The sequence below is a fragment of the Mixophyes fleayi genome, chromosome 1 (assembly GCF_038048845.1).
Source record: "Mixophyes fleayi isolate aMixFle1 chromosome 1, aMixFle1.hap1, whole genome shotgun sequence".
Taxonomy (NCBI): Eukaryota; Metazoa; Chordata; class Amphibia; order Anura; family Limnodynastidae; genus Mixophyes; species Mixophyes fleayi.
In genome coordinates this window covers 139,336,875-139,481,053 of record NC_134402.1, presented here as the reverse complement: position 1 = coordinate 139,481,053, position 144,179 = coordinate 139,336,875, and the positions used below count along the sequence as shown (strand labels likewise).

The 144,179-nt window shown below is 40.2% G+C and overlaps 1 protein-coding gene across 1 annotated transcript; it reads left to right on the top strand.

Moving 5' to 3' along the window:
* The first annotated feature begins 40,315 nt into the window (after positions 1-40,315).
* On the top strand, positions 40,316-121,534 carry TET2 (tet methylcytosine dioxygenase 2). Its single transcript, XM_075200918.1, has 10 exons — positions 40,316-41,413; positions 83,913-86,778; positions 90,206-90,296; positions 90,883-90,976; positions 93,838-94,046; positions 94,406-94,556; positions 110,453-110,542; positions 110,957-111,094; positions 111,945-112,302; positions 113,305-121,534. Exons 2-10 carry the CDS (start codon positions 83,958-83,960, stop codon positions 114,663-114,665), a joined length of 5,313 nt encoding a protein of 1,770 aa, XP_075057019.1. The 5' UTR covers positions 40,316-41,413; positions 83,913-83,957; the 3' UTR covers positions 114,666-121,534.
* Positions 121,535-144,179: the final 22,645 nt, after the last annotated feature.

Here is a 144,179-nt window from a genome sequence, read left to right as displayed (position 1 = left end):
TTAAATACATTTATCATGATGTTACTAATGTCTGCTGTACATAAAATGCATTGTTACTTATCTTCTGAATATGATAGAACTATGATAGTGTTTTTGTGTCCTGCTGTATGTAAACACGTGTTATTTGTTATTGATTAACCTCTCGAGATTTTGTAATGCTTTTTATTGAAAAAAATATGTTTCTAATAAAAAGTTTATAAAAAAAAATAAAAAATGCATTGTTACAGTTGCTCTTGATTGTAAACGCATGTTCTATCATGCATATTCGACTGTCATCACTATCACCTGGCACTTATAAGTTTGATTATAAGCAGACAGGCCATACATACAGCTGTGTTTGCAGTGGAGTCACTGTTTGTGGTCTGCTTCATTAATACGGATGCCTCTGAGGATCCAAAGCAACAAATAAAATAAAGTCTGTGTGTGCCAAGCATGTGCATTTTAAGTGAAACTTCTTTACATTTTCTTACATGTCAGGAGAGGGCACAGGTGTGTTGGTGTGCAAGTCTGAGATTTGCACAGGCGTGTGAGTGCGCAAGTCAGGGGATGGCACAGGTATGTGGGTGTGTAGGTCAAGGGAGGGCACAGGCGTTTAGGTGTATAAGTCAGAGGTAGGCACAGACGTGTAGGTGCACAATTCAGTGGAGGGCACAGGTGAAAAGCTCAACTTTATGAGCACTGTAGTACAGTTCACCAGTGACAGCCTGGGCACCCAATTGCAGATACCAATGAGTTGTGCATTTGGGCTCCAAAGTAAGTTATAATATGCTGTCTCAAGGGCTCACTTTGGTAATTGCTGGGCAACTCCTAAGACCTCAGGAGCAAGAATATATATATAGAGTTTAGTAGATGTTACTCATGGAAGGAGGAGTGGGCTACAGCCCTGCAGTGCCAGCATTCAGGGGCTGAGGGCCAGTGGGGTGTTTCAGATGAAGCGGGCCCTATGTCCCTCTGTATTGTTATGAGAACGTTCACGCATAGGGACTTACCATAAATGTTGATCTGGAAGCTGTACAGTCACTAATAGCTGATTGCTCATAGCGCAGAGGGAGTGTGCAGGTCTGGGGAAGTGGTTCCTCTGGTAGTTCTAGCAGCAATATGAAGCATCAGCTCCCCTTTTCAAGTTGCTCCCCTGCTGTGAGCAAAAAGTTGAATGGAGGCAGCAAGAACCCTGGAGCCATTCCAGTAAGAGCATGCAGGGCCCCTGTCAGGTGCCGTCCCGCACACTTACCTGGTGGCGGGACGGGCGCCTTCTCGATCACATCGCGTCTCATTGCTAGGCAACAGAGACGCTAAGCAGCAGTTCCTGACAGCGGTCAGATCAGCTGACCGCCGACCTCCACTCCACCAATGGCAAGGCTGGCGCTACTACTTAAACCAGACTCTGGCATCACTAGGGTGCCAGAGTATTTAGTCCAATACCTTGTCTCTAGGCTCCCCTGTTATTACCTATATCTCCTGCCTGCATCTCCCGGATTTGACCTTTTGCCTGCTTGACTACTCTTCGGATTCTCCTTGGTTCCTGTTTTATCTCCTGGTTCTGACCCTCGGCTTTCTGACGATTCTTCTGCCTCATCCTTCTGTACTTCATTGCCTGCACGGATTTGACCTCGGACTGTTCACTACTTTTGTTCACGTTACCTCGCTGGTACCTGGGAGAACCGCGACCAACACGTCTCAGCGGCTAAGCCCAAAACTCCTTGCGGAGTTCCCCGGTGAAGACCTGGGGCGTGGTTAGACTCCGCACCTCCTTGCATAGCAGCGCTAATACCAGCAGGTAAGGCCTTCCAACTACCTGGTTTGTGACAGCCTTATTGTCACGGGCACTAGGAGTTTTACCCAGAATTCACCAGGTGTAGCTTCACTTACCAGAAGTGCAGACCTCTGGGTAGTGTGGTGAATCAGTGGAACCATACAGTAGAATAGAGGAAAGGAATGTCAATAGTATAAATGCTGAGTCTTGGCACCGTGGAATTGTGACAGTACAGCAGTTTAGTAAACAGGATAAAATGAGGAAAGAGTCCAAGTGCCTTAGCACACAGGTAGCATATAGCAGGCCAGTACTTGATAACTGGATAACGTTAGGCAAAGACCAATCAACAATATAGTAGAAGAGTCAGCGACTTGCAGCTACAATACAGAGGCACTTGTAGACTTTAGTCCAGCTAATATGTACCATACAGTGTAGTAGCTATATCACAAGGAAACATGAATGGTCTACAGCTAGTAAGTTTCATCACGGATATGTAGAGAAGACTTGTCCAGCGCAGGTGTGTAACAGAATAGCGTGAGTGGTCTGCAATTGGCAAGTTGTACCACTGATGTGAAGGGAAGACTTGTCCAGGCGCAGGCATGGAACGGAGCAACGCGAGTGGTCTGCAATAGGCAAGTTGTACCACTGATGTATAGAGGAGACTTGTCCAGGAGCAGGCAGGTAATAGAGGTAGCAAGAGTAGTCTGCAGCGGGTAAGTTCTACTACCGATGTGGAGAGGAGACTTGTCCAGAAGCAGGCAGGTAACGGAGGTAGCGAGAGTAGTCTGCAGCGGGTAAGTTCTACTACCGATGTGGAGAGAAAAGACTTGTCCAGAAGCAGGCAGGTAACGGAGGTAGCGAAAGTAGTCTGCAGCGGGTAAGTTTTACCGATGTGGAGAGGAGACTTGTCCAGAAGCAGGCAGGTAATGGAGGTAGCGAGAGTAGTCTGCAGCGGGTAAGTTCTACTACCGATGTGGAGAGAAGACTTGTCCAGAAACAGGCAGGTAACGGAGGTAGCGAGAGTAGTCTGCAGCGGGTAAGTTCTACTACCGATGTGGAGAGACTTGTCCAGAAGCAGGCAGGTAACAGAGGTAGCGAGAGTAGTCTGCAGTGGGTAAGTTCTACTACCGATGTGGAGAGGAGACTTGTCCAGGAGCAAACGGATAACACGAGCAGAAACAGGAAACACCTCAGAGTCTCAAGGAATGAGAACCAAGAATAGGCAAAGGTAATAGGGCAACAGGTGCCTTAAGTACTGAGAGGTGATTAATTAACCAATGAGACTAGAGGCGAGGTATTAACAGTTCAGGGTTTCTGCACATGTGCAATCTTAGTCAAGATGGCGGACGTCCGCGGCTCAGGAGAGGCGCCGGCAGGAGCGAGAGAGACCCATGTCCCAACCTAGAGGCACTAACAGTCCGGTGAGTGACACTCATTGCCAGGACAGGTATGGTGGGTGAGCGCAGGCTGGGCCCTGAATCTCTGGCTGTAAGCACCTGGGACACAAATTAGGCATCTCCACTAAACACTCTGGAAGTGAGGGAGCCAATTCAGCCTGGTCATGAGTGGGGTTAGAACACCAATGCGAGAAGATAAAATGTACTCCACAGGTAGAACATAGACTCGACACGTCTGGTACATATGGATAAAGTGTGCGGGGGAAATGCTTGACGTTCCACATTTTCATCTCCACAAATTAATTTTACTAAGTGCCACTAAAGAATTTTTGCTTCAAAAATGGAAAGGACACTAATGCCGTGGTCAACTAACCTGCCAAGATCTTCTAGTAGATCATGATCTTCTGTTTGGCCACCTCTGACATATACCATTATAAATTGGAATAACATGTTATATATACATGCTGCATGTAAATGTGACTGCTATATGGTTATAAAAGATTGTTTTAAAAATTTTTTACTAAAAATGAAAGTTGATGGATTCAACCCACATTTCACTATGCAGAGAACAGGCTGCACAGGCAGCCCAGACCCCATAGGAAAAAGAGATGCCTGCGAAGATGACAGATGGTGGAGGAGGGGCCACAGGAGAAGGTAAAAAAAGAGGTAGCATATTCTCCTCTTTGTAAATCATGTTTATTAATGTAGGCATAACACTGTAGGACTGAAATTAATCAACGTTGGCAAAGGCAACTGATGGTGTAGGTGTAACATATTACAGTGTGTATGTGTTTGTATTAATTGAAAAATATTATCTTATGTATTCACCCTCCCCCCATCCCCGTAATAAATAAATATGTAAATGCCTACAGCAACAAGTCTGGGAGAAATGTTCACTACTATAGTATTTTGTAAAAGGCATATGCATCTGTGGATGTAGTGTAATTCCAAGAGGTTTCCACATATTCTGGGCATGGGGACATACCTGATGGTTAGTTCTCTATAAAATAGAGCTCTGGTTAATAGTTGCTTTGTTGTATGAGCCTATAACTGATGATTGCATAATCCAAAAGGCTATAGTCAATAAAAATAAAGTTAATAAAAAAAAAGAAATACAAAATTGCAAACTACAAATCCACATTCACCAAAAATAAGTATGTAGTGTGTCATCATGGAATGTTTAATGATTGAAAATAAATGATGATTTCTCACTTTGTATCATCCAAAGATGCTGGTGAGGAGGTGCCTATATTATACCTGTAGAGGTTTGTATGTTATACTGTACCTGATGTGCCCATGATAATATTTATAGAAGTGTCCACATTATGCCTGTCATTTCTACATTGTACAAAGAGAGGTAGTCATATTATATTGCGGCAGAGGTGCCCATATATAACCAATTGTACCCTACAATACCCACATTGACCATATGATAATGTAGTAGCTGAAGTGCCCATATTACTGAAACAGTACCCATATGATACCAGCAGTGCTTATATGATAACATAGAAGCAATGTTGCTTATACTGTACTAGCACAAGTGCCAATTTCCCATCAGAAGTTGTGCTCACTGTGCCACTATGGGCAGCCTGGTGGCACAGCGTTTAGGTTTCCTGCCTCACAGCATCGTTATGGGTTCAGTTCCAACCAGGACTGTGTATGGAGTTTGTAAGTTAAAAGACATAGTGGAAGGTTAGATGGGTTCAGATGAAATTAACCCAGTGTGTGTGTCCATGTAGTAGGGAATATATAGATTGGGCAGGGGCTTATGAGAATGATTACAAAAATATTTATGTAAAATGCTACATAATTTGTGCCTTATAATAATAAATTGCTCACTGTGTATGCCCATCTTCCCCTTCACAAGACCTTTATGTATTTAAACTATCTTATCTAAAATAAAGACATGGAGACATATATAAGGTGGCTAAAGAAGGTCACAGTTTTATTAATTAAATTTGGTGGTGAAGAAAGAGCACTGAGGGACAGCTACTAGACTGATACCCAAAACCAAGCATGGAAATGGCGAGACTGCCATGCATCCACTTAAAACAGAAACTAGTCCTTAAATGCCTGGCCGGCAATAACCTGGCGTCAGAGGATTGCACCTCTCTCTACTCACAATGCCCTCCCTCACTGAGCCGGACAAGAGACCCTCCACACTGAAGGACCAAAGAGTTACCATTGCTTCGAAGGGGACAGAGACCTACGGCCAATCACGATTGAGCCGCATGTATCAGCCGCTGACCGCAGTGCCTTCCTACCAATTGTGCCTGCTCTGTGGCGAGGGGAAAAACTCAAGTTAAAATAGGCACTAACCATCAAACTGACACCAGGCATGAGTTTGCAAAGCAAAATGAGGCAACCAGGAAGTCAGTAATTGGTCGGACCTGTAACTTTAGCCCCATATCTGTTAACTCTTTAAGGTAAATGTAATCTCAGATGCAAACACTGTCACTATTTAATGGCGTTCATCTATAGGAATTCTCTTGTAATAACGTAGTAATTATGGTTATTAATACAAGCATTGGTGTTCACATATCAGAAGTGGCCTCATTCATACATTATACCAACATTATTCTGTACCTTCTTAAAAAGTCACCATAACTCACTAATAATATGGACTTTTCTCTCTGCCAACAGTTGTCTGTCCAGGCTGATAAAAATGGTAGTCCAGGATGAGAGGCTGTGCTTTTGGGACACTAGGAAGGAGGAGCCAAGAGTCTATAAACTAATATTTGTACTTGTATATTAGCCAGTGGCACAGGTACCACTACTACGCCAGCTGGCCTGGTAATGGAGGGAAGCGGAAGCGGGCAAGGTCATGGTGATATAAAGAGTAGCACTGCAGATCTTTTCTTCCTCCCTGCATTGCTAGCCTGGTCAGTATACTAGTGGGAATTGTGCTGCTGGCTCATATATAAAAACACATTGCTTAATTCAATTAATAAATTGGGCACCATGCCCTGGCCTCATACTCGCTGGGCTTGGATCAGTCAGCTGTTGATCAGGACTAGAGGGAAATGCAGACTGCAATCTAACAGGGTGTGCATCATCCTATTAACCTATTAGGGAGCCACAGGATCAAGATATTCAGACCCAGAATAGAATGGATGGATCTTATAAATACATGTGTCTGACCAAATTATAAATAGATCCAGAAGCTTAATACTTGGGTCAAGAGGCAAAATTTGGGCAGCTCGCGCTAAATGATTCCTTAACATGTCCATACTGAATTGTGACAGAAGCAATTTAACTTGTTTTTTTTTTTTAATTATCATTTTGCTCTGAAATAAAGCAATATAATATGAAACATCATTACATATAATATACAGATGGTTGTGTACACAATAAAGTTACATGAACAAAATGTGAAACAAGGCAATAAGAATACGATCTAGTAAATCCCTATGTTGAGATAGAGGTTTGTGGGTAACATATACAAACAGAGTGATGGATGGATAAGTCCATAGCTATAATGTTGAAAAATATATAAGCACATACAACGAATACTTGGAATAATGCAAATGTAAAGAAGTAACAATATCCAATGTTGTCGTATGGTAGGACACCCACCCTTAAAAAAGTATTGGAGGATCATCATCAATATTTCTCAATTCATACCCTGATGTTGAGGAGAAACATCGATAAATCTGTGATACAATTTCCAACTGAAGCGAATCAATATAGCTCTTCCACATTTAAAAAAAAACAACCCTTAACTCTAGATTCCTTGGCGAGAGGCCTCAAGACAATCCATCTTGAATATATAGAATAATTTCTCTCCAAAAAGAATGAAGGGAGGAGTCCCTGATTGTGACCACACCTGTAAGATAGTTTTTCTGGCAGCTGCACTAAGGACCGAAAGGAGTCGTCTGCTGCCCTTTGACGTCCGTTATCCCGTGGTATCACACATCGGCCTGGCACAAGGGGTACGATATACTTACCTACTCCAGGCGGTGGCGGTGAACATTTTTGTTTCACGCAGACCCGTCCTGGCATTTAACACCTCCTCTCTGCTCCCATTTATCCAACCCTCCAATTAGCTCACTATTTAAGGCACCTGAGCTGACACTCAAGTTGCCTGTTCTTTGTTTGTCTATCCTGACTGTGTCAAGACATGGCTCACTTTGCTCCAGCCATTTGTTCCAGTGTTTGTTCACCACTGATTCAGCGTAACCCATCTCTGGATACCTGCTCATAGAGTTTAACCATTTGTTGCAGTGTTTCTTCACAGCTGTTCTGTACAACCCATCTCTGGATACCTGCTCATAGAGTTTAACCATTTTTTGCAGTGTTTCTACACGGCTGTTCTGTACAACCCATCTCTGGATACCTGCTCATAGAGTTTAACCATTTGTTGCAGTGTTTCTACAAGGCTGTTCTGTACAACCCATCTCTGGATACCTGCTCATAGAGTTTAACCATTTGTTGCAGTGTTTCTACACTGCTGTTCAGTGCAACTCTTCTCTGGCAATCAGCTCATAGAGTTTGACTATTGGTTTCAGTATTTCTATACCGCTGTTCAGTGCAATTAATCTCTGCGGATCATCTTATAGGGATCAGTTATTGTTCCAGTATTTCTCTACCGTTGTGCCCTACCACTGCTCCGCAACTTCTGTCTGTTGCTTTAAAGCCATCACTGCTGTAAACCCTCCTGAGCTCATCTCCTACACATAGGTCTCACCTGACACTCTCTTGGAGGGCTGCGACCTGCGGGGCAGGGGCTGCTAAGCCCATACCTCCTTGCAGAGGCTCTTGGTGAAGACAACCTGTCTCATTAGATTCTGCGCCTTCGGGTCAGAGTAGCGTCAACTCAGACAGACCCAGGGATCCTATGCTTTGCCGTGAACCGTGACAGTAAGAACAGGCCCAAAATATGACGGATCCCACTGGAGAACCTTTGATGAAAGATATGCTCCAACATTTAGTTGAGAGAGTAGAGCAACATGAAAATACGCAACTCCAGGTACTGCAGTACCTTCAAACCCTTTCCGCTCGCTTGGATTCCCTTCAGGCTGCACGTCCTCCAGCTCCTATTCCACCTCTGGTGAAGTTAAGCCCTCAGCAGGCCTCATCTACGTCTCCCTCTCTGCTTACGCTTTCTACACTGTACAAGTTTGATGGCAATCCCAAAACCTGTCGTGGCTTCCTGAATCAGTGCCTGATCCAGTTTGAACTTCTACCTCATAATTTCCCCACTAGCAGAACTAAAGTCGCCTATATCATTTAATTTTTAACGGGACAAGCTTTGACCTGAGCCTCAACTCTGTGGGAAAGAAACGATCTACTACTCAGTGACTGCTCTGCATTCCTATTCGCATTTTGGAAGATTTTCGATGAGCCCGGACGTGTCGCCTCTGCGGCTACTAGCATTCTGAGACTCCAACAAGGGACCCATTCCGTGGCTCAGTATGTAATTGAATTCCATGCCCTCTCCTCTGAGTTCCAGTGGAACAATGTGGCTCTGGTGGCCACTTTTTGGCAGCGTCTTTCCGAACGGGTGAAAGGCGTTTTGGCCACTCAAGAATTACCTTCCACTCTGGATGCCCTCATGTACTTATGGAACCGGGTAGATCTACACTTCCCGGAGAGGTCAGCCGAGAAGGATCATCCTCGTCGCTCTACCTTTAGGTTGGCTCCTCGTTTTCAACCTCCTACTATTCCGGATGAACCTATGCAACTAGGGCGAACTCGTTTGGCTCCAGATGAGCGGGAGAGAAGACGGAGGAATAATCTCTCAAAATACACACAACAACCCTTGATATGGCGCCTGAAAATAATGCAAAAACTGAAAATGGTAGAAAGATCAAGCTGCTGCAAAAGACAAGGTGACTGCAAACCACCTACTAAAATCTAATAACCAAAAACAAAAAGTTATGCAGCGCTAAAATTCTAACTAATATATATATGAATAAAATGTAGAAAAGCAAATAAAAATGGTCACGGATCATAAATATAAAAATAATTTAATATCAATATAAAAATAATGTTGTTACACATCTAACATCAAATGGAATAGATAGACATCTAACAATAAGTGGAGCTGACCCCACATGACAAATCCCAGTGCACTGTGATTAGATGAACATGCGGAGAAAGGCAAGTGTGCACACCTAATTTAGCGCTACTAATTGGTAAAAATATATATGTGTATACCAGCTGTATAAACTTAGTTCAAAAAGGCATGCAAAAAATATTCATCACAGCTCCACAATATTAAATCTTTCTAATTGGTGCCATAAAGATAAATAAAATAAATCTTCTATACGGTGATCCTTAATTCAAAGAGCGCTTATCACAGCTCATAGTGTATTCTTCATATAAAGCATATAATCATGCTATGATAATATGTTTCCAAAGAGCAATAATCCAATATGTATCTTGATTTAATCTCTCATAAATAGATGTTAATAGAGGGTATTTTTTTGTTTACTTAGTTATATGTCTTTTTTTAGCCACTTACACTTATTATTTGTATTTATTTCATTTTTATTTATTATATATTTCCTATATTGTTTTATCTTTCATTTTTCACATCATAGGTTGTTTCATTCGTAATAAGTGTCAATGTTACTTGTTGCTTATTATTGCACATTTTCATCTAAGTTATTATGAGTTTTTATATATAGACTCTCAGTATCATAGAGACATCAAGATATACTTCATACCACTGTTGGGAACCCCTCTAGCCGGTACAGCACAACCCGGAATCTGCTCTGCCAGTCAGGTTTTCACTGGAGCCCCTAGTGGTGGGGACAGACTGGGCCGCATGCTGGCAGAGGGTCGTGAAGTGCGTACCGGCTAGGGAGAACCCAGGAAAGCGGAGTGAAGTCCAGGCAAGGGTCGAGGGCCGGCAGCAGACAGGGAATCCAATAAACAAGCCGAGGTCAAGGGTCACGAGCAAACAGGAAGGTCGGTAAACACGCCAGAGGTCGGGGTCACAAGAAACACAGGCAAGGTCCAAATCCAGGCAAGGGGTCATACACGGGCAATCCAACAGAATATCCAAAGGACAGGAACAAGGAGCAGAGCAGGTCAGCAGTCTGGTAACAGACGCTATAACCGGCAGGGAGGCTAAGCCTTAATACCAAACATGACCAATCAGAGCCTAGCTCTGAAACTGCCCTCAGCCTGTGCCTAATAGCCAGATTAATCAGAAATTAGCCCGCAGGCTTGTTTATAATCCTGCGCACGCACCCGGCTGCCTCATAGTGCCGGGACGCGCCGCTGAGCAGAACAGCGTCCGACCGTTACCCTAGCAACGGTCGGGCTGGCCCCGGAAGTGACGTCCCGGTCGTCATAGCGACGGCCGCGACGGAGGTAGGAGAGTCGCGGCGGCTGGCAACCACAAGAACTTCCTATACCTGCAAACGTCTCAGTGCCTTAATCCTCTCCAAGCTCGCTGGTCTTTATTCTTTTCCCGTTTTGACCTCCGTGTGACTTACAAACCTGGCAGTATGAATAAGAAGGCAGATGCTCTTTCCAGAACTTTCCCCACCCAAGATTCCGACCATGCTCTTGAACATCCCATCTTGGATCCTAGGTCTCTGCTTTCCTCAGCTCTGTCCTCTCACCTTGTTCCATCTCCAGGCAAGACCTTTGCTCCTCTCCACCTCTGGAAAAGACTTCTTCACTGATTCCATGCGTCCCGTTTCTCTGGTCACATAGGCTTTCTCAAAACCCTAGAAATTATCTCACAAGACTATTGGTGGCCTACTCTTCGATCTGATGTGAAAGAATTTGAGGCTGCCTGTACTATCTGCGTCCAACATAAATCCTCCCATCAACTCCCTCGTGGGCCTCTTGTGCCTCTGCCAGTACCAACTAGATCTTGGACAGACATTAGCATGGATTTCTTGCCAGACTTTCCACCCAGTCAAGACTTTAATAATATTTGGGTCATTGTGGACCTGCTGTCTAAAATGGTCCACTTTGTTCCTTTGTCCAGCGGCCACCCTTAAAAGGGGGGGTACTATCACACATCAGTCTGGCACCAGGGGTCCGATATACTTACCTACTCCAGGTGGGTGTCTCCCTCGGTGACAAGTGCCGCGTCCATCCGGTGGCGGCGGCCATTTTGGTTTTGGGTCTGTGCATGTGCAGACCCGTACTGGTATTTAACACCTCCTCTCTGCTCCCATTCATTAAGCCCTCCAATTAGCTCACTATTTAAGGCACCTGAGCTGACACTCAAGTTGCCTGTTATTTGTTCCAGTGTCCTGCACCGCTGTACAGTGCAACTTTTCTCTGGATATCAGCTCATAGAGTTTGACTACTGGTTCCAGTAGTCTCTGCGCATCCTTTTATAGGGATCAGCTATTGTTCCAGTATTCCTTTACCGTTGTGCCCTACCACCGCTCCACAACTTCTGTCTGTTGCTTTACAGCCCTCACTGCTGTAATCCCTCCTGAGCTCATCTCCTACACATAGGTCTCACCTGACACTCTCTTGGAGGGCTGCGACCTGCGGGGCAGGGGCTGCTAAGCCTATACCTCCTTGCGGAGGCTCCTGTGGAGACAACCAGTCTCGTTAAACTCCACGCCTTCGGGTCAGAGTAGTGCCAACTCAGACAGACCCAGGGATCCTATTCTTTGCCGTGAACCGTGACACGTGGGAAGGATGCCCAAGATGGCGCAGAGAGGTGTAAAAGTGAAGTTACCAGTTTGTCTAAAGCAAAGGTTCTGACCTTGAGAAAAAAGCTTGTTCTAGGGGACAGCTTCACAGGCAGTGGAACATATATGCTTCCCTTTCCTGGTAGAGTGGTCAGCGATGGAAAGATGAAGAGTCCATCAGAAAGCTACGATGGATCTATGATATGTATTTAGGAACAATTCAATGTACATGCTCCCCAGTATTAGGTGGCTAGAAGTATACAGATTTTTCAGAAGGCTTTACACTGTCAGATCTGTGAATGAATGCAACCATTAGAAAGACCTGTCATAGCAGTATAATCTATACAGTCTCTTATAAACTTGTAATGAAGAGTGATGGCCTTATGCCGAGGTGGACTGTGGGACAGGAGGACATCTAACGGATTCTGCCAGTCAGCTGCAGAGAAATCCCTAATTACGTTGGTAATATAATGTTGTGCCTGAAAATATGCAAAAGGGAGGGAACTAAAATTTGAAATTTTGCTATCACTTGGGTATGTGTGAGGAGTCTCCTATTTGGGGTAGATAAAAGGCAACCTATTTTGGTAATGCCTCTTTTACTCCAGGCCACGAAAGGGTAGGAAGAGGAATCATTCTAGAAGTCAGGATTAAATGTAAGTGTCTGAAATAGAGATTTGTGCGAGTTTAAATGTGATTTGCGTGTATTTCACAGCAGAGGATTGTCTTTTATGTCTTGGTAAATTTTCTGCTCATGCATATGTAGGAAGGAGACCAAATTAATATTTGGAAGAAAACTGTTTTCCAGTAAAATATCCATATGTATGAATGTGCCATGTAGCCAGTCCCTAATGATCAATTGCAGTGGGTAATATTGGGGAAATGAATCCCTCGATTAGTTGCTGGTTGTTGCAACTTAGTCAAGCTAATACTTGGGCTATTATTATCCCAAATAAAGGATCAAAAGAGTGAGATAATGAGTTTGGTGTCTCTCTGAATGAGGAGTGGAAGGCATTGTATAAAATACATGAGTTTAGGGAAAACTATCATTTTAATCAAATTCACCCTACCCTAGTAGGAGAGCCTGAGACAACACCATCCCTCAATCTCCCTGGCTACAGAGGAAATAGCAGTTAATATAAATATGAGGGATTCTTACTAATTCTTGAATAAGTGAAACTCTTCTGTGCCCACGTAATTGGGATATGCCTGTCCCAAGACGAACAGGCAACTCCTGGCCTAAGATACAAATCAGTGGACTTTTCCATTTTGATGGATAACCTTGATATACAGTAGATCCAAACTCATCCTATCCAATACCAAACATAGAGAAGAACCTGGGTTAAATAGATACAATAAGACATCATCAGCGAATGCTGTGATCTTGATTTCCTGATGTCCAACCCAGATTCCTTGAAATCAAGACAGATTGAACAATACAGGTCAAAGTGCGCAACCCTGACATGTGCCCCTGTGCATTTCCATCCTGCTACCACACATACCATTCAGGAGAAATGTGGTATACGGTGTGTTGTAAAAATAATGGATGAGACCAATGAAGCTGTCTCCGAATGTCCTGTGTGACAAGACAACATACAAGTGGAGCCATAAGACCATGTCAAATGCCTTATCAGCATCCAGACAAAGCAGCATTGCTTGTGAATTTGGGTCATGAGCAGATACAACCGTGGTCGCTATTGTAGCTCTGATAGTGGTCATAATTTTTGCCATGATTTTAAAATCGACATTTAGTAGCGTAATAACTTTCTACAAGGACACCATCTGGGGCTACCTTTCAGGATTCCGAAGAAAAATTGTGTGTGCCTCATTAAATGTAGATTAATGTGGTGTATGTTTATCAATTGTTTGATATAATTCAAGAAGTGTTGATGATGTTATGTTGTGTCATTTTATAGTATTCGCCAGTGAGACCATCTGGGCCAGGTGTATCACACACCAGGACCACAGTCGGGTCACGACAGACTTACCTGCTCCGAGCAGGGATGTTCCTCAATGCTGAGCGCTGTGTACATTCAATGGCGTCGCACATCTTGGGATCCGTTCTGCGTATGTGCATATCCGATCTCCTCTTAATCTTTCTCCTGCTTTGTCATTGGAGCTGCAATTACCTGCAGCGTATTTAAGGCACCTGACCCTGCAGTTAGGTGCCTGTTATTTATATCAAAACATAGACATGGCTCCTTTTGCTCCTGCTGTATTTTCCTCGCTGTTCCAGTGATTCCTCAGTTGCTGTTCAGTGCTACTCATCCTGAGACATCACTTCCTCGTGTTCAGCTCATTATTCCAGTGATTCCACAGTTGCTGTTCAGTGCTACTTATCCATAACTATCCTCTTTTCAACTCCAGTTTGCTGCTCTATGGCATCTCCCTGCAGAGTTCCCTCCAATCCTATATTATCCATACGGGTCTTCCTGGTGAAGACAACCTGTCCTATTAGACTCCGTGCCTCTGGGTAGAGTAGTGTCGAGCTAGACAGGCCCGTGGATCCTATACTTTTGTTTAGAACCATGACAGTTTTAGAACAGGCCATAAGAATGATGGATCCCGCTGGAGAATCTTCGGCGAAGGATATGCTCCAACATTAGTTTGGATGGGTGGGTGGAACAACACCAAACCATGCAGCGCCAGGTGTTGCAGTGCCTACAAGCCCTGTCCGTTCGTCTAGATACCCTCCAGGCTGCGCAACCTTCAGTTTCTGCTCCACCTCCCACTGAGTAAAGTACGCAGCAGGCTTCTTCTATGGCCTCCTCTACTCTTAGACTAACAACACCGTCTAAATTTGATGGAGTTCCCAAGATCTGTCGTGGGTTCTTGAACCAATGTTTAATTCAATTTGAACTCCAGCCCCACAACTTCCCCACTGGCAGAACAAAGGTTGCTTATATTATTTCTTTGTTGACCGGGCAAGCCTTGGCCTGGGCCTCCCCTGAATGAGAGAGAGACAATCCCTTACTTTGTGATTGTGCCGCTTTCCTATCTGCTTTCGGCAAATATTTGAGGAGCCCGGACGAGTCACCTCAGCTGCTGCTAGTATTCTGAGACTCTGACAATAGACACGCTCTGTGGCTCACTATGTAATCGAATTCCACACTCTCTCCTCAGAGCTTTTTCCTCAGTCAGTGACTAAAGAGAGCTTGACAGTTAAGTGATACTTGTAGTGGATGAGATGAGTCTTCCAAGTCAATGGTAAGTTGTTCTAGACCAGATATTCTAGAGGTATTAGAGTTGATCGTAGCTCGTGCCAAGTCAATGGACGTCTGAAGAGCATCAAATTTTTTATCGATCTGTGGCATGATCAGTTTAGAGATTACCTTTGCCACCTTAGTAATCGAGTTGGGGGCTAGGACCACTAATTGTTCCTCCTGTAATGACATGCAAGTGTCTTGATCTTCAACCAATTAAGATTGTGCAGGAGGTCGGGACTTATCGATTGTCTGCCTTACTCGCCCCATTTTTGATGGGGTAGAGAGTGATGAGTTTTTGGAAGCAGCAGGCTTGATGAGAAATTTGTCCATTACACTCAGGAATTGCCCGGACTTAGATATAGTTACCCAAAGTCAGCATGAAAATGTCAGCTGTAGGTAAAATTCAATTTTACATTTTTTAAAGATATTTTGTATTATGAAACTGTCATGAATCTGGGTCTCAGCCGTGTTTACACCACTCAGCGGTATCATATCATGGTGCATCTCCCTGCTGTCAGAATGCAGCATTTTAAATGCTGGACAAAGCATGACATCTGTCTGCGGCACTGAGGCTGCCATCTTGGGTGAGACATTATGTTACATCCTGCCTATTCTGAGCACCTGACTTCATCCACCAATTAGCTCCCTCTGCAGACTATAAAAGTCACCTCCTATACTCAGCTAATTGTCAGTGCAACACTTTCCTAGTTCCAGCTTACCACTGTTGCTGTTTGTTTGCTGCTTCATTCTGCCTGCTGCTGTACAGACTTTAGCCATTAACCCTTTGTATTGATTCAGCTTCATTCTGCCAGCTGCAGTACAGATTCCAGTTTTCACCCCTAGTGTGCATCCAGCTCTCTTCAACCTATTCCTCTGACTTACCTACTGGCTATTTAGGGTAGTAGATTACTGCTCTGAGTCTTCCAACTTCTTGAGCCATCTATGTGTCTCTGGGTACGGGCTTCCAGTTCCAGGCTTGACGCAGGTTCTGAGTTGCCCAGGGCCAGTCCCAGGCTTATTCAGTTCAGGAGGCAGTCACCTCTGATAATCTGCTGCCTCAGTTCTGAGCCTTCCCAGTCCCAGTTTTGGTACAATAATCTTCTATGATTCTGGATCCTTGGAGGTACTGAGTCTCTGGCCGTGGGTTCAGTCCCTCTGATCCTGCGTCCAGGTTCCAGTCCACCAGGTCCAGATTCCAGTCGCTTATTCCAGTACGGAGTTCAGTCCAGCATTCCTCCTCCAGTCATCTGGTATACACAAATAGAGCACATCCTCCTTCTATGAGCAAGACATTCATCCGGCCTCCTAGTTTTCACTTTATCCCTGCCACAGCTAGTCCCAAGACGTACCTCATAAACCCCATTGCCGTGACAGTAACCCTACCAGAATCGATGGTTCTTAACAAATAAACAGGGCTATGTAGGTCAACTACTAAAAAGTGGAATACTATGAAACTATTACCCTGTGGAAAATATATATTTGATTTTCAGAATACTTTGGGCAGTAGACAATCTCATGTCAAATACAGCACTTTGATGGATTCTCCCCTTTGCACTCCCCACCATTACTTGAAGACTAACATCACAGAAGAAGAGAATGTTTAGTGCTGGACTTTAGCTAGGGAATTTAACCTACAATGAACAGAAATATCATCATTATTATCATTTATTTATATACTGCCAGCAAATTCTGTAGTGCTTTACAATTGGGAACAAACACAATAATTAAACAATATTGGGTAAACAGACAGAAAGAGGTAAGACGGTCCTGCCCACAAGCGTACTATCAATGGGCAAAATAGATGTTAATGCATCATCTGATTAGACAGTTACAGATATCATCCAACCAGGTATTGCATTTACACACCTCCAGTTGCATAGTCTAGAGCTCAACAAAATCCAATTCCCATGGCAACTAGAAAATACCCCAGTGCATCCCTGCACTTCATTGCACATGTGTCACGGGCACTAGGAGTCTTTGCCCAGGAAATCACCAGATGATGGCTTACCAGAGTAATATAGGTGGTAATAGGTACTCTGGTAGCAGGGTGACAACAGAACAGGAGGAACAGCAGATGGTGAGAGAATGCTCAAGGAAAGTCTATGACTAGCAGCACTGGTAATGAGTATATAACTGTACACGAGGAACTGGATGGACAAGGAAACGTGAGGGTAGTCAGTGGTCTGCGTATAGCAAGTTGTACCACTGCTATAGTGAGGATGAATGTCCAGAGGTAGCGAGGAGGTAGTGGGAGTCAGTGGTCTGCGTATAGCAAGTTGTACCACTGCTATGGTGAGAGGATACTTGAAACTGGTGTCACAGGGAACTGGAATCAGTGGTCTGCATATAGCAAGTTGTACCACTGCAACATATATGTGAGGAGGGCACGAGGAGATGAATGCTATGCAGAGTATACACGGGTCACACAGAACTTGATCCCACGATGATATCACAAAATAATGATAACAGAGCAGCACTGCTAAAGTATAAAAAGTCACAATAACAATCCAGGCAAATAGGAGACAAAGTCAATGGTAGCGATAGTCTCAGTGGATAGAGGACTCCGGAGGAGAACACAACTCAGTCCAGCTAGATATGCAATACACAGGCAAAGTCAATGAGAAGTATGCATACCGCGGTTCAGGAGAGCAGGCTGTCAGAGAGGCGTGCAGGGATACCTGAACGGCTGAAGGCCGGCAGGAGGAGAGATCACTGGAAGGTGGAAGCGATAATCAAGTTGGTGCAGCGCACGGCAAGTAAGGCAGCATGAACGAGGCAATACTCTGATAGCAGTAGTAAATGGAACTGGAACATGAAGAACACGGGAGAGTTGAGGCGGTCTGAACTCCAGTAACAGAGATGGAAGCAGCGGAGCGCTGACCCGATGAACACAGGAGAGTTGAGATGAACTGGAACTCTGTAGAAGCAACGGAGGCAGCGGATAGGAATCAGCTGGCTGCAGACACGATGAACACCGGGGAGTGGAGGTGAGCAGGAACTCTGTAGAAGCAACGGAGGCAGCGGATAGGAATCAGCTGGTGCAGACACGATGAACACAGGAGAGTTGAAGTGAGTAGGAACTCTGTAGAAACAACGGAGGCAGCGGATAGGAATCAGCTGGCTGCAGACACGATGAACACAGGAGAGTTGAAGCGAGTAGGAACTCTGTAGAAACAACGGAGGCAGCGGATAGGAATCAGCTGGCTGCAGACACGATGAACACAGGAGAGTTGAAGCGAGTAGGAACTCTGTAGAAACAACGGAGGCAGCGGATAGGAATCAGCTGGTGCAGACACGATGAACACAGGAGAGTTGAAGTGGTCTGGAAACCACAATAGAAATAACAGGAATCAGCAGGAGCTGAATACACGAGGAAACACAGGAACACCTTCAGAGGCTCATGGGAATGAGACTCCAAGATCAGGCAACGAGGTATTGACCACAGGTGCTTTAAATAGGGAGTGTTGCCTGATCAGCCAATTAATGAAAAGTAACAGATACTGAAGGCTTGAAAGGGCTGCACATGCGCAGACCCTCAGGATGGCGGACGGCCACGGTTCCTAAATACACGAGAAGAAGCACTCACAGTCCGGTGAGTGACAACATGACCAGGGAAAGCCTTTCCCTGTTCATGCACAGGTAAAGCCCTGCACAATGTATGCGCTGATACAATACTATTTCTAATTCTAGTACTATAATATTTCTAATTTTCATTCAATTAAAATTGTGCAGGGGGTAGGGACTTGTTGGTTGTCTGTTCGACTTGCCCCATATTTGATAGGTTAGAGAGTGATGAGTTTTTAGTAGTGGCAGGCTTGTCGAGAAATCTGTTTAGAGTGGGGACTTGGTAAAAAGGAGGACCTCATATGCAGGTGGGCTGGCAGGCTGGCCCTTTAAGTACGGCTCCCTCCTGCCGTGCTTACCAGTTTCCGTCAGCCCTATCCAGGCCTACAGGGTGCACCCAGCCAACTTTCGGAACCCCGTTCCCTACTGTTCAGACTGCAGGCATTTCATGCCCGGTTTCTCACTAAGGGGGTGGAGGCACTGGTGAGACACAGTGTAGCAGCAAATCATAATGAATCAGCTGCACGCTGATTAACTGACAGACTGTCACTCACATGCAGCACTACAGAGGGCTTAGTCTTTCGTGAGAGACAAGCATTCTAGTTAGCTAAACTGTTCTGTTTAATGATGGTGTTGGAGTTAGGAGCAAATTTGCTCCTGGACAAACCAAGTTGCAATGCAAGCTGTGCAAATGCTTTTATTTTTTTCCGCAGGGAACATACTGGCTGCTTTTGCTACAATTTAAAATTGAGCTAGGACAGGCACCCTCGCAACTCTAAAGCTTTTCACACATTTTAAATTTGAAGTCCAAAATGTATAAATCAGTCTCATACAACAAAGTTTCTTAAACTCTGCACAAACATGTTTATGTCCACACCTTAAATGTTCTGTTCAACTAGTATTACCATCAAATTGTATTACATTCTCATTGCACTTTAAGCAAGAAATTAAACTCATGCCAACAGGTTCTACATTAACCCCTTTGCGCTGAGCCTATTTTGACACTTTTTGGCGAGTCACATTCCATATATTAAGTCTAGGGTGTTAAAAATATTGTCAATGCCATTTCTTTTCATTTTGTGATTTAAAAGTATGTACAGTATTAAATTTAGAAGAAAAAAAAACAAGGACCTTTAATATTAACAGATAAATATTGTTCTTAATTTCAACTTATGTTTAGAGGAAATTGTTACTTATTTAAAAAAAGTGTAAGGGTGCCAATATTTTTGCCCATGACTGTCGCTGACCACACTAATAAGCCCCAGTGATGCTGGAAGAAGAACAGTTGTTTAGCAGGAAAGCCAAACAATTGGATCCTGCTGTTAGAGCTTGAGCCGAGTGGTAGGATTGTACCATGTGTAGCTTTACTGGGCTACACCATAAGGGATAAACAACTTTGACTTTGAAGCTACTGTTGAACTACAATCCCACGATTCTGTCAGCTAATAAATGCCGGAAAGTATAAGAGAGGCATTTTATTAAATACTTACATATATTAGAAACAGTAAACAATGTTTTTTTTATATCAAATACCAAGCAGTTACTAATCTGAGCAACTTATAATAGGGTTTATTTAGGGAAATATATTAAAATAGCTTTATTAAGCTGTGTAAAGTTTTAAAAAAAAAATATTATTTTGGCAAAATGGTGCAAATGAAAAAATATTTTATTGCATACAAGGCAAATACAGCATGCTGCACAGACATACAGACTAGATCCATTTTTACATTGCATTACATGGTTTGACTAGGCTTTGCTCCACCACAAACACAACATTTTCCACTGCTGCACAAAATGTTTTTATTCTGGTGCACATTTTGCTCCTAACAGCAAAACGCAGTCAGGATCCGTGAGTTCACCTACTCTTTTGGGAGCCTCCCGGAAATTCCTGGAGAGTAGGCAAGTAAACAGAGCTCAGGAAAAAGTTTGGGTTCCCTTTCATTTTGTTAGGGAATTGTTTTCATATAATAGGTTCAAACAATGTGTGCCTCCTTTTTATGAGAGGTGTTTCAGATCTCTTGGTTAGTATACCAGTAGCACTTTTCCCAAAGGTCATAAGGCTGAGAAAAAAAGCAAAAAAAAAGGGAGTAAGCAGTACTTTCTCTTTAGCAAACTGTCCTTTGTTATGTTGTATTATGTGTTGTGATGAGTAATAACGGCAATTGAAGAAATATTTCTAAGGGTTAAACAAGGATGGGAAACTAATTTCACTGTACATACAGGTATACTACAAATGACACACAACTAACTTTCTGAGCAAGAAAATAGTCACTACATTGGGTACAGCCATCAGTGTTGCCGCAAAGAATGTGATTGATATTTTTGAAGACTTAAATGACTTTGGTTTACAATTCTGCAAGTAAATATAAAGGTCACATCATCCTATCTGGACAGCACAGTGGCACAGTAGTTAGCATTGCTGCCCCACAGTGCTGGGGTCATGAGTTTGATTCCTCATCAAGGCCCTATCTTTGTGGAGTTTGTAAGGTCTCCCTATGATTACATGGGTTTTCTCCCACACTTCAAAAACGTACTGGTGGGCTAATTGGCTGCTGACTGGAACATAGCCTTGTGTATGCATGTGTCGTAGGGAATTTAGACAAAAAGATTCAATGGGGATGGGACTAATGTGAATGACAAATATTCTCTGTACAAGGCTGTGTAATAAGGTGGTGCTATATAAACAATAATTACAATATTTAAATAATTATCATGTGCTTCTAAAGATTTCCATGGCTTTGAACCACATATTTCAAAATTTATCTACACAGTAATCCAGTTTTACCCCAATGTAATCTTTGTATATGCACCATGAAATCAAGGAGCAGAGGTAATTTAGCAAGTACCCATTTAAATACATAAAATGAATGTGTCAGTTTTCATATGCATAAGCACTTTTTTGTGTCTGATTAGATTCTGTATCTTATGCAATTGACCTGTGTATATCCACTGTGAAATTGGTTGTTCAAAATAATCATTTCTTTCAAATGCCAAAATTGCCAGCTTGCATGTCCATAATGACTTGTACAAGTATCCCTTATTGTGTATACCAACTGTAAAATCAGTGACCATAAATGAATCACTTCAAAAATACCAGTAACTTGCTTACACATAAACAATGCCTCTTTGGAGACAATTTTCATGCCTGCAACCACAGAATGAATTACACAGTATCCTAATACTTTTAATAATTTATCATTCCAAAACACCACTTATTCTCAAATAAGAAACTGGCTAAAAAAATCAACTTCAGACTTGTCCAAATACATATTCTCTCCCTCAAGATAATTATCCCCAAACCAGTCATTGCTATTTAACAGGTGCTTCAAATAACCACCAAATTTCTTAGATGTTAGGTGACTAGTAGTTTTCCCTGTCATAAAATAATTCCAGAAGCTGTTATAATAAGGCATGGTCCCTCAATGAATATTAGTCTCCGCAGACATTTCCCTCTCATTATAATCCACAAAGGGTACAAAAGAACCATCGATGTTATTAAGCCAGTCCTTTCCCACAGAAACGCTCTAGCGCCACCACCTGGTTGGAGGTCAATATATATGTGTTTAAACGACACCCAATACCATCTGCACGTGAGATTAGTAATACAAGATTGGTTTGAAGATGGATGGACGACAGGAGACTTTACAGCCACATTTACTAGACGATCTATATTATGTATTTGATCCTAAACTGCACGTTGATCATGTCAGTGGTGATGTGACTTTTGCAGCTGCAATGAGAATTTTTTGGCGGGAGCAGCACCTGGAAGATGTATAGTCACGTGGCTCACTTGGTTTTGTAGAACTAAAAGTTAAAATGTGCCCTGCCAGACAGAGGAGAGCCACAGGTTGTATACATATAATATATACATTAGTGGTACTTAAATGTCATAGAAAAAGTGTGCATTGAGGAACAGTGTTCTCAGGTGTATTTACCCCTGTAGTTGGTATATTTTTGTTGTCTTCTCAAACAATTTAATAGCAAACAAAGGAATGTCCCACACTTGTAGCCATTACTGTGTGTATTTTTATATGTGTGTACACAATATGTCTGAGACCCCTATATATTTAACCTATTTACAATGTTAATTAATGCAACATACAGTGGATTGATTAGTTTAATTGCAAACTGTACACTGAGGATAGAGGAGTGTAATGGGTTGGTTCCTGACTCCATGTCTATAGTTGACGTCGAGATGGAGGCACACATTGCAGTCCTTACCCTTATCATTATTGAAGGTTTTTAAACACTCACCCACTCCACATACTGGATGTTTAGAATTCTCCTTTTGGCAGAAAAGGCTGAGCCATTTCCATTTCCCTGTATTGGAATATGAACAAACGTCAAACATGGCAAAATTGATTAAGGAGCATTCGAAAAATAAATGCACAGAAAATCAGTAGAAGACACATGTTTATCACAACACGTCTGTAAATAACATGATTTGTGTTTTCTTTCAATCAGGTACATCCATGGAACGTCAAAAACAATGCCTATTGTCTCCTCAACTAAGGTAATGTGAAATATTCATAAGCAATTATAAGAAAGTGATAACAATAGATAAATGTCATATGATTTAGAAATTGTCTGGTCAGAGTCATTGATTCCATTAAACTCAAATTTGTATACAGTTAAAGTTCTCCTGGGTGTCAAGCGATGTGGAAATGATTTTTACTGTCAGTGCTCAGTATATAGGAAACTTTCGGATTCTGAATATGGATGGCTTGCATTTTTTGTCAGGAAGGGGTTGATTAGAGAATGTTCTTTTTTATGTAGTAATGACTATGAAAATAGCTGTGGAGTGGCATCCTACAGTATACTCTTTTTCTTAGCCATCAATACACATGCACATACTGCTACCTTAGTACTAAGCTATTTGCTATTACTACTTACACTTGACTTTTTTGACTATGCAAGTGACCGTTAAAATGACTGTTCTTATTTGGCAAAGCCTCAGCACTCCTTTTCATTGATATTAGTAATTCATATATATAATATTATATATATATATATATATATATAAATATATACACTCATTTTCCCTGAGGTCTGTCAATGGTATGGTCTCATCTGACACCATGTCCCAGCAATTGATGAAGGAGAATGTCCCAGATGCAGTGGAGGGTGTTGATCTGTCAGATCTTTTAAGAATAAAAGGTAGGACACACAAAATCTGTTTGCACGGTTTAAATGATAAGTCCACCGTTTTGGTCATTTCTCTGTTTATTTACATTGTTAAATGTATTAGACCTGTATAGTCTTTACATCTACTTGTCTACAATATTGTTTTAGGGTCATGTTCTAGAAGTGTATGTCTATAATCCCCTGAACAAATAAAAAATGTTCCTGTTGGCTTTCGACTCAAAGGGTATCTCCACCTCTGTCCTGATTTGAATTGTTCGGAAGCTGTCAGTTGGAAGACAAGTATACTAACCTTTAATTAGTTATTGTATGATTGCAAATGTTATATTTTTATCTGTAATCATGCATGTGAGTATGCATTTTATAATCAAAACATTCTTTCTACAGCATTGAATAATGTATTGACACTAATAGAGTAATAGTAATTCTGCAGAATTAGATTTGGATTAAAACAATGTGACATTTAATTTAGGGTTGTTACGTCTCTCAAAAGGACATGGTTAAATTGCGTCTGAAAGCTTCTCGTTAATGTCCCTAATCCACCACTCTCCACGTGCAAGAGACTACGAGTGCAATATGCATATACAGACACAGATTGTGAACATACCCAGTGCAATCATTTTTCCTATTGTCTTATGGTTGAAATAGAACATTTAAATTCTGCTTCTTTTCAGCATCAGTTATTAACAGTTTCCCTCAGTGTTAAACAACTGGGGGAAAGGCCCTGGAAATATAAGTGTCTGAACTTAATTAGTTCCTTTTTTGAAGCACAAAAAACACAGTTATAGTGTCTGCTAAGATCGGTTGTAATGGATGTGTCTGAGCTAATAAAAAAGAAGGAGGCTGTAGAAGTGTTATATACATCCTATTTCTCCTAATTCTGTTAATGTATGTGTATCAAGAATCTGAATTCCTGGAAAAAAATCTTTAATGAGTTAGACACTATCACTGGGCTGTTTGGGGGAAAATGTGACAAATGTGTAGCTTGTGAATATTGTTTACATGTTTTTATTCCTCCTACACTTGCCGCTGTCAGGAATGAAATATTTACCTTTTGCTGCTGGACAGTAGTAAGTCAGTGTGACGGAACACAATTTTAGAGGAGCAAACTAAATATATAACGAAAGATCCCTAAAGCTTGCCATCGTTTTATTCAATGTACATGGATGATCATTGTCCTATTTATATTTATATATTACAATTATAGCTTGTGAATGTAGGAAAGGAATGTCTTGGGAAACATTATAATCGTTGTCAAAGTTAGAGGTAATGAAAGATCCTCAAGGATGATCTCAGGTTTTTATGCTCTATATTTAAGGCAAGGACCTGAAAGATAGTTACGGAGGTTAGTAAGTTGATGAGAAGTTGGTGTAGGAAGGAGGGCTTTGGGCTATTTGGAGGGAATTAAATTCCTTGAGATGTGCTGGTGAATATCACTGCGATGTTCAGCTACATGCATTTCCAGGCACTATTGTACCCCAATATCTTGAATTTTCCTGTGTCCCTCTATGGGGTGTGAGGAAAAATCTGTGATGTTGCACCGCCATGTAGTGCTCTTGCAATGATTCCCGTTCCAGAGGCACTCTTCAGCACATCGTGTTGAATTTAATAATCCTTGTTTGAGAAGTGAGCAGTTTGTTCTAGTGACTACAGGCTTTCCAATTTTAAAGCTCTACAGAATATGTTGGCACTATGTAAATAAATGTTAATATTATTACAGGGACTGGATTCCTATGCTAGACCACTTTTAAAGTACCGATTATAGTGATCACCGTTATATTTAACTGTAACCAGTGTGTTTAAATGAATGGGGAAATCACTGACACTGTATATGAGTGAAAACCGTTTAATGTAAATCTATAATATCCACCAATGTCAAATATGATTTTCCCATTTAATACCGCTTTACTCTGGAATTTTAAAGCTCATAGGGTCATATCTCTTCAAAGTATCATTAAGTGCTTAAAATACCCATGCAAATCTCAGTAAATTAAGACTCTGTGCTAATCTCCGGAAAGATGGATGCTCTGTTTCCCTGCACTGCAGACGGTTAACTCTGATCTATCGGAAGTATTTTTTCTAAGTATGTTGGCTTAATTTAAAGTTTTTAAAGTAATATCCACTATTCCACTATATTGAATCCAGTGCACATGTATATCCTTCCTTCCTCCACAAAAATCTTTAATAGCCTTGGTGCCAGTTCCAGATTTAAACGATTCAGAGGGAAGACCATCCAGCCTCCAGTATCGCCTCTATGCCGACAACACACCCAACTCTACCTTTTATCTCCTGATCTCTCCCATATTCTCCGGTGTCCTGTTGGCTCTCAGCCATTTCATCTTGAATGTCCCTACATTTTTGTCAAACTTAACATGGCCAAAACTGAACTCATTGTCTTCCCATTTGTGGACCATTTTCCAAGTGTAAAATGGCTCTCAGTCCTCACTACTAGTTCTGTCTGCTCTGCGTCTGATATTGGCCAAATATGGACAACTATAGTAACTTAACTCGATTTTCTTTCTGGGTCATGCATAGTTATTAAATAGATGTAATATAAAATAGAAACTATAAAGTCATTAGATTCTTGCCAGATTGAAAAAGTGAATGTTTCCTTTCATATTACATTAAACTGTACTAAACGAAATGACAATTGTAGTGTGCCCTATGCATTAGCTTTCATAATTGTCCATAAATGTCCCCCATATCAGAATGTTTTTCTAATAGCAGTTAAACAATTCTGATGATTCATATTAGTAATATTCTATTCCAGAGCAACCAAGCCTAGCAACCAGACGCGTCACTTCCGCTCGGCCCGCCGGCTACAGACCTGGAAGCATTCTCGTTGCCAGGCAGCGGGACGCTGCATGAAGGTAGCGCTACGGCGCTAAAGTATGACAAGCGCTACGGCGCTGGAACTATGATAGCACTACAGGTGCTGAGGCTATTGACTAGCAGTACTATTTAAGCCTCTCTGGATCCCACCTCCTGTGCCAGAGTTTCAGGTCCTTTCCTGTCCTCCAGCGTTTCAGTGATTGTCTGTCTCCTGACCTTTTGCCTGTCTCCAGACTATTGCCGTATTGCCTGTGACCATTGTGACCCGGATTGCCTTGACTACCCTTTTGGATCTCCCTTTTGTACCTCGCTGTCAAAACGTTTCCGACCCGGCTTGACTCGCCACCCCTTCGGATTCTCCTTGTGTACCTGCATTGCCCGCACCATTGCCGAACCGGCCTGTCTGACATTTCTCTCGTGCTTCGCTATCTGATTCGTGGAAGGACCGTGACCTGAGTGTTCCCTGCAGCTGAGACCATACCTCCTTGCGGGGGTCCCTGGTGAACACCAAGGGCACGTTAGACTCCGCACCTTCCTCCGAGTAGTGCCAACGATAGCAGGTACGCTATACTCAGTCGTGACAGCTCTGAATAAGTTTTTGCCCCTTGATTCTTTGCATTATCATGTATTTTTGACAGTGAATGGCATCAGATCTCTAACTAAAATGTTAAGTATTGTAAAAGAGAAGTTGAATAAATAGGCAACACAAAATTGTGATAATTGATTTATTATATAAAGATACACAGCAGCTAATCTCATGTGAAAAAAATAATTGCTCCCTTGGATTAATTAATCGATTATGTCACCTTTAAGCAACAATAACTAAAACCAGATGTTTCTTGCCATTATTGATAAGTTTTTCACAGAGCTGTAAAGGAATTTTGGCTTGATTCTCCTTGCATGAAATGCTCAATTAAGTTCCTGCCAAATTGTCCAGAAAATTCTACCTTGGAGTTCTCTGTCCATAGAAGATTCTTCCAAGGCTTGTGAAAATTACTCATGTTCTTGCTGATGAGCAGTGGTTTTCACCTTGCTACTCTATAATGGATTCCATTTTTGCCTAGTGTCTGTCTGAACACTGACCTTTGTTGAGACTGGAGAGATATGCAGCTTCCTAGACAATGTTTTTCGATTCTTCATGACTTTATTTATTTTTTATGTCTTGTTCTTGAGACAGTTTATCAGAATGGCCACTCCTGAGAACGTTGGCTACTGTCATAAGCATTCTCCAGTTATATAATACACTCTGGTGTAGTTTGGTTGAGCAAAGCCATTACAAGCTTCAGAGGCTTAAAATGGCTTTGCAACCTATCTCAACTGATGGACATCATCAATTTTTTTCAGAGGTTTTTATCAATTTCTTTTAACCATGCCATTTCTCTTGCATCCTCTTGGGGAACACTTGACCAAGGGGATATAGTACCTCCATTAGGGCTTGGGCACATTAAATAAATTCTGTTTGTGATCCTCTGTCTCCTATATCCCCATCCTACAGGAAACTCTTTTATTTTCTGAAGTGCCCATAGACCAGGGTAACTGGAGCAGGTACCTGCTTCCACTGCTGATCTGGGACTGTCCTTTGGGTGGTCTCCTTCACTACTGGCGTAGGTAGTGACTAAGGGCACTGTGTTGGTACTGCAGGACAGTTACAGCAGTGCCAGACCACGTCCCAGAAGACTCCCTTCCAGGATCTGGTGTAAAGAGAGATCTTTGGGGGGTATTCAATTGTTAGCCAGAACCGCTAAAATCCCGCGCTCGAAAAACATTACCGTTACTACGGTAATATTGCGCGTAAATACCGTTAATACGGTAATTTACTCGCTGGATTTCAGCTCGCAGCTCCCTGCGAGCTGAAATCCAGCGAGTAAATTACCGTATTAACAGTAATATTTTTTGAGCGCAGGATTTTAGCGGTTCTGGCTAACAATTGAATACCCCCCTTTAAGTTGCATTCAGCCTGCGGTTTCCTGGGCCTGCATGAAGTGCACTGACTTGCTGCTTGCTTGTAGGGGCAGCCTGGTTTTATACAGCCCCACACTAGGACAGATAGGCCAAGGTAATTGCTGATGGTTTGCTGGGGTAAGGTGCTGAGGCAGCTTAGCACCTTCTCCTTTGTGGGCAGTATGAAGAGAGTTACAGGGGGCACGGTCCAGGGACTGGGCACCAATTTTAAAAAGTGAAGGAGCCGGCGTTCCAGTGCCAAGTACATGGCAGGGTGGAGCTACATGGTGCTGAGGACAGCCTGCAGTGTCTGAAGAAGGAAGCCTGGAGCATACAACAGCTAAGGTAACTTAAAAAAAAAAAAAAAGACTAATATACTGCACAAAAACCATCTGGAAATGGCATTCTTTTTATATATGAGCAAACACTAAGGCATAGAAATAACTGATTAGCTCATTTTTATAATGGTTATTTAGCACTGAACTATTGAGATATTGAAATATACAGTTATATCTATTTTGCTTTACTTTATAAGTCAGAATAAACTTGTTATTGATATTGATTATTATGAAGTTATTGGTCTCCAGTATTTAAAGCTGTATATGATCTGTATAATCCGTCAGGGTTGTTTGTAAGCTGGGGTTAGTGATATTCTTAAAGTGTTGGTTTTAGAGCTGCACTACCACCCAGGGTTGCTATATGTATATTTTTGTTTCTGGGGCTCTGCCAGTTCTGTAAAACACACTAGATGCTGAAGGCACAGTCAGTCAGGGTGACCGCATAGGTGGCACCAGCAGGACCACCTCCATTCCTCTGCCCAAAGGATTGCACAATGCCATATATAGACAGTGCACGGCCTTATTGTATACATACGATGTGCACCCTCTAACCCAGTGGTGGATCCAGGGGGGGGGGCGATCTGGGCGGGGACTTGCTGCCGACAGCTGCACACTGTGCAGGTCCGTTCGGCAGTGACAGTATGCTGCTCGGCTGCTCTGATTGTGTTTAAAACGCAATCAGAGCAGCGGGACAGCACACTGCCACTGCCGAGCGGACCTGCACATAGTGTGCAGCCGCCGGCAGCCTTAGAAATCAGAAAGAGGGCGGGGCCTAAATCCCCCCCCCCCCCCCCTAAAATCGCCCGGGGTATATCAATAGTCTGGATCCGCCCCTGCTCTAACCCCACCTCTATACCCTTTGTGTTTGTGTCTCTTTGTCTTCGCATTGTGGGTGTCTGTCCTTTCCTTCGCCCCCTTTATGTGTCTGTCTCTCTTTGCCCCTATTATCACATGCATCTCCTCACCTTTTTCTACCATTTCCCAATATCTATTTTTCCCCTGTGCAACCATGTCCAATGCCACCTCTCACTCCCGCCTACAAGGCTTCTCTTGTGCTGCTCCCCACTTATGGAATTCCTTACTACGCTCAATCCAGGTTTCCCACAGTCTTCAAATCTTTAGACCCTCTCTGAAAACCTATCTTTTTTTTAGAGTTGACCTTATCCTCGAAAACACTATTCACACTAATGCACCCTCACAACTGTCATAATCTCCAATCTGAACAGCACTCGCTCCTCTCTAATGAGCAGGGTCCTCCATACCCTTTGTTTTCAAGTCTTCATTTATTTAGTCTACCTAGTATGTCCCTGTTTTATGAATGTACTATTTTCCCTACTCTATGGCTCTGTGGAGCACTGTGGTGCCTTAGACATCTACGATAATAAATAATAATATTGATGCCACCTAACTGAACCTGAACCTCAAAATTCTGATTTTAATAATTTTTGATAAGCGACTGAATGGTAAATTTTTCCTACATTGTGTATTAGTTAGTAACTCTCTCTTTTGTGAATTATGATACTATGCTCTTAATTTTAGACCATAGTGCCCCCTGTCTTAAGTGCCCCAGGCCCCCCAAAGCCTTAATCCAACTCTGGGGGGAGCTGTCCATGGACAGTGTGTGGTGACAGCGTATGTCATCATATACTGTCCAGCAGCCTGCAGAGCAGGCCTGGAGCTCCAAATCTCACGAGACTAAGAGCTTACCTGCTCACTCTGCAAGGCGTTCTTTTATACTCTGATGTCAGCTGCATAGGTAAGTACAGTAGGCTGGGGGGGTGTCATAATGTGGCTGGGGGGGTTATAATATGTCTTGTGTGGCATGATAATGTGCCTTGGGGGTGGCATGATAATGTGACTGGGTGGTAGCCTGATTTGTCTGCGGGGTGGCATGGTGTGATTTGTCTGGGGGGGTATTGTGGTGTGATGGGTGATGTGGCAGGGGGTAGCGTGATGCAGGATGTGGCGTGATGTGTCTGAGGGGTGGCGTTATGTAGCTGGTGATAAATGTAATATTTTATTATAATGTATGTATTTTATACTGTGTGATCTGTGTCATGTATGATGTTCACTTATTGCTCGGTTTTCCATATATACATTTTCCAACAATCCAGGATCTATGCAAGAATCCAGTACCAGGTTGTGAAAGCTGCAATAACCGGTAGGTGAGAGCAACACCATTTTAATACATAATGGGGGAATTCAATTAGCTGCAAAGTGAACATCCGCGAGACACTTTGCGGCTGAAATTTGACAGAAATCACTGTTCATTTTTCCTCTCAAGAAAAAATAAGCAGAGATTTCTACCGGAATTGCCAGCAATGTGGGCTGTGCGATACCCATGTATCACATCACTAGCAATTGAGTCTCCCCCAATTTGTTATGCCACGCCACATATTGACCACGCCCCCAACATTATGCGACCACACCCCTTCACCGACGCCGCTGCGCGGCGGTATACATCTCTCTTCCTGAGCACCAGTGGGGGTGGGCAAAATTTCACTGTACCCCAGCCCCAAATTTCTCTTGCCAGTCCTGTGCATACCATTATCTGATACTGGTGCGCCCTATGCTGCAAATAGAGAGTCAAGCTGCACGTAATACATTAATATCTCACGGGACACCATATAACAATGAGCTTTGCAAAATGTACTGTAATTATTATTAATCTGAACAGAGCTGGGCCTATGTGCTTTAAATGCCAGGGCTGATTTTTAGTCCCAGTCCGGCCCTGATTGTGAGCAAATATCCAGTTCTTTACTATGTGAAGGCTCACTCTACCAGATCAATGAGCACTTCGTGGGTTTCACAGCATGAAGCCTCAGCTTACTCCTGTGTGAGACAGCAGGCCTGCTGCTCTCCAGCAGAGGTGCCCAGCACAGGTGAACACAGGGAACTGCTGTCACATGCAAATGGTCAGAATCACAGCAAGTACCCCACCTGCTGTCTGGATATTAGGAGAGTAAACGTCAAACTCATTTGTATTTTAGAAGGTTGTCTACATGTTTTGTTTTTTTGCTTTCTGATTAGTTTGGTAACCTGTGGTTATTTAAAAAATACCTGCTTTGTTTTAGTGGGAGACCCTAATTACCAATAGGATTGAAATATACTCAGACTCCTTTTTATTTATTTTTTGTCTATTTAAACATGACACACTAATGAAAAAAAGGTATGCATGTGTCAAAAACATCACTTGTGTAAACAGCTCCATAGGTTATTTTTAAGCATGATACCCCTGACAATAAAGGCAGACAGAATGAGTCAGTCACATTAAAATGAATCCATTACTGTTGCATCGCCACAACAAGAGGCTGCCATCTCTTTCATAAGGTGTATTTGCTAAGGTCTTACATTTATTCAATCTTTAACTCCTACCCCTCCCTTATCCTCAGTTTTGAAGTGGAAGGTGATAGATCAGCCTGTAGGCAATTAGATAATCTGAAAGTTCACAGCAGTAGGAGATATGTGGGCTGCTGAACTTGTGGGAGTCAGTGACCTGTCCACTTTTGTGATTTTGTTAGTGAGGACAGGGCTGCATGTAAGTAACAAAGTCAGTGTTACAATGTAAGAAGTGGAATAAAGGTAGCAGGAAGCCACAGATAATGGAAGAAACAGAATTTCCAACTACACAGAGCAGTGATGTGTGGCTCCTGTCAAACGGATGCAGTAAGATGAAATATACCTCCATATGCAAACAAAAGTCCCCATACATGCAGGGGTGAACAGACTTAACTGATTAAATAAACTGGCACCAGGTGTTTTTCTCTAGATACATTTATTAACCTTTATTTATATGGTGCTTCCATATTACTCAGTGTTTTACAGAGAAAATATTGAATTATTCACCACAGTCCCTGTCCCACACACACAAGGGTTAATTTTGTCAGAAAACAATTTATCTACCAGGTAGTTGGGGGAGGGGGAGAGGAAACCCACACATACATGGGGAGAACATACAAACCCTACATCCCCTGATAAATAAATTGCATATGTTATTTACAGTCTCAAAACACTTTACAATAGAAATAACTTGTTCACATCTCTACTTAAGTTATTATGTGCAGAAAAATCACATTTTATCAGCCCACTCTCATTAGGCTTAACAGGTGATAACAAATCAGTTTGGTTCAAGAGAACACTCACTCATTCATTGTGTGACTGTAGCTCTGTATTTTCCTTCTCTTTTCCTGCGCTGTAATTTGAAAGTAACTGGTCTCGGTTTCTTCATCACTTCTCTTACAAAACTCCTCTCTGTAAGGTTTTTCCCTTTACTGGATGGTCCTGTATGCTGGGCCATAGTGTTCTCCATACTCAACTTGCATTAGTGTGCACTCGGTTTCTGATTCCCACAGCAATTGGGATCAGCTGAACGTTAAGCCCTCTTCTTCCTGGTTGAGATCTGCCTCATCATGACACCCAACTGGTCTCTTCAATTCAAGATGGTAAACTTTACATGTTCTTATACCTTAATCCTGGCACTCTGGACTGGACTCCACTAAACATAGAATTTGATGGCAGATAAGAACCAATTAGCCCATTTAGTCTGCCCATTTTTTAACCTATGGTAACCTCCAACACTATTTGATCCTTAGTGCTTTGTAATGAGATCCTTATGTCTATCCCAAGCATGTTTATATTGCGATATTGTATTTGCCTGTACCACTTCTGATGGGAGGCTATTCCACTTATCCACTACCCTTTCTGTGAAGTAATTTTTTCCTCAAATTTCCTCTGAACCTACCTACTTCCCTCCAGTTTCAGTGCATGTCCTCGTCTTCTAATATTTCTCTTCCTTTGAAGAATGTTTCCTTCCTGTACCCATGCTCAATTCAGCACTGAACTTGACTCTCAGCAGCGGAACTTTCAATTTCTCCCACTCAGTGCATCACACTTATGCCACTCAGGGGGCTTTGTACTTTTGAGAAGAGTATATCATACCTAGTTTTAAAGAGTCCATAGCACATCAAGATTGCACAGAAAGCGCAGTATAATATATTGTCAAAATTATCCTGACATTAAGAGATTACCATAACAGTGACTTGTAATGGCAAGCCATCCCTCTATAAACTGAAAAAGTGCACACTCTTTAGTGGATCATTAAATTACATACCAGAACAGCAGAATTCTGTTTCTCACTTTGCCCTTTTTGTAGTATTGCTAATGCCAGTTGCATATGTATTTGAGTTTGCATTGTGTAATTATTTTCTCAAAGCAATTTACATGTTTAAATACATCATATTGCCTGTAACCTCAAACCTGAAAAACCTGCAGTAATTATCTTGTGCACTGAAAAATGCTAGGTGGATTTCTGTTCCATGTTGACAATGAAGAGTATGCATTGTGCAAAGGTAAAGAAAGCATGGTTTGCTTCCGTGTGTTTGTAAAATAAAGGCTGTAAAATTGCAAATGGTCAGCAATGCACTGATATTAAGGAAGGACTAATGTAAAAGTCGCTTTCTCTGCATCAACTAAAGATTTCCATTCCCCCGAAAACCCTAATTACGGCAGCGCACATGCACTGTGCAGTACCTCGTGAATCTGACTGCAGTGTGTGCTTGCCGGAATTAAAGCTCTGTAAGGATTTGCTTGCTAGTAATAACCTGCTTACTCTGATTAACCCTACATCTACAAGTAAAGGGCATCATGGAAAAAGGGTTACTGGTCTACGCATATCTCCGAAGACGGAAACCTCCAATAAATGGTATTGTGTATTTATTTTGTCTCTGCTTGATAAAGCTATCCCAGTAGTTTTTAGTTTTATAAAATGGTGATGAATCTTGTGGAGTCACTCTGTTTTTCATGGATATTTTTCAGCTTATTGATTTCACAATTACCGTTTTGTGTGCATTAATGAGCTAGAATCGATGTAATGATAAAGATTTGTGTAAAAAGGGCAGATTACAGAGGGTTCACGAATAGAAAGCGTTGGTTTTTTTTTCAAGCTGTACTAAGAGCAGACAGGTTGTACTTATCTTGCAAGGTGACTTGTAACAGTGGCTGTTACAGACTGCCTGTATAGTGCAACCTCTGTCAGGACAAAGTGAAATGTAAATTCTGTTTATTGCATTCTCTTATATAGATACAATTCATTAGAAATTAAAGGAAGGAGGACCGTTTTATATTTCTTACACAGGCTTTACTGTTTCTTCCAGAATTATAATTTCTTCTGTGCTGTGTGTATCATTTGGTATATCTTTCTGTGTAATTATTTATTAGGTATTTAACACTTCTGTGATTTATACATTTTTATATAACTTGTGGTATTTGTGGGTTTTTTTGTTTTTTTACTAATATGGCATAGGCTGTGCACATTTATTTTCACCATTTCACTGGTTTACGAATCCCTTGCCCACAGTCTATGCATCTCAGATTCACTTTATAAATGGCATAATAGAGATGGGTGATCGCACTTCTACACAACCCTCTCATCTCCAAATTCCATTTGTCAATGACAGGGTTATAAGGGGCATGAGTTCGGGCCAGGAAACATACTGCTAGTGCTTTGTTCTACAAGCAAACCTCACCGCTGTTTGTTTAATTCCATAGCGCTACCACTTTGTTAAGGGAAGCCCCAGTGATGCTATTCTGACGGTCAGGCCTACATACTTGCATGAGGTAACAGAATCAAGTGTCTCATGCATGGCATTACCAGTAACATTTATACGGCCACATATCTAATAGGGCCTGTTATATTGGATTAATTTTTCATAGCTTTATTAACAATGAAAAGGGAGACCTCTCAGTCCAATAGGGGAATTCTATTGCCCCCGACACAACGCAGCGTTAAGCATATTACCGTTCTCTCCAGCTGCTTTTTTTTTTTTTTTTTTTTACAAACAAACACTAAAGTAAATGTTGCCTATACCTTGGAGTGCATTGAAAGACATATCTCTCCGTGAACATTCCCTATGTCTAAGATCGTGGAACTTACCGCAAAATATTAGTTGGCATTTAATGAGGTTTTGTGTTGTGCTCTGGTATAAGCACAATATAAAGTTCTCTACAATGACAGTGCCACTTATCTGCTGAATCAAGCTATCAGACATTAGTATGATTGTTTCTGGGGGAAACCCATTTTTTCTTCTAACTACTTAAGGGGAGCACCTATTGATAAGTGATTTTTGTTTAGAAGTTAAGTTTTAAATTCTGTCTTTATTACTGAGCAAGATAAGTTCTTTTCCCATTCATATACAATGCATTCTCATTTGGCGCAGAAAGCTATTTGAAATGTATTGCCCATAGAAATGAAAGGGGAAATTCCCAGCCAATCACATGTAATGTTTACATGCTGGCTGCTTGTGATTGGTTGAGCATGCACTGACCCTCCAGCTTCATTGAAAACAATTGTTTTAGATGCCAAGCAGTGTAATATTATTGGAGAACTATTCGTGCTGGCTCTTGTGGTTTCAAAAGTTCCAGCAAGCTCTGAAAACAAGAATATGTAGTTCCACAATAGTATGTAATCTATTTTTTTTTTTATTTTTTTTTTTATGTATTGCAAATAAAAAAAACATTGTTTATTAAAAGCTGCATAAGCACCTAGGAAACAGTTTTTCTGGGTTAGGCCTGCTCCTTCCTGTAGCCCTGGGGCTTTCCTGTGCAGTCATTTGTAATAATATTGTAGCAAACCAAAACAATTTACATCACAGGACCTGTCACCAGCTCCTCTTTACAGAATGCCCATGTGAACAATCCGTTAGCCAATGAATGTTGGTACAGGAGAATAAAGCCAAAATACTTGACATTGTTGCTAAACTGTAGTGGAAAAAAATAAAATTAAAGGATAGTATCAAAATGGCTCATCTCTACACTTTTGCTTTTAATTAGGGGAATGCATAGTTTTGTTATATTTTGGTGACATTAGTCTATAATTATTTTAAATTGCAGTGTAATAAAGTCACACAGAAGATAACAGATTAATGGATAATTCCATTTATATTGCAGCCTGATTTGACTCTTTCCCACCCATGGGGTTTTGACACAGAGACTTGTGCTAAAATAAAATGTCCACCAATAGGGGTGCATTGTGCAGCATAGTTTGTTTTGGTGAGCTTTGTAGAAACAATCACCAGAATCGAGCTGATTTACTAACTAAACTGTATTAAACATAACTGTACTGTATTAAACTTTGCACAAATCCAGAACAAATTAGACACCTGCTTTCATCGTGTAACTTACAACTGACATATAAAAGCTAATTGCTTGCTGTGTGTCAGTGGAAATTTAGCACCCAATACACTGTTTGTAAATAAGCCTTATTGTGTTTAATTTATGTTGCTCGGCTTCAAGCTTTCAGGCAGGAATACAAAATACAAGATCTTTGGTACTGGAAGTTTAGGAGGGAATTCAGATAGCCGCAGAGAGACTCCGTGAAAGTCGTGAAGGCACTCCACGGCAATGTAACATTGCAGATTTCTCCTCGCACCTCTATGGTTAAGGTACCGTAGTGCCTTAAAATGTGTGCAGCCGAGATGTTCCACCGAATTGAATTCCCCCCCCTTAGAGTTTAACAGCTGTGCTGAAGACAAGTGCTCCATAGGCTTGGTCACTTTACTTCAAAAGAGATATCCTTGCTGCACAGTGGAACACTGTAAGCTTCTTGTTTGCACATAATAACACTGCTATTATTAAAGTGCAGTGGACTATTAAAACTAAAAAAACTAATTGATTTTACTATGGAAAGGCCCCATTAAATGTTATAAAGTATTTATATAAAGGTTTCAACACCATAACATAAGATATTCTAACATTATTATCTACTTACTACTCATTTCCTCACTGTGATCCAATATCATCTGTTGCCGAGCATTTTTAGTTTTGAAAGGTTCCATGCTGTGTGGTTACTGACAATAAGTCTGTTGTGCGTTAGAAACCCTGTGATCAAACCTTGTTTAGCCCCATGGCTTCAAATATCTCTGTTTTGATAATCTGTTGTAACTTTTAAATAGGGCAGCACAGTGACTTAGTGGTTAGCACTTCTGCCTCACAGCACTGGGGTCATGAGCTCAATTTCCAACCATGGCACTATCTGTGTGGAGTTTGTATGTTCTTCCTGTGTTTGCGGGGGTTTCCTCTGGGTGCTCCAGTTTCCTCCCACTCAAAAACAAAAAAACATGCTAGCATGTCAATCGGCTGCTATTAAATTGACCTTAGTCTCATGCAGTCTGTGTATATTAGGGAATTTAGACTGCAAGCTCCCATGGAGCAAGGACTAATGTGAGTGAGTTCTCTGTACAGCGCTGCGGAATTAGTGGCGCTTTATAAATAGCTGATGATATTATATATTATGGTAGTGAGTAAAGCCATTTTTAATTTAGAACAGCTTGTGTATTGACATTTTGCTGTGTATACTGCATAATAATGGCAGCTTCACCAGATTTAATGGAAGAGATTGTGTATCTCAGTGAGAAACACCTTGAGTGCACACTAACATATGTTTTAAGCACTGACTGGACCAGAACACAGTTCCTAGTAGTTTTGTAGATTAGATCTGCTAAAGCTGCAGTAAGCACAGCAGATAGACGGTCAGATATAGCGGATACATGTGTGATTAATAACATTGCACTTGTGTAGGAGTTATTCTTCATTTGTATCTCACTTAAATGATCTTGAAGGTCAAGTTGTAAGCTTCACATAAATTTGCAGAGCATGTAACACAACTGGGATGATCTGCTCCAGAGGTGATTATCCTGGATTTCTGTCCTGAACAGTTGAGCCGATAAGAAAAGCAGTTATGTTGTAAATGTACACATATCGAACAACTTTCATACTAACTTAATGGTTATTGAAGTGGGATGGGCTACTGTGGTACATATTGGAATACTTAGACTTGACTTTGAACAACTGCAGCTCCATTAAATTTGGGCAAAAAGCTTTGTCACACTTTTGCATGTTATAGGACACATAGGAGTGTGTATAAGCCAATGGAGATGCACTTAAACATAGAGTTTGGTACAGTATTCTGCAACTTTTGTCCCACATTTCCCATCAGGGCAGATCTCAATGTTGCCATCCTTTATACTATGTAAAGCAGATAGCATCCACTGCAGTTTTGCCACTATAACCTGGGAATATATGGTATTTCCACAAATCCAGACTTGCCTGTGCCTATTACGATCCTACATATGTAATAAACAAGAAGTCTTAATAATATGAGGTATAAGGTAGCCAGTTTAGCAAATGATATTTGGAGGCAATAAAGTATTGGATTTGGTTGGGCCTAACTTGAAATGTGTCTTAGTAGTCTATGTGACCTAACTGAGGCATGCCTTTTGGATTTTACAGTGGTTCCTGGTAGGGAGGGAAAGCAGGCAAGAATTTTGAGTGCGACTAGAAACAGGGGCGCACGCAGGGGGTGTTTCTGGGTCTCCAGAAACCCCTCCCCTCCGCTAAAGAAGTGCCCTACATAGCGGCACTGTACTATATAGCAGCCACGGCGCTGCTGTATTTTATACAGCACCGCCGCAGACGCTGCTTTGACAGCGCTGCGGCTGCTGTATAGTACAGTGCTGCCTAAACGGAGCTGCTGCGGCAGCTCTCCCGCTTTTTTTTTTTGCTTTTTTTTTCTGGTGGAGGGGACACCCCCCCTTAAAAATCCTCTGTGCGCCCCTGAGATATGACCAATGTTTCCTGTGTCCATGTAGTAATAAGTATCTGTTATTGTACCATTATGTATCCTGGAACTTGTTACTCTATTGGTATATTATTACTGCTACATGCAGTGCATTAATATACTTATATACTGACACTTCATGTATCCTTGATTAATTTGCATCCAACTTCCATCCAACTTATTTTTTGAGAGTATTTCTTTCTAAGCAAGATACACAAAAGTAACCATGTAGGTACCAAATTGTATTATTATCTATCCTGTCACTGCTTTCATTGGAGATTGCATTGCCCAAAAACTATCACTTTAATTTTCATTTTTAGAGAAACTTACTAGAGAAAACAGTCACTGACACCCCTTGCTTCCTAAAGCAGCTGTGTTTCTTTCACATCTAATAATACAACATTAAACCATGAAAGAATGTGGAATTCCCAGGAAAGGGCACTGTTTTTTTTATAATCGCTGAATTGCATGCTCCTGAAACAGACAATAGTAGATGACGGGAGAAGGAAAACGTGTGAGTTTGTTACAGCTATGCAGATGCGATCGTTATAAAATGGTTGAGATAGAGGTATTAAATGTACTTTTAAAAACATGCTCATTGGGTTGCAAAATTATTCCAGCATAATCAAACCAAAATACACAGTGCAACCTGACTTTGTACTTATTATCTATTAACACTTTTAAGTGCAGCCAATTGTTAACTTCCTCTTTCAGATTGGTCAAAGTGATTGGGAGGGGGCAGGGCAGCCCAGGGTGTCAGAGCATTTTGAAGATAAGTGGGCTAGATCGACTTTCAGTCTGCTCTCCTGAAAAGAATAGTAAAGTAAGTACTACATGCCAGCTCACCTCATGCTCTGAGGGAACTCTGAATTCTTTTTATAAAGGCACACAACTTTGGACAGTATAGTGGTGGAACAGTACAAGGGTGCCCAATCAGGAGGCGAGTTTACATATTGGATTGAATTGAATGAACAGTTAACAGACCTAAGCATAGAATGGATTGATATTTTTATTCCTCTTATTGTAAAACACATTAATAATATAACATTGTATTAGATAAATAATAAAATGTTACCTTGGATAAATTTGTCTTATCCTCTGCATGAGAATAAAAAGTGTGTCATTATGCAGTAACGGAAAAAAAAAAATTGTCACCAGTATGCATCAGCTCTTGCCACTGAAGTAGCTGCATTGAAACGCTTTGGAAGTTATGCGTCAACTACTTTTCAGTTCACATGGGCAATGTAAACGACGTTGCCTTTGACCTATCAGAAAATTACGGAATTTGGTGGCCTACTGAAGAAGTTTACATCTAGCCACTAAGCAGCCAAATGCGGCTTGTTTACAGACACTGAAACATGGACTTCAGTAACTTTCTGGAGTGAGGCTGCTGGAAGGAAATGTTGAAATGTGTGTGTAAGAGGAGCTGAAAGGGGGAGATGAAAAGTAGGAACTACAGCAAGAGCACGGTACTGTAATGTGATATTCAGAAAATCAGCTATCTAATCTTGCCTGTAAATTCCTTCCACCCCCTCTGCATGACAGAAGGCAGTTTACTGTGATGTAGCTGGAGGCAGTGTCTGTAAAGCAGCAAAGCAGTCAAGGAGGCAGCTAGAATACCAGTGTGATCCACTCCACAACTTCAGTGCAGCCCAGGCTTCTGCTTACTATTGTACAGCCAAAAAAAATGTGAGGCTTTATGTGGGAAGCCCTGAGTAGGGAACTGATTTACATTACCCAAGCTAGCAGTCAGGCAGAGCTCCTTGTCAGCAGACACTACTTTGGGGTTGGTTCACATGCCAGTCACGTCCACCCTTTGGAACAGCGAACAGCAACACCGGGGCTTCATCAAGTGATGAGAGCAGACGTCAAACTGCCCTATGAATATTGATGTGGAGGCTAGTCTGCTTTCGTAGAGGAGCAGAAGGAAGCAAGATGGCTGCCCTTTAGGATTTGTTAGAAAGGAGAACAGACTGTGTTTGCTGGATTTCTGCAAGGCAGAGGGACATTTAAGAGGTCAGAGCGATATATTTATGCCCATGTGTCCTTCCTTATCTCTCTCTCTTCTGTTTCTTTTTTACACATTTCCCACTTTTGGAAACAGATCTGTTTGTTTAATGTGCAAGAATAAAGAGGAGAAAATATACTGGTCCTTGTCCAACATGGCTGACAAGTGTATTTTTTTAATAATAAAATACTTTTTTCATTTAATACTCTTTCTGTCTGTCAAGAATGTTTTCTGCAAACTGTTTGTGCCTGTGTTAGGTTTATATGTAGAACTTGGTAGCTTCTGGCTTTTTCTTACTGTTTCATAAATATTTCCTGTTCTCTGTCTGGAAAAAAAAGTAATGTGTCTAAATGCAGTAGCAATGTACTATTCCTCAATTTAGTGCTAATTTAGAAATGCAGGTTTGTATGTGGACTGTAACAGCTTGTCTTTTGTTTTATGTGCTTAGATTGATTGTTTTTTCTGTTTTGTTTGTTTTTATTTCCAATTTTGGTTTTTGCTGTGCAATTAAAGTACATTTGGTGCGGCCAGTGTAACAGCCCTTTGACAAATTATGAGCATACTTTAGGGAGAGACATGTTGGTCTGTTTTCCTTTCTGTTGCCCGGCATGTGTCTTTGAGCGTACCTTGGACATTTTTTTTTTTTTTTTTGAAGGCTGCATTCTGCCTTTGTGCTGCTGGTGAATCAGCTTTCTTTTGGATAGCTGGTGAGTGACAAGCAGACACAAAGGCAGGCGCAGTCCAAAGGACATAGGCAAATTGTCATAAACATACTTTTTTGAGTCTTGGTAATTACAAGATCAAAAGCCTTGTAAGTAAATGATACCCATATTGGACTAGAATTGTCATATTTTTTTTTCTCTTATTTTAACATTTTAAAAATAAGTATATATGAATAGACATTTTAAGTACATTCTATATAAGTGCAAATGTGTGGGTTTTTGTAGGTTGGTGTATCACAGCAGTAGTTGAGTATTCAGCACTTCTAAGCACAACATAGGTTAAATAACTATGTGATAACAATGTATGATCCTTTTGAAATGTGTGAATATTTACACTTCATGAAAACAGTGTTAAAACCCATCAGAGATAATGATACAAGTGTCTCAGGACATCTAAATTGGGTTACTTAATGTCCCATAACCTCTTTCCAGCTACTTAAACTAGATACATATATCTGCAGGATAAACTTTATCATTACCATCACAAATGGGTGAATGAAAAAACAGGGAAACCTCCATTTCTCAGAACTAGTCAGCTGCTTATTGTGTTACCTAAGGAGATTCTTCAAAGAAGTTGGTTTCATTACACTTTGACTGAACCATGTACCAAAATATATTAAGGCACAGTACAGATGTATTAAAAAATAAACTGCTTCCCTTACTCATCTTCAAACAGTGGCCTTTTTTCTTTTCTTTTTTTTTTACTTTCCTGGGATTAAAATATCTGTTTCCTGTTGCAGGGTAATACAGGCTTTCATTTGCATCTTAATGGCTGTCTGCAGTACTGCATAGTGGGAAGGAACTATGCAGATTCAGATGTATATTTACGTGTGTATTGCAACACAGGACTTTCATTTGGTGCTGGCAATGATTGGGATGAAAGGGGAGAATTATAAACCCTTGCTTGTAATTTGAAAGGAATAAAGCTGCACTGTGGAAACTGATAACATGTTGGAAATGTTAATTCTTAATGGCAAGACAATAGCAATGGGAAGGTGTAGGAAGACATCAGTGTTTACAATCAGGCAATACTAATGTGCTTGAAGATGGGTAGTTAACGACTTGTTTGTACCTTCTTTATAGGTGTTAATGTCTTTTAGTATTTGCATACATTATATCTTGTTGGGTTATGTCTTTGTTTAAGTACAAGACAAGCCACATCGACATCTTATCGTTTAAACTTGGATCGGAAAAACTTAATGTTGATGAGTCAAAAGACTTCTAGTTCTACTTTTAGCCTTTGTACTTCAAAAAGGAAAACCCTGATATGTGATGAAAAGTTGGTGTTGTGACAACATGAATGTTACACAGTTATTCTGGTTTTAATGCCCATAGCTTTGGGTTACTTGTGTAGGGCAGCAACATTTAAAAGACTTCCAGTCCCATGCGTGTCCTATGTTGACACATGTACGCTCTTCTATTCTCTGCGTTTGAATCCGCTGTTGATTTCTGGTTGTGGAGTTTAGTGAGGTTTTTCTAGTTGAGTATTGGCACTGTTTGCATGGCTCTTGGCATTTTGCCAGGGCACTGAAATAGTCGTGATGCAGTGTGCATGGTCTTGGACTCTGGCATGTCAACATTGTTTAAAGAGCAAGCAACATGCGCCAGCTCAGGGTTTGTTATGACGGAGACAGCTTTATGGTTGTTTGTCAGCTCTAGGGTTGCATTAGGTAACAGATGAGTTATACCGATATGTCAGAATTTATTCACATGCAGCCTAGTGTTCAGTCTGTAACTTGTAGACCTCCAGCCTCGAATTTGTCAATGTTCGATCAGGTTTTCCAAATATCTGTGTGTAATCCTGCATCACTTCTGTTTGGTGACAATCAATATTGCCTTTCTGTTTAGCATGTTGCCATTAACAAAATGAAAGGCAACCAATACAGAACTCCATCAAATATTATTTGACTCTTTTTGAGCTTATTTTAAAGTAAAGCATAAGTACAGTTAACTGTTTCTATCCTCTGCTGATTGCAGAACTCACTTACAAGTGTGTTATGCAGGTTGAAGAGTGCTGCCAAGTTAGCAAGAATGCCAGTGGTTATCTTTGGAAATGATTCTGTAAAACATGACCACAAATTATTTAGTTAGATTTGTAGTATCCTAACTTCTTATTCTGGTGTATAATCACATGGAGGGCATACATCCAGCACAGTCTTGTGCCATTAGCAAGCCAGTTCTTACCAGAAATGCACTTCATGGGCCAAATAAATGCACATTGTTACATACTTTGGTGACTGACTGAAACAGAACCAAATGTGTATGGCCGGTTGCCCAAAATGACCAGTACTCTGCCAGTAATATCAGCTGACCATAAACAAAACAAGTGAATGGATAGTTTTGTGATGTTGCAGCACAATGGCAGTATGTCATATATCAGCAATCTGAACTATTATGTGGTCAGGATAGCAGGTCCATAACAACAATATTTTTAATGCCTGCAATGTGTTTTTGCATTTGCTATAATTACCATTTGTCTTCATGGTAGATCTAGTCCCATTTATATACATTTATATAAAAGTAACAAGGGGAATAAGGTAAATGTATCCACAAACACAGAATAAGAACATTGGTGGATTAGGCATAAAAGAATATTGTACTGGTGTGCCTACTTTTAGGTCTGTTCAGTACAATAGTAGTCTTTAAACTGGCAGTTAAACATTTGTGTTATTTTGCAGGACATTGCACAAACACCAATACCATAATTATGTATGGACTCCAAATACATAAAGTTGAGTAGAGACAGCGTTTCCCCAGTTATGTTTCATTAACACAGAGAGTGTATATATGATATTTTCAAGTGATCAACGACCTCCATTGTGCTTTTTATTTTGTGAACAAAGGTCTATTCAACCATATATGGCATGGTATAGACTAATCCATGCAGTACACAAACTATACTTTATGATTTTAGTGAGAAGAACATTATTCTGTGAATGTGGTGGGGGGTGGTTGAAATGTAAGAGCAAAGAGAATTTCTTCAATGGAATGGGCAATACTGTTTTGTTATAGAAACCTGTTGAATATGATATGTGGAATTATACTGAGAAGCTACAAATGTGATTCTACAATGTTATACTGGCCATGTTGGTGAGTCTCTTAGGCTTCAAATTTGTTTTAGGATTATTTGATGGTTTATACTATTATTAAAATGGCTGCATGGTACTGTATATATCTGTACTTTGGACCTAATTTTTCAGATATGTGCATCGGTTCTTATGTAAATTGTTGTTCATGACTGAACTGCTTATTTCATGAAAACAAAGTTAAATGTTTTTTTTTCAGTTGTACGGGTGAATATTTTAATGTGAAAAATAAGAATAGCATTTTTCAAAATAATGCCTGGAACAGCTCTTAATTTTATTTGCATGATAACAGAATTGAAAGGCAGAAAGTGATGTCATGACAATTTCAAAAAGTATCTTACAACCCCATGTACAGTGGTTTCAGTAAAAATAAATGTGATGTGTTTATAATGATACTGTGTTGGGAAATTCAGAGTATAGCTAGTAGTGGATGGTGGTAAAGTTATAGCAATGTGTGCTGGACAGGAAATAATCCGGGGTTGAATTAACGGGGTCGGACAATGACTGCATACACGGCCAGATGCTGTCATTGTCCAGACGGATTTACCCACCATTCCATTTCACTTCTTAACAATCTTGTTCAGATGTTGATCAGGCTCTGCAATCTTTTTGGATCCATACATGTTGGAATTTGTGGCCAATTAGGTCTATAACAATATAAATTGCTGGCAAAATTGCAGCATGTATGAGCACCTTTAAGCTCCCAGCATATTTTGCCAGTAGCAACAATTAGAATGCCTCCCTTTGCTCACATGCACTGTCAAATGTGTAAGCATGATGTTGATAACTGGCGTTATGTAATTATTCTTAAATATCCTTATGTAATATTGTAATCCTTAAACCACATGTAGTGTTCAGTTGCATCACAACATTTAGCAAAGTAATTAGGCAAACATTTTATTATGCTGAGCAAATTTTCTTGTCAGTTAAAAGTACATAATTAAATTTTGCCATTGTTACATTAATGCCACAATTGTACAGATAGGGTCTCTGTGGCTGTTCAGCCTGTCTAATCCATATGTGGCTCTTAAGAGGAGTTTGCCGATAACAGGTTAAGTAAAAAAATTGTTTTAAAAAATTTAAAGCACTTTACATATTATGCCATCTGAGATGACATATTTCATCCACTGCACAGTAGTTTCCACTTGTTTTCATACTCATTTTGTAGTAATCTGGGCTGAATTTATACAGTCATGGCCAAAAGTTTTGAGAATGACACAAGTATTGGTTTTTACAAAGTTTGCTACTTTAGTGTTTTTAGACCATTTTGTCAGATGTTACTATGATATACTGAAGTAAAATTACAAACATTTCTTAAGTGTCAAAGGCTTTTATTGACAATTACATTAAGTTTATGCAAAGACTCAATATTTGCAGTGTTGACCCTTTTTGAAATTCACACTGGCATGCTGTCAATCAATTTTTTGAGCCACATACTGACTGATGGCCGCCCATTCTTGCCTCATCAATGCTTGGAGTTTGTCAGAATTTTTGGCTTTTTGAATTGATCACAAGCTCTCAGTGGGATTAAGGACTGGGGAGTTCCCTGGCCATGGATCCAAAATTTCAATGTTTTGACCCCTCAAGCCACTTTTTTATCACTTTTGCCTTGCGGAAAAGTGCTCCATCATGCTGGAAAAGGCATTGTCCATCATCAAACTGTTCTTAGATGATTGGGAGAAGTTGCTCTTAGATGATGTTTTGGTAGCATTCTTTAATCATGGCTGTGTTCTTAGACAAAATTGTGAGTGAGCCCACTCCCTTGGCTGAGAAGCAACCCCACACATGAATGGTTTCAGGATGCTTTACTGTTGGCATGACACAGGACTGAGGGTAGTGCTCACCTTTCCTTCTCCAGAGAAGCATTTTTCCAGATGCCCCAAACAATCTGAAAGGGGATTCATCAGAGAAAATGACTTTACTCCAGTCCTCACCAGTTCAATCCCTGTACCTTTTGCAGAGTATCGGTCTGTCCCTGATGTTTTTCCTGGAGAAGTGGCTTCTTTGCTGGCCTTCTTGACACCAGGCCATCCTCCAAAAGTCTTCGCTTCACTGTGCATGCAGATGCACTTACATCTGCCTGCTGCCATTCCTGAGCAAGCTCTGCACTGGTGGGAGTGGGCTCACTAACAAGTTTGCCTAAGAACACAGCCATGAATAAAGAATGCTAAAAACATCTTCCAAGAGCAACTTCTCCCAATCATCTAAGAACAGTTTGATGATGGACAATGCCTTTTCCAGCATGATGGAGCACTTTGCCATAAACGTCGAAATTTTGGTTCCATGGCCAGGAGACTCCCCAGACCTTTAATCCCATTGAGAATTTGTGGTCAGTCCTTAAGAGGCAGGTGAATAAACAAAAACCCACAAATTCTGACAAACTCCAAGCAATGATTAGGCAGCCATCAGTCAGTGTGTGGCCCAGAAGTTGATTGAAAGCATGCCAGGGCGAATTGCAGAAGTCTTCAAAAAGAAGGGTCAACACTGCAATTATTGACTCTTTGCATAAACTTAATGTATTTGTCAATAAAAGCCTTTGACACTTATGAAATGCTTGTAATTTTACTTCAATATACCATAGCAACATCTGAAAAAAGGTCTAAAAACACTGAAGCAGCAAACTGTGAAAACCAATACTTGTGTCATTCTCAAAACTTTTGGTCATGACTGTAGATTGATATAAACAGCAGCCATCAAACATAATTATATAAATATTATCCACCTAGCCTTCAGCGCTGTTTGGAACTGCAATGTTATGAAGATGCCAAACCCTCTATCCTAAGTGACTCTACAGCTCTCAAAACTGGAGAGTCTTCTCAAAGCAGTCTTCTTTCCTATTCTGCTCTGTTATCTGAGGTAAGATTGTGATGATACGAGCTCCAGGTACCTGATGAATAATCATGCACCTGGAGCTCGCATCATCAAGTTTGTGCTTACCACCCCTTGTCCCTTAAGAGGCCCAAGGAGCAAGCACCTTTGGAACCAGTGATCCCCCTCCTTTAAAAGGTAAGTTATTTTAATTCATTTTTGGGGCATGTTGAATAAAATTGGGTACCTAACAACAGGTCCTATGAGGCTGTTTTTTATTTATTTTTTGAAACAATTGGAAAATAAGTTGAAAGAGCAGAAAACCATAATTTTGTACCACATGAAATGGGTCATGTTTAGTGGTGTGCAGCCATAACCATTAGTACCAGGCTACAGATCTGTATAACATTACATTGGTTGGATGTTTTTTTTATTTGTACACACCATTCTTCGGGGTTAACAAATCAAAAACTGGAGTTAGATCAGAATTGCAAAATCACCAGGAGATAATATGGTCTTACCTGATGAATTTGAGTGTGTGTTTGGCAATTTGTGTACAGGGTAGACAGTATGTCCACAACTATATGAACTCTAAACAATGTTCCGTACATATTCTGCATCTTTTGGTAGTTTTTGGGCTTGCAGGTTTGGATGTTGCAATGTTTTGGTATTTTAATGTGTGTGCTGTTACATTGACATAATATTCAATATTTATAGTAAAACAAAGTAAAAAAAAAAAAAAGTTATAGCACCCACTTAAAAAATACAGATTTTGTTGTATTGCAGTGTAACAACTCAAATGGATATGCAAAAATTGCTTTCATGTTTTAGGCTTTATGATTTATAATATAGTACTGAGGCAATGTGGTATTTGATACAACTGAAAAGACCAAAAGTGTGAGGTTGCATGAGAACGTTATTTGTAGTGAGCCTGTCAAACCACTTTATGAAGAAAGGAAGAGTTAATGTGATGTATTAACGGTGCACACGTGGGTTCTACGCGCACATGGCTGCACTGTTTACAAAAAGGAGACCCATAATTCTCAGGAACTGTTACGTAGCTATCTCTAGGTACTAAGATTCAAAAAAAAGTTCTATTTGTACATACCCATGCAATACCTGATTTCCATGGTATGCTGTTTGCCGGCGTTAGTCTCTTAATAACGAAGCTCTCCAGTCAGGGTATTCCTGGGCAAGTTTAGCTTTATTCAGTCTTTGTACAGTCATGTGAGCAATAGCAAGCACTATGACATAGGGAGAGGCGATCTGCGGTGAGCCAAAAATAGATTCTAAGCATCCTCACAAACAGAGGTCAGATGGTAGTTGCGCTATGCACTGGCGATAGAAAACCTGTCTGCTTGGAGTCTATAAATACTTTTGGCCATAGTATAAGAGAATTAGAAGGCATAGAAACCTTTTTAAAGTCTGTAAACAGAATGCAATCACCACAGCAGTTATTGTGAGTGAATAGTTTGTTTTGTTTTTGTGACTTTTTATAGCAATTTGTTTGTGGTGTTTTTCCACACAGCTGTAAAAAAAAAAAAGCAATCCGACAGCTGGGAGTCAAAATATGAGCAAATAAAATAGGTCAAGTAATGTGAGTTTTTTCATTTTTTTGTCTTCAGGAAACATATTTTTATTGTCTCTGTGTCAATTAATATCATCTTTCCCAACATTGTAAGAGTTAAGTATCTCTGGGCTTAGACTGATTGCTATCATTTTTATATTTTTGTCAGCCTGCTATAGTTTGCATTTCTTTGGACGTGCAGAGCTCAGTGGCTTTTGGTAACTTGTATTCGGTCGTCTTTAGCAATAATGGAGTTTCAGAGCTGTGTGCTTTTTCCTGATTTGCCTTGTGTTCCATTGCTGACATAGGTGTTGCTCACCTTACACGGCCTTCACGATGATCTTTGCTCCCATTAATTAAAAAGTAAACTTATCTTGACTCTAAATACATGTAGCAGTTTTTCTTTTACGGAACTATCATCAATGGAAAAATGCATTTACATGCCAATACTTTTGCTTTTTTATTTCTTGCAAAGATGGAGAATATAGGATAGCTTTGACATGAAAAATATCTAGCTATTGAAGGAGTGAGTCATGGTAGAAATAATTAAATGCGTGGTACTTACGGAATAATATGGAGGGTACTTCAGTTTGTGCAGTTTTATATGAGCGTATCCACTACTCAGATTAACTCACCAAATTGCTGAGTCATAACAAAAAGAGGCCAATTCTTTGCTGACAATGCGGATGAGGTTCCTCCTTAATGTTAACAGACCTGCTGCAACGCTTCAAGCTCGAGTGTAGGAATAGAAAACGAGAGAGTGAGTGAGTTAAAGATTTCTGGCGTTGTTGCATTAATATCGGTGCCAGAGGTGACTCCATGAATAGGATATTCCAGGTCAGTGTGACGCCTTCTCACGTGGTGACGCGCACATGGCTACAGTGTTTACAAACATGATTTCAGAAATGCTAAGGGGAAACCGGAGGGTGTGTTAGTCCTATTAAGTGTCACAAGTGCCAAGGATGTCTACAGGAGACCAGAACAGAGAATCAGAATTGGACATCTCTCGTAAGCTCCTGTCACTGAACAAAGGCCATTAATAAGGCCTTTATTTGGCAAAATTGTTAGATGACGGTATTTGAAGCACACTTACTACAGAATCCATTTTAGGGAAAATATACTAAACCATTCCAATTTGAAGCAACAATGAATATTAGCAGATAGTTACAGCCAAAGCAGGTATATTAGGAAAAATAAAGTCATTAGAGGGATTAATTCTATAGACATTGGCCTTTTATCAGTTGCTAAATATGTAAATATTACAATGCCCTACGAAGCTCTATATGATATGGCAAATGAGTTTTTTTCAGACTTGAAAACACCAGAGCCATTCATTCTTCAGCTTATTTATTAAACAATAGTATTTTCTTTATGCTTTTTTTTATAACACAAGCTGCAGGAGAAACAATAACTGTGCTGCCTGGAAACACTGGTCATAGGATTTGCAGGATGTAATAAAGATTGCGCATGTCTTGGGAAGGTCAGTTTAGGACACAAGGAAAATAGAGCATAAGAAGTAACCTCATACAATGAGTCCTTTCTGTGTGCCTAGAAACAGATTGCTTGTATTACCTGCTACAGAACCACTAACACTGTGTGGGAAACACTAAGTGATGTATGATTTCATAAAGTGTCCTTAGACCTTAATGCTTCTCTACTGCAACATGGCACATAACAGATTGATAGTATACATTATACTTATTTTTATCTTTTGAAAGTTGCCATTGATCACTTTACAGTTTTTTTTTAATGCTACATATATTATGTCTCATTTACATGCTCATAGAACACAAGGTTCTCAAGTTTTTGAGAAATTACTATATGTGATTTATTAAACTACTTAGTCTTTCTGACTCATTGAAGAACGTGGTGTTATGGCAGATGAGTGAGTCATGCATCGGACGGCATAGGTATGTGTATGTGAGGGACTTTTGCTGCTATTACATTCCTTTATTACAAACCCTTACAATATCTTTCAACCGTAAATCATTAGAATGTATCGTCTCTGTAATGGGTTACAACACTGGTTTGTAGCCTGTATTGCTCATATTTATAAAGATTATAGAGAAATGTGGGGTCTTGAGAAGAGCTTTGTATCTGACATCTTCTAGTTACCAAAGCTTTAAAGACTAAAGCTGGCCATAATTGTAAGAAAATATAAACGTGTGTGTGACAACAGATTAAACATGATCAGATGTAGATGTTTGAAGCGAACACTAGTATATGATTTGTAATGGTGGACATTTTTATTCTGAAGTGGTCAAACTGTTGTTCTTTGCATGTGGAATCGTGCAATAAATGTTTAAAAATGTGATTGCAAGGTGTATGTCATAATTGAAAACTATTACTTATACCTTCACAAGTTACTTTATATGCCCACTATGATGTATTGATTTAAACAGGCTCAACGTCAGCAAATTGGGCTGATATTGCAACAAGCTGACTGCTATCCACGACCTCTTTCTATCCAACTCCTTTAACCTTCTTGCCGTTACTGAAACCTGGCTCTCCGATTCTGATACTACTTCCCCCGCTGCCCTCTCCTATGGTGGCCTCTCCTTCACCCACTCCGCCAGGCCTGGTGCCCGCCCTGGCGGTGGAGTTGGCCTCCTCCTCTCCTCCACCTGTACTTTTCGTGTCATTCCCCCTGAACCCTCCCTCTCCTTCTCCTCTTTTGAAGCTCACTCCATCCGCCTCTTCTACCCCATCCATCTCCGCGTCACTGTCATCTACCGCCCCCCTGGCCCCACCTCCCTCTTCCTTGACAACTTTGCTAGCTGGCTTCCTCACTACTCCTCCGATCTCCCCTCGATCATTCTCGGTGACTTTAATATCCCCATCGACAACCCCACCTACCCTGCTTCCAGCAAACTGCTCACCCTCTCTTCCTCCCTTGGTCTCACCCAATGGACCTCCTCCTCTACCCACTGCCTTGGTCACTCCCTTGATCTTGTCTTCTCCTACCTAAGTAATCTCTCCGACTTCTCCATCTCTCCCTTTCCTCTATCCGACCACCATCTTCTCTCCTTCTCTCTCTCCTTCTCCTGCTCCCCTCCCCCTGCCCAAACCTACTCTGTCCATACGCAACCTCGATGCTCTTGACCCTGCCTCTCTGTCCTCCTCTCTCGATACCCTCCTTTCTCCCCTTTCCTCCCAGGCCTGCCCCAACCAGGCGGTCTCCCTCTACAATCACACCCTCACCTCCGCTCTGGACGCGGTCGCCCCTGCCCACTCCGTCCACCCCCGCTGCTCCAAACCCCAACCCTGGCACTCCAAATTTACCCGCTTCCTCCAAAAATGCTCCCGTTGCGCCGAACGTCACTGGAGAAAATCCCGCTCCCTGGCTGACTTCCTCCACTTTAAATTCATCCTTTCATCCTACAGCTCTGCCCTCTCACTCGCTAAACAATATTTCTTTAAATCCCTCATCTCTTCCCAGTCCTCTAACCCCCGTCGCCTCTTTGCCACCTTCAGCACTCTCTTGGCCCCCTCCCCTCCCCCCACCCCCTCCTCCCTGACTGCCTCTGATTTCGCCTCCTTCTTCTCCTCTAAAATCGAGGCCATCCGACTTGAAATCTCCTCCTCCACTCTCTCTTCCACCCCTCCCACTCTTCTGTCCTCCCCCCCAACCACCTTCCCTTCCACTCCTTCCGTCCCACCACCGGCGAGGAAGTCCACTCTCTCATTTTATCCTCCCCCCCCCCCCCCCCACTACCTGCCCCCTGGATCCCATCCCCTCCCACCTTCTTCGCTCCCTTTTCCCCACCACCTGCTCCCACCTCGCTCACCTCTTTAATCTCTCCCTCTCCACTGGCATCTTCCCCTCCTCCTTCAAACATGCTCTCGTATCCCCCATTCTTAAGAAACCTAATCTCGACCCCACTTCTCTCTCGAACTATTGCCCCATATCTCTTCTCCCTTTTGCCTCCAAAATTCTCGAGAGGCTCGTCTGCAGCCGTCTCACCTCCTACCTTTCTGAATACTCCCTCCTTGATCCTCTCCAGTCTGGTTTCCGCCCCCTCCACTCCACTGAAACTGCCCTGGCTAAAGTCACCAATGACCTCCTCTCTGCAAAAGCCAGGGGCCACTTCTCCCTTCTCATCCTCCTTGACCTCTCTGCAGCCTTTGACACCGTTGACCAACCCCTCCTCCTTCACACCCTCCAGTCTTTAAGCCTCTCCGGCCCAGTCCTGTCCTGGTTCACCTCTTACCTTACTCACCGTTCCTTCTCTGTCACCACCCTCAGGGCTCTGTTCTGGGACCCTTACTCTTCTCTCTATACACCTCCTCCCTGGGTGAACTCATCAGCTCCTTCGGCTTCAGCTACCACCTTTACGCTGACGACACTCAACTATACCTCTCCTCTCCTGATCTCTCTCCCTCCCTCCTGTCTAGGGTGTCCGCCTGCCTCTCTGCCATCTCCTCCTGGATGTCCTCTCGATTCCTCAAACTTAACCTTGCCAAAACTGAGCTCATAGTTTTTCCTCCCTCTCATACCCCATCCCCTTCTGACCTATCCATCACTGTCAACAACACCTCTATCTCCCCTGTCCCCCAACTTCGCTGCCTTGGTGTCATCCTCGACTCCTCTCTCTCCTTTGGCCCCCACATCCTCTCTCTTGCTAAATCCTGCCGCTTCCAGCTGCGCAACATCGCTCGCATCCGGCCCTTCCTCTCCCAAGATGCCACCAAATGCCTTATCCACTCTCTGATCATCTCCCGCCTGGACTACTGCAACCTCCTCCTCACTGGCCTCCCCCACTCTCATCTCGATCCCCTTCGATCCGTCCTTAACGCTGCAGCTAGGCTTATTTTCCTCTCTCGCCGCTCCTCTTTTGTCTCCCCCCTCTACCTAGCCCTTCACTGGCTCCCATTCCCCTTCAGAATCCTCTTTAAGCTCCTCACACTCACCTACAAGGCCCTCGCCAACTCCACTGCTCCCTACATCTCCACCCTCCTCTCTATTCATGCTCCATCCCGCCCTCTCCGTTCTGCCTCTGACCGTTGCCTCTCTTCCCCCCCTTATAACCTCCTCCCACGCGCGTATCCAAAACTTCGCCCGCGCTGCCCCCCTCCACTGGAACAAGCTCCCTCCCTCCATCAGAACTTCCCCTAATCTGTCCAGCTTCAAACGGGCCCTAAAAACCCACCTTTTTCTTAAAGCCTTTCTGTCTCCCACTTAACTTCCTACCTTATCTTCTGCCTCTGTCCCCCTACTCTCCCTCTCTCCCCTGCGTCTCTCTGTCTGTCCACCCCTCCCCTTAGATTGTACACTCCTCTGAGCAGGGCCATCTCTCCTCCTGTTTCCACCACTTCTAACTCTGCTCTCCAGCTACTTAGCCCTCCTCCTCGAGGGTCCTCCACCCCACGTCCACTCTCGCTCCCTCCTCCCCCCTGGGGGTCTCCCTGTCTTCCGCGCCCTCCTTCTTGGGCCCCGTCATTTGCGGATCCTCCCTCCCCCTTCCCCGCCCTCTCTAGCTGTGCATTGAGCGTACTGAGTTGCTGTGTTTACTGTACTGTGCTGTCTCCCATTGTATTGTGATTTTGTTTGTCTCTGTACGGCGCTGCGGATGCCTTGTGGCGCCTTATAAATAAATATTAATAATAATAATAATAATATTGCCTAAAATTAGCCTCAATCAGATTAGTACTGGGCATGTTGGAAAATGCGTCTGGAAGTTGGCTGCTGTTTGACTGTGTAGGTCATTGTTCAGCTTCGCTAACCGGTTCAAGTGTGGCCAGGAGACATGTTACTGCTCAGTTCCAGTCTTATTGTTCCGATCTTGTCCAGTTTGGACACCCATGTTTGTGGCCAAATTGGACACTAATGCAGTCGTTTAGCCCTGAATTTATTTTCTATGTGGAGAACCTTTAATATGTTTCATAAAGCAGACCCTGTATGTGGCAACTATTTTGATTCTCAACATAACGACATATGCTATTTTTATTTTCCATGAGCTTTACATTCAATAAACACTGTAGCTGGTACTTTTCCTCCATATCCAGGGGATATAGTAAGTGTACATATTATAATCAATTTACCAGAGCTATACATTCAGTGCGCACTGTATACATCCTTATAGCAAATGTATATACTATACTTAAAATATACCATAGCTGAGTACTACTACTATACTGTAACAATTAACTCCTTCCCATGTTGTTTTGCTTGTGAAATCTTGTCTCCTGAGATGCTTGTTGGATAATGTTCACAGTGTCAAGAAATCCTCTTGAACTAGTCTCTTGCAAATCATTTATCTTCATCCCTTTCATATCCTTCCATGCCCCTGTCTCTGTGATTGAAATAACTTGTGATTAAGGAAAGGTATCGGTCTGGCTTGCTTATGAACATAATAGGGACTTCTATCATGAGATATGTCTGCCAAAAGGCCTTCATGCGCCTGATCCTCAAAGTTGAAAACATGTGGGAGTTGTAATTCCTTGGACAGATGTGTAGGACTAGCAAACTGTATTACAACTTAGAAACATTGTAATTGTTTTTCCATAACTTTTGTTTAAGGTGATGCTATGAAAATATTTTTGAATATGCTCTATGGTCGAAATATAATACAGAATATAATGTTAAGCTGAATTAGCTCTTTTATCATGCAGTCCTATTGATCTGTAATAGTACATTTGACATTGTATAGAATCTTTGCAGAAGGTGTTAACTAACACTGACAGAAATAGTCAGGGCACTTCAATTCAGGGTGTCAATAGGTGTTACTGGTAGACACGAAGTGAATTATACGAGAGCCTAGTAATAAAACTAATTTGAAAATGAGTTAACAAGGGAAACCTAAAGGTATTCTTTTTGAATTTAAGAATTTGAACAGTTTTTTTCCCTCCTTACACCTTATGGAGATGTCTTTTAGCTTAATTTGTAATAGGAAGCTATTTGTGTACTCATTCCATGTAAGATGCACATAGGAGAGCAGAAGAAACACATAAATGCTTTAAAATACTTGTCACAAGATAAAAATACACCCACTTAGTCTTCTAACTTCTTTAATTTTTAACAATAAATCACATCCAATAAGTCAAAGGCTATTTAAACAAAAAAAAGTATTCAGTATTAGAGTGTCCCACTAGGAACATAGGTTACTTGTCATTACTGTAAACACATAAGCTAATTGTTACAGAGAATATCTGCAATAGGGAAAATTATCTACAGCAACCAGATAATGTTTATCCATGTCCGGTCCTTATGGTGATTTCTGAAAATCATGTATTCTGGGGGTAACATAAGCTCCTTGTTAAGATTTTGGTTGCTGTTAGTGTGGGGCTACTGTAATGATGTGATAGCAACAAGTTGCTCAAAAGTGGACCTCACCTATAATAAGTACAGAAGTTTGAACCCTTTTTCCCCTCCATATACCTTTTTTACTTTTTTCTGGTGTCCATCTAAGCAATATTAATTGTGTCCCTAGCATATGACTGTGAGATCTTGGAGGCAATAGGAGCATTACAATCAGAACTTCATTGGTAGAGCTTTTTCACAATGACCCCAGGTATACTAGAGACCTTCACATAAAGGGTCGTAGGCCTAGTTGCTTCCCTGATAGTAACGTTGATCATTAGCATTTCACAATATTTATATTGTCAAACATAACATTTAATTTTAGAAGACATGTGAGCAATGTTTTCAGTTTCCTGAGGACAGTTTGACCTACCTTTTGCTTGCAGTGCTGTCAGCACACACATATTGTCTCAGGGAGTAATTGTGTAAGTACTGTCAAGGGTTGGTCACAGAGAAAATCCTGCTTAGCAAGTTAGCAGCAGACACACCTAGCTTGCCTTGCCCTTTTTTCGTTAAGCATAACATGAGTGTTTTTACTACAGGGAATATGGACACTTGTTTTACCTTGCGTCAGTTTACCCTCAGATATAAAGGAAATGTTTCAATTACAGATCACCTGGTAAAATGAGTGCTCATTTATCAATTTCAACTGACAAGTTATTTTTTGGTTTGATAACTGCACAGGTGGAAAGTTAAACAGTCTGGTGCAAATAAAACCTCAAGAGTCGTTAAGCGCTCGCATAGACTGATATCATGAGAGCGATTTTATGAAGCTGTAACGGTAGCAAGCTGAGCAGATGTGAGTTTGCATCTTTTTGGACAGTCGGGTTAATAACACCTATATCGACAGTTTTTTGTTTTTTTAAGTTGCTTGGACCATTACGGCTACTTGACAGTCTCCACCCTTGTCTCTAATAATCACCATTGACTTCACATGCTTGGCTAGAGAAAAATATGTGTCCATGATCTAAAATGATATTGCAAACATGGGTGAATTAATGAATACTGTCATAAAGTCCTTTCCCCTTCTCATCCAATGATGGCTTGGCTTCAGTGAGAATCCATTCTGGGTCACAATGTGGAGAGAGGTGCAGGTGTAATTACTTTTTTTGATGGGGGTGAGGAAGTAAGTATATATTTGTATGTTTAGTGACCCTTTAAATCCCAGTAAGACCTTAAACAAAGAACTATTTTGGGGCGTACTGTTAAAACAATTTTTAGAAACCGGTGGTAGTCATGGTCCCGAACATGACTACCGCAACAACACTTACCCTGACATCTTGACCGTGAATCTCGGAACCCCGACATACTTAATATCAATTGATTAAAAAAAATGACTTGCAATCATTGAGACTATTTAAGAAACCGCCTGCAAAAACTATGCGCAAGTGTACTTAGAAGAATTGATGCTGTTTGCTATTTTGAAGGCAAAGGGTGGTCACACCAATTATTGACTTGATTTCTCTTCTGTTCATTCACTTTGCATTTTGTTAATTGATAAAAGTAAACTATTAACACTTTTCTATTTTTGAAAGCATTCTTACTTTGCAGCATTTTTTCCACATCTGCCTAAATCTTTTGCATAGTACTGTATGTACAACCTACATTCTGATGACTAGTTAGTTCATGCATTCATTACAGTACCTTTAAAGACAAGTCTGTCCCTATGTGAACTCGGCATGGCTTCAGCCAGCACCAACTGACTGCATGGAAATACCTGTCACACCTTGGATAGTGTTTCTAAGGCAATTCATATTTACTTTGTGTGATTGCATAGTTCTTGTAAGCCAAACTGTATTTTAGATCAGTTACTTTTCTATATGCATTTATGGCTATAGAGCAGTTGAAAAGAAATATACATGCAGAATCCTTCGTGCGCGGTTCTGATTATTATGTAGTTTGAAACTGGAATGTCTGCTTCCTCCAGCAATAACTCAATAGTCTGGTCAAAAGAGGTCCTTGAATGCACTGGGAAGCATTCCACAGTATTGCACAGGAGAGGGCAGTGATATGGATTTATAGAGTACACCCCTTTGACATGACTTTTGCCTTTTTTGGGTTAGGCAAGTTAAATTGGCCAATACCAAGTCCTCAATAATTCCAGTTATGTATGACGATGAGTATTTGGCACTTTTCCCTTTAATGAGTGACTCAGACACGCTTTGCCACTCCTGGCTTGGTGCCCAAGTGCTGTAATAATGATTCCGTTTTGAGCAAGAATGTTTTGCCAGACATGTGATACTGTGCCCATTTGGCATGAGCCGCATGTAAAGCAGTTCACAATTGTACCTTCCTACTATACATCATAAACCCTGATCTTGGCTAAAAAATAGGCTGTCTTTGGTAATATCTATTCTAATATAAAGTTGGTGTTTTGCTCAGTACTTTCAGTGCAGAAGTTTTTTGCATCATTTCTAATTAGTTTGTGAGCTCACACTAGTCACTTTGAGGGCTCATTATCATCTGTCTGCTATTATTGCTCCTTTCAGCCACTAGCTGATTCCTGAAAACCACATTAAAAATAGAATGCATGGTTTCTTATTTACAATTGTGTTGTGAAATTTTAAATGTTAGAATACAGCACACCCCGTGGCTCATGTGTCTGTGTGCGCAACAAGTACAATAGATTGTATTGGTAAAGGCGCATCACATGTAAAAGTGATAGAAATGCAGCACTTAACACACCTATAGTGTGTAGTGCCCAAACACCTCCTATGTGTGATCCAGCGGTGAACTTTGCATACAAATTTGTTGAAATTCCCTTAAGGCATTACATCATTTGATTATCTGTATGGATCTACTTTCAATAACGTTTATCTGCTGCGCAGTGTCCCAGTTATTTGTTGCAGTATTAAAAATGCATGCAGTTCATAAATCAATTTGGACAGTCCATGTCAAATTTGTGATTGCCGCCGGTGATTAATTTCAGTTGCCACTGTACACTTAATACTAATATATAATTATATTTTTTCACATATAAGCTTTATGAGATATTAACGTGGACTGTTTTAAGAACAGGAGATATAAAAAAAACCGCTGCGCTGAGAGTCGTACACTGTTTTAAGAACAGGTCTGCTTGCAGTGAGTAAAGGTGATCCATACCTTATTACAATCTTACAAGGGATTTTGAATACCCATAGTACTAACCACCCAGCACTCAAAACACTCTCTCCTCACATCTTATTTTGCACTGTTCTTGAGTGCTGAATGATAGGATTTGTATGTTCAATCGATATGTTAACTCACAGGCATATTATCTTTGTCATCTACTTATTGAGTTTCTAAAGATCTACTGCAGCCAGTATTTCACATATCTATCATTAATGAACTCAATATATTTGGATAACTGGTGTTTCTACTTAAATAAATATGGGCATTCATTCCTCTGCAGCAGTTCGTCATGTTATGTGTAACATAGCAGACACAGTGTGACTAGCCTCTCCACATACTTGCTTTGTTGAAATGTGCTGTGTTTATGCACGGGGTGCTTTGTTTTGTAGTTCACCAAGATGTAACTATAAAAATATTTCTGAGCGTGTAACACTAACCAGTGTGCACTCCTATCACTTGATTGGGGCGGTCAACAACTCCCTTTTGGCTGTTCGATATCGAATCATCCAAGAAGGGATATGTTTCTAAGCATAGCCACACACATTATGCATTGTTTTTTTATTGAATTGTTAAAGAATTAACAAGTGTGTGAATGTTGATGGTATAATATATCAATAATCTGATCAGATTAAGTGGTACATTTTTATCCAATGTATTGAAGCCAAGTAAAGTGGTTTGTATTGTACTTCTAACATCTAACAATTGTACAATGTTCTTGCACAGACAATATCTGTCTGCTGTAAACAGAATTGTGAGTTAATCACTCTTTTATTTATGACCTGATTGCAGGGCCGGACTGGGACTAAAAATCAGCCCTGGCATTTGAAGCATACAGGCCCACCTGTGTTGGTGACGGCGGCGGCACCATGGGCGTGGCCACATTATGTTGGGGGCGTGGTCGACATGGGGCATTGATACATACATTATAATAAAACATTGTATTTATCAGGCCCTCCGCATTCACATCACGACACCCCCCACCAGGGCCGGACTAGGACTAAAAATCAGCCCTGGCATTTGAAGCATACAGGCCCACCTCTGTTGGTGATGCTGCGCAGCGGCGGCGGTGCCAAGGGCATGGCCACATTATGTTGGAGGCGTGGTCGACATGGGGCATTGATATATACATTATAATAAAACATTACATTTATCAGACCCTCCCCATCATGCCACCCCCCCACCCCAGAAACACATTATAACACCCTAGTCCACTGTACTTATCTATGCTTCTGACATCCATCAGGATGGGAACTTCCTGTAGAGTTAGCATGAGATTTAGAGCTCCTCGGCTTGTTCTGCAGGCTGTGTCCTGTCCGGGGACTGGGAGCAACTATCAGATTCCTCCTGCTAACCAGAGCTGGATTAAGGCTTGGGGGGGGGGGGGCTATGGCACTTAAGACAGTGGGGCTCCTATATGTAATATGGTTACTAGACACATTTTCAACAAATACACACGCAATACTGTGAGCACTACTGTTAGGTGCACACAGTTCTGCCTTCACAAGCAGTACAATGTGAAGCAGGACATACCCCCCAACTGTCCTTGTAGTCAGACCAAATCCTGACTAAGCGGGACAGTCACCCACCAAATTCAGGACAGTTGGCAGACTGTCCTGCTCTCTCCTACCTGACTTGTGGCTTCTGGTGTCTTTAGATCAGTTGCTGCTTGTCTGGATCCTGGAATATTGGTGGCTCTATTTGGAAAAAAAATGGGTACATGAAATTTAGAAAACTCCAAGCACCACTGCTGTTAAATCAATATAGCACCCATGTTTTAACATTAGGCCTCACTACAGCCCCAACATCAAAATAATAGTATTCACGTTTAATAAAGAAACCTATTTCTCTCCCTGCAAACAGCCCCAGCAATAAATTAATAGTATTTACATTTCATAAATATACCCATTTCCTGCAACCATCACTGCCATTAAATTCATAGTCACATTTAATAAATAGACCTCATTCTCCCCAAACTCACCCCCACATTCAGTAGCCCCCAAACCACCCCATCTTAAATGAATAGTCCCCACTATTACATTGCCCCACCATTACTCCAAAAACAAAATAGCACCCATTAATTAGCCACCATCTACCTCACACACACTACATTGCCACATTACTGTGCTCCTTCATCACCACCACACTGTGCCCCCTTATGATCGCACTGCGCCCTCCATGCTACTTTTACCCCCTTCATCACATTCTGCCATGCTGCTTTTGCCCCTCTTCATCCTCCTGTACCTTTTATCTCCCCCCTTTCTTCATCACCCAGTCCCTTTTACCACCCCTTTCTTCATTCCCCTGTGCATTTTCACCCCACTTTTTCTTTCCCCTGTGCCTTTTATCCCCCCTTTTTCATTCCCCTGTGCCTTTTATCCCCACTTTTTTTATTCCCCTATGCTTTTTCTCTCCCCTTTTTCATTCCCCTGTGCCTTTTATCCCCACTTTTTTATTCCCCTGTGCCTTTTCTCCCCCCTTTTTTATTCCCCTGTGCCTTTTTTCCCCTTTTTTATTCCCCTGTGCCTTTTATCCCCACTTTTTTTCATTCCCCTGTGACTTTTTGCCCCTTTTTCATCCCCCTGTGCCTCTCTTCGCTTCTACTCTCTTTTACTTACCTCTGTATTTCTTCTTTCTTCCGGGCGCCGCTCCTCTCTGAATGACATCATCACGTCACGCCCGACATTCAGTGCAAACAAAGGGGGGGGGTGGACGCCGGCGCCGCGATCATGGCGATGGCCCACACAGCCATCGGCCCTTCTGGCAGAAGTGCCAGATGGTCAGTCCGGCCCTGCCTGATTGTAAACTGCAGCAAAATTGGATATTTGTGACTTTACAGAATTGCAATTGTTCAATAAAGCAAATTGTTCTAGGAAAAATGTTTGTGGGTTTGTCAAGTAATTATCAGTAGCATGTCCCCATTAAAAATATAGGAAAATCATGTTATAAATAATGAATGTGGGATATACAGCTGCTACCGCTTCTGGCATTTTTTTCATTATGACCAATATTTTAATTTTGTCTAAAGTTAGATGTCATGAGGTTACATTTTTATTCCATGAAGGTGGCTTCAAAAGCAACTCGGCCAGCTTCACAGATAAAATACACAGCTTTGAAAACAATCACATAATTCTAAAGATTTTTTTCATATAACACACACCTGATCCAAAAATGAAAAGCATTTTAAACATGTCATATTCTGAATATTAGTTGCATAATAATTGTCAGTTTCTAAGAATTACCTTGTGCGTTATGAACATTCACATTGTAGCAAACTAGTATATTAGCATACTTTTAAAAACAGGTTGCAGTGTGCTCCATATAGGTATGCCTTTATTGATTATTATTTTTATTATTATTTATACCATTTATCTTATTCTTTCCATGAATTTTGTCTAATGGCATATGTCATGACTGCTGGGATTTGTCCAGATTGGGCTTCTTAATTTGCTTCTGGGGGTAAACTGCTTGGGGTAATTCTCAAATGTCCAATCATACAGGGGCAAACACAGGATTTTTACCCCACGGTTTTCAAATAATTAGATTTCAAAACAAAGTTAAAAAGAAAACTTGCTGAAATAAGGCCAGGGTAAGACTGGTGTTTTTACACATGAGTGTTGCTAGTATAGGCTTCTCCAATGTATTTACCCATGGTAAAGATAATGGAAGGAATGCAATCACAATGGGCCTGATGCAGAGTTGGCTGCAAAATGCGTGGAATTTATGAAATGCCAGAAGTAAAAATCTCCCCCCATATGCCTAGCCGTATGTAACTTAAAATCTGTGCAGGTCAGCATCAGTTGCATATGCCTCTGGTTTACTCATCACAGACACTACCGTCCCACTTGTGCCCATGTTTTTATTCATTTGTATTATGTGTAACAAAAGCATTTTCTTTTAAGCATCAATAAAAACTCTAAAACAGCAGAAACAACTCCCCACCTCATGTATAAAAAAAAATATATAATACACACACACACACACACACACACACACACACACACACACACACACACACACACACACACACACGCATAATATATGCCCAGTGACATTGAAAGCACCTGTTGACATTAGCGGTGCAATTGCGAGTAACCAATCACTTGTGTCAGAGGCCCTCATGATCATCTACTATTTGTAACTGCCCCTGACCACCTGCCAATAATACATCTTTCTCAGGCATATATGCGTCCCGTCCCCCCCCCGGTCTGTGTATGTGCGCAGTTGTGCTAATGTACCCTTACTGTACTCAGCCTACTTTAAAACACCCCAGTCCTGCCTCTCCAGACACGTGCAGACCATTTGTGCGCAAGGTACGCTACACAGACTGGCATAGTACTCGCTCTGCATTAGTCCCAGTGTGATCAAATACTTGTAACAGCAGTAGTGGGCATAGTGACACTAATTTTCTAGTATCATTCCAGTTTACATTCGTTTTGCTACTATTAAAAACACAAGTAAAACAGCTGTAATTAATGGCTGTGCTACAAGGCCTGAGCCTGCAACAGACACTTTTTTTATTTTTGTAGTCAAATTGTTTTTTTTGTGAATAGCTTCCCTACCACAGGCACACAAATATTCAGGTCTCAGAGTCAATTTAGAGAGACACAAAATCATTTAAATATATGTACAACAGCCATACATACAACCTTGCATTGAGAGGAAGGGTGACTTGGTTATTTAATGGGTTTAGAGCATGAAAAAGTAATCCTGCTGCTGAATTTATCATGCTTGGCTTCATGATTACAAATAAAATGATATTGAAAAATGTAAAATATAATAAAGTGATATTACTTACCTGGGTTCTGTCAGTCTTCTTGGTGAGTGATCCTCCAAATGGTCTATTGAGGTAGATGGAGTTGGTGGATGAGGGAGAGAGAACGTGCTCTACTATACCCTGGGCGGTGTTACAGCGTGATTATTGATTAGCTTATCCTCTTACTCTTCATCTTCCCTTTTCCTCCTGGTCATGGGGATTCACAATATGGTGCTGTAATTTCTGAGAATGGTTGGAGCAGGTCACAAAGTGTAGGGTCTTTATTAGGGGTAACTCACTCGTGTGCAGCGATACTCTCCTGAGGTAGCAGTAAAGTTATAGGTTATGACTCCGATATGTTTTTTTCTGTTTTAGAATACTGTAAATATGTACTAGATTATTTTATGTAAATTACCTTCCCTGTGTTTGTGTAAGTTTCCTCCGAGTACTCAGGTTTCATCCCTTAGTTGAGCCTAGTGTTTGTGCGATAAGCATTTGCAAGCTCCAATGGGGCAGGCGCTGATGTGGATTCTTAAATATCCTCTAGAAAGCACTGCCTTACGTGGTGGCACTATACAAAGAAACACTAATCACCATAAAAGATTAAGGGATCTATTTAAAAAGAGACTGCATTATGGAAGATTTCCGTTTACCTCCTGTTTCAGCGATAGAAAATCTATTGGACAATTTAAAAATAAAAGGTCACCGGGCCAATTGAGTGATGCCCTGCTCCCCAGTGGTAAGAAGAGCCTTAACACTAGCCAGGCAAGTGCAGGGTTCTCCTGTGCATGCGTAATCCAGTCTTTGGTTTGTTTTTTTTAAAAGGAATCTGGAAGCCAAAGACTTAACACCATCTTGAGATGGCGGTAGCAATCTAAGGACAGTGGTGGTTATATCGCTTGTCATTTAGGCTTCCTCATGCTTTGCATGCGAAACCTTCGGCAGAGGCCCCTAGCAAAAGCTATTGCCAGAGATAGATTTCACTTTCGGGGCTTTGATAATTGGGAAGAATCCCTAAATCCTTTTCTTTTATTTTTAAATGTTTATTTTTGAAGAGTCAAAACGATGCTCAAAAAAGGGGTAATATTATTCATGAACAAATCATAAATGCAAATAAACAGCATGTCCGTTTTTTAAAAAGAGAGGAGAAAAGTTAAGCAGAGGGGAAGGGAGATAGACTGCGTGGCTGGCGCCGCAGAAAGAGGAAGAAGGGGTTGGAGAGGAAGGAAAGAGATTAAGAGGTACAGTCCCCTGCTGGAGGAGGGAATGGGGAGAGCACTTTAAACTTAACTAAAGAGTGAGCGAAATTAGACGGAGGATAACCATGAATCCTGTTTTTTGGTTGTTTTTTTTGAAGGATTTGGAGGAGGAGTTAAGAATACTTGTCATAAATTCATTACGCTGGACGCGCCAAACACGACTAGTTTATAGATTTAAGTGAGGGGGGAGAGCGTATCTTTCAGATAGCGGCGAGCTGACAGGTGACAGTCGTGAGGATGTGCCGGATAAGTTTACTCTAATGACGCATGGCTGAGGGGATCCCTAGGGAAAGGAGGAAAAGTTGGGGCTCCATGGGATGCTAATTTGGAGGATAGCACTAATCAAATTTCTAATGTCAAACCAGAAAACTGGTAAGTTTTGGGCTGTTCTACCAAATGTGGAGAAACGTCCCTTTGAGGGAGCACTCCTGAAAAAACCAATCCGAGGAATTGGGTAACATTTTCTTGAGTCGAGTTGGCATGTAATATCAGCGATATAAAATTATGTATACCTTTTTCTTTAATTTTGGCGCATATGGAACTAGAGACAGCAGTTCCCACAAATCTTGGACCAATCATCGTTGTCCAGAACCTCTCCAAGGTCCCTCTCCCAGGCCACTTAATGGGGGTTAATGTAGAGGAGGAGAATTCTGAGTTTATTGTGGATGTGTGACCAGCAGTGAAGGATTGACGTAGGCAGAGGGCCTCAAAGGTGGTGAATGGGCAGCCAGAAATGTGGTGTTTGAGTGAATAATGAAAGTTTTGGACTTGCAAATATTGGTAAAAGCATTTTACAGGGATATGGTGGCTGGTATGGGTATAAGAAAATTGGGGGAAGAGGTCAGTATTAGTCGCTGAAGAGTCTGATCCCTCGAGAATACCATGGGGAGAACAAAGTTGACGTAAGGTCTGGGGTAAAGTCCAGGGAGTTAACAAGTGAGATAATAGGGGAGGTTTGGAGAGACAGGCTGTGTTTTTGGGAGACAGAGTCCCATATTGCCAGAGAGTGGGAGACAGTCGGGTGGAGTGAGACTAGCCTCTGACGGCGGGAACATGGTAGCCAGAGTAGAGACACGGGAGAATGTAGACCACGACCTTCAGCTTCAATACGGACCAACATCCTAGAACTCCTAGTAGTACACCACAAAATGCACTGAGTAAGCTGACCAGAGAGGTAGTAACATCTAAAGTCTGGAATACCCAACATACCACCCCATCGAGACCTTGGAAGAACCTTGAGTTGTATTCGGGGGCTCCAACACTACCAAATATATTGTGAAAATTTAAAAAACATAGGAAGGGATGTGAATGGGGATGGTCTGCAATAAACGTAGGAGCCTGGGGAGGACGTTCGGATGGGGTCCATCAAAATATACACTCCCACATGATCACATTCTATATGGTCTCACATTCCCTCACACCTCACATGTGTGGGGGAATGTGAGGCCATATAGATGTGCGAGTATATCTGATGAGCTGAAAAGTGAGTGTAATTTCTGAGGCGCCAGGAGTCGTTCAAGTTATGCTGCTTAAGTAAAGCTCCTAATGTTAGTGAATCTTTAGTGGAGGTAGCACACCGCTTTGGGGAAGGAGGGGCAGACTTATCTATGGCAGGGTCAAGAACAATATTATAGTCTCCTCTTACTATCACATGCCCCTCTTGTCATTCTCTCAACAATTCGGAATAGTGTAGTATAGAAAGAGCCTAACCCCTGATATCAAAGTGACTTGAGGGTGCCGTCAAAAATGTAAAAGCGGCCCTCCGGGTCAGCACAGGTGGCAGAGTGGGAAAAGAGGACTTTATTATGAACAAGTATTGCTACTACCATTTTTTTACAGTCTGCTAAGGCAAAGGCGGTCTGGGAAAGCTGCTTACCCTGGAGTTGAGTGTAGCTAAAAGGAGAGTTATAATAAGTCCAACCAGTAGTTTGGGAGGGGAGAGGCCAATCTGCTAGAGCCAAGATGAGACACATTATAAAAAGGAGAATAGTGAGTCTGGTCAACAAGGGATTTTCTCCTATTTATCATTAGATCCCCATACTGTTCAGTGGCACTCTTCAAAACTATTTTGTTTAAGACCTTCTCAGAGATAAGCTGTTTTATATCTGGATTTGTGAATTATAGTAGTAATGTGATTGCTCAACACTTTCTACAGATCAGCTCAGTTATGATGTAACAGAAAATGTAACCTATTGCTGTCTCATTTCAGCATGCAATTGCATATGTTTGCTAAGCCAAACTTTGTTCACTAACAAAAAGCTACATCTATGACAGACTCTTAAATAAAATCTACTAGTCAGCTTGTTTATATCTTTGGATTCATGCTTTGTATACAACATAGTATCAAACTCTAGAGCGACCTTGAAGCTTCTGGATTTCAGTACTTTGCTGAACAATGTGGTGTTTTGAGCTTATGTCTACTTAAGTCCGACAGTTCATTTGTGTGTTTGAATTTAGCTGTGTAAAATGTGACCTACATTTGTGTGATCATAGTGAGATTTTTTTTTTTTTTTTTGCCCACAGATCAGTTTTGTATTTTTAAATAACTTCACATTTTATTCAGAGTATTAATAATGAATGCATCATTTTGTTGCTTTATTTATCAGCACATTATACAAGCACAAGGCATTTGCCTAGCTAAGGTTTGCAAAGGTTGTAAGAACTGATCACATCACTTGTCTTGTTTCTGCAGTACTGGGGAGGGAAGAGGAGGATGAGAGAGTAAAATATGGGTGTTACACAAGTGACATCAGCAGTCAGAAGAGTAATGTAAGCTCTGGACTGGCTCAGCTGCTGAACACTGGAACAGGAACTGGAATTTTCAGTGAGGGACGGCTGCAGTACATTAGCAAACAGTTGCTTTCTCTGTACTTTGCTGTGACTGGACCTTGCAGTCATTCTTTCTTTTGTGTGTGATATATATATATATATATATATATATATATATATATATATATATATATATATATTTGTTTATGTGTGTGTGTATTATGTGTTGTCAATGAAAGGTACTACTGCAGTAGCAGTTCACATTAGTTACTACAGAAGTCATTAAGTGATATGAAGCAGACTGGGGACTGATTTACGGCTAGCATGATTAACAAGCAGTGTTTGAAGGAGGAGAGTAGGAGGGTTGTATAGTTCTCATCTGTTGATCTGTTGTGAACTACTGTGTTCACTTTAATGTTACTAGGTCACAATCCGTATAAACAAATACCAGGGTCAGTTGGTGGGAAATGTAAAGTCTATATATTTAAAATGACACAGCTTCCAAGGTTGAAGGCTATCCATTGTATTTTAGCTAACATGATTAAATTGCTAGCTCTGAAAATATTTACTTGGGTCCAGTGTTTGTGTCTTTTATAAAACCTTTGAAGCCCTCATTGTAGAGCTGTTAATTTACATCAAATAACACATAACTTGGACATGGCAACTCTGTTAGTCCTTTTCTTATTGTAGTGCAATGGAATAATCATTGTCCATACATGTGTTTTTATTTTTCAGGACATAATTAAAAATCCTCTAATCCTCACCAAGTGCTACACATTAACAAATCTAACATCACATGACAATTGTAATAGATATTATTATTATCGTTTATTTATAGGGAGCCACAAAAGAGACATAATAGTATTAATAGGAAAGCCACATGACAGAATAAAGAGCAAAATGGACCTGAAGAATAAAGCGGCATAATTTGCACCAGAAGGCTTGGAAACATGAATAGATTGGGGGGGGGGGGGCCCACTATAGGAAGGAGGTCGCTGCTTGTGAGAGTTTACATTCTAAAAGGGATGGTTTGGAGGTGAAACGCCGGAAGGGTGAAGTTAGTGGTGGGAGGGGTTAGGTGGTGGATTGGTAGGTCCTGATGAACAGGTGAGATGTTAGGAAGCTGTCAAAGAACTGGAGGTTGGAGGAGAGTTTGATGGAATGAGGGAGAGCAGACGTGAAATGTGATTACCATAGAGGAGGTGAAGTGGAAGTTTTACTTTGTTATTATATATTAAACAATAAAATAAACAATAAAATGAAGCCAACATGAAGAATGCAGGAGTGAAAAAGTAAGCACGCCTCATGACCCACTCCTTCCTACACTGCTTCAGTTCAATAATGTTTGAGTACATTTGTTTATGAACCGCTTTCTTAGGGTCTTACTTGTAGCATTTCAATGGAGTTGAGGTCTGGACTGTGACTTGGCCATCCCAAAACATCGGCTGTCTATTTTGACTGATTTAATAGGTTTTCTGGTGTGCTTAGAAGAATCTCAGCCAAGCTTCAGTTATCGGACAGTCTCACATTTGCCTCTAGAATAAAGAGGAATGTGTGGTGGAAGGAATGACTTAGAGATGTTTAAGTCCTGTGGCTGCAAATCAATACCAAAGTGTCATTCCCTCCAAAACAATGCTTGACAGCTGATAGAAGGTTCTTGGGGTTATACATTTTGTTTGGTTGTGCATTAAGACCTTGACCTCAGTTCAGAGAATATTGTTCCAGAAGTCTTGTGCTTCATTCAGATGCAATTTTACAAATCTAGGATGTACTGTGTTGTTGTTTTTTTGTTTTTTTTGAGGGGGTGGGAGAATGGATTTTCTCTTGACTACACATCTATAAAAGTTACATATCTATAAAAGTTATACTTGCTTTTTTCTGATGGTAACCTGGCACCAATGTCAGCTGTCTTTGAGAGCTCTCCATTTGTAAATAATTTTTCTTACTGTAGAATGTTTGATTTAAAATTGTTTGGAAATGGCATATAACACATTGCAGACTCATGACCTGACCCTTTGCAGACTTATGACCAGGAGCAGTTGCTTCTCTGAGATAATTGCAGATATATTTTCTCATTGGCATAGTATTAACACAAATTTAAATGCTGCACACCAAATGCCATAGATCCTGCTTTTAAATAGAGTTGGTAGCAAAATAATGAAGTGCCTTTAACTAGCAGCATGTCCTCTAAATTACCTGCTTTATAGATATTGAAGCAGTAAAGGGGTACTTACATTGTCAGACATGTATTTTTGGTTGAATAAATAATGAGAAAGTAAACTCTGTTATGGAATACTTTTCAAATAAACTTGGATTTGCAAAATTTTAGGACTTGTGGGCAATTAGATGATTGTTATTTATGCCATGATATGTAAAAACATGGGTTTTAAACAAGCTGTATTTTTTATTTTTTTTCATTTGGCTGTACATAGTCTGCATTATATTTTACTCCATCATAGAATTAGTTGTCTTTTGTAGTCTTGGTATTGAAATTTAATGCTTGACGCACATATTTAATCGCATTCATGTTTGACATGCAGTGTGTAGCAAGGTCTTGTTCTCTGATCCTACTCTCATTTCTAAATTACTTTTCTCCCTATAAAAAATATTTACATCAACAGCCCTTGTCCAGGCAAATTTATAAAGATCTGGGGGCAGATGTATCAAGTTGCAAGTTTCCGGTGAGTTTGAAAAGTAGAGATGTTGCCTATAGAAACCAATCAGATTTATTTAGTACATTCTACAAAATGATTGCTACTATCTGATTGGTTGGTTGCTATAGGAAACATCTCCACTTTTTAAACCCACCGGAAACTTGCAACTTGATACATTTACCCCCTGGATAAAATAATAATTGACAAATGGTCCCCTTAACTCATCCCTCTTAAATTACATGCTTCCTGGTTTTTTCATTTATTTTTTTCTGATTGGTTGACCATTGCAATGGAAGGTCGTCTTTTTCTTAAATGTATAATTACCATTCATGATTCTGAAATTTAAACAAACTTTGGAATTTGAATGTATACCTTTTTTTATACAGTTTACATTAAAACAAATTATAATTTTAATACATTCCTTATTATAATGTGTTACTCGCCTTATTTGTTTTAGGTATTATTATTGTTATTATTATTATCTTTAACTTATAAGGCGCCACAAAGGGTCCGCAGCGCCGTACATTACATATACAGAAAACAGAGACCCAAGACACAACATGATACAGAAAGAACAAAAATATATACAAACACGGTAACAAGGTAAACAGATAGTGAAAGGGATGGTAGAAATCAAAGAAGTAGGCCGAATCTTAAGAAAACAAGGCTAGCGAAGCAGGCCAAGAGGTACAGTGGGTGATGGAATAGTAGAAGGAGCACACAAGGAAAGAGGGCCCTGCTCCTGAAAGCTCACATCCTAAAAGGAAGGGGGAGACACAAATAGGGTGGTACTAACTGGGGGAGAGAGCCAGGACAAGGGAGTTAGGAGGAGGACTGATAGACTTGAATAAAGAAATGAGTCTTAAGGGCACGCTTGATGCCTTTGAGAGTAGATGCTATCTTGATGGAACGTGGAAAATCATTCCACAGCAGGGGAGCAGCCCGGGCAAAGTCCTGAAGACGGGAGTGAGAAGAGGTGATCATTGAAGTAGTGAGGCGGCGGTCACAGGCAGAGCGGAGGGGGCGGGTAGGAGTGTAGGTAGAGATGAGATTGGAGATGTGGGGAGGATTGCTTAAGAGCCTTAAAGGTGAGGGTGAGGAGTTTAAATTTAATTCTGTAGGACATGGGGAGCCAATGTAGTGACTGTTGGAGGGAGACTGACAGCGGCGGGAGAGAAAAATGAGACAGGCAGCAGCATTGAGGATAGACTTAAGAGGGGCAAGGTGAGAGTCAGGTAGGCCAGAGAGAAGAAGGTTGCAGTCGTCAAGGCGAGAGAACAAGGGTTTTCGTAGCTTCCGTGGTGAGAAAGGGGCGTATCTTGGATATATTCCGAAGGTGGAAGTAGCAGGATTTAGGGAGGGACAGAATGTGAGGCTTGAATGAGAGGGAGGAATCAAGGATGACCCCAAGGCATCGGACTTGGGGGACAGAAACGAGGGTAGTGTTATTAACAGAAATAGAGAGGGGGGGAGTCCTTGAAGGGGGGGACTATAAGCTCAGTCTTGGAAATATTGAGTTTAAGGAAATGTTGAGACATCCAAGATGAGATGACCGAGAGACAGCAGGAGACACAAGACAGAAGGGAAGGGAAGAGGTCAGGGGATGAAGGATAAATTTGGGTATCATCAGCATAGAGGTGGTACTGGAGGCCAAAGGAGCGGATGAGGACACCAAGGGAGGAGGTGTAGAGGGAGAAAAGCAGGGGGCCAAGAACGGAGCCTTGAGGAACACCAACAGGTAGGGAAGAGGTGGTGATGTAGTCATTCAAGCCCCGAATTTTGAGAAAACCTTTTAATATTTAAATTGAGCAAGGAGGATTCGTTCAATTTTATTCAAGATCCATGTGAACATTTTTCCAAAGATCAAATGATCAGCAATGCTGAATGGATATTGTTAACAATAAAGTAAAGCTAGTTCACATCAGGACAGGTTATGCAAAGACTTATCCATGCCTTTTTCAAGACAGTGGTGTGTGTATACGTTTTGGATGCTGTGATAAAAAAGATTATAATCTGCATTGGTCTGAAAATGACCTCATCATGCAGTTGCTAGCTACTCGCATTATGTGGCCACAGTTGTTGTGTATGAACAGCCAGAAATTAATCTGTGAGGGCACATAAAAGTTATGATTTGCAGCAGGACAGAAATTGTAAGTTCAGTGCTCAACCTGGGCCCCAAGTACCTAGACGCCTCTAAACTGCAAAAATTAAGCAAATGACGTTTTGTGACATAATGCAATAATGGAAAGTGCCAAGATGGTGCGGAATGTAGTAGAAATATTGGCTCCTCCTAATCGGAGCAGTTGCGTACAACAAGACATTCCTTATTAAAGGCATGCAAGCTGGGTGCACGCATGCTCCTCGTAAAACTGTGTGTTGTGGGATTAGATAATCGGAGGAGCTTCAGAAGGAGAACACAACATAGAGATTCCATCACAACAACCTAATTAATTAATGGTATTGTCCCAAAGTAATGGTAGGCAAATTTTTTAGATAATGGTTAGTTTTTTTCCCCCTTATGCATTTCCATCTTGCCCTTCAATCCTCAAACTGGGAAGTAAATGTGCACCTATGTTTGGCAACTATGTGTATTTGGCATTTGCATATTCTGCATTGGTAAACGTGTGTTTCTTTTTTGTCTGATCTGCTTTTAAAGGTATTTGCTTTGGCTCAGCATACATTTTTATTTTTATGGATGCTACTGTAGAATTCCTAAAGCCACAAATTATCTATTTTAATATTGTGGACCAACCACTGAGTGATATCAGATCTTCTCGATTTCATAAATAATTATCTACAATTAATGACTATTTTAAATGGATTCAATTGTGGGTAATGCATACATACATCGTGGAGGGGGAGATTTAGACAGGGTCTCCTCTTTGACCCTAAATGTTGCAGCTTATACTCAATGTAAATTTTCAGTTTTTAAATTTGTTTGGTTGTTGAGTGTTTTCCACTAGCTGTGCAATAGAGGAATGTTTTTAATGTATAATATTGAAAGTTTTGGAGTGCTGCCTCCTTTGTGATTGCTGTTGCCGTGAACTGTTACAATGTTTGAATAAGTGGAGATGTTGCCTATAGCAACCAATCAGATTATAGTTGTCATTTCGTAGAATGCACTAAATGAAAGCTAGAATCTGGTTGCTTTAGGCAACATCTCCACTTTTTCAAACCTGCAGTTTAGTAAATATACCCCCTGATGTCTATTCATATACATGAAGCAAAGTTGCTCACAACACTACCTTGGTTAGAGGTAATTATGGTTTAATAACAACTTTACATGGTGAGAATACTAATAATAGAGCGTGCTTTAAATTATGATAGAGATATTTCTCTTTAAACCTTACATTGAAGGTCTCTGGCTACACACTTATTTATTGGGTATCCCAAGAGGTTTAATATAAAACTTTATCAACCTCAAATAATTTTGGGTATGATTGCAGACAAATGTGGAAGCTCATTTTAAATAAATGTTCATTTATCTAGCCTGCTCTACAAGATACTTAAAAATGCCTACTTTATAGCATTCAATTGATGAAACTGTTACCAAAGTTGTCTGATCCAGGAAGTGCCTATTATAGGCCCAAACAGGAAACAGGATCAAAGATGGTTTCTCCTTGATGCCATTCTGGCCATCTTGGATAAGGGCAAGTTACAAATACAGAGACCTCTAGTGGTCGGAGGTGCAAATATCAGAGTAATTCCTTACAGGAAGGTTGGCAAGCACAATGTGCAAAATGATGAGGAAGAGCAGATTGAGCACTAAATTCTCTTATTGGTTGTGCTGTGACCTCCCTTGATTATGCAGAGAAGATTACGCAGCTTCCATTCAGTCTGAATGCTTTCATTCAGTCTTGAGGGAAGACTCAGTTGCTGGAGGTGTGCCGCGTGGACATCCCCACGATGTCCGGCTGCTTATATTGCCAGTCATTACGGTAAGAATCTCTGCTTATGTTTGTCGCACTTTTCTGCAAGGTAAAATGAGCAGTTTCTGCTATAACATCGGCGCTGGGTGTCTCCATGGATGTTACGGAGACACACTGCGCTGAATTGAATCTCCCCCATACTCTCTGATTTATAATAATGCAGAGAATTAAACCGATTGGGAGCAGACAGATTTGGTTATTGTGTACCCAGTTTAACTGTGTTACCTACAGTTATGTACTGGTAAGATTTCTCACTGCCAGTTTGTCTGTGTGTAAATACAAACACTTCTTGCGAATTTTTCTTAATTTGCAAAATTAATGCACTGTAACTACATTAGTATCACCAGCACATCATCATGTTTATTAGATATGTGACATGCAGTTACCTTATTTTAACAAAATAAATCTAGTCCTCCATTGTACTCTGATGCAAGACAGATGAGCAAAGAGCACAATTTTGATTTTCAAGTATCTCTTTTACACTTTAGTTCTGCTACACAGTTGTGGTTAAAAAAAATTCTGCTTCATTCTTTGATTTTTCATTTTATGGGAAATGCATATTTATATATTTTTTTATGACCACTGTCATATTTTGTACTACATAGTTATTAAATGTATATTTTTGAATGTATCATTTTGTTCTCCATAGTAATTAACTGTACAATGTATTGCCATTTTCTGCAGTTAATATTTTAGAGCTGAATATTTGATGTTTATGGAGATTTGTATGATTATTAAAGAAAGCATTGCTAAAGTGCAGCATCACATTGCCATCATTTACTGTATCTGAAAAGTTTAGATATGCTATTACTGTGATTTCTCATGAATGGCTTAGTGTTAGGCATGTTCATTCTTTACTCTTGTTACAAAAAAAATGCTTTCAACTAGTTAAAAGATCCTGTATTTCATATATGAAAGGTTAAACCACTTGAGCAGAATGTTTGGAGCTTGAAACTTTACATTTCTATACTTTTTCCCCCAAAAAATATATCTACCTTACACAATGGATGCAAATCTAAGGATTATAACCTTTGCAAATAAAAATATCTGGCAGAATGATTTTCTAGATAGGTGGTGGTCCGGAAGATGGTTTTCTGTTGCTTCACATGTGATTTGCAGACACGGAGGATCTGCTAAAGCATAATTTTCATAAACTGCAAACCACATATTTTTTTGTATGCGTGTGATTTACATGTCAATTTTCCGTTACTTCACCAAACTATTATAAGGGAATTGCTGTAGAAGTTACTAATTTTTCATATCTCAAATAAAAATAAAAAGTAAATAAATCTCCAGACATTAATTAAATAGCTGATTTCTGCAGTGTTAAGTATAGGACAGGGTATGCAACCTGTTTTAATTAATCTAGATTTAAACATTCTTGTTTCAAACTGTTAACTTTGCCTCAAAACCAGTGAGATGAGTGACAGGGGAAAAACAAAACAAAAATATTTTATGCATGTTGAGAGCTTTTGCCATTCATTTCAATGGCCCCTTTCATTTTAGTGTGGTTACTACTACTACTACTATTATTATTCCGTAGGGCTTTACAATTGGGAACAAACATTTATAAATCACATGCCGGTAACGCCATTTAAATGAATGTAGGAAGCTCTGCTAATAAATAAATTGGGTATTATCATTCCCCTTACATCCTCAACCAGCCCTCTGTCGTAGGCTGCTGCATTTATATGGAGAGGCTGCAAAACACAGTGTGTGTTTTGTTGTAGCATTTTTTTTATTTGTGCTCGTTTATAGTAGGCTTTTTTAAATTGACCTTGGTGTATGTGTATGTTAGGGAACTTAGATTGTAAGTTCCAATGGGGCAGGGACTGATGTGAGTGAGTTCTCTGTACAGTGCTGCGGAATTGGTAGCGCTATATAAATAGATGATGATGATGATCGTAGTAGGAAAACCATTTTTCATTGGTGATTATAATGTGGGTTTAGAGAGATTTACACTTAATATGTACCCCTCCAGTAAAAGTGTGCATACAGTCAAGTCCATAAATATTGGGACATCGACACAAGTCTCATATTTTGGGCTATATACACCACCACAATGGATTTGAAATGAAACAAACAAGATGTGCTTTAACTGCAGACTTTCAGCTTTAATTGGAGGGTATTTACATCCAAATCGGGTGAACAGTGTAGGAAGTACAACGGTTTCTATATGTGCCTACCACTTTTTAAGGGACCAATATAATATATATTATGACATTGCTGAAGTTGCTCACGCTTCAAATCTCCAACACATAGAAATTGGCAGACATTACAAAAATTGATCTTTTCTGCAGTGTTAAATATATAACAGGATGATCTATGAAAGCTTGATTTGGTAAATCTCCATTGCAATCATTAAGTTTTATTTCATATATATATATATATATATATATATATATATATATATATATATATATATATGTGTGTGTATATGTTTGAATATACCTTACAATAACTTACATATAAACTACAATAAGGAAGAACCGCCATTTACTAAATTGTTTATGCAAGATTTGACACCATGTCCACTCTTACCACCTTTTACTGTTATGTAGTGTAGTTTATACATGATAGTTCCAGGATTTCTTCACTACCATCACATGTGAAGCTTGTGACTAAATCATGTTCAATAAGTAACTATAGTTTCTTACGCAGCTGTGAGCTATCCACTAAACCATGGAATGTGTCCTTCATTCTATTTAGTAACACACAAAGAACCATTAACATGATAAAATTGTCCGTGCAAGTTAATATCAAAAGAATTTTGTTTATGCATTCTAATTATATATTGTCTATTTTTGGTTAACATCTGCAACCTCTGCATTTTAGGACAACCATAAAACAAGTCTAAATGATACTGGTAGACCATATATGTTTCAACAGTGCACAGATAATATAGGTAAAATGTATTGTAGGGATGTGATCGGCATTAAGAAAATCAACATTGGTTGATTTTTTTTTTTTATTGTATCTTTTATTGCAACTCTGAGATTTTACTGTTGAGATTAGGTAGGTTGTATATGGGTTGAAATTTATTCTCCAAATCAGGGAAGGGCAACAAGGCGGCCCTCAGAACCTTCACCTGCCGCCCCAAGATCCATCTTGCTTTATTTGTTTGTTAAACTTGTAACACTTGTTTAATTAAGTGTATTGTTTTAATTAATTGCTGAGATTAAGGTTAATGTGCGGCCATTTCGAGGGTTAGAGGGCCGCCCACGTGGGCCCTGAAGTGTATTAGGTTGTCTTCCGCTGCTCTAATCGGTTATTTTCTCCCATAGTGCATATGTGCTATAACCAATAGCATCCAGCCAGACATCTGGTTTTCATTTTTTCATTAGCGCTAGATCGATAAAAGTTAATTGCTGATTGGTTATCATGCTGTTCTGCACTTTTTAAATTCATTAATAAATAATCTCCCATGTTATGAAAGCTATAAATGCTATAATTAGTTTAATAGCAATCTTTGAGTATTAGCATGTGTATTGTTTATATTGCAGATATTTATATTGAATGTATGTTAGGGATAAATAAAAAAAATAATCTGTCCACACTAGTTCAGAACTTCCCAATTTTGATCTGCTACCTCCCTTCTCTTTGTATCAGTAGGGGGGACCCCTGTTCCACCCACTCCCCCTCAGTGCCAGAAGATACTGCAAGCCAATCACTCTCTGTGCTCTCAGCACAGGGAAATTGAGCACATTGGGAGAAGCATGGACAGACAGACTCCCCGTGCTGTGAGAACACAATGCTATCAGCTCGTGGATGACTTCTGGATTGGGGTAAAGGGGATCTCCCCATTTGCTGCATAGGTGCCAGATTAGAAGGAGGGGAAGCTGTAAAAAAAAAATGGACCCCATTCTGAAGGGTGCATTCAGCTTTGCAATATTTCAGGGAGATTCGTGCATTAATTAGACCTGAAACATCACTCCTTCATATTCAGGGAGAGCCACAAGTTGTAAAACATTTTTAAGTACAACATATGGGTTTCTATGGCAATATATCTCTTTCCTTTGATGAAATCATTTAACAAAAAATAGATTAGTAGTGACCAGACTAGGACTAAAAAGTGGGTGTTCTATAAAACACACACCATCCCGCATTCGAGTACATGCCTGATTCCATCATGTATGGGACATGCCATAATTCTGTCTTTCTGTTTGCACCTGGCCATTGTTGGAGTACTGTAGAGTGCAAAGAGACTGCTACTTATACAGTCAGGTTTTTTTTAAATGCATAGGTAAACAGATTCCATTTTTTAACAAATATTTAGGAGCCTAGGCTAGCCTATTAATACTCTCAAGGGCACCATCCTGGAGTTGGCAGATTGCCAGTCCTGGCCTAAAACTGGTAACCCATTTTTCCAGCTTGAAAAAAAAAAATTAAGTGCAAAATTTACTCTCTTTTCTGAGATGATGACTGCTTTACTAGCTTTTTTCAGAAATCCTCTGCTTACAGTATTGTCCTATCATTGTTCCATAGAAGGCAGACGCAAACAGCAGCCTTTGATAGGGAATATTTATACTTCATAAATTAATTTGAGGTTATATTTTGAAATTGCTCTTTAGCAAAAGAAATACATGCTTTAAGTATGGTACTTTTTATTTTGATATTCATAGTGAAGATGGACTTCACTGCAGTGTTAATACACACAATAATTCCAGTGATTTTTGTTGCTGCCCTGACAGAATTAAATGGAAGGCATAAGCAATTGAGGAAAATCATAACTTCATTACATTTGGTGGGTCACTGTAAAAAATGCATTGAAAAACATGCATGGAAATTAATGTTACTTGAGTTCTAGTGTAATGGTATGGTTAAAGTTCAAAACATCTGTCTTTATTACATCTAAATCCAATATAGCTATGTTTTAACTAACTGCTTATTAAAAAAGAGAGGAAACTTTGTAATTTTAAAAGTTTTGTAATAATGATTTTCCTTATTAAATGTTTCCCATCTACATACTGTGTCATGTTTTTATTTAAAAATAATCAATTGACGAAAAAGATTTCCGTTATCATAGCATTTTCTTTGTCGCCAGTACAAAAATTGCAGTATGCTTTATGGCCATTCCAAGTCATCAAATTATGAGATTGTAGACCTGGACCACAAAATAAAAAAAATGCCTGAGATTTAAAATTTGCAAACTATTTTGTTTCTACAAGATATTCTGAGAGTAAAAATACCAGAATTCTGAAGAACAGCCAAAAAAACTCCAAACATTTTAATAGTTTACTATTGTTTCATATTGGCATTCCCTGTGTAATGAATTCTTCATCTTCACTCCAGCAGTAGGCAGATGGTTTTGCTTGTGCATGTTGTCGGGGTCATAGCAATTTCTAAAGTGACCTTGATCGGCTTCTGAAACTAGGAGAAAAAAAAAAGTTTATCTTTTTGTCACTTTAAGAATACTGTGTCAATAATCCTTGTAACATGAAAGAGAAACCTGGCACCCTGCAATCAAATAATAGGATTAACGCTAATCTTGAGAGCCATTATTTCTGCATGAATTTCTTCCTCACCTGGGAAGATCATTTTAGAGCCAAACATAGTTTTGAATTACCAGTGTTAAGTGAATCTGGCACATTCAACAGCTGTATTAAACACTATAATAAACTGGTCCACTCCAGAGAAGAAAATGTATCTTCACAGGTTATTCACTAAATAGTGAAACACCCTGTACTCTCCATATTCAGTATATGCTGAATTATAGAAGAATGTGTGTTTTTTTATGACAATAAACATTTTTTTTTTTATCCAGGAATGGTTAAGATTTGTGTGTTTTTATGAATTTCTTTATATTGTTTGTGGGGTTTTTTCCTGATTTTTATCATGTATAATATTCACTTGCTTCACTTAGGGAGTGTACCTATTTGTAATACATTTTTATGGTGTACTGTTGCAATTGGTGCGATATTACAGCATGTTATTTCATGTGTTGACTACAGGGAGCTACCAGAAAGTCAGGTAATATTTTATATCAAAAACTTGTCCACAAACCACTACAATATTGAAGTACATATAGAGCATTATGGTTTTAATGATGGTTAAAGAGGAAAACTTGGTTTATAAGGAGCTTGTACTGGTTGCCATTGGTACTGGAGGAAGCAAAACAAAACTCCGTAGGTACTAAAACATATTGTTTGTTTATTGTGGACACACTCCAAAAAATCCTTAACTGTATTTCTTTAGTCTTACAGTAGCTTTTGTACAGCATATGTTTGAGAGTCTGTGCACCTGTTGTTATGCAGAATCTAAGTGCCGGGAAGATTCAGGGAGCGAGATGAACGGAGGATAAAGACTGGGTTACCTACTGCTTGGTAACACTTATTCCTCATTACATTGATGACACTTTTCTACAAGTGGCCATCAGTATGCCCTGTAGACATATTTATGTTTTCACTGCATAAAATGGTCTGTCATGTATTATAGATTTGGCTAACACTCAAATGTTTAGCAAGAGCACCAGGCTCATCATATGTCCAATAGAAAAGAAGTTTCCTCATTTTTCACATGTAGCACTGGTGATTCCCAGTATGTTAAGTTCTATTAGGTTTGCTAGTTAAAAAAATACCTTTCATTTCAGGAGAACTTATATTTTAGCATCCTACCTTTGCAGGTGGTACATACAAGACAGGCTGAAGATGCAGTAATGAAATAATAATGTGACATATTTGGGGGCTTCTGGGCTGGACTGAGATCATAAGAAATAGTGATAATGTGATACAGTGTATGGATCTTGTTGCGTTATACTATGTCAGAAAACAATTATATATAATTGTTCCTGATACACTGGTTCTGTGAACTGTATGTGGCCTATATAAGTTTTCAAGGCTTTACATGTCAACAGCTTCTGGTGCTTGCATTTTCTTTATAATAGACCTATCCCAAACAAAATTAAAAGGACCACCTAACCATTATTTACATGTTGATATGTGTGACAAGCGACGAAAACAGTATGAAATAATTTTGCATTTTTTTGTGTAAAGGTTCAAACATTAATGCATGCCGATAATTTTTCAAGTCTGGTCTTACATTATTGGTGGTTATTTTGTGTCATATATGGTTTATTTTTTTGTTTATTATACAGCAACACAATAAATTCTGCTTGTTTGGATGATGCAACCAGTCTGCTAACCTACCCTCATACATAGAAATTAAAAATGTGGATACAATGCCTATATGTTAGTTCCCCTATCAGTGCATGCTATATAACACAAGAGGTGCAATCTGTACAGTAAGCGAAAAGAGACAAATTTTATAGTAGGGAAAATAGGAGCGAAAGCATTATCATTTAGTTAAATAATCTGCTTTTTTTTTTTTTTTTTTTTTTGTAAGAGTAGCAGGTGAATATACTGCACATTTGTCTAGAATATCGGTATTTTTATCTGGTTGCATTAATTCTGCTACAAACAGGTAGTTCCAGGGGACTAAAAATTGTGCTTATACAGTTCAAATAATGTTATACATGCGAGTAGAAACAAGTGAAGATTGTAACCATAAACATTCAGAGGAGGCACATGTCATGCAGATCCTATGTGGCCAATTGAATCTACCCCTATATGTTGAAAAATTACTCTGTTTAATGTTAGAAACTAAAATAAAAATAAATATATATATATATATATATATATATATATATATATATATATATATATATATATATATATATATATATATATATATATAATAAATAATGTGTGTGTGTGTGTGTATCTACACACACACACAGTTATGGCCAAAAGTTTTGAGAATGACACAAATACTGGTTTTCACAAAGTTTGCTGCTTCATTGTTTTTAGATCTTTTTTTTGTCAGATATTGCTATGATATACTGAAGTAAAATTACAAGCATTTCATAAGTGTCAAAGGCTTTTATTGACCACTACATTAAGTTTGTGCAGAGTCAATATTTGCAGTGTTGACCCTTCTTATTGAAGACCTCTGCAATTCGCCCTGGCATGCTGTCAATCAACTTCTGGGCCACATACTGACTGATGGCCGCCCATTCTTGACTTATCAATGCTTGGTGTTTGTCAGAGTTTGTGGGTTTTTGTTTGTCCACCTACCGCTTGAGGATTGACCACAAGTTCTCAATGGGATTAAGCTCTGGGGAGTATCCTGGGTATTGACCCAAAATTTTGATGTTTTGATCCCCGAACCACTTAGTTATCACTTTTGCCTTATGGCAAGATGCTCCATCATACTAGAAAAGGCATTGTTCAGCACCAAACTGTTCTTGGATGGTTGGGAGAAGTTGCTCTTGGAAGATGTTTTGGTACCATTCTTTATTCATGGCTGTGTTCTTAAGCAAAATTGTGAGTGAGCCCACTCACAATTTTCTCAAAACTTTTGGCCATGACTATGTTAAAAAGGGGAAGTGGAATACCAATAGACTGCAATGTATAATTCTTCACAAATGTGTTCTTTTAATATAGTTAGAATGTTCCTTTTTAAGGAAAGTAATATTTTGTATAAACTGTTTAATATATGTCATTCTTTTAGTGGAAAGTAAAGGAAATTTAAATCTGTTATTTTTCTCCTAGAAACGTTTGCAGGGCAGCCTTGTGGATGGCCCCGGAGCAGGCCCGATGGAAGAGGAAAGAAGCCACCATGATGAGGGCAGTAGATTGAGTCCACACCTAATACATTCATCACCTGCTTGCCAAAACAAGCCAGCAAAGCTACAGAATGGGAACCTGCCAACAGAGAAAACCCAACCCCAAGTTAATGGAGTCATCTGTTTACAGACAAAAAACAGTTATGGTGCTGCACATATGAAGGGAAATCAGGACTGCTCTGACCTCATACATGGAAACAGATTGTATCCCAATTTACATAACGGTGCAATAAAGCGCACCCTCAGTGAGCCTTTGATGTCTGAGTTACTTCAACTAAAAAAAGTCAGAACAGTTGGGGAGGTGAATGGAGAAAATGAAGGCGAATTAAATGGGCAGTATAGCCAACCAATTATTTCTGATTTCTGTAACAAACGCAAAGCTGTAAGTACAGGAGATCAGGAAAATTCCCATGTTCAAGTTCCCACTGAGCAGAACAATGACCTTATGTCCCACAACCGTGACATTGTCTTGTGTCAGAAAGATGAGACTATGCCGATGTCTAATGGTGCTACTGTTTTTGCTTCTTCCACGAAGCTTACACACAGTGAATTTTTGGACAAAACAGGTGGTTCTCATTATTATTCTGAAACCGATTCCCTTGCAGTGCAAAATACCACATCTCGCATGGTTGCCATTAACACTCTAAATGATGCTAGCAATGATTTGTCTGCTCAGGCAAATCTTTCATCACATACCTCAGGGCAGATCACTCCCCAACTAACCTTGAACTCGGTGCTGCCTCAAGGGCCAGATGCCATGGCTGTTGAGGCCCTCAATAGTGACAACTGCAGTGAATCAGCTGTAAAACCAGGAAGCTATACCCATAACATACAAGAACAGAAACCACTTCCGCAAGAGGTGTCCAGCTATAACTCCCAGGATTTACCTGAAAGAAACTGTGATACACGTGAGCCTGAGCGCCTGATATGCTCTGAACACTTTCCTGTTTCTACCAATGCTTCTTACAATGTCCTGAATGACAGATCTACTGAGAGATTTTCTGCAGTTTTCAGTAAAGATCCTTTGAATTTGGTGCAGTTTAATAAGTTACTGTATGCCCAGGAAAGTAACAGCTACACTTCCACCCCAAACCTGTGTGATGACAATTTTGTACATTCACAAGCCAATGAAGCATGCCAATCACTTCGACCAAGAGTCACGTGTCAGTCTGGTTTTGTACAGTCGGATAACGGCAGAACGTTGCCCACTGCTGCACTACACTGTTCACCAGGAATAGAGCTACTTTCAGAAAACAATGGGCAGGAAAACTGTGCTTTTGAAAAACAATCAGAAAAGCATATTCAGCCTCAAAACGGGAGGAATCATTGCAATGGGACAGAGAAGGTTGACAAAGATATGATTAAGCAAAGAAATCCTTATGTTAAATCAAACTGGACAAGCTTTCGGCCCAATTACTGTAAGAAAGTAGATAATACCCAGCAGTCAGAAGACTTGCTAAAGTTACTGATGCATTCTCAGTCACAAAGTCAGAAGAAACTAAAGCAATATACAAGAAAACAGGGTAATATGAGTCGGGCGCTTGTTAATCAAGACCTTGGCGGTGCTGTGGCACCACTGCAGCCTCAAGGGCAGCAGCTAAATTTCCAAAAGCACTTATCCCAAGCAACAGACACAAATATTCCACTGCAATCCTACGAGCAGAAAAACAGTGTTAACCTTTTCTATCAGTCACATTCAGAACAGCAAACAGAGCAAACATTTGATCAAGCATTAAAACAGCACTTAATCCTGCAAACATCTGAGACTGAACAATTTCCACATAATTTACAACAATCGCTACACCAGGTGCTGCATTCAAAACAAAGTGAGAATCCACAGTTTCATCAGAATCAACATTTTTCGCAAAATCAAGATTTTAAAATGGTCAAAGAGCAACAGCCCCACACTCATTCTCAACCCCTGTTCAGTAATACACCAAATAGGGCAAGTCCGCTCAATCACTTAAAACTAGAGGTAAACACTCAAGCAATCGGTCAATACCAGAACAACCTTCAATACCATCCAACAAGTAGGTCTCCACAACAAGACCTGCGCAGTTACCAAGAACAGAAAAACAACAGGAATCTTGCTATTATGAACCCAGATCAGCAAGCTCCAGATTATAGCAGACAGAGCCAGGATATGTCAGCCTCACAAAGTACAGCAAACCAAAAAAGATACTTACCACAAAGCAATCCTTCTACTCCACTTTTGCAAGATCAAACAGGATATAATTCTCAGTTTGCAAAACAGATGAATTGTATTCAAAAGCATGCTGCTCTGAGGCATCATTTACTTCAGCGTCGGGAGCAAAGCAAACCCGAAGGTTCCTCTGCACGCAGATCTGTCAAACTGGAGAATGGCTCACAGTCTGTCTGCATTCGAACACCCAATGAAAACAAAACAGGGAAAAAAACAATCAAACAAGAGATTCAGCATTTTGGCCCAGAGAACATACAACAAAGGAGTATTCTTGAAACAATGGAACAGCAGATGAAACAGTATCCTGTCAAATCATTGTTTCACCATCATGTGTCAACCATCAAATCACCCAAGCATGTGAAGGTGGAGTCTTCAGGCCCTGTTACAGTTTTAACCACACACACTAAATCTTCGACACTAGACCAACAGACTATCCACCCACATGAAAAAACCCCAACCAAGAGAGCAGCAGGATCTGCTCTGAATAATTTTTTAGAATCTCCTTCAAAGCTACTGAGCACCCCTGTCAAAAACCTCTTAGATACGCCTATAAAAACACAGTATGATTTCCCATCATGTAGCTGTGTAGGTAAGTGATATTAAAAGTTCTTAGAAAATAATACATATATACTTGTGCCAAGCCACTTAATCTTTGTTCAAAGAACCATTCTTATAAAACTAACTAATGCGTTTTAATGGGATAACTTTGTAATACAGAGTAGATAGTGTTAGCTTCTCTGCTAGCACATTTCATATATACACTTGCTGCAAAAAACAGTGTCCCCATCCCTTCCACAATTTCAAGTCCCAAGAGGCTGCCAATCCCACCTTGATAACACACGGGTGGTAGCTGCGGTAATTAAAAAGATTGGGACCCCTGGCAGCTTTGTTACCCCAGTATGTTACAGGGTTCTTGAGATGTCCACCCATTAAACCAAAAGAGTAAGCATAAGTAATACACCATTTTAAAATTAGCTTTCATTGAATAAACCCCAAACCCCACGTTCACTTCTTAAATATAAAATAAATTCTTCTTTCTTGTTCCAATGTTGTCCAAATCAGTGATAAACTGGGCAGAAAAATCCACATAAAAAAATTACCCACACGCCCGAGAAAGACAATTTTGAAATGACCAAGAGTAACCAAGAACCCCTTTCAGTAACAAATCGTTTCCCACTCTGCTGCTTGTGATTGGCTGGCACATTTCACAGTAGTCAGTGTAGTGAGCAAATTGGTCATTTATTATTGGCTTTGTTACCGGATTTCATTTTATAGTTTTATGATTTTTGTTTTTTTTGGACTGGGTCAGGTCAGCTTTGGTGCGGGTGTAAGTGACTGGAGGGCCCCCGCTCATGCGGGTGTTACAGCAATGTCTGTTAAGTGTAGGGTGGTGATGCAGTGCTATAGAGGTAACAGTAATTTGGGCACCTGACACGCCTTTTCCACTTCAGCAACATGCATGGGTTGCAAAGTGTAAAACAAATATGTACAGCTTGCATACACTTTAACTCCGCCTGCACAGTTCTTAAGTGACATGGTAATGTTAATAGGAAAGTCACATTTACATTTTAGCTCGCATTCATCTGTCTCTTGAGAGAGAGAGAGAGAGTTCACTCTTACCCCGCGAGCGAGTGACGTTACCCCTCTTCTGGACAGGTAAGGTCATTCACTTGAATGACACCGGTCTCTGGTGCACTTTCAGCCACAATTCACCCATCCTCTTTGAGGATGACTTCTCCACTGGAGTAAGTGTCAGAGCCCAAGTAAATGGAGCTCTCAGCCCACCATGCTGCCTTTCTGCTCCAGCAGCACTCCCCTCTCCATAGGGTCTCATTCTCTTTTATAAGTGCTACTTGGTTTGGGGCTAGTATTCCCTAGGAGCACTACACTATAAGTTCTGTGGTGTACAGTAAGGTAAATACTGATATGACATTTCTTCCAACATTCAGCACAATTATGTTTTTCCTGTATGTGTTCTCTGGTGAATGATCAGGGCTGAGCTCTGATTAAATATTTTACCATGCTCACTGCAAGTGTAGTTTGTCTTTTCTCAGCTTTGTGTTATATGTTATTTCTCCCTCAAATCTGTCCCATTACACTCCTGTCAGTCTCTGTTTTAATGGACACCTGCTGTCTATTCTGTCAGTTCTTTAATTTTATTCTTTCTGTTATTTTCTCCTCAAAACATTTCACTCGTATTCTTAGTCTTTCCCTCTATCATAATGTACTTTGGCCATTGTGGCAGCGGCCCACATACCCACAAGTCCACTAACACTAGAGTTCCTGTGACTGACTCCCCTTTGTCCCTGGTTCCCAGCTGTCACTGCACACCCTCTCCTGACTGCTGACCACGTCAATTGTCCTTTCTCCCAACCATCTCTCTCAACTGTTTCTGTTGTGATCGGCTCAACCCAGCCTTCTGTTGCTAAGGCAACGATTCCTTGTGTCTCTTCTTTGGGTTCTTGTGCCAAGGCAACATTTCAGTCACCGGGAGGTGTTAATTTAACGCCCCCTCTGGTGTTAAGTTATGTATATGTGTGTGTTTTTTTTTTTTTTTGTTTTTTTTTTTTTATAGTTTAATATTCTCACCAGGGAGCTGCTGTCCATTATACTTGATACTTATACCATATGGGGTGGCGCAGTTGCAATCCAGGGGTCTCAATCTTCACACATTTTTAGTCTCTTATTGCCCGGAGTAAGCTCTCACTTTAGAGATGCTATAAAACAACTTAGAATAAGTCAAAACCTTTAGCTAACAACTGTCTCAAATAGTTGTTGTTTTCTTCTTGCCTAATGCTAGCCACACACGCAGCAGATATCTGGCAATTGGGCTGATGTTTCTACATGTTCGACAAAAACAACATGCTGAGACTTGCAGTTCCACAATACCTGAACAGCTACTTATTGCCAAAATAGTATCAAATAAGAATTGTGTATATATACAAATTAAAATAAATTCTACAATTTTCAAGGGGCTGTCACACTGCCCATTGTTTAATTAGCTAGGTTTAGCACTAGCACTATAGGTCCTAAATAAAATTAAAAAAGTATTATGAGACACGTAAAAAGTATATCCAACATTGCTTCAAAGACACTGTGTTTTATCAGATCAAAATGTTATTTAATTATCCGACAATCACTCTCTTTAATTTTTTTTTTCTTTATCAACATTGCCAGGGTGGCTACCACGCGTTATGGGCCTGATCTATTAAGGAAAGTAAGGCAAAATAAAGGAGTTATTAAGTTTCTTCCTGGACAAAACCATGTTGCAATGCAAGGGGTGGAAATTAGTTTTGCACATAAGTTAAATACGGTCTGTTTTTTTCATGTAGCGCACAAATACTTGCTAGTTTTATTTGTACACTGAAATTAGAATTTGATCTAGGAGCACGGTGTCTAAGTGGTTAGCACTTCTGCCTTACAGCACTGGGGTCATGAGTTCAATTCCCGACCATGGCCTTATCTGTGTGGAGTTTGTATGTTCTCCCCATGTTTGCGTGGTGTCTCTCTCTCTCCCTGTCTCCCTCCCTCCCCCCCCCCTCCCATTGGGGCAGGGACTGATGTGAATGAGTTCTCTGTACAGCGCTGCGGAATCAGTGGCGCTATATAAGTAAATGGTAGTGATGATGACATGCAACTCTGAATCTGTCCCAACATTTTAAATTAAGCTTCACCTCCAATGCAACATGGTTTTACCAAGATGCAAAGTTACTCATTTTTTTTTATTTATTCTTTTGCTTTCCTTTCCTTAATGAATCAGGCCCCATATGTTTGCCTCGACTATTTATTTTCCACAGACATTGTAGTTCATATTTGTTGTTTTTGACTTGGTGGTTTCTGACAACATTAATGTGACATTTGCTGTATAATGCATAAAAATAAATGGATAGTAAAAAAAAAAAATTAAGTATGGTATCCTTGTGCTAAATTTGCACTAAAGACATTTTAATAAGTATATCTGAAAGACATTTTGGACAAGTAAACTTAATTGATTGAATTGCTTTCTATTTGAACAGAACAAATAATTGAGAAAGATGAAGGACCTTATTATACACATCTTGGTGCTGGGCCAAACGTGGCAGCTATCAGAGAAATTATGGAAGAAAGGTAATGAACAAAGCTCGTATCATTGTAATATCACAATAACTTTGGATTCTTAAACTTTTTAGCCTATGACCCATTGTTCAGTACTAGATACATTTTGTATTTACTTTTACAATCGGCTACAAAGGTACTGGTACAGGATTTGTTATCCAAAATACTTGGGAGGTTTGAGGCATTTTTTGATTATTATTTTATTATTTTAAATAACTAAGGGGTTTTTCTGTAGTGGGGGCATCATGCCTAAGTATACTTAATAACATTAGAGTTTCTCTCATCATTAAATAGTTTAGGAATGCTCCTTACAATCACTGTAGAACAAAATAGTCTGTGATCTTGTCTGTATGTATGACGTATGTACCTAAGAGTAGCAATCATTTTCTTTTGTCTTTCTGATTTTGTGAACTTCTTGGATAATGGATCACATACGGAGCTTAGCTGCCTTGATTTTTACCTCCATTTTCTATTGTGTTAAGAGATTACTATCTCTGTGATATATTTTTTTAACCAATAATTATTTTATTTTTTAATCAATGAATCTTTCAACCCAATTTTAAAAATACCTGCATTAACTGGAGTTCAATTCTCTAAGGTTTGGGCAGAAGGGCAAGGCCATCCGGATTGAAAGAGTTGTTTATACAGGAAAAGAAGGAAAGAGCTCTCAAGGATGCCCCATTGCAAAATGGGTAAGTGAATTGCATGACCTGGAGGTGCTGTTTTTGTTTAAGAAAATAAAGCATAGAATTCAACATCAATAAATCGGTGATTTACTATAGAAATATCTCTCATGTATATTCACTGGATAGAGAATCTAAGTAATGATTTAAGCTACGGCACCAGGGCACCGTTTCTTTTCCTTACCGTGCAAATGAAGCCCAAACCATTTTCTGCCAGACTTATAAAGTGCTTCATGCATTTTGGGCACCTAAGTATGGCATGGTGACGGTTGTCTTACATTCATCAATCACAATGTCATCAAAGAGAATTATAATTTTTTGGTCTGAATTTACATTACATTTATCCAGCACTGTAAAATCATATTTTGACAGCTGGAAGTTTTCTCAATTTAATGAAACACATTGGATGTATACAATTATATTGAAGCATGTTTCATAGTTATTTTGTTGATATTAATGCCCATGAAAAACACATGTTTGTTAGCATAGCTCTTAATGTCTTGAGGAAGACTTATTTTAACTTAAAGAATAGGAATGTGCTTACAATTTCATAACTTAATTATACCCAGACATCAAAAACCATTACAATAGGTGCACACAGCACAGCTCAACAACTCCGAAGAGTAGATTTTAGGTATGATGCTCCAAGTAATGGGAAAAAACCTTATCTGGAAAACCATAAATCGCAAGCATTCCACATAATATACGTGTATAGAACGTATACAGATTCTTAAAAAGGGAATTTTATTACCTAAACTTTGATATGGTAAGTGTTACTGAGGTATATATAGCAAAATAATTGCTAAAATAGTTCCCTTGCACAGTGCTATGCAACTTTGTTACAAGCATAGGTTGGTCATACAGAAAATACATATATTTTGTATTCCCTTTGCTTGTGAATGGTGATAAAATATTAATTTGTGATATAGCTCAAATTATAGGGGAGCTGCAGTGTAAACTGCTGAGATTTGTGGGACAACTTGATTAGCCTCAGAGGGGCAGATTCAGTTACTAGCGATATGCCAGTGAGTGCCTTCGGGACAGTTGCAAAGGCACTCCGCCGCAATGACATCACAGATTTTCCCTCACACCCCATGGAGGAGTACAGGAAAATCTGTGATGTTCAGTTACCACAGTCATGATAAATATGTCCAGCGGCTCATCGCTAGCCATTGAATCTGCCCCAGAATGTAGTAGTAGTAAAAATGTTTTATTTTCAGAAATTAAACAAACTTTAGGTAAAAACACTTATTTGTAAATTGCCCTGTATCAGCAACAATTTACATTTAATTTGACCTGCAGAAATCCAAACTACATAAGGTAGCTGATAAATTATTCTAACATTCCTCATGACCGCTTAAAGAACACCAACAATTAACTTACACATTTTCCTTTAGAACATGCAATTACATATCATTGTGAAAGACAGTGTTCAGTCCAAGGGGAGCAACAGTGCTTAGCCAAATTTGGCTAGGGACCTACCCTCCTGGGCCCTTCAAACAGCAGAGCGAAGCCTCTCCATCTTACCTCCAGGCCACGTATCGGCCACAACCCCTGTACTCACTGTATTTCCATCTGTTTAGTCCTAATTTAAACTGGGATGTTACAGAAGCTACACATTTCTATTTTAGATGTAAAGAGAATATACCAAGCAACCCAGTTTGCTCAGCAATTCTCATTGATTGACCCCATGACCTGTCTTGACCATCTTTCTCTAGCCATAACTATGCTTGTTTATGTATTTGTAAGCTTATTGTGTCTGTGTGTTTATGTGCACAGATTCTTCACTATATAAACATCTTGTTAAGTAGGGACAGCTTATTACATTGCCTGTGTCTTTTTGACTAAAATGTAGACAGTTTCCTCCATTCTGGTATTTACTAACAAGCATATACTATATACCAACTGCAATATTTCATCTGGTGTATGATGTTGCTATTCATTGTACTTACTTGCATATTAGTGTGTTAAAAATGTAATCTTATTAAAAACTTTTTCTCCTGTGATGTTATTTTATTACAAAAGTACACTAAATTAAGGATCCATTTGTTTTAATGTAAAAATGTGTTTTTATTTATTTGTTCAAAATTATAAGCTGACCTATATAAGCTTGTCCAGTGTTCTCCCAAGAAAATTTTGCCAGCTGGGTGCCATTAAAAAGCAGCTGGGTGGCGTTACGAAGCAGCCGGGTGGGGGCAGATGTAATACTTTGCAATAATGCTAATTGGTACTAAACCAATACTCTCAGTAGTATATTTTTTGTGGAGACTGCATACATTATAGAAAGTCTGCATTGACATGCACAGATAAATCAATGTGGTTTAAAAAGAAAATGAAAAATGTAAAGTTGTTACATATGAAATAAAAACAGTCCTAAAGACTTACTGCCATAAAATATTTAAAAAGTTAATATGTACATTCTGCTAAATCTTTAGCAGTGTCAGACCATGAAAATGCAAAAAGGTGGCAGGCACCTGCTCATGCCTATTGCAGTAAAATCCGTACATAAAAATATGTGCTAAGAAATTTTTTTTTAGCATGTAAAAGCTTTATACAAATTTGTTCTTAAGCCCAACATATACATTTCTTGTCTTTTAAAGTTAGATCACATCTTCAGCCACTATATTCTGCTTTATAGTTAGACTTTATAGTCTTCAATGAATATACATCATTCAAAATTATAAAGCTTATAAAAACGACAAATATAATTTTTTTAAAAAAAAGAATATATATTTTGTCAGTAAAGAAATAAATCAAACACAGAACATGGGACAGTATGAGCAAAGTAGGAGATCTCTAGTTTTGACTTGCACTTATTATGTATTCTAGATTTGACTGATCCAAATAAACTCTTGTTGGTTTACTTCCAGGTCATTCGGCGGAGTGGGATAGAGGAGAAGATGCTGTGCTTGGTGAGAGAACGAGCAGGCCACTCCTGTGAAACAGCTGTGATTGTGATTCTGATCCTGGTATGGGAAGGCATATCTCTGAATTTAGCAGACCAGTTATATTCTGAGCTCACCGAAACGCTACGGAAGTATGGAACATTGACAAACAGACGATGTGCTCTCAATGAAGAGTAAGTTGTTTTTGTAATGTTTATTAATGTCTCTTAAATTCCATTTTGTGGAATATTTTTGTTTGTTTGATTTTAACTAACTCCACTGGAAAAGTTAATTTTATTTGTTTTATTTATTAATTTATAAAATGTCTCAGGCCTTTACCAATCATTATGGCTACAGAGGTTGCTATGGTAACAGCCAGGCTGGTGCTGCTATGAGGAATCATTAGATAAAATTAGGTTGGATGTCTGCTGTAGCGTTTTATTGGTCACCTTTCAATGGGCTGTTCTAATGGCCCATTTAATACATTCAAAGTTAAAAAAACATGGATTTGGAAGTTTTTATCATGTGACCTCTAAAATATCTTATTTTGCAGGCGTACCTGTGCATGCCAGGGGCTGGACCCCGATACCTGTGGTGCCTCATTTTCCTTTGGGTGCTCTTGGAGTATGTACTACAATGGTTGCAAATTTGCTAGAAGTAAAATCCCCAGAAAATTCAAGCTTCTTTGCGATGATCCAAGAGAGGTCAGTGTCTATTAGTTCACTAGGAAATACATGGTTGCTTGTCCAGATCCAGCTAAAAAATCAGTGGTTTACTAAAATAGGAATGCTTCAGTATCTATATCTGTGTAAGCATTGAAAGAAATATATCCAGCACAGATGCGCCTCGTGAATGTGATCAGCATTTACTGGATGAGGTGACTTAGATCACCACCTTGGGGTGCTCTACATGTAACCTGTTTACAGATATTCTAAGGGTACCAAAGAAACACTTTTGCCCATTGAAAGACAGATGTCTCTGAATGAGCTTTTGCGGTATTCAGAAATGCTCATGTGGCACCAGCCTAAGAGAGACACAGGTCTTAATCGACTAGCATTCCATCATGTGTTTCACAGTTGTAATGTTCTCTTGATATGGTGGAAACTGCAGTTGAGTTGCACAACAAATTACTATGCACACAGCTTTTATGTTTCTGTCTCTGTGTATACCTGTGCTTAGAACATTAAAGCATCTCAACTGCAGTCTTGCATGGTTTCTACTAGCACATAGCGGTTTATGGTGCATATGTCTGTGAGGAAGTAAAAGGAACTAAGTAATGCAATGATTATGGAAACCCTAGTTCGAAATGTGCTTCTGTGTTGATGAACAGGAAAGCACACCAAATACTTAATTTGTGGTTATTGTGTTTTATATATGGCACTCACACCAATTTACTCGTTTACCTATTTGTTTGACTTTTTGTATATACTAGAGTGCACAGTCTTTTCTGGCCATCAGTAAGGCTGCCTGTTTGTGTTTGATCTGTGCCACCTAAACTGCATATGCCATCTCACTCTGTTTATGGTCATGCTCTGTACACTTAGGGCCTGATTCATCTTTGGATGTAAATCCATATGCGTACCGTATCTTGCATGAAATAGCTCTACGCCTACTCAGAAATGGACCTTACGCCAATGAACCCAATTGCATGCAATTCATATCTGAATGCAAATTACATTTAAGACTGCCTACGACATAAAGGGAAGAACGGGGGAGGAAAGGGGCTGATGAACATAGGGAAATGTACAGTAAGGGTGTGCCAAAACAGATGCAGCCGATTCAAGTCCTGGGTTTCTCTAAAGTACATGTTTTTTTCTCATATCATTTGCACCAGCTACAGGGCAGACTACACTTATGTTTGACACTAGATGGCACACAACATGTGCATGTGTAAGGAAGATATACTATAAAACCGGATTGATTTCTCTTTCTTCCTATCTGGGGGACACTGCTTCCAATGGGGTTGTAGCTGGGGAGTGTGGAGTTGGCACTTAACTAGTTAAACTGTGGCTGCTGACAGACTCCTCCCCTCTGCAACCCCCTGCAGCCAGTCAGTGTAGTATAAGTGCCCAAGGAGTTGGGCTGACTTTTATTTTGCTCCTATTTATTGTATTTTATAGGCGGTTTTTTCCCACTAGAATAGTGTAGAAAGAAGATAGAAGGGGACAGCAGGGCTGCTTTACTTACAGGGCTGCAGCGCCGTCAGGTAGTGAGAGCGACGGCAGAGCGGGAGAAGACGCGGCCATATAAATTCCTGAGGAGCATAGAGCGCCGGACAGGAAGAGTTATTCTAGAGCTCCCCCTGTCTTAATCGGTAGATCGGTTTCTTCCACAGGGCCAAAGCATGGGCTGTAAAAGGAAACTTTTGCTGTCAAACTTGGACAGACTTGGCTGCTGCTGGACTCCCTCCTGCCTGCCATACTTTGGCCTGGATAGGCTGAGTATTATTTAATCCTTATATTAGGAATGATGGTTTGATCGAGTACTGACAGCGCTCCAAAAAGATCTGCTGCCCAATATGTACACACTAGGAAAGGTTCCCTTCTTCCTATACACAACAACAGTATTATAATATCAACAGTGTACATACATAAGGCACCAATCTATGGTCTTAACAGAGATGGAACACTCTTCCTTCAAACATATATGTAAACAATAATAGACATCAACGATATACGTACACTTGGCATTAAGTTTTGTTCTCAAAGAAAGTGGAACGCCCCTTCTTCAATATATCGATGTTAAGTCAGTTCATTCTCATGGCTAAAACTTAAAGAGGTATGACATAGTGTAACATGTTTTAACGCCCACTTTCTGATCATAAATAGTTTACTTCAAACACCAAGTGAATACTCAATATGAGGCACCCAAATGAAATGCAGGTCTGTGGATTTTCTATGACACCTTGACCCCAATGGACATATGCTTACAGTGTTTCCACTTTAAACGAGCCTTCATACAAAATTCGCACTTTGTTTCTTCTCCCTCTCCTTCATTTAGATGTTATTACATTCTCCATGATGCATGTATGTCTATTATTGTTTACATATATATTTGAAGGAAGAGTGTTCCATCTCTGTTAAGACCATAGATTGGTGCCTTATGTATGTACACTGTTGATATTATAATACTAATCCTTATATTACACTACACTTGCTTTATAAGAGGAAGTATATGGTGTTTTACAAGAGATATAGTGTTGTAGTTACATAACTGAATATATTGGTTTCTACTCACTAAGAACTATACATATATAAGAGGAGGTATACTGTGTTTTCAACAGATATAGTGTTATAGTTACAATGTTGAAAATATTGTTCTCTACTCACTAAGAATGTATAATATATAATAAAAAAAAATATATCTAAGATACTGGTGACTTTGTCAAGGATTAGTAGTATTCTTAGGGGTTAATCTATACCTGTGTGATTGTATACTATACTTTCTATTCCTATTCAGTAATCATGTCTGATAAAGGAAAATCTACCAAAGCTAAGTTTTAGAATTGTTCAAAATGTAAAATAAAATTACCTATGGGACAACAGGACCCGGGGGCCCTCTGCGCGGGCTATGACGCGGGGTCCCAGGCCGCGCAGTCTCATGTTTGCACTCCTATAGCCATGGAGGAACTGAAGTGGGCAATGTCTTTACAACAGTCTGTAGACTCTCTGGTGCAGCTTTTGAGCTGCCCAAAAGGGACTTGAGTAGAGGAACACCCCTCTACCTCGTTAGTTGAGGTAGCCCAAACAGCAGTATTGTCTGAACAAGAGGAGAATACAGGTGTAGGTCCAAGTGGCCTTCCATCCTTATTGGCTCCTTCGGGCCTTTCCCAGGGGGAACCGGCCTGGTCCAGTGCTTTGGTGAGTGGTATAGATAAATTAAACCGGTTTCTAAACTACCAAGGGCCATCGGGGTCTAGGTACAAAAGACATAAAGTGAGCCATCCTCTCTTCTCGGTCTCTGACTCTGAGGCCTCATTAGAGGAGGACGGGGAACTTCTGCATGAGTCAGATTTCCAGACACAAGTCTTAGACCTAATTGACTCTAATAGAAACCAAGGTCTTGAGGATCTGGTTCTGACAGTTCGGCGGGCCTTAGATCTCGTAGACATTGACGTGCCTAGACCAGTTAACCACGGGTTATTCAAAAAGGTTAAAAAACCTGTAATTTATTTCCCCCCTTTCTTCGGAATTAAAGGAGATTGGTGAAGCCCGATCGCAAAATGGTGGTTCCACGTAGGTTTCTGTCCCTGTACCCATTGCAGCCAGATGGCCTAGCACGCTGGGAACAGGTTCCTAGATTGGATAAATCGGTGGCACGACTGGTGCGCCAGACTACTCTGTTCCAGGCACCGCCAATCTTCAGGATGTCACTGATCGTAAAGTGGAAGGATTTTTAAAATCCATTTATGGTATAGCGGGAGCCTCCTTTAGATCCATGCTGTCTTTTGCATGGGTTGCTAGGGCAATGGAAACGTTGGCTGACAAACTGGCAGAGGGATTGCAGAATTCGGACCTTCTTCCCCTGGCCTTGCGCCCAAAAGAAGCTGCAGAATATTTGTATGAGGCAGTGCAGAACGCAGCATCCTTGTCATCTTCTATGTCAGCTACTGCGTTAGCGGCTAGAAGAACACTCTGGCTTTGGTCCTGGGAAGGTGATGCAGAATCCAAAAGTGCCTCGGAAGCTCTTCCTTATTCGGGCTCGGTACTTTTTGGACCAGAGTTAGATAAATTTATCTCCCAGGCGACGGGGGAAGAGTACTTCCCTTCCCGTGAATGTGATAAAGCCTCGTACTCGGAGGTTTAGCACTTTTCGCCAGCCATTTCGTGGAGGGGCCCGCCTTTAAGGGCCAGACAAGCAGAGGTAGGCCTTCTGGTTTAGGGGTATCTCCCATAGAGGAAGGTCCTTAGCGGGTAGCAGGCGTCAAGCCAGACTTCCGGGAAAACAAACAGTCTGACTCTGACCCTCCTCTCCTCGCGGCCACGGGAGCCGGGAGGGGGCGTCTGCGGCTGTTCACAGAACAGTGGATAAAACCCTCTCCAGATCCCTGGATTCAGGAGATCATGGCAAGGGGATATATCATAGATAATTTGGGTCGGGCCCCTCATCGGTTCTTTCAACTTCCTTGCCCCTCAACCACAAAAGAAGGCAAGCAATATTGCACTGTGTAGACTCTCTTCTTTCAGCGGGAGTGATCTGCCGGGTCAAAGAGAATCGGAGACACCAGGGATTCTACTCAAATCTTTTTGGTTTTCAAACCGGACGGTTTCTTCCATCCCATTTTAAACTTAAAGTCTCTAAATCTACACCTGAGAATAAACCGTTTTCAAATGGAGTCTCTTCGTTCAGTGATAAATGGATTGGAGGGGGGAGAATTCCTGGCGTCCATAGATATTTGGGACGCATATCTGCGTGTACCTATATGGGAAGTGCCGTTTCACGGCAGGAGCGGCCCATTACCGATTCAGGGCGCTTCCTTTTGGCCTGGCCACAGAGCCCAGAGTATTTACAAAAATCATGGCAGTAATGGCTACCCGCCTCCGATGTATGGGGGTGAGCATAGTGCCCTATTTCGACGACTTGCTGATCAAAGTCAGATCAGCTTCTTTGTCACCATTTGCACCTCACTTTAGTGACCCCGCAGCTTCACGGTTGGTTGATAAACGTCCAGAAGTCACAGTCAATACCTGTCCAGAGAATGTTTTCCTTAGGTCTTATAATGGACACCGAAGACAGAAAATTTTCCTTCCACAGGACAAGGTTTGCTCGCTTCAAGGCCTGGTGACCAAGGTCCTAGACGGTTACAAACCTTCCATGCTTCTTTGCATAAGGTTACTGGGCAAGATGGTCTTGACCTTCGAGACGATCCCCTATGGAAGGTTTCACTCGAGATGCTTCCGGGGGGATCTCCTAAAGAAGTGATCAGATTCATCTCTCCACTTGGAGCACCAGAGGATAATGTTGTCCCCAGAGGTTTGTCTATCTCTCAGATGGTGGAAGAGTCAATACCACCTAAGCATAGGCAAATCCTTTGCCCCATGCTCCTGGATCATCTTAACAACGGATGCCAGTCTAAAGGGCTGGGGTGCAGTGACGCTGCATTTGCACCTTCAGGGTCTTTGGTCAGAACAAGAAAGTTCCCTTCCAATAAATATCCTGGAGTTGAAGGCCAAGGAGTCCAAAGGCATTGGGCATATCAGCCCAGATATTTGCCTGGGCAGAACAGTTCGTCCCATCTCTGTCAGCCGTATTCATTCCAGGCATTCTAAATTGGGAAGCCGACTTCCTAAGTCATCACACAGCAATGCCAGGGTTTTCCTCCAGGGTGGTGAATACCCTGTTACGGGCTAGAAAGCCAGCCCGCATTTACCATAGAATCTGGCACATTTACATTAAATGGTGTGAAGACCTGGCACACGATACAAGTAAATTTAATTTGCCATGACTGCTAAGTTTTCTTTAAAACGGATGTAGGGCTCCCGCTGGGTTTCTTAAAGATCCAGGTGTTGGCCCTTTCCATCTTCTTCCAGAGGCATCTGATGGAAATTAAGGAATTCCGTACTTTTTTGCAGGGGGTCCTGCACATTCAACCTCCCTTTGTTCCTCCCACGGAATCCTGGCATCTGAATTTGGCACTATCTATGCTGCAGGAACCTCCTTTTGAATCCTTAGTCAGCGGACCTTAAATTTCTGACATGGAAAGTGGTGATCCTGCTGGCCATAGTGTTGGTCGGACGAGTGTCAGAGCTTGGGGCTCTTTCATGCAGGGAGCCTTTCCTGGTTTTCCATGATGACCGGGTGGTGTTTTGGACTTTCCCTTCCTTTCAACCAAAAGTAGTTCCGGATTTCACATCAGTCAGGAAATAGTGGTTCCAGTGTTCCAGGATGATTCCGCAGGTTCTTCCTCAAATACATAATGCCCTGACCACATCTGAATATTCTATGTCTAAAGAACTTCGGATATCCAATGTGCGGACTCTCTTTTTGTCCTAATTGATTCCCAAAGAAGAGGCTGGCCAGCTTCCAAGCAAACCATTGCTAGATGGCTTACCTTTACAATAAAACAGGCGTATCTTAAGGCTAACCGGACTGTGCCTACCCACATCGCGACACACTTCACCAGGTCTGTGGGGGCTTCCTGGACTGCTCGTAATCCTCATCACTGAGGGCTTTAGATTTACACTGACTAGCTTTAGGGGGTTGCATAGGGGAGGAGTCTGTGAGCAGCCACAGTTTAACTAGTTAAGTGCCAACTCCACACTCCCCAGCTACAACCCCATGGTAGTAGTGTCCCCCAGATGGAATCAGAGAAAGAGGGATTTATCGTAAGCATAAAAATCCTCTTATCTACTTACTATTAAAAAAAAATATGTTTTCATTAATGATTATAGTATTAAGAACTTAATAAAAAATGTTTTTGCTTCTGTTCTGACATGCCTTTATATTGCACATATGCATGTGTGTTTCCTGCATTCTGTTCTGTCTACATTTTTCCAGTAACGTTTAGCCAGAGCGTACTTATACCCAGATTCAAATGGAAATGTATTTTGAATACGGTCAGAACTACGTTCAAGTTCCGTGTTCATTTTAAAGGTAGCGTGCAGTTGCATCCGAAGATGAATCGGGCCCTCAGTGTTTAGGTGACAATTAAACCTGCTGTTGCTCCCTGCAGCTGGTAATCGGAAAACTGGTAGAACTGTAGTGTTATGTGCTGCACTAAGACATTATCAGTTTTCCAGCAGGGATGACTTAGGGTTTTAGTATGGCCAAATAGTTTAATCTAAGCAACTAATGTCACTTATGCTATTCATTTATTTGCCCAATACAAAACAAAATCATGAGTTGTAATAGATCAGCTTTATTATTGGAGGGTGTTTTCTTTCTTTGGACGCATTGCTTTATAACAAAATTTGCTTTTACAAACAGTGAAAAAAATAACAAAGAATCTAAACATCTATTACTAGGCAGTTTAGGCATGTTACCTGCTTCCCATTAGCAAATAGGTTAATTACTAACTATTAAAGACAAATAGGGTGTTCAGTGAGCTACACCCATTGGCTTCTGGTTAAGGATGGAGAGAGGTTGGATTTCATGGGATCCTGTCCCCATTTGCTACATAGATGAAATGATGGGTTCCCAAATGTGTCTAACAAATTTTTTAAAGTTAAAGTAAACATAAGTAATGATAAAAGGTTTAAAACTCTAGTCATATATGTGAAAGTATTCAATGATAATTTTATACTGACTTATGCTGTCCACGCATTGCTACCATTTTGCCATTCATTTCAGTAAAATTTCCTGATATTACCATATATGTTGCACTAAGACATTAATGATCCTATCTATATCAATCAGATCATTTTCAGGCATGCCTGAATACCCCATGAACAAATGACTGATCTTGGCCTGCCCAGACTCCAATGTAGATCCAGCAGTTTGACTAGAGCCCTAAATGGCTGATTCCAAAACATGTTGCTCGGGCTGAGTGAACAGATCACCTTGTGTGTGTATCTAACATCACATCTTTTCTGCAATTTCAGCTTTTGCTCCCAATGCTGACTAAACTGGGAGATGTTTGTGTATGTAAATGTGTGTGTATATATGTGTATATATGTATATATATATATATAATGTGATTCAAGAGTCGCAGCACACCCTTTTATTTCAAAAACTCTACAGGAATTGGGCCGATTGGCAGATTTCAAGATGGCGCCCATGTTTGGTACATACCGTAAAAGATAGACCACGTCACCCATACCTTACTGGAGTATTCAGGTTTCCCAATTTCCTGTAGAGTTTTTGAAATAAAAGGGTGTACTGCGACTTGAATCATCCTGTATGTATGTGTGTATATGTGTGTGTGTGTGTGTGTATGTGTATGTATGTGTATATATATATATATATATATATGTGTGTGTGTGTACACACGCATACTGAGATGAAAGCAAATTCTATAATATGTGTTTTCTGATTTTTAATTTTCTATAAGCAACTTAAGAATAATTTTTCTGGGGGAATTTTTTTTTCTTCTGATTTCAAATAAACAAATTTATTCTTTTAGGTTTTGTTCCGCTATCTTGTGTAATTGAGGAATCACTATATGTTTAAAGCAGAAATCCCACATAGAAAGTTTTTTTGTTTTGTTTTTCTAAATAGCAGGTTAAATGCTTTTTTAAGTATGCATCATTTTTCTTAGCTGTCCTCCTACAAATCATTGTTTCCTTTTCAAAATCTCTTTTGAGGGAAAACAAGTATATATGCCAGTCACAAACACAGTCAGTCTGCTGCACATACTCTCAGCACGGGGAAAAAAAGATGGGAGGTGGGATTTTACAGTGTAAACAGAGCACAGAGGGGTTATTCCAAATCATCAGTACTTCATGTGACTGTGGTTGCCATGGCAGTCTTAGGACACTGTGCAGAATTATAAAACATTAATTCCATAAATTGATAGATCACTTGAGTGTAACTTCATACACAACTTCAAGCGGTGAGGGAGGCCTCAGAGCCTCTAGTGAAAGAGCAGTTACCTTTGAAACTGGTGGTTATATTTCACTATTTCTTGGTATTACTTTTAAAGCTGCACACAAAGGATTTAGTGATTTATGTAATAAAATAAAGTTTGACTTTGTTTTAAGTCTTCTACCAATTTACATATTTAGGCACATAAAGGATACAAATGAGAGCCTATAAATTACTCTGTGGGTGGTATTATTTTCTAAGTAAGCTCTACAGCATTTTGAGTGTATCAGATGCTTGATGGAGGAGTCCACCAGACTGAAAGAAAGATCCTGGCTGAGTTGCCCTAAACTACAATTATTTTGGCAGGAAGTAATTTCCCCAGTCACCACTATTTTAAGTTTACAGAACCTGCTGGATCCTAAATATGTACTGCTTCCCTTGCCTGTCCCAGATTTTCCTAAACATGCCCACAGGTTGTTTGGGCATATCACAAGTGCCAAATAGCGACCTCATGGAGGAGTCCTCGCCCTCCCACTGTCATCTCAGTCTATAACCTAGTGTGGCACATGTGCCAAATGGAGCACAGAACAAGCATCCTAAGAAACTCATTCCACAGCGTGTGGGCTGCATGGGCCCTCTTACCACAACCAACCTCCCCTTAATCTTTAAATTAATGCTAGGTCTCTGTCTCTCTGTAGTGCTAATCAACTCTCCTGTAAATTAATGTTCTTCCAATAGATTCCCGTGTGCGTGGCCTACTTTTCCCCTCCCTCCCTCTCCCCACCCCCCTTCCCCAGAATATCCCCTTTCCCTATATTGTTGGTAAAATATGCATCTCTTGCATTCGTTTATGTTCTGTGATTTTAGTTACAAACTAATTTCTATTTCTCTTTCATCCAGTCTGGGGGACACTGCTTACCATGGGTTGTGGAGGGGAGCTTGAGGAGTTGGCACCTAACTAGTTAACTTTTAGTGCTGCCGACAGACCCCTCCCCTCTACAATCCCCCTGCCTCTTCCTCTTCCTGTCAGTTTTTTTCAGGTGCCCTGGAGTTGGGCAGTGTTTTTTATAGCTAGTATAAATTTAAATTTTTTTATTTCTTTATTTTATTTTTATTCACTACTATTGGTGGCAGTGCTGGAGTGTGTTCTATAATAGAGAACACACTCACAGCCAGCAGCGCAGGCATTCTCCTGTCAGATGGGAGCCAGAGGCTCTCACTGACAGGAAAACTTTCAGAAGGGTGCCTAAACTGAGGAGAGACAAGCGGTCTCATGGACCGCTGCCCTCCTCCAGCCTCCCCGATAACCGGCGCTGCCATTACAGGCAAAGAGTGCCGGTTATCGGATTAGCAAGTGGCGGCGGCCATCTTGGATTTTCGGGCCAGCAGCGCTACGGAGAGAGGAGGAAGGGGGCTATACCACGGTTCCCCCCTCATGCATAGGAGGAGGGCGCCGGGTATGTCGCTGCGGAGACCTCTTTATTAGAGGTCTCCACTATCTGCCACGCTCCATTTTTGATTTTTTTCTATTTTTAAAACTGTTTTTGGAGCTATTGAAGGGGGGGAGCTAATGCATAGAGTTCCCCCCTCCTTCCACAGAGAGATGGTATATCCCAGTCTTCTGGCGCCAAAAGAAGCCCGGGAAGAGAGACCAGAGCTGAGGGAGAAATCACTGGACAGACGACCGTGGACTTCTCTCCTTTGTTGCCCCTGGCTAAGTATCAGCTTATTAAACACACATTTTTGATTATTTTTTTTTGTGTAAAATAGTAGGCTAGTAAGGTTTTACATATAGTCTCCTACTTGCCTACATATATATATTGCTGTTTAACTTACAAGTACAACTTTTATTATATAGATTAGTTGTTTCTTGTTATGCAATCTGTTTTTTCCTGCATACATATCTCTCTATATTCTCTCTGTTTACACAGCTAGATTAACCCTTTAATCTGTGTGTTTGGTGTGCCTTCCTTTATAATAATGACAGATAAGGGAAAGGGCCCTACTACAAAATATTTCACTTGTTCAAAGTGTCAAGTTAAATTACCGTGTGGGCAGGGGGACCCTTTGGCGCTCTGTTCTGCATGTGATGCAGGGGCTTCCACTGTGCAGACTCATCAGTCCACAGCCCCACTGACGAAGGAGCCGGCCTGGGTGGCCTCCCTGACACAGTCGGTTTCCTCCTTAGCTCAGATGGTATTACAATCTAACCAATTGCTATCTAATATGGCTACTTCGGTGGCTTCTAATAATAGCACTCCGCTGGGCCTCCCTGTTACCACAGGCTCCATTGGAACGTCTTTACCAGGACCTTCCTCTTCCTTTTCTGACCTAACCCCTATCCCCACAGAAGCGGCATGGTCTACAGCTTTCCTCAAAGGTTTAAATAAGCTTAACTTGTTGCTTGAGTCCCCAAACATCCCGTCCGCTAGAAGAAAGAGACCTAGATCAGATAATCCTATCACGGTCCTTTCAGATTCGGAGGAATCTTCTGAGGATGAGGGGGCTGTTTATTCCGATTCTGACCAAGTTCAGTCTTCGGAACATGAGGATAGTTCTAAAAGCCAATTTGTTAACGATTTGGTCTTTGCGGTTAGACAGGCGTTGGACCTCCCAGAACCGGAGGATCCTACGCCTAGAGACAGAATTCTGTTTAAAAAGGCCAAAAGAAAGGCTTCCCGTTTTCCCCTTTCTAGGGAACTCGTAGACATGGCAGAAGGAGCATGGAAACAACCTGAGAAGAGGTTCTCAGTTCCCAGAAGATTCTCCTCCTTGTATCCCTTACAGTAGGAGGAGGTAATTCGTTGGGAAAGTATTCCTAAAGTAGATGTTCCTATAGCCCGTTTGGCTAAACACACCTTACTTCCAGCTCCTGGTTCAGCGTCCCTTCCGTATGCCAATGACCGGAAGGTTGAACCCCAACTGAAATCTATTTTCGCGGCTGCAGGTTTGTCCTTTAGACCCACATTTGCTTCAGCTTGGGTTGCCAGAGCCATGGAAGTATGGGCAGACCAGCTGGCAGAGGCCTTACAGGGCTCTGATTTACTCCCCCTGGCCTTACATTTGAAGGAGGCATCGGGGTACATTTATGAGGCGGCCCAAAAATTCAGCAGCTGTCTCCTCCTCTATACAGGCTGCATCCATTTCAGCCAGAAGAACTCAATGGCTGAAATCCTGGGAAGGAGATGCGGAATCAAAAAAAAGTCTGTTGAAATCATTCCTTTTTCAGCAGCAGGTTTGTTTGGTCCGGAATTAGATACCTTGATATCCCAGGCAACTGGGGGCAAGAGTACTTCCTTGCCGGTTTTCCCAAGTAGGAGCAGGAATCCCAGGTTCAGCTCCTTTTTGTCAGCCCTTTCATGGACCCTCCTTGTCCAGGGGACAGTCCTTTAGGGGTAAACAGCCAAATGCCCGAGGCTCTTCTTCTAGAGGGAGATCCTCGTTTTCGGCCAGGCGACAGGCCTCCAAGCCACAGGAGAAGCCTGTGTCCTGTCGACCACTCGTTTCCCCGGGGGGAAACCCCAGTGGGAGGTCGTCTGTCTTTGTTTCTTCAACAGGGGACAGCGTCCTCCCAAGACTCTTGGATTCGGGGCATTATATGAAGGGGATACAGGATAGACCTGCTGGGCCCCAGGCCCCATCGTTTCTTCGTAACCCCTCTACCCCGAGATCCATTCAGAAGACAGGCAATACAGGATTGTGTCGCCTCTCTTCTTCTCTCAGATAGTTATCTGCAGGGTTCCAGAATTCCAAAAGGGACGGGGGTTTTATTCAAACCTGTTCCTTGTGAAGAAGCCGGACGGCTCCTTCCGACCCATTTTAAACCTAAAGAGCCTCAATGTGCACCTAAGTGTCGACACATTTCGGATGGAATCTCTGAGGTCGGTCATAAACGGTTTGGAGAAAGGTCAATTTATGGCTTCCATAGACATAAAAGATGCATACCTCCACATTCCCATTTGGAAGGGCCATCAGTCCTACCTCAGATCCACTGTAGGACCCTTCCATTATCAGTTTCGGGCCCTCCCATTCGGCCTCTCCACGGCGCCGAGGGTTTTCACAAAAGTCATGTCGGTTATGGCAGCTCGTCTTCACCTTCTGGGCATCCAGGTCGTACCTTATCTGGACGACCTGCTCTTCAAATCCTCCTCAGAGAGTTGTTTGCGTTATCACTTGTCCCTTGCCTTGGTGGTTCTCAGGGGCCACGGATGGCTCATCAACTTGAAGAAGTCTCAGATGGTTCCGTGTCAACGCATGGTTTTCCTGGGCCTCATCATGGACACCAGCCAGCAAAAGGTGTTCCTGCCTGTCGAAAAGGCTACTTCAATTCAGGAAATAACATCCCAGGTCTTGTCCTCTCCCAGCCCCTCAATCCACTTGTGCATGCGGCTGCTGGGAAAGATGGTGGCCTCTTTTGAGACCATTCCATTTGGTCGAGCCCACTCTCGCTGTTTTCAGTGGGATCTGTTGAAGAAGTGGTCAGGATCCCACCTACGCCTGGATCTCCAGAAGATCTCTCTCTCCCCGAGGTCCAGAGAATATCTCCAGTGGTGGCTGATTCAGGATCACATGACAGTGGGCAGATCCTTCTCTCCGTGGGCGTGGGTCATAGCCACGACAGACGCCAGCCTGAAAGGTTGGGGGGCGGTTATCCTACACCTCCGGCTTCATGGCATTGGGTCGGTTCAGAATCATCCCTACCCATAAATGTGTTGGAGCTGAAGGCTATTCTTTTAGCCCTCAAAGGAGGACAATCCCTCCTCCAGGGCCACCCTGTCAGGATTCAGTCCGACAATGCCACGGCTGTGGCATATGTCAACAGACAGGGAGGAACCAAGAGTGCAGCGGCAATGAAGATTGCAGCCCAGATTTTGTCTTGGGCAGAACTTCATGTTCCGGAAATATCGGCAGTATTCATCCCAGGAATACACAATTGGGAAGCCGACTATCTCAGTCGCAACCAAATGATGCCGGGGGAGTGGTCTCTCCATCCGGAAGTCTTTCAGTCCCTAGTACAGAGGTGGGGTCTTCCGGACATAGATCTTATGGGCTCCAGACACAACAGGAAGGTCTTCAGGTTTTGCGCAAGGTCAAGAGACCCCTTAGCGGTGGCAGTGGACGTCATGACCATGCCATGGGAGTTCAGGATAGGATACCTATTTCCTCCCATCCCCATGCTTCCTCGCGTTCTCAGACGGGTAAGGCAGGGAGGTCTGCCAGTAATTTTAGTAGCTCCCTCATGGCCGCGCCGAGTCTGGTACGCAGACATAATCTCCATGGCAGAAGGACCCAGGGTTAGTCTCCCATCTCGAGACGACCTTCTCCTTCAGGGTCCATTCCGTCGCCTGAATTTACCTCAGCTCAGTTTAACGGCATGGCTGTTGAAGCCATCCTCTGGAGGGCTAGAGGTTGTAATCCTCCAGTGTGGTGAACACTATGATGCGAGCCAGAAAGCCAGTCTCAGCTCGCATCTATCACCGGATTTGGAAAACCTATATCAGATGGTGTGAAAATAGGACATGTCACACGTCCTCTTTTCATCTCCCTAGTTTACTGGTTTTTCTTCAGAAGGCCTGGAAGCAGGGCTTCGTTTAGGTTCCCTAGAAGTTCAGGTATCGGCACTTTCAGGGTTTTTTTTTCACCTGAAATTAGCGGTTTTGCCAGATATTAGGACTTCCTCCAGGGAGTCTTGCATATTCAGCCTCCCTAGGTTCCGCCTACAGCACCGTGGGATCTCTATCTGGTGCTGGATATGCTTAAAGGGCCTCCCTTTGAGCCTTTACTTGTGGCAGATTGAAATGGTTGACCTGGAAGGTTCTATTTCTTTTGGCTATTGCATCTGCACGTAGGCTTTCAAAAATAGGAGCTCTGTCCTGTTGGGAACCATATAATGGTTTTCCACGAGGACAGAGCGGTGTTGAGAACCCTCTCTTCTTTCGTTCCTAAAGTAGTTTCGGTTTTCCATCTGAATCAAGAAATTGTAGTTCCGGTCTTCTCATCTACTTTCCATTCGGATCAACAGTCTATGGAAAAGTTAGATGTGGTTAGGGCTCTCCGCATTTATGTCAAAAGAACTTCTCAGATTAGACGTACTGATTCTCTGTTTGTTCTTTATGATGCTAATAAGAGAGGCTGGCCAGCCTCAGAACAGTCCATTGCAAGATGGATTACGGATACTATTAGGCAAGCTTACATAAGGCTAGCCGTCCGGTGCCAGAGAGACCTGGTCCTCTGTCTACACCTTTACAAAGATTTTACCAGTATAATGTATTTGCATCCGTGGATGCAAATTTCGCTCGTAATGCTTTGCAAGCGGGATTTTCAGAGTAGTCCCACCCTTAAGGGGCTGCTTTAGAACGTCCCCATGGTAAGCAGTGTCCCCCAGACTGGATGAAAGAGAAAAGAGGATTTATGTACTTACGTTAAATCCGTTTCTCTGATTCCGTCTGGGGGACACTGCGATCCCTCCCTTCTGCTTTTCCTCTGTGTGCTCTTGTTTGACTGCCCTTTTTTCTCCTTGGGCTATTTAATTAACTGACAGGAAGAGGAAGAGGCAGGGGGATTGTAGAGGGGAGGGGTCTGTCGGCAGCACTAAAAGTTAACTAGTTAGGTGCCAACTCCTCAAGCTCCCCTCCACAACCCATGGTAAGCAGTGTCCCCCAGACGGAATCGGAGAAACGGATTTAACGTGGGTACATAAATCCTCTTTTCTAGTTGAATATCTGTTTTTTCTGTGAGACTGCAATGTTCACTTATATTGTCTGTGATGTCTTCAATAAAAATTGTTTTTTTTTGGGGGGGGGGGGATACAAAGGAGAGAGCGAGGGTATTTTCAAAAATGTTGTGTATAATTTAATGGAAAGTGTCCTATCTGGTATGATGAGCCTGCACACAGCATAATAGTTTGCCAGTTTTTATAATTGAGTGTGTTTGGCCAGCTTACAATTGTGTGAATGAAAGTAGTGTCAAACATATTTTAGTGCTCCATTTATGGTAGTTGACAATGTTTGTTGTCTGTGGAATTACATTACAGATAATTGACAAATGTGGGGATTATATTAAATTAACTTTAGAGACAATGTGATGGCTTCTTTTCATTATATATGTATATTTTATCTGTGTTTACCATCTAATAAAGGAAGAGAAGTTGGAAAACAATCTCCAGCACTTGTCCACACTGATGGCACCAATCTACAAGAAACTAGCACCAGATGCCTATAATAACCAGGTATTCAATACACTGCTGTATATGAGTGCACTGCTAAATCATTTCCTTGTAATTTGTAGTTTATCATATTTATATGACATTTTTATTAAGGAAATGACAATTTGCTTGTATTCCAGCTATATACATAGATAAGTATACAAATATTGGAATACACAAATTATATAAAACTGCAAAAAATAACAAATAGCACAGATCCCTAAATTAGTACACATATTGGATATAGTTCTATTGGATTGAGAAGTGTGTATCTATACATAACAAACCCAAAAACAACAATTTTGGAGTGAAGGAGGACAAAGGGATTTTGCTCCAGTACAGGAGACACATTTTAAATATTTAGACTGTTCAAAAGTTGATACCATGTTTATCATATTACTGACTGCAAGCTATTTGTTATCTCCTTCCATTTTACAGATTGAGCATGAGCACAGAGCCCCAGATTGTCGTCTCGGCAGGAAGGAAGGTCGCCCTTTCTCAGGAGTCACCGCTTGCTTGGACTTCTGCGCTCATTCCCACAGGGACCTGCACAATATGCAGAATGGCAGCACACTCGTACGTCAGATTGTAATGTGTTTTATATTATGCTTTCTATTGACTTAAAGGTTTAATTTTGTTAAACCTTTAATATACCATGTTATTGGTTGACAGCATGTAGCTGTTTTTCAATGTATTGAGATGAATTCCTTTTATTTGCCTTACAAAGCATAATTTATTTAATTTGGGTTCCAAGACAAGAAAATGTAAATCCCAGCAAACTGAGATGTACATGCATTCACTGCATCTTCTTATTTGAATTTGTCCAGGAAGTATCCAGACAGAAATCAGGGCCACTACACAGTAAACTCTTTAAAATATGGAATAAAATATGCAGCAGTGTATTCGTAACCATGAACTTTAAAATATTGAAATTGCTGTGAAATAACCAGTGCTGTAAGCCAGAGCTATCTAACTAGTGGTCCACCAAGACTTTCTTTGACCTGAGCTATCCTGTAATCTTTCATAGTAAATTGGACTAATCTATGCAGCCAGTGTATACTACTTAGAACATTTGTTGTCCCATGTGAAGCTCTACATATCTGTTGTTAGAATATGATCAAACACTATTGAAAAGATTATGACATCTATGGTCCCTTGGAAGATTTCATGAAAGCTGGGGTCCAAAATAACCTGAGGGCTTCGGTCACCTCAAATATTAGTTAGACAACCCTGGCTTCTTACATAGGGAGATGCAATTTTTCCAAAGTTCAAAATAAACTATTGAAATAAATTACCTATTACATTATGGGTACTATTACTGGATTGTTAGTATTTTTCTTGGAAAGAAGTGTCTGCATACGTTTTGTTGTAACCAAGAAATCCACCAATTTTGTTTGTACTCTTCTTTTTTTTTTACTTCCTCCAGGTCTGCACTTTAACCAGAGAAGACAATCGTGATATTGGGAAACTGCCCCAGGATGAGCAGTTACATGTCTTACCTCTTTATAAAATCTCCCATATGGATGAATTTGGCAGCACAGAGGCGCAGGAAGAAAAAAAAAGAACAGGTGCTATTAAGGTTCTGACATCCTTCCGTAGGCAAGTGAGGATGCTGGCAGAGCCCGTGAAGACGTGCCGGCAGAAGAAAATGGAAGCCAAGAAAGCAGCAGCAGAAAAGCTCTCAGCGTCCACAGAAAATGGTTCTAGCAAAAGTGAAAAGGAGAAGTCCTCACGTAACAAGAATGCACACTCTGAATCCGCCAACCATGAAAAGCAGCTAGCAGGTAACATAAAACACAAGCATATTAACAGGTTATTTGTGTGTACATTATGGATAATGAAAAAAAAAAACTGCATTAATGCTAGAAGCTTACACCATTAAGAATGAACATGTTTATTCAGTGCATTATAACAACTTTCAAGTAGTTTTGTATAAAGCTGGGTACACATGTTTGCAATTACCGGGCAGAACACACAATTCTCGATCATTTGGCCAGATATTGCAAGAGTGTGTACGCTCCCACGATCATGTTTTATCGTACCAAAACATCGCATCTGTTGATTTGGTTTTATAAACTTTCTAAAAGTCACGATCAACGATGGAACAATGTCTTTTCAGCAGATGGTTGAGAGATGAAGATCACAGATCTGAAGGTAAATTGTATAGATGTGTACGCATGAATTGGCATGCTCATCGGGTTTTTCAGTCATTGGTGAAACTGTTAGAGATATTGCGTGTACCCAGCTTAACTCTGTTATCTACAGTTATGTACTGGAAAGACTTCACACTACTGGTACTATTGCAAATGTAAAATGTCAGATCAGTGTCATATGAGATGAGTCTTTATCTTTGTAGAAATGATAATGCAGTTTTTGAGAATAATTGATAAGGTGACCTAGTTTATAGTTCAGACCTCCAGCATTTTTCAACATGCCTAAGAGTTATACAATACAGTCTTGAAAACTTTCTTATTCCACAAGTGATTCTGAATATCCATTTTGTTTTAGTTTGTTGTGAGGTGCAATTAAGGTAAGTCCTTCAAAAATGATCAATATGAAAACTAAGCACATTCATCTGGGAGTTTAATATCTAGGACACAAGTCAGACTTGTTAAATGTAATGTTGACCACACTGGTGAATGGATCTTGGTTGATCACATGGATGCATGCATACACATGGTCTTTAAAGGTTGTTTGTTCTGACTGTGGAAAATATTTACCTAATTGTTTCATTGAAGTGTACTGTATTCAGGTGTTTTTTTTTTTTTTTTCTCTCTTCATTGCAGATCTGTTGCGAATTTCAGGACAAGCAATGCAGCCAGGCTCCGTTTCTAACATCAATCACCCAAACCCTATGAATTCTTTTTCTTCAGCAGATCCAAATAACCCTTATGCAAGAATTCCTAATCTGACAGACCCCTATCAAAATCCAACTTCAACTTATTCTGGTTCTAACCATACGGATCTTTATCATGCTCCTCCAAACTCAGCAGTCTCTTGTGCCTCCACCCCAATGAACCCTTACCAAGGACCCTTAAGTCAAGGTAACTCATGCCCCCCATATCCATGTAATGGAAATATTCCCTTAGACAACTGTTCTCCTTATCTCAGTCACTATTCCTCACATCCGCAACATATGTTCTACAGGTTTAAAAACCAAGAACCAGTGGCTAATCTTAGTCTGCCTCCAGTTCAGTCATTGTACCAGCAGAGGTTTGCTAACAGTAAGGCCTATGGTCATAAATACATAAATTATGGAAACCAAAGCATGCAAGTGGAGGACTTCAGTGACTGCAATCTTAAACCAATAGGATCTTTTAACCCTTACTCTGTGCATCGAGCAGAACACTTGATGGAAGTTGCCTCAAAGATGAAACCTAACCTTAATAACTTGGACTGCACTTCTTTTAACAAAAATGATGATTACCATCTTCCACACTCCTTCCGGGCTAATGAAAGCAATGCATCCATAGGAGGCAGGGCTGGCTCTCTGCATCTCCATAGTAAAAATGTTGACATGCACTTAAATGTAGCGAATGGGATTCCAGAAATGCTTCCAGGTCTTAATCATGACAGGACTAACCTTGGAGGCCTCAGTAGATCAAATGGTGCTAATGTTCAGGAAAAGCTACCGCAGGCCTCAGCTCCTGTCCCAGAGCAGCCAGAAGAAGTGTGGTCAGACAGTGAGCAGAGCTTTTTGGACCCTGAGATAGGAGGAGTGGCAGTGGCCCCAACTCATGGCTCAATACTTATTGAATGTGCGAAGCGTGAACTCCATGCTACAACCCCCTTAAAAGATCCCAATAGGAATCACCCTACTAGGATATCACTAGTGTTTTACCAACATAAAAGCATGAATGAGCCAAAGCATGGCTTGGCATTGTGGGAAGCAAAAATGGCAGGCAAAGCCAGGGAAAAAGAAGAGGACTGTGAAAGGTATGGTCCAGACTATGTTGCTCCAAAATCCTACAATAAAAAAGCAAAACGGGAACCTGTTGAACCAGCCCATGAGCCTGCTGAACCCACCTATCTACGTTTCATTAAATCTCTCACACAGAGGACAATGTCAATGACCACAAACTCCCTAGTCACCACATCTCCATACGCCTTAACACGGGTTACAGGTCCTTACAACAGATACATATAGTCTGTTGGGTTACCTCATGTACATCAGAGCGTGCACCATTTTCTGATAGGCTAGTTCTTGTGGTTGTGTGGATATTGTGGCAGTATTTTACTAAAATAAATTATGTAATCCATGGGAAAGAATACCAGCAAAAACAAGAAAAAGTATCCACACCATCATGGTTTTCTTCTTTGACTCCTGATTGGTCACAGAACATGTCAAAAAAGAAGATACAATCATCCCTATGCAATGGTGTTCAAGAGATATCCAAACACAGGTGTATCGGATGAAGTGTAGTATTTTTTAGTTTTCACCTTGTAACATTACACTGTGACCACTTTTATAAAACAAATGTATAGGTAGGAAACAGATTGAAAATTGCTGTAGTGTTAAAACATCAGGAATCTTACAAAGACCTTGTGGTGCTGATTTCCTAATGTGCTAAATGATACTGGAATTGCAACTTATTCACCTATGCTATATAATCTTAATGACCTCCAATGTGCTGAAGTAGTGTAGATACACAAATCATCATAGATTTTAAAGAAACACTGAAAATATCTGTTCATTCACAAAGAATTGGTGCTATAATGTGTGTCTTTATAAATACTTAATGCCTTGAAAGTCATATTCAATTCAATGAGTATACATGAATTCATTTTAAAAAAAGAAAAAAGTACACTTTTAGATAATTTTTAAATATTTGTTTTATTTTCATTCTGTTACATGCTCATTTACAATTTTATAGTATTTAGTAACTGTTGAAATGTTATTTATGCCCACAGGTGAAAGATCCTACAATGTAACCATCCTCTTGCATCACATACTGATTTGCATATATTATTTTTCTCCCATGGGATATTTTTTTTAGAATTTTAGCACTATTACAAATGCGTAATAAAGTGACCTTTGTTGGGAACCAGGGCCAAATGCACTCCTGACTGTAAATTATAAGAATACAATATTACAAGTCAGCAACGATTTCCAAGGTCATATAAAAGAGCAATGATGCAGTTCTAGCATTTTTATATGGGGCATTCAACTCTAGGGGCTAGATTTACTAAGCTGCGGGTTTGAAAAAGTGGAGATGTTGCCTATAGCAACCAATCAGATTCTAGCTTTCATTTATTTAAACCTTCTACAAAATGACAGCTAGAATCTGATTGGTTGCTATAGGCAACATCCCTACTTTTTCAAACCCGCAGCTTAGTAAATCTAGCCCAAGGTGTATTATCAGTCCCCTCAATCTGCAGGATGGGTGAATATTATTGCTTATAATACATATTTGTTCCTAATTAATATTGATGACATCATTGCTCGCACTTATACATTCTTTTTAGGATATTGCAGATCCATTAATATGTTCAGTATTGTGCTTCATTTCTTAAAAGTTACAAATGACTAATTTAAAGAATATGTCCCATTTTTCACTTAAGCCCCAAGCTTTCTACAGTTTAATTGCTAGATACATTCCCAAGCAGTGTATCTGTTATTACCTGAAATTAGCAAAAGTCACTTTTTGGGTTGGGGTTGTACGAGGACAAAGGATACAACACTTGCCCTTAACGTCACATCATTGGCCCAGTGCCTCAGGATTTGAATTCTACACTGCATACCATTTAAAAGACTATTTATTAAAAGGAACAAAGTTGGAGTTGGTTTTTTTTACCCATTGAATAAAGATGGACTTTTAGTTGTAGTTTGGCTCTAGGTTTTCACCAAAGCAACTTTATTAATTACTCCTTCATATCCTTTCATTACTTAATTTGTTTTATCATTTATTTTTTAACAACTTGCATAAGTACAGAAAAGTTTAATGGATTTTAATTCATAGAGCACAGTACCCAATATTTACTGTTCTAAATAGTTAATACCTGTGCTTGGTGCATTGCACACTGATGGCTTGTCTGTAGCCTGCTTGGCTCTCTCCATCTGTCACTTCCATTTGCAACCAACTGGCAGTTTGTATCTTAACAGTGCTATCTGGCCATCTCTACTTTCCTACAGTATGATATATAGTAGGCCAGTGTAGCTTATAGTAGTAATGTAGAGATGGCCAGACAGCATGGCAAATAGCAACTATTTTGTGTGTTGATGACCTACATCTAAGAGGTGACTTCTTGTTGGGCAGATGCAGCTAACAGAAATAGTTGGGGTGTGCATAGGTAGCACAGAAGTATTTTTAATAACAATAAATAATGACTTTGGAAAGCATGGTAGGAATGAAAACTGTTAGAAAAAAAAACCTACATGAATTGTCCATCTAAATGCTTCCAGGTTACTAATGTCAACTAAAATATATACTTCACATACTACTTTTACTTATTCAGTCAACTTTAGGTATACCATTTGGACTGCAGAGACAACCCCCATTCTCATAGTTGAAGTTGTTAAAGCAATAGTAATTTTGATTTTAGGGTTTTGTTTTGTTCTATTACCCATATTTCAACTGTTCCAATGGAAGTAATTGGCTGTCATTCTTAATCCTTTTAGTACAATAATAACTCTATGGATTTAATATATATTTTGTATACACATCTTATGCGTAGAGCTATATTAAAATCTAATAGCTCCACGTTCATTATTAACAGAAATCAATTAGTATTTCAACTAAATTAGTTTAATTTGTAGATCAAAGTAAAAATGTTTATCCTCCATTTTAGATTATATTCCACACTGATTCAACCAATACCTATGATTAAAGTAATTAAATGTCAGGCTTTTGTGAGCGCGCATAATCCATTTGCTGTCTGAAAGGTGGTGGTGAATGCAGTACAGCACATTAATCCTGCTGGAACAGCTCTAGAAGTTTAGAGAAAAAGTACAATGGACACACACATTTAAAGATGATCCATATCATTATTGCTATTTTATATAGTACATTTTATTAGTTTCATCCTACTCTGGGGAATCCATGTTTTCATGTAACTAATGGTGCAGTTACAGGATATAGTAAGATATATATTTACATTTTATTTTTTTAAAAAGCATAAATAAGGTGGTTTAATCCCAACAGTGGATATGTTTCTTACCTACCAAAGTTTGTTCTTTTAAACAGCATTTTATTTATGTGAATTTTTTAATTTTAAGGCACAGTTTACATATGAATACAATAAGCTTTTGCAAGTTAAGCCTAGCTCAGCTATACATTTGACTTGAGCCTAGACAGTTTTGTTGCATGCAGACAAGTGGATATTTGGACTTATTAAGGGTCATTTACTAACCACAAAATATACTTATGTGCAGTGCATATAATTATTCCTAATTGGGAAATTATATGACCTGCTTTTTGGGAAGTGACTCCATAAAAACACTTTACGCCAAAAAAATGACAAAGAGTGTGGTCCCTGATGGGAATGTGAATGCTGCCAGAAGTAAAAACATTGCTTCAAAGTCCCACCTGCAATTATTATTATATTTTATTTATAAGCGCCAACATATTATGAAGCTTTCATCATCATCACCATTTATTTATATAGCGCCACTAATTCCGCAGCACTGTACAGAGAACTCACTCAGATCAGTCCCTGCCCTATTGGAGCTTACAGTCTAAATATACACACACACACACACGTTTTTCCTCCTCCTAGCCTTATGGCATTAAATCATGTGAGTCAAGCGGACAGGACTGTCTGTATTTCATGTGTCACTTTTTAATGCTTTGCCATCTTGATGCGCTAAGCCATAAGCGCATCAGATCACAAAATGCAATTGTGATGTTTGCCCACATTTGTGCAGCTTACTAAATGACCTTTACTGGGACATGAAAAAATATCTTAATTCTGTTGTTCAAAGGTCCACTAAGCCTAAAGTTGATTTTTATACGATTTACTAGAAAATTTCACATACATTAGTTACAGAAACTAAAGAAGACATTTGAGAATTTATTTGTGGGTAATATGTTTTCCTATGCACACCATATTTCCTGTATTACAGAACAGGGAGAATTTCTGTTTCTTCTATAAGCTGTTGTAGGATACTGAAAAGAGCCAATCTTAATGTAAGCTGTCTAAAATTTAACTGTGAGAACTCTGCGAAAAAGAATACATGTTATATAAATTTAGTCATTCTACATTATTTTACAGTTGGGGAAGACAAATTTGTGAATGTTATAATATCTCACTTTATTAAATATCAATGTGTATGTAAAAGCTTAGTGGTCCTTTTAAGAGCTGAATACTGAGACAGGACAGGTCTGTAAAACCTTCTTCACTCAAGATTCTTACCTTGTGTTGCACTAGCAGGTTAGCATGTATATTTCAGGTTTTATTTTTTAAAAACATACACATTTTTTAAGCAAAATTTGTATTTAGTTTGACTTTCTGACAAATCCATAAGAAGAGTCCTAGCTCTGGGCTACTTCCGTACATTGTGGACAGACAATAAGTATTTATACTTTATGTGGATCTTTCATTCATAGCTAAAGAAAATGCTCCACTTGTTGCTCCTAATCTGTGTCAGTGAATCAAACTTGCATAAAAAAAATGTTGGTGCTCATCTCACAGATCCAGACATGCAGTGAAAGAGCAATATTTCAGTGCTTGGACATGTACAGTTTAAGGAGAAATAAGCTTAGAAGATATTAAATACCAGACATTAGCAGTTTTATTTGACTGGCATGTTCATTCTTAACAATCATGAAGACTTCAGGCTGATTACCTGTGCCCCTGTCATTACTGGGGAATCGTATGGTTAACACGCTCATTATTGCTCCAGACTGCGCTACACTTGTAGCTACAAACACTAGGCAGCTGTCTTGTTATAGTAATTTTAAAATCATGAATTTGTAGAAGAAAATTAAAAGTAAACTAATAATTAAGACCTGTATAGTGAATCAATGAAATATAAAGATATATATTTTCCTGTTAGTACTGTATATAAATATATATTTTCCTTTTAAAAAGACATTAAAAAAACTTGCTGATAATTTAGGTTATTTATGATGGTGCTACTCAACCTGCTACCAGTTATCATAATGTGAGCTAAAGATAGGTCTGAGTGAGGGTCCTACTTGTCATTTACCTCAGCACTAGTTTGGCAGTAGGACAAGTGAGTAGAAGAGTTGTTGCATGGCATACCATCAATGTATCCCAACCACCCACAAGAGAAAATAAAATAAACATGACAGAAAATCACATGACAACTCCTTTTAGTACTTGATATCTTAACAAGTATAACTTGAACTTCAGTCTTTTCTTCTAAAAATTCAGGGATATTTTGGTTTCTATTCTTTTCATGACAATTAATCATGCTTGTTTAAGGTTCTAATAGGCTGTATCCTATTGTTTTCTTTTTTTCAGGGACAAGGCTGTTTCTGATCCCAGTTTTAATTTTCCTTTGTATATATGTATTAACACGTGTAACTGAAACAAATATTGTAAATGTGCAGGCTATTTTTATTCTTCAGATTGTAAAATATGTAAAGTGTAGAATGTTTTAAGTGAAAGTTGAATGCACTGAGATAAATTAAAGGGACAAATTGTAAGTCAGGGGTTTGACAAGTCTTATGGGCTCATGCACCAAGTTGCATTGCTGGTTAATTCCAGTGTGCCACATTGTAGCACTTGGTAACTCATTTTCATGAATTTGAGATGAGATGAGATGTGCTGAGCAAACTTTCAATAATTTAGAAGAGAGATATATAAACTGTGGCTCTGTATCTGGTTGATCTTCATTTATTGTCAGTATAGACTGGCTATGATTGTGGTTTGTATACACAGGCGTTGAAAATTAAAACCCATGTGTACAAGCCCCTCCTGAAGTGGCGTCACAGCTTATATGCCCCTCATCTCGATGACTAACATAGAATTAAGACTGGAGGTGTGACTTGCCAGAATGTACTTCAGTGCATGGCACTCTTTAGTGTTGGTTCTCAACTCAAATTTACAGCATTTAAGAATGGTTACAGTAGGTACATGTATCACCGGGCTTCCTTTATCATTCTTCAAAGTCCAAATCCCTTTTCTCAAGTTGTCGTACTGTGCAATATACATCTTCAATTGGATTTTGTCTAGTTCCCATTGCAATGGTTTGGGAGCTTTTTTTTTTTAATCTACCAGTCACATACTGTATATATGTACATGAGCTTTTTTATGAACATTGTGCCTGTGTGCACTATAATACATCTTTTTTTTTTGTAATATTGTGTTTCGTTTAATAAAAAATAAGTCAGTTTTGTTGTCCTGTAAAATTTAAGGTGTTTCCAAATGAGGTATGAAACTCTTACTTGTACCAAACAAGGCTGTTGTAAGAGTACAGTACCCCATTAAGTGAGGAACAGAATGCTTATGTTTGATATCATTCATGTGATTATTTTTTTTACTGTTATTTTATTTGAAAGTGAAAAAACACCTTTATTTGCCAAACTGCTAGCAAAATTAAAGGAAAACTGCAAGGTTGGCATAAAAGATCAGCAAATTGTGTATACATAATCTGTAATTTTGTGTACAGATCTGGGCATGGTAGAAAGCAGACATGAGATCGCTAGTATAGGATTTGAAAGGCTGACTATAGCCATACTTGAAAATGCTTTTGAGTGTTGTCAACTTTACTTGAACGAACCTTTTCATCTTGTTAGGTTCACAGTAGTGTGGTCACTTCTAAAGCTAATAGTTAATGTGTATAGGAAACCATGCAGTTCGACACTAAAGTAATGATTTTATGTGTGCATTTTCTCTGCGTACTTTTTAGAGGCTTTTTTTTTTTATCCATTTTAGTGTTTGTTTTATTTCCAGAATATGTTGGTATGTGTATAAAATCTAAGAATGGCTATAAATACTGTAAGTATTGTAATGTAATGAACGCAGGCTATTTGAAAACTGTTTATTATATCATTCCTGATAATGCTGAGATGTGGGTGTTTTTAATAAAATTTATATTTATTTAATGCATCTGGTACAAAGAGGCTTGTGTATGATTTCAAAGAAAGTACATGTCATATGTTCGTTGCTTGTGTAATTTGATCACTTTTGAATCACTTCCTGCTATAAAAGGGCCACTAAACTCCAAAAGTAAAAATTTCATCAAAGAAACAAAGTCAAAATGCATTGTTTTATCCTGACATCCCAATGCATTTCAATATTAAAATGTAAAGTTTAATTAACCAGCTGAAGTCATGTTTCACATCTCTAGGGCAGTGTTCCGATAGTCTCTGATAAAAGTAAAAAAAGCTGTAATTTTAGTCAGTTTGGCTGCCATTACTTCACTGCTCCTGCTTCTGTCTATTGCATTTCTTCACACAAATCTGAAAGCCTGTCATTCATACTTTGCTCGTTTAATTCGTTAAGCAATGCCTTCCTAACATGGCAAACGATCCAACAGAAATTATAATCAACATGTTTATTTAAATATATTATACCTGAAACAACTTATGCTTATTTAACTCAGTAAAACACAGCTTTTCATATAGTCAAAATCAAATAATGTTTTTATTATAATCTGGAAAGTTCAGTTTTCTACAAAACCATTGTGACAAAGGAAGGTGTTTGCCACAGGCTTCTAAAAGAGGAGACAGGTATTTAGTTGGCATTCTGCAGAGAAAGTCTGCAGACCAGAGTTACACATTTGTACAGTTGTTCACCAAACTTAATGAGGTAAAGGTGGAAAACATTTCTGTGATAAAATAATGGTAAGGAGTCTGATTTAACTTATATATTTTGAAATGGTTTTAAATAACATCTTTTCCACAGCAAAGAGCAGTCTGAAATGGTGTGTCTGCAATCAAACAGCACCTGCAATAATCTCCCTTATAAAGGCAAGGTGGGAGTGTCATTCGTCATTCAATTTAGGGCTGTGGGAGGAGTGTAAACTATTTAAACCTATATTTTTACATTGCTCTGGTTCAAAAGAAAGTGTGTGGAACTCAATGTCAATTTACTTTACCATGCTCACAATGAAAGCAAGGTTAATAAGCAAGAAAGTGTTTGTGTACACATCACCCGAACTGTGCCCGTGTCACACCATGTAACAAATATAATTTATATTACAGCACAGGAAGAGAATTACATCTATACATGCCTCTCCGAGAGTACTTATATTCAGATCTATGAGAAAGGAATTGATGGACTTTCTACTGTGCTGAGCTCTCAGAGGTTAGAACAGTGTTGGCTAACTTGTGACACTCCAGGTGTTGTGAAACTACAAGTCCCAGCGTACCCTTCCAGCAATAAGCTGCTAAATATTGGCAAAGCATGCTGGGACTTGTAGTTTCTCAACACCTGGAGTGTCACAGGTTAGCCAACACTGGGTTAGAAGGTTAACATACAGCCATGGCCAAAAGTTTTAAGAATTACACATTTTATTTTTCACAAAGTCTGCTGCCTCACTTTTTATAATGGCAATTTGCATATACTCCAGAATGTCATAGAGTGATCAAATGAATTGCAATTAATTTCAAAGTCCCTCTTTGCCATGACAATGAACTTTATCCCAAGAACAACATTTCCACTGCATTTCAACCCTGCCACAAAAGGACCAGCTGACATCAGGTCAGTGATTCTCTCGTTAACACAGGTGAGAGTGTTGGTGAAGACAAGGCTGGAAATCACTCTGTCGTGTTGATTGAGTTAGAATAACAGACTGGAAGCTTTAAAAGGAGGGTGGTGCTTGAAATCATTGTTCTTCCTCTGTTAACCATGGTTATCTGCAAGGAAACACATGCAGTCATCATGGCTTTGTACAAAAAGGGCTTCACAGGCAAGGATATTGCTGCTAGTAAGATTGCACCTAAATCAACCATTTATTCGATCATCAAGAACTTCAAGAAGAGAGGTTCAATAGTTGTGAAGAAGGATTCAGGGCACCCAAGAACGCCAGCAAACGCCAGGACCATCTCCTAAAGTTGATTTAGGTGCAGGATCAGGGCACCACCAGTGCAGAGCTTGCTCAGGAATGGCAGTGAGTGTATCTGCACGCACAGTGAGGCGAAGAATTTTGGAGGATGGCCTGGTGTCAAGAAGGCCAGCAAAGAAGCCACTTATCCAGGAAACATCAGGGACAGACTGATATTCTCAAAAGGTACAGGAATTGGACTGCTGAGGACTGGGGTAAAGTCGTTTTCTCTGATGAATCCTCTTTCAGATTGTTTGGGGCATCTGGAAGAACGCTTGTCTGGAGAAGGAAAGGTGAGTGCTACCATCAGCCCTGTGTCATGCTAACAGTAAAGCATCCTGTGACCATTTATGTGTGGGGTTGCTTCTCAGCCAAGGGAGTGGGCTCACTTACAGTTTTACCTAAGAACACAGCCATGAATAAAGAATGGTACCAAAACACCCTCCAAGAGCAACTTTTGCCAACCATCCAAGAACAGTTTGATGACGAACAATGCATTTTCCAGCATGATGGAGCAACCTTTCCATAAGCTAAAAGTGATAACTAAGGGGCTCAGGGATCAAAACTTCAACATTTTGGGTCCATGACCAGGAAACTCCTCAGACCTCAACCCCATTGAGAACTTGTGGTCAATCCTCAAGAGCCGGGTGGACAAACAAAAACCCACAAATTCTGACAAACTCCAAGCATTGATTAGTCAAAAATGAGCAGCCATCAGTCAGTATGGTGCCCAGAAGTTGATTGACAGCATGCCAGGGCGAATTGCAGAGGTCTTTTAAACAGAAGGGTCAACACTGCAAATATTGACTCTGCATAAACTTAATGTAGTTGTCAATAAATGCCTTTGACACTTATGAAATGCTTGTAAATTTACTTCAGTATACCAGAGCAACATCCTACAAAATGGTCTAAAAACACTGAAGCAGCAACCTTCGTGAAAACCAATATTTGTGTCATTCTCAAAACTTTTGGCCATGACTATGTTAAAAAGAGAAAGGGGAAGTTGAGTTTTACTTAGTTTTTTTCTCTTTTTACATCCGAGTGTTTCATGTGATGCATTTGCTGCAGAACAGTCCTTTACAAGCTAAATAAAAAATGTAGTTGTCATTGGCCACTCCTGCCTGTTCATATGTGTGTCTAAAAATTCAGCATGTGCTGATTTAGTTATAGCTAATATTTCTCTGGCTTCAGTGAGAGTGGTAGTGGGAATCCGGGAAATCATCCACTATTTTAGGAGTCTCCTTGACATTCTGACAGTCTGTAAATATGGTTTTGCTTTTAGGACATTTAATTCCTAAAGGGACTTTCAGTCCTTTGACATAATACTGCCAATATACAATACTGTATAAAGAGATTTATGCTCAAGATAAATGTGGGCACCAGCTTCAGCACCCTCAGGCTATAACCTCCCTTTCTTGGACAGATTGATACTCCGTATTACTGTCCTTTGTAATTTTGCTTTTATTTGTGACCATTTCTAGTCTGTGAAGGAGGAGCAACTTAAATTGATACAAGGACTCTTAGTTCACCAGGCTTCTCTCTTAACATGAATCGATTGAGAAGCTCCAAATATTCTTTTAGTAGTTGGGGAAACAAAATGGCCTACTGGTTTGTCCAGGACACATCAAGGTGCACACCTATTCTCCATTCTCAAGACATGCCTCAATCTAGTCATGCACCTAGGTTTGCAACGAGGGGGAAAAAGCTGAAGAGGTACATGGTAAATTTAGAGATGGATGCATCATTTTTGAATTGTATTATTGAAATAAAATGGAGAAAGAAGCGTTAAAAAAACCTTGGATTACAAATTAAATGCACATAGAAACACAAATATACATAGTAACATAGTTGATGAGGTTGAAAAAAGACACCAGTCCATCAAGTTCAACCTATTTTGGATCTCCTGCGATATATATGGTCTCTGGGTACAATCATTTTGATTTTCCGATCTGTTTACATGCACTTATTAAAAATATTAATGTTAAACACAATTTTAGTGCCGGTAGGTAGACATTACAAAGTTCAATGTTGCACTTTGGAGAAGCGCATAGTTGCCAAAATTTAGCCAGTAAGCTTCTTCTCCTAAATGCAACTCATTGGTGCAAAAATATAGTATTTTGAATAGTCAAAGAATACTCCTAATTATGCGCCCTCTCTACACGTTTTTGCCATATTCAGTCTTTCGCTTTGTTTAATGAAATCAGGTTTTTTCACTGCTCTGCAAAAAAGGAACCAGTGCAATATAACCACCAGGAAAACAAAAAATAATCAAATGTTCGAACCGGCATGCAAAAAAAGTACAACAGATGTATTTATTATAAAATCTAAAAAAGTGCACCTCTCAGAAGTACATGGTATCAGAAAATAAACCCATAATCCTATAACAGCCAATAATGACAGCAATAAGAAAGTGTGCCTCTTAATAGCATATCACAAAAGATGTTAACATATATGACATATAATGATTAATATATCAACATTTAACCAATATAAGAATAATATTTCATTCAGTGTGTCCATAAATTGCCATGAACGCAAAATCAATGGCCACTAAAATAGCGTGAGATAACGTTCTAAGGATCCAGACCATGAGCCACAAATGACCATACGGAGGACTTGAGGGACTTTCCCAATTTGATAATGTCAATCGAATACCGCCAATGTTAGTGTAGGTAGAAAGCAAAAAACAATAATGGAACTCTAATAGGAGCTGGATAAGTCGCTAGTGATACCCCCAGTAGTCGGCGGTCACGTGATGACGTGGCTGCGCACCCGTCCAGAAACAAAGATCGATTCCAAAGATTCCTAGATAACATATAACTTTAAGTATATGAATAAGTGGCAAAGGAGGTCTCTCGGATTGCCAATAGGAATGAGTACAGACACACTTGTAATCGGAACTGCTGACGCATTTCATCTGTCCTCAGCGGACTTTCTCAAAGCAATGTGGAAGTCTCTGTAATCACAACTATATAAACCTAAAACATTCGTATGATTGGTCAACAATTAGTACTAGATTACAACCCACTCAGCGCACCTATAAACATCAGGGAATTAACTCCTCGATGTTATAATACTTTAGCCCTCTTTCTTATAAACATATCTATTTAAAACAATACAACTTTTAAAATATACAAATATGTAAATATTACCCTATATGTTATTTATATACTTTCAACATGCCAATTAGAATTACATTTAACTCTTAAAGTTTTTTACATTTTTCATATATTTTCTCATATTTTAAACAGGACTTCTCCCAACTAAATGTCACCCGTATTATAATCTTTATAAACTTCTGCAAGTGTAGTGGTCTTATGTTTGACTATATATAAACATATATATATATATATATATATATATATACGTGTGTGTACCCACATGTACAGGAATACATATGTGTACGTGCCCATAGCAAAAAAACACGCGCATATTCATATACACAAAGTGTGCAAAATAAATGGATATCTCAAGTCCAGAAAATAACAAGTGAAAAACTAATAATATATAACCAGATTTTAAAGACAGAGACCTAAAAGGAGACAAATTTACAAATACCAGTTATTCAATTCACTTGTATCGTTTAGACCAGGGGTTGGCAACCTTTCTCTATCAGAGTGCCGGCTAAAATCTAGTGAAGCCCAGGTGTGCCAGTTGGGTGTGGTGTATGTATATATAAATATATATATGTATGTATATATAATATATATATATATATATATATATACATACATACTTACATACAGGGCTGCCTAGAGAAATTCATGGCCCCAGTATAGCAACTTCATGTGTCCCCCCTTATAGTCAAGCATTTTTTTTACCATGCAAGTGGTCGTACAATTGGGGGTGTGGCAGTACATCATTGGGTGCATGTCTAGGAGGTGAAAAGCACCAGACCACCCTCTTACAGAAAAATGCATTACTCACACATGCCCCCTTGCTCAGCAGCTTTGCTCACATATGTCCCCTCTGCCCACATGCTTTAATCACACTTTTCCCCCCCTCTGCCCAGCACCTTTAGTGACACATGCCCCTCTCCATCACCTTTAGTCACAAATGCCCCCTCTCCAGCACACCTTCTTCTTACCTTATTCTCCACTGCACAGCATGGGAAGATATCCAGCAGCCCGCCGAGTACCATGTGACCACTGCAGTCACATGACCTGGCGTCTGAAGATGCCTGAGCTGAAGGGGATTTAGCCACTACCGATCCCCCCTGCACTCAATAAAAAAAATAAAAAGTATTTTTAAAATAAAAAAATTATTTTCAAAGATAGGTCTCCAGTGGGGACTCAGGCCACCAAGCTGCCCGGGCAATTTGTAGTCGCCCCCTCCCCTCTGGGCTATATATATATATATATATATATATATATATATATATATATATATGTCTCATTTTATGAGGCTAATATTATATTAACAGTAAGGGACCAGCAAAAAAACGTTATGCCGAAAAGTAGTGCCCCGGTTCACATCATACCTCATACTTGTGTCCCCAATTCATCTTATGCCACATAGTTGTGCCCACAATTCATACTTTGCCACAGTTGCCCCCAGAAATATATAGCATGCCACAGTTGCCCCCAGAAATATATAGTATGCCACAGTTGCCCCCATAAATATATAGTATGCCACAGTTGCCCCATAAATATATAGTATGCCACAGTTGCCCCCAGAAATATATAGTATGCCACAGTTGCCCCCACAAATACAAAGTATGCCAAGTATATGTGCCCCTCAATTTGCTGCTCTTACTTACCTTTGTAGACTCATCTTTCTCCAGAAACCTGGGTGGGAGCTGCTTCAGTAAAGCAGCCGATGATGGGCGAAACGGAGCTTCTGCGCATGCGCAGATGCTCCGTTTCGGCCATCACTGACTGCTTTGCTGACTGAAGCAGCTTCACTGTGGCATACTTCGTTAATGAAACAGCTTCAGTTAAGCAGCCGGTGATGACCGAAACGGAGCTTCTGCGCATGCGCAGAAGCTCCGTTTCGGCCATCATCGGCTGCTTTACTGAAGCAGCTTCAGCGTCGGCGTGCCACGTCTGGCACACGTGCCGGGGGTTGCCGACCCCTGGTTTAGACCATCCGCTGATAAGGTTTGGAGTCTAAATATCCATAAGGCTTCTCCACGGCATAGATTTTTATATTTGTCCCCACCGTTGAGCTATTATGTTTGTAATAGAAATGACGAGAGACACTATGGGCTAGATTTACTAAGCTGCGGGTTTGAAAAAGTGGGGATGTTGCCTATAGCAACCAATCAGATTCTAGCTGTCATTTTGTAGAAGGTACTAAATAAATGAAAGCTAGAATCTGATTGGTTGCCATAGGTAACATCCCCACTTTTTCAAACACGCAGCTTAGTAAATCTAGCCCTATGTGTCAACAACCTTTGTAAAATTGTGTAGTACGACCCACGTATTGAAGACTACCAGGACATGTCAGCACATGAATGACATATCCTGTATCACAATTAATTAAAATGATTCATTTTGAACTATTACTAATAGATGTTATAACTTTTTTCGCATTTTCCAAATGTTTACAGGTCAAACACACATTATAATATAACATTGGCGGTATTCGATGGACATAACCAAATTGGAAAAAGTCCCTTAAGTCCTCCATATGGTCATTTGTGGCTCATGGTCTGGATCCTTAGAACGTTATCTCCCACTATTTTAGTGGTCATTGATTTTGCGTTCATGGCAACTTATGGACACACTGCATGAAATATTATTCTTATATTGGTTCAATGTTGATATATTAATCATTATATGTCATATGTTAACATCTGTTGTTATATGCTATTAAGAGGCACACTTTCTTATTGCTGTCATTATTGGCTGTTATAGGATTATGGGTTTATTTTCTGATACCATGTACTTCTGAGAGGTGAACTTTTTTAGATTTTTATAATAAACAAGTTAACCCGTGCATGATACTCATGCATTCTAGTCAAATCAAGCTACTTAAGGTGTTAAAAAGGTTCTTGTCATGCATTTGGGCCTAGCCCAGGCCTCCTCAGGGGAAGAGCGTTACTTTCCGACGCAAGCGCCCTTTTTTAACGTGGTTTTGTCCACATGTCACCACCTCATCATTTTTCTCTATCACCTCATCCTTCATCTTCATCGCCACATCCATCATCAAGCTACTTAAGGTGTTAAAAACTCCCCACTGTCACCCCCGGCAACCACCAACCACTCCCAACTGTCACTTCTCCTTCAAGAAATATATAGGTCAGTGTATAACTCTGCCCAGCAGGTGGCGCTGCAGCTTCTTTTTTTTTTTTTCTCACACAAGCCACTAGGCATTTATATAGTAGATACATCTGATGTACTTTCTTGCATGCCAGTTTGAATATTTGATTATTCTTTGTTTTCCTGGTGGTCATATTGCATTTTCCTCCAGGTTATTGTTAGAATTTTATTATAATTAGCGCCTGATTATTTTTTATTTTTTGGTTTACTGTTTTTCACTGCTCTGCAAAACTCACATTAGTATGCACACTCCATACTTATAATGATCATCCTCTGACTCCCATCGGCATATGCAAATGTTCCACAAACCTATGCGATTTGGTACAGTGGTCGAAGTGTAAATTTAGAAGTGGATGTATGGAAATTTAAATGGGAATGTAAGTGAATGGAGTTTTATAGTTTTACATTGAAGGCAGTATGACAAGTGGTAGTATGGCATACCTCCCTATACACCCCTACTTCAACCACTGATTTGGTTGAAATATAAGAGTACTTGCACAAACAGAGGCACAGCAAAGAGGAGTTTACACTACATCTTGGCTGTTTTGCGCTTTATAAATGTCATCCAGTTTATTTGACTTGTTTTAAAAAAAATATACTGTTTTGAATGTGTTACCTACACAACAAGGGCTACAATTAATATACGATAGGGGATAGCAGTGCTTCATATAGTCCACCACACATACATTATATATTCCATATATAGCTCTTTATTTATTTCAATCATGGCTCTAATGTAGAAGAAGATAAATAGTGCTCCACTGGTAGCTGCATTAAAGTTATCATATCTGGACAAGCAAGGGAAAGAAAATAGTGTGGTACTGTATGCACTCACCACTCAAATAATGTCCTGGGCAGGATAGCGGTTTTCGACCACTCCTTTATTTTACAGCTATACACTCAAAGCCAGCAGTTCGCCTCACAAATATCAGAAGAAAACATCATCTTAAGAAAAAAAAAACATTGTTAGCCAAATTGTTACTTATATTATACAGAAACATCTCCATAATACACTTACCTGCTCAGGAAAAGGGAATGTGGCCATACTCTCATGAACTCACATTTAAAATGAATAGGGCTAGAATACCTGTTAGGCAACCTAGACAGGAGTTTAGAGCCCGGGGTATAGGTATCTGGGCAATGTGACTATTTTATTAACTAAATTACATGTCTAAATATTTGAAATACCCTTTTCTCAGATTTGCTTTTACTGTTCTTTGTGCTTCCTGATGAAGCTCTTGTTTGGAAATATAAAAAATATACACCTGGGTTCAGCCATATTATTTGCACCAGCTACAGAGCAGGTGTAAATGCTGACTTGACATTACTAGCATAACATATTCCTTGTTTTAAAAACTACACATATGCATGCCACTAGCTAGCACAAGTAAGGTTGACTATATAAACACATTGGGCCTGATTCATTAAGGAAAGGAAAGCAAAAAAAAGAGTAACATTGCACCTTGGCGAAACCATGTTGCATTTGAAGAGGAGGTCATTTTAAAATGTTGGGACAGATTTATAGTTGGGATAGGATATGTCCTAGATCAATTTTAAATGTCATAATCAGAAAAATGCTTGTTCCTCAGACCCCGTTAATAAAACAAAACAAAAACGGTTTATTTTCCTCACTAACCATTTTGTGAGTACTCCTAACAGCTCATGATCTATCTCAACATTTAACCTGGATTGTATGAAAAGCAACTAATTTATAAAATCTGCAATTTATAATTTATGAAATCAATTACAACACAAAACTAGTGAAAAAATAAGGGATTATTTGTTGTTCATAAACTATTAAATCACAACTGTCTATTTCTTTTTATTCCTGCTCCGCAATATATTGTAAAAACATAATATTAAAAGAATAGCAAATGGTAAACTATTATACTACAAGATTCTATATATATTAAGGTAGCCAAGATGGCCACAAATGCTTTATGATGGCTCATAACAGCTAAATATTTTTGATAAGCCAAACTATCATAAAAGCATTTAACTCTGAATATACTAGGTAAATTCATCACTAATTTTGGATGAACTTTTATCCAAAGAGCTTATTACTTAACAAGGAACTCTCCAACCACATTTTTAAATGGTATTCCTACCGATACACCATTTTTATAACATGACCACACAGACACCAAAACTGAATCAGCCTTGCTGAATCAACGACCTTTGGTTAAAATATACAGCTTCTAAAATCTGCTGACTAACTTACCCTATGTTTCATCTGACCGGCAAGATAATATATGCAGACCCTCTATATGAGTGTTCTATACAGTATATTACATTTGATTCACTCATTCAAACTTACGTGGATCACATTCACTCAAATGGGAATACCTCACCTCGCAATACTTAAGGTGACTTACATTTCCATATTATACTCCTTAAAGAACTTACACATTTTCTAACAAATTAACCTTAATGCATAAAGAATATGTTATGAATATCTCACCATAAACATGGTGGCCTAACCACTATTTTGGGGGTTGTGACCTCTAGCAATCGCTACGAAATACAATACATAATTTCTATCTATCTTAACTGATAATTAACCAACGATACCTCTTTTAACCAATACCGAATCACCAAACCTTGGGCAAAAATGGGAAAAAAAGCTCAAAAACTCACTCACATCAGTCCCTGCCCCATTAGAGCTTACAGTATAAATTCCCTAACATACACACACAGACAGAGAGAGAGAGAGAGACTATGGTCAATTTTGATAGCAGCCAATAAACCTACCAGTATGTTTTTGGAGTGTGGGAGGAAACCGGAGCACCCGGAGGAAACCCACACAGGGAGAACATACAAACACCACACAGATAAGGCCATGGTAGGGAATTGAACTCATGACCCCATTGCTGTGAGGTACAAGTGCTAACCACTGAGCCACCGTGCTGCCCTAGTCTTTGAAATGTAATGTATTCCCAAGCTTCTGAATTAAAATTCTTAAAAAGTAAAATAGATGATGTAGACAATAGAGGACGGTGAAATAACATAAGGGTACATAGTATTCCTGAACACATTTCTTCAACAGGTTTGTTTGATACTTTGACTAAAATCTTCAATGACATTCTGGGCCAATTTCAGGATTCTCTTATTATGTTTGATAGAGCTCATACAGCACTGAGACCACGTGGACTACCAACAGACAAACCTCGCAATGTAATCTGCTGTTTTCATTATTATACCTAAACAGAAGATGTTTTGAGAAAGATACACAAACTAGATGATATTAAATTCAATGACCATTCCATCCAAATTTTCCCTAATCTTTCCTGGTATACTCTTCAACAACGAAAAGCTTTGAAACCACAGACAGATGAACTACTCAAATGTAATTTGAAAGATCGTTGGGGTTTTCCTTTTGTCAACTTCAAGTAACCCAAGAATGTAAATCTTCCACTTTCAGATTACTATCAGACCTAGACCAATTTTCTACCTCTCTAGCTTTACCTAATATTCATCTATCGGATTGAGCAGATTCTCTCAAATGAAAACTATACTACTTCCATTTAAAAAAACTGCTTGGAATACAGTTCAACATCCTAGGAGAAAAAGGAGAAAAGTTTCCAAAATTGTCAGAAGCAAATCGAGACTCTGTAGGACTGCCTTTTAATCTTAAGAATTGGAACAAGCTATCTCTTCTTCCCCTTCAGGTAAAAGCCTAGGTCACAACGGCTTTACCATAATGTACTTTAAGATCTTCAAAACTCAATTTGTCCTGTTACTCCTCCAAGCATTAAATACTATTTCTGCCAAATCTTATTTTTCTAAACAATCCCTAGAAGCCCACTTTACAATTATACAGAAGGATGGGAAGGATCCACCCCTGTGTCCCAGCTATTGACCTCTTTCACTCCTAAATGTAGATATCAAACTATCTGCAACAATGCTTGCAAATAGGTTAAACTCCCTCCTCCCTTAGATTATACATGATGATCAAGTAGGTTTTGTGACTGGCTGAGAAGCCCATGACAACACCAGCAAAATAATTAATCTAATACATCTTTCTTTACAACGACGTATCTACCATTCTACTATCTACAGATGCAGAAAAAGCATTTTATAGTGTGGATTGGGAGTTCATATCTGGTCTCCTGAGACACATAGGCTTGGGTTCCCTGGGATTCCATATAATTTTAGCATTCTATAAATCTCCTTCGGCTTATATAAAGTTTACCGGATCCCTATTAAAACCATTTGATATTTTAAATGACACCAGATAGGGTTGTCCATTTTCACCATTGTTCTTAATCATGTGCATGGAAACCCTTGCAAGAGCAATTAGATCAAATCCTGACATTCCTGGAAATAAAGTAGGTAATAAGGAATGTAAATGAGCACTTTTTGCTGATGATTTGTTAGCATCGATCTCCTGTCTCGTGACCTTGCTCCCTAGATTGATAACCAAATTTCACATTTTTTGGAAATCTCTCGAATTTCAAAATTAATTTTTAAAAATCTGTGGCCATAACCCTTACAACCCCTCTCCCGATAGTTGAAAACTTTAAAAATAAATTCCCATTTATCTGGCACCAATCTCATCTTAAATATCTTGGAATTCCATTGACCAAAGACTTTTCATACCTAGTTATTCTAACGCTAATATGAGATTGTGCCTTGGTTGCCGGGCCTATCCTCAATTTCTCACTCAAATATTTCACCTACATCGTATTGTTGGAAACATTTACGAACTTTACCATATATCTCTTCTAAAACTTCACCACTTATCTCCTTCTTAGCAAACCAGGATTTCCTTCCAGGTACTCACCTTCCCTCTTTCAAAAATTGGTATCAAGCTGGAGTCTTTGGGTTGGGACAGCTGATCGATACAAAAGGCGTCCGTCCATTTACTGATATCCAATATAAATGGGTTATATGCAAAGCTGATTTCTGGAAATTCCTACAATTTCATAATTTTTTACAATCAGTTAAACAAACTCAACTTGTATATAGAGAACTTACTGATTTTGAAACCCTTTGTACATCTGTTTCTAAAACATCCCATACAATTTCAATTATATGTAGACTTATTATTGAAAATTTAGTTTAATCACTCCCTCATTTCACTAAACGTTGAGAACAAGATATACATAGAAACTTTTCTCCAGAAGAGTGACAGAAAGTTTTCAAAATCACTCATATATGCTCTATAATAGAGACACAAGACAAAATATTAATTCGTTGGTACAGACATCGGAGTTTACTTAGAAAAATATACCCGAATATATATGTTGGCGTATGTTGGCGATGCTCTAATGCTGTAGGAAGTTATTTATACATTTATGGTGAGATTGTCCCATTATTCAAAATTTTGGGGTAGATGTTGTATATGTGCTCCCAGGCGCAGAGTCTTTACGTTGGGGTTTTGTATAAAGTGTATGATAGCAATGAGTGATAAAACTGGTTATTTATTTATTATTTTGAAACAAAACTACTAGTTTAGTTTTGCTTCAAAATAATAAATAAATAATAACCAGTGGTTAAGTGGTTAGCACTTCTGCCTTACAGCACTGGGTCATAAGATAAATTGCCGACCATGGCCTTATTTGTGTGGAGTTTGTATGTTCTCCCTGTGTTTGCATGGGTTTCCTCCGGGTGCTCCGGTTTCCTCCCACACTCCAAAAACATACTAGTAGGTTAATTGGCTTCTATCAAATTGACCCAAGTCTCTCTCTCTATGTCTGTGTGTGTGTGTGTGTGTGTGTGTGTGTTAGGAAATTTAGACTGTAAGCTCCAATGGACAGGGACTAATGTGAATGAGTTCTCTCTACAGTGCTGCGGAATTAGTGGCGCTATATAAAAAAATGGTGATGATGAAATAGCATGATAGACAGCTGCCAAGAAAATTCAAGTCAATATCTGAAAACAAAGCCAGAGAAGAAATAAGTCTGCACTTGATTAATCTCAGGGTCGGATCATTGTTGAGCTTATGCTGTTTCACAGTAGTTGACCTGGTGATTGGGTCCTGTTCCTGGCATTCTGTTATCAGTGTGCACCATTGTAGTAGCTGGAATTTCCTTATTATTCCTTCTTCACTCTATAATTGAAAATAATCCTACAGCTCTTGCGACCTGTCTCTTTTGCCGCTACATGTGCTCTAACCCAAAATGATATAAATTGTTGCCTTCATCATCAACTAGGACTAATAATGGTAACTATCGGGCTCAATTAACAAGCAGTGAGTTGGTGTGAGGATGTTCTCTGACTGTAACTCCTAACGCATGTGCACACACAGGGGTGCAGAGAGGATGGGAGACAAGTACATGGACCAGATGTTAGAGGAGTGGCAAAAAGTTGCTTTAAATTCCTTCTCGGCAACTCTCAAATACATATATACCTAATAAAATACATCCCATAGATTGTAAGCTTGCTAGAGTAGGGCTTTCTCATTTCTTTGTCTGTATTGCCCAGTATTGTTTATTACTGTGTTTGTCCCTAATTGTAAAGCGCTACGGAATTTTGCTGGTGCTATATAAATACATGATGATGATGATAGATACAGGTTTGTTTGTAGGCATATAAAATATTATTTTTAGCTGCCACTTTTCTATCTTAACCTATAAGAAAGGGATTGAAGCTATGACACTCATCCATGTTATTACCTACCTTTTCCACTTGTCTGTGTTATTCCCCTGTCCCAATCATTTATGTTATTTTCTTCTCTACTCCCACTTTTCCATGTTATTCTCCTCTCTTCTCTGCCATTCATCCATGTTATAGTAGCTAGGTTTGCTGGTACATGTAGTGTGCTACCAACTTGCAGACTATTTTTTATTGAATGACTGGGATCTGTGCTCTCGTGGCCCTAGTGCAAAAAAAGAAAAAAAGGTGCAAACCCAAAAAGTGCATAAGAGTGCAGCAAACTTCAGGCCTTCCTCTAAAGAGGAAGGACCCTTCTATCCCCAAACTCCAGAGCTTAAAGGCCTCTCAGGAGGCAAGGGACTTCAGATCCCCTATTGTCAGCTAGGGATATGCTGAAACTTCACCAGGGTCCAGAAACGACCTATTCCGGAGGGAATAGGGCATTGAAGGTTCACTGGAGTGCAAGCCTCAGAGCCACACCCACCTACATTGTCAGGGAACATAAATACCATTAGGGCCTACCTCACCCACTAGATTGATTAAACACAAAAGTTATAGTAACAAGGCATGAACTAAATTAATAGTGCCATGTAGGCATGGCCCCAGGATATTGGTTGGGAAATATTAAAATTCCCTTACGCTGCGAAAAGGCCATGGCAGAAGGAGACAATGCAGCAAAATGAAAGGAAGAAAATTTGCTCAGCAGCATAGAAGTCATGAGGTGCTCCAGAAACCTTAAGTAATACTCAGGTACGCCCTGGTCACCTATACAAGGGCACATGATTACAGGCTCTCTCTCTGCTGGCCCTGGCTTTCCAGACAGAGGACCAAGTGCAGCACTGCAGACACTAAACTTGAGCTTAGCCAAAAAGAAAGAAGCGGACCTTACCAGCTAAGAGACTGCTGGCTGATCCGCCACATATTAAGTGCAGCTCCAGGCAACACACGCTGAATATTTAGCTCATGTCTCAGTATTTGAGAGGAGCTTGTCACAAGATATGATGTAATTGACTGATAAGCTCAAGGACTTGAGTGAGTGAGTTGCAAAGAATTTCTTCTGTGAGGCTATGTGGTCATCGCTTGACTACTGTAATGTGTAGTACACACACAGTAGCCAAGCAGTGACTGATAGCAACTGAAAGCAGGGAATGTAATGAAATGCAATTCCTGCACTCAAAATAATTTCTGAAATAGCATTCTGTTGCTTTTATAGTTCACTCTTGCCCTGGTGGATGCCCATACTCCACAGTTGTGGGACTCAAAGCATCTACTCCCCCTTTGCTAATAGAGTAGTTATACCTTTTAGATATACAGCTGATTGGACAATTTTTTAGATGAAAATTTCACAGGCACTTTTTTTTTTCTTTTTCATGAAAAATAACACATGGCTCTCAAACAAACAGCAAGCAAGATATAAGTATATATAGCGTATTTTAATTGTAAAGAAAATATCTGTTGAATAAAAAGGCTACATTCATGGACAGAAGCAGACTGTGGACATTACCCTTCACCACTATACACATAATTTGGACACAGACTCCACCTTAAATCTACTCTCAGCATATCCACCCTCTCTGACTCCCATCTTGCAATCCTCTGCTCCTTTCCTCCTACAAATGAATCTGTGATCCTCACTCTTCTATCTATCTTCCCCAACAACCTGCCCCCCCCGACCTAGTTCCCTCAAAGCTTCTGAATTTCCTATGCCCCAACACTTGCCTGCACCTTTTTCACCTACTTAACCTTTCCATCTACACTGGTATTTTCCTCTCCGACTTTATCTCCCCCATTCTCACAAAGACTTGTCTTGAGCAACTTTACAACTACTGCCCCACTTCTTTGCTCCCCTTTTGCATCCAAAATGCTTGAACAAATTACCTTCAACTATCTGCAAATCACTCTGCAAATCCCTTCACTGGCTCTTTATTGCTTCCAGAATTAATTTGAAGCTACTCACCCTCACCTACAAGGTTCTCACTAAAGCTGCCTCTCCCTACATCTCTGACCTCGACATGAGATAAATCCCAGATCGTCCACTCCGCTCTGCCTCAGAACTTCAACTCTATTTCCCTCTCATTACCTACTCCCACTATTGTCCACAAAACTTCTCCTGCCGCTGTCCTCCTATGGAATTTGCTGTTTCACTACACCATACCCTTCCTCAATCTACAATATTTTAAATTCTCCCTCAAAACTCACCTCTTCATGCTTGCATACACTGCCCCCTCTTAGACCCTCAAGTATATACAAACTCTCTACTTCTCCCCTTCCATCAAATCCACTTGAGTTCTTTTGCGCCTACTGTCTGTCATTCCGTCTATCTAGACTGTAAACTTTTATGGCAGTGTTGTCTCTACCCCATGTCTCATGTTTGTCTACCTCGTATGACCCTAACAATATGTCTTACACTGAATCTTCTGCTGTTTATTCACTCACAAGCATGGAATTCAGACCTGTATTCATACATACTGTTAGGGCTAGCTCCTGATACATGGGTAATTATATGTAATTATATTAATGTATCTGTTATTATGTTTATTCTGTTTGTGATATTATGTGTCACGCCCTGGACTCACCTTGGTCCAGCACGCTATTATTTTGCTTCTTTGTGGCACTGCTGGTCCTTCCATTCAGCGGTGTCTGCTCTCGATCCTAGACTCAAGCATTTTCGTTTGTGTTCCCCTTCCATCTCCCTGCACTATATTATTAACTCACTCTGTGTAACATTTATCTTAGATTGTTATCTAGGTGGTTACTGGCTCCCTTGTTCCTCCAGCTATTGTACACTCCATGTTGTTGGTATCCTGGTGCAGTTAATATACTGCTGTGTGTGGACCGCGCATTCTAGTGGATTCTTTGAAATCACCTAGGCAGATTGTTGCAACCAACTGCAGTTTATTCCATAGATGGCAATACAGACATGTGGATATGCAATCATTGGACAGATGCAATTATTTGCAGGCACAGTATACACATGTGACGGAAGCGCAGTTCCTAGTCAGTAATCCAGGGTACTAGTATAACAATGACCTTGTTGGCTAAACATGAAAAGTTTGATTGTGTTATATCTGCATACACTAATTGTTTAACCCAGATACCTTGTTCTCTCTCTTATCTCTGATTTAACACTCTACCTGGCGACATTTAAGAATAACTTATCTAACAATTAAGATAAATATGCACAGCCCCTAATAACATATTTAGCCAAACGCAAAGGAACAAATAACAATAAACTGCAAGGCAGCAAGACTATGACAGCTCAGAGTACGCAGATAAGGATAATGGATTGCAAGTATCTCTATACATCAATCACACTGGTTTAACAATTGCACAGAGTGGTCTCACATGCTGGTATCCTGGTGTAGTTCTATATCGCTGGCATTATCCTAGTGAAGTTCCTACATCGCTCCGGTGCTGTTCCCTGCTGGCACTGTACCTTACTGGCTATTACTACTATAGCACCTTACACTGACGGTATTTTCCCTATATCTAATTGCAGTACTTCTCTATTAATTTGATTGTTCTGTGGCTATTCCTGCACACGAGCCTTGCTCTATTTCAAATCCCAGTGTTCCATTGTTCTACCTTCTGCTCACTAATTGCCAATGACTAATATTCTACTCCACACTCACCATGGCTTCCCATTCAAAGCCTAAGATGAAGCCACAGCATAAATTACAAAAGTTGAAAAGTCTCACCATGGTGGTCATGCTGCATGATTGAGATTATTTGAGGCATATGGTAAGTAATAGGTGAAGAGCTAGTATGTAACTGTGCCAATGGTACTCCGTGCAATGCCATGAGGTTTTTTCCCAACTGCTGTAGAGGTCTGAGTAATGTGGGCTGTACAATGCAATGGGAGCCATGCCATCATCATCATCATCACCATGTATTTATATAGCGCCACTGATTCCACAGCGCTGTACAGAGAACTCATTCACATCAGTCCCTGCCCTATTGGAGCTTACAGTCTAAATTCCCTAACACACACACACATACACACACAGACACAGACAGAAAGAGACTAAGGGCAATTTTGATAGCAGCCAATTAACCTACTAGTATGTTTTTGGAGTGTGGGAGGAAACCGGAGCACCCGGAGGAAACCCACGCAAACACGGGGAGAACATACAAACTCCACACAGATAAGGCCATGGTCAGGAATTGAACTCATGACCCCAGTGCTGTGAGGAAGAAGTGCTAACCACTGAGCCACCGTGCTGCCCGGATGACTGTGCAATGCAATTGGGGTTTATGCATGGACACTGTGTCAAATGGAATTGGGGTTTAAGCCAAAAGCAATGAGTTCTGTGCCATGGGGCTCTATGCCAAGTGTAATGCCATCTATTGGATGCAATTCTCTGCTATAAGGTTTCAAGAATAGGGTTCTGTGCCAAGTACAACTGGGTTCAGGCAAACTGGCTCTGTGCCCAGTGTAATGGGCTCTGTGCAGTGGGCACTATGCCTGTAATAAACTATAAATAAATAAATATATACATATATATATATATATATATATATATATATATATATATATATATACATATATATATATCTATATATATATATATCAATCATCATAACAGGCCTCTTTATAAGATTAAGTTGCGGTATATCATATTGGTTTTGTTCTTTAAAAGCACTTACTAAGAAGATCACATTACATCTTACTTTTTGTGCTTTCTCTGGGAAAACCAAAATGTTTTTACTGATATGAGCTGATGACCTGAGTTACCTTGGCTTTATCACAAGGATTATATGCCAATGTTGAATAGGAACCGTTTGTGTATTTAATTTTTGAAGCTGTCCAGGGGAAAAAATTGTACATTTAGACACCTCATTAAATACATTTTCTACCACATATTCTCTTGTAATAGTCAGTGAACACACCAGCCAGCATAAATTATTTGTAGAAATACAGGATTGCTAGTGCAGGGCAATAAACAAGTGAATATTCCATAAGGGTTCAATGTTAGGAAGAAATACATATTCATATGTATATTAAATAAAAGTGATTTAAAAAAAAAATCGCTTAAAAATATAGTCAGGTTCTGTACAAAACATAAGTATCCTCACCCCAGTGATTAACTGGTGATCTATATACTTGTAATGTTTTATTTAATAGTCAGTTATGTTGTCAAGCCATTTTATGAATAATGTCATGAGATAATCTACGTGGAGGTAATAACTTTACATATACACTCAGCGGCCACTTTATTAGGTACATCTTTCTAGTATGTCTGAACTCTGCATGGCATGGATTCAACAAGTTGCTGGAAACATTCCTTAGAGATTCTGGTCCATGTTCACGTGATAGCATCACACAGTTGCAGCAGATTTGTCAGTTACAAATGAATGCTGCATGAAACCATCTTACGATAACATGTGCTTTGTGACATGGAGCGTTATCCTGCTGGAAGTTATTAGAAGATAGTAGGTAGGCTGTGGCATTTAAACATTGCGCAGTTGGTATTAAGGAGCCTAATGTGTGCCAATAAAACATTTCCTATTCAATTATACCATCACCAGCAGCGTGCACCATTGACACAAGGCAGGATTGATCTATTGCTTCAAGTTGTCTACGCCCAATTCTGACCCAACCATGTGCATGTTGTAGCAATAATAGATCATCATCACTATCCAGTTTTGGCAAATATGAACCCACTGAAATAAATTAATTACACACCCACACACACTTGTTTTTATTGTATTGTGAGGACCCATGTCTGGATCATGACGTCTAGGGACACCCCTTTCCTAATGCCCTGTCGACAGAACACTCATAGGGGTATGTGTAGGAGTGGTTTGTCACCAGAGTTACCACATGAGATGTGCACTTTGACTTTGCATAATGTACTGACATTGATGGGGAAAGTGTCATGTATTTTGACTGTCTGAGAACATCCACATTTCCACATACATAAATGAATAAATAATAACAAATGGTAGGGAAAGTTTTGTGTATCCTGACCATCTGAGGACATCCACATGCCCGCTTATACCGACACTTAGCCATGGAGGCTACAGTCCTGTTCAACCACTTTGCATCATTTCAACAAGTTTGATCGCTCTTTAAATCTGTTATACGGTTCAGCCATGAGGCACACAATACAGTCTCGCTTTCCGGGCACCCGGCATGTCTGTATAAACCTCATCAGGTGTCTCTCCAGCCTGGACCTCCTCTCTGTCCAAGGATTTCCTCCGCACTTCTTTGCAACCTGAAAGGAAGCGGAGTGGTCCATTATGGCTCTGCAAAATACAGAGAAGGCAAAGTTCTTCTGCCTAGCAAAACTGTGTGCTACACCTACCCGTGAAAGCGATGGCTGGGCCTCTTTTATGACCTGGAAGTATCGACTAAACGCTTGCACATTTGTCCCTCTGACACGGGGGATTGCTCATCATACGACATGTCGCTCTGTAGCTGGACCGGTTCTGAAAAAAACAGATATGTAAATGACAGAGGTAAAAGTGAAAAGCATACATCAGACACCAGATTTTCCACTTACCATCCGGATCAATGTACATCTGGTCCAAATTTGTGCCTTTTAATTCGGCCAGTCTGCCACTCTCGAGAGTCATTAACAGTCTGCTGATCTTGGCGAGTTTGAGGGTACCTTCTGGGAGGCGGCAATACTGCCGGTGCACCCTGATGTCGTGCCCAAGGAAGTCTGCCAACTGATCCAGTTCTGTGTTGTTTAGGTTGAGGACCTTTGAGAGAGGGGCAATTTCGAAGCTTCGTGGAAGACAGCCTGTGGGGATGCTTGGCCCCACACTCTCGTGCAAACAGTCGTATGCAATCGGAGCCTCTGAATTGTGACAAGGCAGCTGGTCTGGCGAACATAGACATTTTGGCTATCCACTCCACATTTGTCACGATTTTCTGCGAGAAGTTCCATTGCAGCTTGCATGGCTGGTGTAAGAAGGATGGGGACTTTTCTCCCTCGTTATTCTCAGATTTCAATCTGAGTGAAGTGTCAGCAGAGTGTCACGATCCGCCTGGCAGCTCCTACCTTTTGGACTTTATTATTTATATTTGTTCTTTTTATGTGTTTGCAGCAGTACTTCTGATGTCCAGAGGTGCTGCTATTGTGCATTTCTTGTGCTTTAGGGGTTAACCTTTCTGTTCTCTAATTATCCCATGCACCTGGGTGTGGTATCTTTTTCCTTATTTATACCTGTCACTCCCAGCACACATTGCTGGTAATTGATGTCATATCCTGATGTTGCACCCTGTGGATTCTTCCTCCTGCCTTGCTCCTCTGGTTACATGCTGCTTGGAATCTGTTCATACCTCCTGCTTCCCTGCATTAGCTGTGTACCTTCTGGTTTCTGAACATTCATATTACTTCCTGCATCAGCTTGCACCTGGTATTTATTACTACTCTTGATTACCTGCTATTTATACTTTTCTGCAAATAAACAGAGTGTTTTCACCATATTCGTGGCTCCTAGCTGTACATCTGTATGTAACCGTGACAGTATAACCAGCCCAAAAAACAGCTTAGGAGGCAGGTGAAAGTTTTTTATTCTGGGACCTTTTTGTTCTGCAATTCATTTTTCGTTTACTTTTGGAACATGTCTGCTTTACCAGCTTTTGAATTTCCACAGCTACAGGCTTTACAAATGGACATAATCCTATTACGCTCCCAGCTGGCTAAGTTTTCCACTTTGCTTATGGACCCACTCAGGAGACTGTCAGATTCTGTCTCTCCTAATTCAGAAGCTGCTGATCTGTCTCAATCCACCTTCTCTGCTGATGAACCTGGGCAAATAGCACCTCTTAAAAGTGCTTCTACAAATTTGCTGTTTTCTAAGAACTATGGGGTAACTAATTCCCAGTTCACAG

Bases quoted from the DNA above. Each gene is read 5' to 3' on its own strand.
- TET2 (XM_075200918.1), top strand. From the start codon at position 83,958: ATGGAAGAGGAAAGAAGCCACCATGATGAGGGCAGTAGATTGAGTCCA. The intron at 110,543-110,956 runs GTATTCAATACA...TCCATTTTACAG, and splicing joins CAGATGCCTATAATAACCAG to ATTGAGCATGAGCACAGAGC. The intron at 111,095-111,944 runs GTACGTCAGATT...TACTTCCTCCAG, and splicing joins TGCAGAATGGCAGCACACTC to GTCTGCACTTTAACCAGAGA.